Source organism: Camelus ferus, chromosome 35 (genome assembly GCF_009834535.1).
Source record: "Camelus ferus isolate YT-003-E chromosome 35, BCGSAC_Cfer_1.0, whole genome shotgun sequence".
Classification (NCBI taxonomy): domain Eukaryota; kingdom Metazoa; phylum Chordata; class Mammalia; order Artiodactyla; family Camelidae; genus Camelus; species Camelus ferus.
The window spans coordinates 20,172,883-20,302,882 of record NC_045730.1 but is presented as its reverse complement, the minus strand read 5'-3'; the positions used below and the strand labels follow the sequence as shown (position 1 = coordinate 20,302,882).

The 130,000-nt window shown below is 40.2% G+C and overlaps 2 protein-coding genes, 1 long non-coding RNA gene and 1 pseudogene across 4 annotated transcripts; 1 reads left to right on the top strand and 3 right to left on the bottom strand.

The window, feature by feature from the left end:
* Positions 1-8,338: 8,338 nt before the first annotated feature.
* On the bottom strand, positions 8,339-54,635 carry LOC102507383 (WD repeat-containing protein 35). Of its 2 annotated transcripts, XM_032473681.1 has the most exons (28): positions 54,209-54,635; positions 53,420-53,537; positions 47,953-48,024; positions 46,822-46,914; positions 44,967-45,095; positions 43,401-43,534; positions 42,255-42,420; positions 41,983-42,128; positions 38,611-38,736; positions 35,742-35,927; positions 33,127-33,171; positions 32,700-32,760; positions 29,990-30,134; positions 27,973-28,042; positions 26,950-27,003; positions 24,899-25,008; positions 24,207-24,417; positions 21,682-21,762; positions 18,591-18,727; positions 18,064-18,267; positions 17,081-17,227; positions 15,836-15,968; positions 13,692-13,802; positions 12,646-12,810; positions 11,534-11,674; positions 10,718-10,874; positions 8,834-9,074; positions 8,339-8,560 (listed from the first exon to the last, which is right to left on the bottom strand). In XM_032473681.1, the coding sequence occupies exons 1-28, from the start codon at positions 54,230-54,232 to the stop codon at positions 8,410-8,412; spliced, it is 3,558 nt and encodes a 1,185-aa protein (XP_032329572.1). In that variant the 5' UTR covers positions 54,233-54,635; the 3' UTR covers positions 8,339-8,409. The 2 variants fall into 2 exon arrangements, with proteins under 2 accessions (XP_032329572.1, XP_032329573.1); XM_032473682.1 differs by lacking the exon at positions 33,127-33,171 and having other exon boundaries at positions 8,410-8,560; positions 54,209-54,232.
* A 4,615-nt stretch (positions 54,636-59,250) lies between these two features.
* On the bottom strand, positions 59,251-75,119 carry LOC116661463 (annotated as a pseudogene).
* A 10,938-nt stretch (positions 75,120-86,057) lies between these two features.
* Positions 86,058-93,056, bottom strand: LOC116661419 (lysosomal-associated transmembrane protein 4A-like; the record flags this gene model as incomplete). The annotated part of the gene is made up of 6 exons (XM_032473527.1): positions 86,058-86,674; positions 87,931-88,029; positions 88,557-88,652; positions 89,601-89,723; positions 89,826-89,902; positions 92,930-93,056. Coding segments are annotated over 6 exons (597 nt in total), but the record flags the coding sequence as incomplete, so codon positions are not given.
* A 15,770-nt stretch (positions 93,057-108,826) lies between these two features.
* Positions 108,827-112,804, top strand: LOC116661493. Its single transcript, XR_004317368.1, has 4 exons — positions 108,827-108,987; positions 109,766-109,907; positions 112,090-112,207; positions 112,346-112,804. It is a non-coding gene; the product is annotated as an uncharacterized LOC116661493 (long non-coding RNA).
* Positions 112,805-130,000: the final 17,196 nt, after the last annotated feature.

Below are 130,000 nucleotides of genomic sequence, written 5' to 3'. Positions count from 1 at the left end.
GAGATGCATTCACCGTGGACCATCTTTCACGGGGGACGAGGCACCATGGAGCCTTCTCACTGTGCACCGAGGGCCCCCGACAGCTCCCGGGAACCAGGAACCAGGAACGTGCCCTCTACCCTCCCTCTGGGCACTGGAGCCCCACTGATTGTCACTCGTGGCGGGGGGCACCGAGACTGCCCCCAACCCCTCTCCTCTGGACTCTTCCAAGGAGCGTTGCCTCAGACAGCAGCCTATTCCTCTGGGCAGAGATCATGGCGAATTCTCTGCAAGAGGGAAAAATAACAGGAGACGGCCTGCAGCCCGGCTCCTTCAGGGCTGCGTAGCTCCAGGCAGACCACGGGTCCCCCTAGGCCCTCAGGCTCCTCCTCTCCAGGCTGAGGATAATCACGGCCACCTGACACACCCTCCAATACTATTAGGAGTTTGAAATGGGAAGATGCATATGAAAGCTCTCAAAAGAATAGGTCTTCAAGAGGACAGTGAGTGCCTGACGGCTAGGGGGCTGCTGGGGGAGCAAAGGTATCTACAGGTCAGAGTCAGCTGGTTCAGCACAGGTCCTGCTAAATCTGCCTGCTCTTTTGGTTGGGGCAGTATATCCACCAAGTCTTGGGTGCCTGCTCTCCTGACTGGTCCAGCCCTGGGGCTGGTCTGTGAGCCCCTGATGGCTGGAGCCCCCACCAGTGACTGCCCCCAGTCCTTGCGGTAACTGACACCTTTACCCTGTAGGTGGCCATTCGTGATTTTGAATAGATGCCAGAGCTGTCAGGATGCTGGGACAGTGGGACAGCCTCTCCTGGGTTACAAAAGGTAACATTTTCTGTGCTGGGAGAGCCCCAGGGGACAGAGCAAAAGGAAACATGGTGTCTGTCCCTGGAGAATTGCTAGTGGGGTTTGGGGCAGCAGGTGGAGGAGGAGGGGGGTGGTAGCTCTGATTGGGACCATGAGTACAGTCAACGCCAAATTCCTTGCAAGAATTTGTTTCCCAAACACACTCTCCTTGACTCGGCAGGGCTCTCACTTTGGAGGAAGGGGAGCCCCACCTTCTGTGGTCTGAACATGAAGGAATGAAGGAAAGGCAGGTCAGGAGACCTGGGTTCCCACCAGCTTGGTCTCTGATGAAGTCCCACATAGACCACTGAGAGGACACCCGAGCTACCGTGGACCTGTGGACCCTCACGTGGGAGGGTGGGGTGCTGGCGAGGACAGACTCAGGGTGGAAGGAAGTGGGGGGCTCCCTCCCCACTCTGATGCAACACTTGAGTGGCGTCCTGCCCCCAGCCCTGGCCCTGCTGCTTCTAACTGGCCTGCACCATTGTGGGAGCACTGGTCACGGGGGCCCACCTTGTCAGGGAGTGAAAAGTGTGGAGCAAACAGCCAGGCACCTGCAGGATGGTCCCTTTTCAAAGGAAGGTGTGCCCTGGCCACAAAGACCTGACGCCGTCACATCCCAGCAAAGAGGAGACGAGGGTTAGTGTTTTCCAAACTTTGGAAGAGAAGAGATGGCGGCCCTGGGGGGCGACAGGACACCCTCCTTGGTCAGCTCTAGGCCCCTCCCCTGACCCATCTTCTCAACCAACCTCCATCTCCAGGCTCTGCATTGCCCAGTTTGGGGGACATCCTATCAAGCCGGTTTAGCCAGAATATCTGACCCTCCATATCTAATCAGTTTCCTTACCTGCCCCCGGTGATGTCCAGTCACCCTCCTGCCCCCAGCAAAGGAGTGCCCTACCACCAGTGTCATTTTCCAGCCGCCCCCAGCCAGCACCTAGGCCACAAGTACCCACTTTCCCTGTTGTTGTCCCAGGTCTACACTGAGGTCTCTTTTCTCCTATTGCAATAGTTCCAGAATAAAACCTGTTTTTACTGCTTTACAGTCAGGCCCTGGTTTTCTCCAACAGGGGAAGCCAGGATGTGCCCTGCAGCAGGCGACGGCAGAAGAGGAAACCCAGGCGGGACATGGACATGGGAGGGACAGTGATGTCGCAGGCGGTCACATGGTGCTGGGAAAGCAGCGTCGGGGTTATCGGGGACAAAATCAAGACTAATACCCAAAGCTAGTGGGGATGTGGCAGTGCCCTGGAACCCCAGCGGGACACACACACAGGACCCTTTGGGAACAGTTTGGCAGAAAGTGCAAAGGATTATTCGGAATGAGCCTCGGTGAGGGTGTCACGTGTCCACTGGTGCCAAAGGCAGGATCCAAACCCAATATTGAGACCTGCAACTTGATCTATGGGCCCTCCGTGCTGCTTGGACAAGGAGCAGGACTGGTCCAAGTCTGGGAGACTCGGGCCGTGGACGCAGAAAGCGTGGCTGTCACAGGGCTGGCAGGCTTGTGGGGACCTCGGGAAGGGGGAAGCAGGCTGAGCTGCTTCTCCCAGCCTGGCTTTCGGTGCCCCCCAGGGAGGCCAGCTGGACAGGAGGTGGGACGCTGGTGAGAAAGCTGACTTCAGGCAGCAGAGGAAAGAAAGGTAGAAAGCGGGAAGCAGTGGAATGTGGCTGGGCAGAGAAAGGATCCGTTGAGTCCATGGTAGGAAAAACAGCTGCGCCTGAGGTCTGGGTGGAGAAAAGGAGGAAAGACGAGGAAGACTTTGAGGAAACCAGGGGCCCCTCAGGGACACCCCCGAGATTATCTGCAGGACACGTAGAGCCAGAGGCAAGAGGCTGTGGATGCTGTCAGTGACAGAGGCCAGCACGGGTTTGTCCCGACAGAGTCTGCAGGAGAACCCATTGATTTCTCTCCATCAGTCACTCGTAGCTGCATGACCTCAGGCCAGAGCCACCACTTCTTTGAGCCTCTTTCTTCGTCTGCAAACCTTCTTCCACTTATCCATTCCTTTGACTCAAGGATGAGTGGACGCTCCAGGATTTGAATCACATGCAGGATGGAAGTCACTGGGCAGGAAAGACTCCTTTCTTCAAAATTCCCAGCGTAAGAGCCGTGGCACCTAGAAGATGCCCTCCTGCTTGCTTCCCTGGTAACTTGATCCTGAGGCTCATTTTGAGCCAAGAATATGTAGAGCGGTGACTTCATAATCTGAGATTTATGTGTCATCAAGTGCCAACAGTACATGGTAATAAATAAGGCCTAAGTGCCCAGAGCTCCAGCCCTGCTCTGTGACAGGCGATGGGAGGCAGGGAGCAGGGGAGGAGCTGTGCTCCAGTGCCCCCGTGTGAGTGCTGCGTGCCCACGCGGCCTGCAGAGGGACTGCTGGGGGACGGGGCAGCGGGCTCCCGGGGGAACGGCTGGAGCTGCCGCCGGCCCCGGCTCCCAGGGCTGGGGTTAGAACATCTGTAATCCACCAGGAAATAGAACCCAGCCCTGAGTCTTGCCCAGAACTCAGTTCACTGAGCACAAGAGGGCAGAGCTTGTAGCAAAAGGATGCTGTCAGTCAGGACCCGTTTGGTTGCAAGCAACAGACCTTGAAGTCACTTACGGGGAAAAACATCAACTCATTAGACATTTTCTAGAAGAAATAAACAATAACCCCCAGGACTGTGGGCACCAGCGTGATTCAAAATATGAATTGGGGGTGGGGGAGACACTCAGTCCACTGCAGTCACTGGACTCCCCTCTTTCTTGCTACCTCCACTCTTCTCCTTTAAAAAAGTTTGTATATTTTTATTGAGATCATTGTAGATCTCACGCAGTTGTAAAGACGAATGCAGAGGCCTCACGTGCCCTTTGTCCAGTCCCCCCCAGGGTGACATCTGGCAAGGCTGCAGCACAAGCCCGCAGCCCGGGTTCCACACGGATGCAGCCCACCCCCTTCTCCAGACCTGCAGCTCCACCTGTGCCCGTGTGCACGGGTGTGGGCGTGCATTTAGTTCCACACGATTCTACCACGTGTAGGTTCATGTATCCATCAGAACAGACAGGACACAGAGAATTGTTACCAGAAGGAGTCACTTCTCACGGCTAAGTGGCATTCCATGGACTGGATGTAGAACGTTTTGTGTGACCACTCACCCATCAGAGGACTTGTGGGATGTTTCCAGTTTGTGCCTGTCATGAGCAAGGCTTCTGTGACCCACATTCTTGGACTCCAAGGGCCCTCTGTGTCCTGTCCACGGTGGCATCCTCGTCTCCCACGGAGCAGGACCACGACAGGTGTGGTTGGAGAGTGAACACAGTTAGTGAGAACATTGGGTGTGCCGAGCAGGTGGTGGGAGCCCACACACAGTGTCTGCACCGAAGCGCCAGGACCCTTCCCACTGATCAGTTTCCTCTTGGGTCGATTGTGAGTCTTTCCTCCAACCTCGGAGCAAGCTCTCCAGAGGACAGAAAAAGCGAGGGAAACGGGTGAGCAGAGCGAGGTGCTGGGGCGGGAGAAGTGAAGGCTCAGAAGGAGCTGGCGTGGCTTGTGAGCCTTGTCCCAGCACCCAGATTTCTGGAGACCCCATGAAGCTGAGCCGATTTCTCCAGGTGTATTTATAAACCAGACCCAACGGGACAGAGCTCTGCTGCCACCTGCCCCAGATCTGGTGATTGCGGCTCCCAGCACATGACCTGTCTCGACTTCTCCAACACACAGACATCAGACCCCACATTTACTCTGCGGGGAGGAAGGGGAGAAGGTGGGGAGGAGCGGCCTGGGGGAGAGGTAGTGAGAAGCAGAAAGGGAGGGAGGGAGCAGGTGGAGGAGGGAAGGGAGAAGCCGATAAGCAGGAAGAGGCAGAGGCGGAGTGGGAGACATAAAATTGAGAGAGAATTCTTAAATTAGATGTTGGCTCTGGCAAGGATTTTATAGCATATTATGAGATTCTAATGCAAACCAGTGCCTCTGTTTTTTTGTTTTTGTTTTTGTTTTTGTTTTTGTTTTATGCAGAAAACCAACGGAATGATCAGCGTGGAGATTCATGAATTTGAACTCCAGCAGACCTAGAGTTTCAGGAGGAGCAGGCTGCTTCTCTCTCACCTCTGCCTCCCTCGTTTCAGTCTATGTAGCTCAACAGGGAGATAACCTTCCCTTTGATTTCAAATGGGCTCCGAGGCTTTCAGCATCCTTGGGGCTGTGGTAGGAAGGTGGTAAGTCATTCACTCAAGAGCCTGGCCTGGTAGATATGGATTTATAGACGCAATGTCTGTAGAAAAGGAGTCTCTGGACCCAGAAGGACCATGAAGGAATTTCACTGCAAAACATGGTCTTTTTTTATGAGCCTCATCCATTCATTCATGAGCTACAGTATCGCAACTGTGCAAAGGCCCAGCCAGCCACCCCTCCCATTCATCCCAGGGGCAGGAACTGAGCATCCATTGTGTGCAGGGGACACATGGGACCCTGAGGAGGACGAAGAGGGGAGGGGGGCTTGCCCACTATTTGCAAAGACCAGAAGCAGAGTTTGTGGCAAGTGAGGCCCATTGCCTGGTTGTGTGGCTTCCAAGTGTAAAACGAGGCCGGCACATGATTTTATGGAGATTATTTGAGTCCGGAGCAGACTCGTGACGGGCTTAGGTCCTAAAACTTTCCCCGTTGACCCCAGCTCTTCAGGTCTGACTTTCCCACTGACTGGTGAGAATATTTGCTGCACAGTTGGGAGAAAACTATTTCATTTACTAACTTAATCACTTAATGCACATACGTAATTATTTGTATTTTTTAATTGGATGTAAAATTTCAAACATATCTGGAAGCAGAGCTGTCTTATTTTTCACATTTGCTTCATCTGTTGATTTGCATATTTTCCTTTTTTCAATCTATTTTTTGCAGATGTCAGATATAGTAATATTTCACTCCCAAGTGTTTCAGTGTGTATCTCTGAAAAAATGGACATGTTCACTTATCACCAGACCCACTGTTGCGCCTGACATTTACCCAAACACGGTCCAGAGTCAGATTCCCCCGACTGCTCATGAATGTCTGTTTCAAGTCAGTTTGTTTGATTCAGAATTCAAACAAGGTTGATGCACTGAATGTAGTTGTGAAATCTCCCAAGTCCCTTTACTGCGCCGAAGCCCCTCCCCCCTTTTACCAGGTGCACTGCCTTGTTTCAGGAATTAAATCAATTGCCCTGCAGAATATTAACCAAACAGGGCTTGTCTGTTTGTTCCTTCGGGTCATAAGGCTGGTCTTCTAGTCATCAGTTTTTGTAAACGGGAGGTAGAGGCTTGAGTAATCTCCGATGCAGTGTTTGGGGAAGAGCACGTTACAAGCAGAGCTGTGCGAGCCATGGAGCCTCGCGTCAGGGTCCGGGCTTCACGGTTGAGATCAGTCAGTGGGCTGAGGTGGCGGCCTCCCGATCTTCTCATTGCCAGGTTTACCGACACTCATTTCCTGGATTCATCCATTAGTAGGCATTGCCTGCATCAAGTAATTCCATAAAGGCTGCAAAACAGGGATTCTAAAAATCCTCTAATTCCTTCTACAGTTAACAACTGTGGTTCAATGAATAGGGTTGAAGGGACTTGTACAGATACCCACTGGCACGTCAGCACATCATTTATTTATAAACTGAGGATGGAGCGACACTTTCCACCTCTGCAGTTTTCCAGGAGGACGGATGCCGTTATCTCAACTCTGTCCATGTTTGCTGAGAGTAACCCCGTGCAGGGGTCTTAGGTGAGTGTCTGAAGATCTGAGACGCCTTCTGCCTTCGAGGAGCTCACCTTCAGGAAGGGAAGGAAAACATAGCTCCACTGTACTTCACAGTTAGTAACAGAGGCCCGTGTGAGGAGCAAGTGTTGGCAAGAGAGCAGATATGAGCAGATGTGCCTCCACGGAGCGGGACAGTTTAACAAAAGACAGGACGTGGTGGTCCACACTTGAAGCATGGATGCAGGATGGAGTGCAGGGCGTCCAGGAAGGGTAGAGTGGGGCAGAGGCTGTGCGCGTGAGTGGTTGGGTGATACTGGGGAACTCTCCGTGATCTGGCCGGTGGAACTTCACAGAGCAACCGTATAAGTGACCATTTAAATCAGGACCTGATTGATACTGAAAGGGGTTAAGTCCAGGACTGTCCATGAAACCAGGATGTATGGCCACTGTGAACACTGGCTCAAAGAAGAGAAAGATGGAAAAGAAAACTGCAGAATTAATCAGGAATCAATGAAGGATCCAGCTGGGTGTTGGTGTTTGGATGCTTGGGCAGATAATGCCACCCCCAAAGCTGCCTGTGCCTGACTCCCCAGAAGCTGACATGTTCAGTTGTATGTCAAAAGGGAATTAAGGTTGTAGATGGAATCAAGGTGGCCAATGAACTGGCTTTAAGATAAACAGATTATCCTAAATTATCCAGAAGGGACCAACTAGTTATCACAGAGGTTCTCAAAAATGGAAGCGGAGGAGATCAGAGAGGCTGTGGACTACGGAAGTGCAGTCAGCGTGCGGCCGTGTGCTGGGACTGACCCCTCAGTGCCGGCTCTGATGGTGGAGGAAGGGGCCACAGGCCAGCGCAGGCACACAGCCTCTGGGAGCGAGAGTGGGCCAGGACACAGCGTTTCCTTTAGAAACTCCAGAAAGAGACACCACTCTCCCAACACAGTGAGACCCACATTGAACTTCTGGCTGTGAGATGGTGAGTTTGTGTTGTCTAGCGTTTGTGATCGTTTGTTACAGCAGCCACAAGAAACTAACAAAATTGGCTGTGGGAGAGAAAGGAGCAGATGACCCTTAAACTTCCTGTTTTTGGAAAATGAGGTGTATCATGGGACCTTGCATTAATAGAGTAAAGATAATCTTTTTCAAGGACAAAGATGGTGAATTCAGATCCAGGAGATGCAGGTACCCGCTTCTTCAGTAGCCATGGTCACTGAGAGCCCTGAGGTGGACAGTATAGGCAAAGGCCAATTGGCTGGGTGGATCTCAAGATATAAAAGGGTAAATAAAAAAGGAAAATCTATATAAAAAATAAGCTATTACAAATAATTCAAATTATAAAAAAAGTCTTAAAATGCCTTCTCCTCACTTCTAAAAATAAAATAGAGAAGACATTCAATAAACTTACTTAATTAAATACAGCTACATATAGTGCTCATTTCAGTATTACAGCTGTTAAACCTCCTTCTCTTACAGGTTATGTCAATTCCCTAAATTCAACTTTGCCCCATTCCCATGCTTCCCTCCTCCTCTGCACCAAGCTTTTTAATGAATTAGTAACCCTGACACTGTGAGAAAAAAATTTCTTGTTTGGAATATTTCCATAGCATCATATAAACAACCACAAGATAGATCAACAGACAATATGATGGATTTCTATACACTTTCTATGAAAGTTAGCATCATTTAACAGTTATATTTTCACACAAAATTATACATAATTTATATATGTGTGTATATACCATGTATGTTATATACTAAATTTTGTATAAAATACAACTATGAAATAATAATGCTGATTTTCATATAAGATGTTCAGAGTTAACTTTATTACAATAAACACTCCAATTATACATAGTTTGTCACTCCTTCATCCCACTGGACTATGACACAAGGGGCAGAAGTTGTAGTTACTGATTTCCTGAGCCAGAACACAGTGCTTGCATATGCTGCACATCCAGAATTGATACTCAGTGATTGGGCTTCCTGTGGCAACACATGTTGGCAGTTTCCCTTCCCCTCTGTAAAAATAAGAGGAAAAGCAATTATACTTTAAAACTTCTAATTACTTAAAACTTTATTTATTACACTTAAGAAAACTGAAGAATGAAAAACATCTTAAGGTAAATTTCAAATAAGCATTAATACACTTACAAGAGTAAATAAAGTAGGGTATACTATTAAGGAGATTACTTCAAAATTTAGTGCTTCAATTATTGTGTGACACTATTTAGGCATAAAAATCGAAGCTTTTAATAAGGTAGACTGACATCTACTAATTACAATTAGCCTACCCTTCAAGAAGGCTGTCCAGTTCAGATCTTCTGTTATCTTTTGGAGTATGTCTGGTGAAGATTTCTAGAGCAAGATCTTCATACTGCTGTTTCTGTTCTGAACTGAGGGTCTCTAAAGATTCAAGTTTAATAAAAGCTTTTGAACAGGTACCAAAAGCTCTTCTGGCACATGCACAGAGGGCCAACAGAGAGTAGATCTCAATGGCAGGGATAATGTCTTCATAGTCTCTCAGGTGAAGAGCTAGGAAAGAGATGACAATTTAGATTTTTAAAAGCAATCATGGTATCACGAACATGCATGGGAAAGAATGTTAAGCTGTTTCAGTTTAACCTACACGAACATAAGCAAACTTAAAGAAAACAATAGTGACTTAAGAACCAGTAGGAGGATGGAGGCTACATGATCTCCACATTCTGCAAACCCAGCTAACAACTCAGGGCCTATGAAAATAACCACCACCAAATAATGCATGTGGCTGTGCCATTTAGAAATATACACACAGACTAAAAAAAAGAAAAAAAAAAGGTGTCAAAACACACATCTTTTGTTCCATATAAGTGTGTCAGATATTTCTGTGGATACTCAAAATAATATATCCTGTTTCTTTTTGCTAAAAAAGCAAAGTATGAAATCATATGTTTTCTCTTTGTGTTTCTTTGAACAGATTATTGCTTTTCTGTTTGTCTTATTGAAACAATAGAACTTTGAGAAAAAAGAATGAAAATGAGACTCTAAGTTGTTAGTTCAATTTATTTTGACAGTTACCGTGTCTTATTTTCAATATTTCTACACTGCAGATATAATCTCTCTTTAAAATGCACTAGAGAATTAATAACAGATTAGTAACCAAATTGTATCTTTTTATTCTCTAGACCTGGCAATCTCAAAAATATCTTGTTAGAGTATAATACTGGAAACTTCGTAAAACAATTCAAAGCAACATATTCATGTATTTTACAATAGATTCCTATACACTGGTGTTGGGGTCAAGTGTTTACAACAAAGCTCATTTGGAAGAAATTTTAAAAAAGGAAATTCATTGAATTACAATAAAGAATACCCTCTAATTTCACAGGTTCATAGGCAATAATTTACAGTGTGATATTATTTTAAGTAAAACTGTATACAATTTTATAGGTATGGAGAAATGTCTAAAAGGAGGTTCACTCAAATGTTAGTGATGCTTATCCTGGAGTTTTAAGATTATTTTATAAGTTATTAGATTATTTTACTCTTGTCTTTGCATTTTTTCCTATTTTAGTTGAAACTGTTATATAAGTATCATTTTTATTTAAAAAGTTAAATGCTATAGATATCTATTTACTAATGTGGAAGTATTTGATAACAGATCATTGTCTTTTAAAAAGTCCCACAAGTATGGTCTGTTATACTCCCAGCATTGTAAAAAAAAATTTTTTTTAAATATATATATACTTATTTTATTTTTATTTACATTTATTTATTTTAAATAATATACATTGATTCTTATATTATATTATATATTAAATATGTAAAGATTTATATTATATATATATACACACACAAACACACACAAGAATGTGGACTGGGCTGTTAAGTGTTTAACTTTGCATAAATAAAATAGTGATAGTGAATGTTTTATAAGTGTTCTTTTTCCTTATCTCAAACTTCTGCTTATTCTATTAACCATGTATATACTGCTTTCCATGTATTAAAAAATAAAAAGAACTTCAAAAAGAAAATGTACAAAACAAATCACAGATAGCAAATCTTGAACATATGAAATAAATCCAGAAAAAAAAGTGTTATTGAAACTAATATAGGGGCAAAGTGAAGGAGTTGGCCCTTCATATTCAATTTATAATTTTTTAGGCATGTTACACAGACTAGGTTAACAGGCCCACCTGTCTTCAATGCACTGTCAACACTGCCCTCGTAGAGCTGCCTCTGTGCCAAGAGGAAGAAGTGGTAAGCCTCAGCCCCCCTCCATGCAGTATCTGTGAAACGACTAGTTGTGGACAGAGCTTCTTCTTCCAGCAAACCAGCCAAAGCAGAAGTGGCCTAGAAGTAAAGCAGACCCACATTTTCTGTCAGCACCACCATAACAATGGTCTTCCAATGAAGATGACTTCTGAAATTGTTATACATTAAAATATCTAAATTAGCAGATTTTATCATTAAAAAACTCATTCCAAACTTAGTTTCTCCATTATAATTCATATTTTGTTAAACAAGTATGATTAAATTTTGTCTTAAGTTTTATTGAGGTATAATTGATTTTAAAAATTATAAGATTTTTAAAGTGTACATCATGCTGATTCGACATATGTATACATTGTGAGAAGGTTCTCCCCATGGTATGATAAAATTTTAAAGTAGAATTAATTCACTTTTAAGTTAATGTAAGGTTCAATCACACATTAAAAGAATGTACATATTCTAGAAAAGCTTTTAAAAAACTCATTGTTAGAAAGGATTTTCCAAGTAAGGAATTTAAACAAAGATTACAGATTAGTCTTGTAAAAAAATAATTTGCAATATTTGCAAGTTGCAATGTCTAAATTTGAGTACCAATTCCAAATCAGTCATTCATTTCCCTCATACCATTTAAGAAAATTCAAACAAACAAGTTAAATGTCCTGTCCATAAAGAGAATTTTGATAGTTCTTTTTTCCTTGAACACTTCTGATGATTTAATGTTACTAAATAATCTACCTTACCTCTGAGTTCTTTCCTTTAGCTTTTCCTCGTTGAGCATTTTTCATTTGTTCATGGTACTGCTCTATAAGTAAAGCTGATAGTACATAGAGCTTCTTAACAAGTAAAGGTTTAGTTCTTTTCTTTGCCTCTTCATCTGCAATCTTTAAACATTTAAAGAGTTATGGAAGATATTTCTTAAACTGTATTTGTACAGTTATCATTTCTGAAATATGATTCTCTAACAAAAAGGAGGAAAGTCAGTATGATGGGATATAAATACTACTCATTTATGGTAAATATTTTAAAACCCATTTCTTGGGGGTATAGCTCAGTGGTAGAGCATGTGAGTAAGCATGGGCGAGGTCCTGGGTTCAATGCCCAGTACCTCCATTAAAAAATTATTTTTCTTTTCCTTAGTACTAGTAAGTATTTAGTTCTTTCCTTAGTGTTTAGCTATTGGAGTTAGAGCTCATAACCATCTTAGAAAATAATAGATGCTGCTAAAAAACTAAGTCAGAAGGAAGAAAGCTTTCATGGAATGGGTAGTATTTTCTGTAACAAAGAGATTTTTAGAGTAATGTTCCAAGTACCCAGAAATAAGATGGCTTTAACACGGTACATCCTTCAGAAATTTAAGTTTATTTAAATGATTTGGAGGGAAAGTTTTCCTTTTTCATTAAATCAAATGGGAAAAGAACAGAAAAGAATATAACATTTGTATACATTAATACTGTACTGGTCATCTTCCCTCCAAATGCATACTATGAAAAATGTAAAGTCTTTAAAACTTGAACATTTAAAAGGACTCAAAATTCTACTGTCAGGGGGATTTAATTTTCAGTTAAGGGAATTTGTACTTTATGGTCCCTTAAAATTCTATAATTCTTTGTTAACTTTGATATTAAGTAAATATACAATTGCTTAGGTATCATTAAGGTGCTAAAATTAATAAATAGCCTTTTTAGTAAAAGGTAATAATACTCAGATAACACATAGTTATAATAGCAACGGAATGAGAGGGATTTTGCTATAACAAATACTTGTTTCCAAAGAAAATGGAAAAGGTACTCTTTGGTATATAAAAAATTAGTACTAGAAGAAACCAAATACTCACAAAGTTTATTACATTTACCTTAAACATCAGTTTAGCAGCATCATAAAAGTAACTGGCTTTCCGGTAGAGTTCTATGGCATCAAGAGTTTTATTCTTTCCCAATAAATGGCATGCATACCTCTCTAACAGGGAATCAATTTCCTTCATGCTATGACTTTTAGCCAATTCAACAGCTTTGTTCCACTGAGGAAAAATATATAACATACAGTTACCCAAGCATTTACAGTCAGATGTCTTAAAATACACACAATAAAGCTTTAAGTTTATAAGAATACATAAGACTATATCAAAACGTAAAAACTGGTATCTATTTTTAAAAATCACTTAAAATCAGAGCAACTGTAAATGTTACGACTCAAGCATGTGTCAAAATAATCCAATGACCTAAGATATGCTTACGAAGTATATCTGAAAAAGAAAACTTCATAGTTTATAATCACATTAATCTTACAATTCTAATTCTTTATTTGTTTATAGTAGTACAAAATATGCAATTTCAGTTAAGAAAACATCCTACCGGATTTAACATTTAAAGTTATTTTTATAAAGCAAATGAAGCTTTATAAAATACTTTAAAAAATACTTAAAAGAATACATTGATAGTCAATAATTTCAATAATTCTGTACTTTAATTTTATTTAAGTTCCAGCTCTTAAAAATATCAAATGTATGGTTTCTATATAGGGAAAGGAAAATAGATTTGCCAAAATAAATATTGATAAAGCAATTCAGTTCCTTCCTCTTGCAATGACCGTTAACTGTTCCTTCATTGGAAACAAAACCCAATCCTAATAAAATGCAGAAAATTATGAAATTACTTCCAGACAAAAACTTGCCAGACTAAAAGCAGTTTTGTTCATGTTCCCATATTGAATTAGTTACGAGTGGGTCACCCTTAATGGTAGCCCTTCAAGAGGTAAGTGCACATTCCAACATTTTCTTAGTCCTCAACTAAGTAAGGGACATCTGACTCCTTTCACAAAATCCATCTCAAGCTCTCCAACCCTTACATTGGCAACAGTCTTTAAAGCATCACTACGGTGACTTTGATTTCAGTTCCTTACTTGGTTGAGATGTACACAGGTATCCACTGCTGCCTTTGGTTGATTACATTTCAAAAATGCAGTCACTGCTAGTTCACACATTCCAGCTCTCACAAACATTTGTGCTATTTCCTGTGGACAAAACAATACTATCAGATTTCACAGAACAAGGAAATCACTTATATTTTAACTTACAAAACTCCATAGGGATATATGAATATTAACTTCACTGGTGGCTACCAATTTTCCTTTTAAACAGACACAGAGGTAGAGGCTACAAACCAGAAAGGATGCTAAGGCATCACGTTCTATAAAATCAGTGACTCACACCGAGGATCTGGTTTTTAACCAGGTTCTAATGATATTGCACTCGTATCTTCTCTCAGTTCAGTAGCTATTTTACAGAAATGCCAAGCTCCAAAACAAACCCCACATTAGTGGGCAAAAAAAACCTTTAAGGCAATTGATGTTACACTCAATGTTAATCATTAGAGGCTTAAGAAAAACCTCACACTCACAGAGCTCTCAAATACCTCTATAAAAAATGCCCCAGACAAGTTGACCACTCATCAGTTCAGGAAGCTAGACCAAAAACAGAAGAGGGAGAACCACAACAAAAACCAGTCATAACCATTGGGCTGTACTCGACATTTTCAGAATATCAGGTTTTTTTCCTTTATTATTATCTAGTTGGTTAGAGTTTTTCTCTCTGCATCCCCACTCCTAAAAGATTTTGGGAAATATCATAAAAGTACATTGTGTACCCAACTATCTTTTTTTAAATGATGGTCATATTTTTCTGATTATAAAGTAATTCTTACGGTAAAAAAAATTAGAAAATATGAAAAAGTAAAGCTACTCATAATTCTTATTACCCATAAGAAACCTCTCTCCATATTCTGATGGAATGTCCTAACATCTGTGTCCTATGATTATATATGTATGTGTGTGTATGTATGTTTTGTAATCATAATATACAGTTTTGTATACTGTATTCCCCACTAAAATATTTTGTTCGTTTTCCCAATTATTAAAAAATCCTTCAAAACTTTATTTAAAATTTGCAGTTTAAATTAAAATATACTTTATGAAAACAAATATATGTATGTATATGCAAGACTGAGACATTGTGCTGTACACCAGAGACTGACGCATTGTAACTGTACTTCAATTTTAAAAATTAAACTATACTTTAATTATTTAATTATTGTTATTATAGCTATAATTAGTATTTACTCAATAATATTACTATTCTGGATACCCTTCAGCAACATTTTTTTCTGCACCATCAGACACACGTAACAGATGACAGTAATATGAGATTCACTGTCCCTATATCCAGGGTTATGTTGTAAGTAATTTCAGTTTCTTTCCTACTTCAGTAAACACATAAGATTGAGAATAAGGGTATGTGAAAATGCCATTATTACAGGGATAATTGCTCTGATTCACAATAAAGAAAAAACCTGAATTATCAGAATTCTTTGCTCATCTATTAATAGACAAAACATTGTGGGAGAACCTACAACTGATATGTGTCCAGACCCTGTAGTTGAGAGCTCTTATCTCTCTAGATATCATACAGCTCAGTGATTTATAGTTCAGATAAAACAAATAAAATACAAGCTCATTTACATCATTCAACAATTAAAGAGGCTTAAAAAGAGAAAATAGAACAAAATTAAAGAGAACTCTGCTTTTAGTTTCTTTTTTTTAACATTAAACCCTTTATTGTTAATGTAGCCTAATAAAAGTCAAGCTATCTTTTTAAACTTTTCTCATAGCAAATTTCCAACATACATACACACACACCACTCCTCAGACCCACCTCAGATTATTCTGAAGTAAAATTCTGACAAGATGTCATTTCATCTGTAAGTATTTCACATTTTCAGCTAACTCTTTAAAACAATTTTACTAAACTGACAACCCTACTCAACACTATGATCATGTTAAAATAGTAGGAATATGACTGACAATTTTCTCTCCATTTTCAAGCATACTGACAATTTTTTTAATAACTAAAGCATCATTCTACGTCTAAGACACTGTAAAGTTGTAGTAATTTTTAATTTTATGTATTACAGAGGACATTTCCTGACTATAACATAAAAACCTTATAAAGTAACCTAACAGCTCCAAAAACTAAAATTTTTAATACCTACTGGAAGCAACTTGTGGTTTTCTGGAAGTGAATTGGCAAGACTCTCCAATCCTTCATAATCTTCTAACATATAATAACATTCAGCTAAGCACTCCTGGTTCTGGCCTTGTACATAATACTGCACAGCATTCAACCTAGGGAAAGAAAAAAAAAAACTTTTAAAAATAATGAAACTAGCATGAGTTTCCTGATAAATAAGCAAATTTCACCAAAAATGTTCTTTCATTAGGATTCCAGTACTAGTATTACTCTAGTCATCATCTTCATTACAGAATGCCTTTGAATATTCTTAAGACATATTGTTTTAATCTGATATACTGTTGTATTTCCAAACACTGACATAAATAAATAAGCATACTGATCAAAATGATAACTTAAGAACAAAGCCAATGATTTCTGGAAAAAAATCTGTAATAACAAAACAAGCAAATATAAACTATATCCTCAAACAGCAGAAAGTTATCTGGAACTAAAATGTAAGTTTTGTGAGTTTTGAAACCCCGAAGGCTTATGATGCTCATGACAGCTTGAAGGAGCTCTTGCTCCTCAACGTGAATCTAGAACTACATGAATTTAGGCCCCGGGAAGATGGCCTTCATTTGCCTAGCGTTATGTCATAGGGGAGCAGTCAGGCAGCCCTAGCGTATGTCATAGGGGAGTAGTCAGGCAGCCCTAGCGTTAAGTCACAGGGGAGTACTCAGGCAGCCCTAGCGTTATGTCATAGGGGAGTACTCAGGCAGCCCTAGCGTTATGTCATAGGGGAGTAGTCAGGCAGCCCTAGCGTATGTCATAGGGGAGTAGTCAGGCAGCCCTAGCGTTATGTCATAGGGGAGTACTCAGGCAGCCCTAGCGTTAAGTCACAGGGGAGTACTCAGGCAGCCCTAGCGTTATGTCATAGGGGAGTAGTCAGGCAGCCCTAGCGTTAAGTCACAGGGGAGTAGTCAGGCAGCCCTAGCGTATGTCATAGGGGAGTAGTCAGGCAGCCCTAGCGTTAAGTCACAGGGGAGTAGTCAGGCAGCCCTAGCGTATGTCATAGGGGAGTAGTCAGGCAGCCCTAGCGTTAAGTCACAGGGGAGTACTCAGGCAGCCCTAGCGTTATGTCATAGGGGAGTACTCAGGCAGGCCTAGCATTATGTCATAGGGGAGTACTCAGGCAGGCCTAGCGTTATGTCACAGGGGAGTACTCAGGCAGCTACAATTTTAAGTGCTGGGTAAATGGATGAGGGGGTCCACATAGGTTACCTACCACTTTTGTCGATCAGCAAAGTAGTCTCCGATGCCGTTGTAGGCTTGTTCAAGGAGACTGTCATCTGCATCACCAGATCCAGTTTTCAGGAGTTGGAGTACTCTAAACCAATCTCCCAATTTCACCCGGAGGCCAATAGCAAGATCTCTACAAAAAAATGACATTCATTCATTCATTCACTCATTCAACATATATTTATCAAGTGCCTACTCCATGCTAGGTTCAATTCTAGGGCACTGAGAATACACAGCAATGAATGGACAGATGAGGTAACTCTCCAAACACTTTAAAATTTAGCCCCATCAGGTAAGAGGCAATAGGGAGAACCTGGAATAAGAAAAAGGAAACAATTTCCTGTCTCTTATTTTCCTAGACTTTCAAGTTACTTGGCAAAATAATGATTTAAATAACAATCACTTCTTTTCATCAATTTCTTAAGACATGATCAGGCTTATTTCATGTTTACATGTTTGGTTTTATACTTCTTGTCAGGGCCCAAGTTGTATTAGCAATTTCTTAAAAGTAGAAATAATAAAAATTAGATATAATGTTCACAGCTGAAATGAAGTTCATAATTATTTTCTACAAATCAAATGAAATATGAAGAATAAAACTCAATCCCCTAATATCTTTGATTTTTATTTCATGCTCCTTGACAAAAGGCTTAAATCAAAAAAGAGAACCCAAACAATCAGCTTAGTAGATAAATGCTAAAGCTTCCAGTTTCTGCAGCCATATATGACTTTTTTCTCCTACCAAATGAAAAAACTAACCCATGGCCAGCCCTTACTACATGTATAAAAAGAGAATAAAGCTGCCCTCAAATTACAAAGCATAAATTCATGAAGGTCATGCAGAATATCCAGGTTGTAATCCAAAATGAATTTATTTTCTGAAACACATGATTTTACAATTCCCACTTGTGAAAAAAAAAAATCGCAATTTCCAGAAGTACTCTGGGTGCCAGCACCTTCGTCACTGACCTTCTGTCCATATCGAGGTACATTCTCTCCGCCTCCTCAAACCTGCCGAAGTAGGCGACCACCTCCGCCTGCTTCATGGACTCGCTCTGTAGGTTGCCCAGGCGCTTCACAAACTTAATGCCTTGGTAATCCTTACAGCGCACGAACCCTTGCTCCGCAGTGTGCAAATCCAGCTTCTGAAGAGCTGCTTCAGCCAGCAGGCGCCTTTAGTACAAAAGAACAGGAAAGCATATGGCAAGTTACTGATAAACAAGTCTCGAATCAGAATTCAATTATTACACCTGTTGTTTCTAGTGAACCATGGTGGGAAGTGATTATTTTAACACATTTATCCATGTTCATATAATTTTATGCTTCTGTTGAGTACTTCCAAATCGAAACTGAATTTCTGTATTTTTAAAAGAGCAAGAATGGAAGTCAACTCCCATCAGGAGGCTAGGATGAGTGCAGAGGAAGACAGAGCTGAGACCGTAAGGCTTACACCTGACATTTGGGGAGGTTTTTTTGTTGTTGAATTTTTTAAATACCAAAGTCGGGGGTGTGGATTGTCCTGTATGAATTGAGATGCATGTTGAATTCCAACATTCTCAATCAGTGCTCGGCTATCTCGCAGGGACTGAAGCTCGAAGTTAATGATATAATCCTTGTTCGGATGTTCTGGATTCTGAAAGTAAAGGTGAAAAGAAAAAAAAAAAATCAAACAGTTCCCTGTAGAATATGTATTTCTTTTTTACAGTAAAAAAAAAAAACAAAAAAACAGGAACTGCATCATTTTATGAGCAAAACCAGGGAGAAAAGAAATTCCCATATATGAATCTCTTGAGTCATCTGGAAAACAGCCCCAACCCACAAGTCCTTCCTGAGGTTAAACGGGGACAGTGGTAGAAGGGGTCCCTCACAATTATGCAGACTTGTTCAGATTCTTCCTTTGGACAAATGGAATAATCAAACTTACTTCCAAGCATTGTGAGGATTAACTGAGAAAACATATCAAACATTTAGCACAGTGCCTAGCTGCATTACTCACACTATTTGCAGTCTCAGAACTGACCTCATGCTCTCTTGCTTCAAACCTTAGAAGAGATACACCAACCAACTAAACCACATCCCCAACCCTCTTCCGGTGGCTGAATGTCTTGTCCATCTCCCCAGCTCCTCCACTTGAGGCCAGAAACTGTCTCACTAGACCTCAATAAATATTTGCTGAGTCAACGAATAGATGAACTTTGGTTAAATATCTTACCCACTAAGAGCCTTCTTCATCTACAAATGAGGTCTGTGTAATATCTACCAAGTACAGTCGTAATGACAAATAAACAAAAATATGCAAAGACAAATGAACACCTCATATGAAGGAACTTTAGTAAATGTTAATTCCCTTCTTTTCTTTTTGCATTCCTTCTCCAGTCTTCCAAGAAAGTTCTCATGTTATTTCTCTTTTTCCCCTATTTTACTGAGATATAATTGGCATACAACATTGTATTAGTTTTAGGTGTATAACACTCATGTTATTTCTGAAAACTGTATGTCTGAAGGAATCCACAGTTTAGCTAAACAATTCCTGGGTCGACAAGGCCTCAGTGGGAACTAAGGTATGACAATATTCTTTTCTTTATGGCTTGGCACATAGTAAATCAGAAAACAAAACTGTCAGAGAGAACTTGGTTTTCCTTACAGTTTAACAACTGCCCGTAAACTGGGCAACAGTACTATAGATATTCTTTATTCTAGAATTAGATATGCAAAAAATGTGTCCAGTGTATCAAGAATTTTAAAGTACATCTAACAATTTAAATATGCATTTTTAAAAATTCTTCATAAAAGTCAATATAATTATCAGGCCAACAATATCACAGGCATTTTTAAGCATTCTAGATCTTAAAGCAATCTGCAACTATGAGCCTTTCTTGAAAAAAACTACAATCATGAAATACAGCCAACTAAAAGATTAATCAAAATTAATAACTCATGTACAAGGAAAATGCAGGAAAAACTGGTAATAGCTGTCTCTTAATGTGAGACTAAATAACTGAAAATTAGGATTACACAACAAAGTGTCAAGTTCTAAATCTTGACAACATAAAAATAGTATGTCTAACAAAAAAAGAAGAGAAAGAGGGAGAAAATGTAAGAACATCATCTTTTAGAATGGACAATCAATACTATTAAAAATGAAAATGTAGTTTAAAAGCAATAAACTTAGTTTTTCATAGTTTTTTCTTACCCAGAAAAATGTATTGTTTGTGGTGAGAAAAAATTACCTAATGTTCTACAATTCCTTCAAATATTGTCACATTATTAAATTAAAATCAAATTTAACACTACAAAAGTATATTGTACAGTGAAGCCATTCTTATAAAATTATTTCCATTTATTTTTCTAGTCTATCAAATGTATCTTTCCACATACAGATTACAGCTTTCTAGAATACTGTTCTGGTGTTTACCTAATGTTAATCATTAAAACATCTAGATTGCAATAAAACCTCAGACATTCCTTTCTGATGTTTGACAGCTGACAACTTTTAAGCCTCATCCCTCTCCCTTCTTCTGCCTCACATCTGGGCAAGGTGATGAGAAAGAACAAGTGGTCCATCCTTTGGCGCCACAGGAGTTTCAAAACACACAAACATCTACATACACATGGAAACCCTCACCCTAACCCCACCCTCTAACTCCCCCACCTCCCCAAAAAACCAAGCCAGTCTCCTTTCCCTGCTCTCAAACCATCTTTGGACCAGCTTGGGAAGCCTGTCCTTTCTCCCTTAAAAACCCCATTATGTAGGTAATATCTTCTTGCACCCTTTTGGTATGTCTGTAGTGTCATCACTCTTGACATGCGAACCAAGTTTAGGGTAGAAACCCATCCTGCTGCTGCAGAGCAGGCATGATTAGCAACAAACTGGTTCACAATAAAAGAGCTGCAATTTACACATAAACCAAAATATGAAGACATGCTATAAAATGCAGCTAACATCTGGAAATTTTAAATCTATCCCAATTCCAAAAAACATACATGGTACATAGACAAGTAAATATTTAGATAAAGTGAAGGCAAATTTTCAATATATTCTTAAAGTAAAAAATTCTCAAAGAATGTTCAATGAAGGCCAAAGCAGAGATTCAAAAATTATCTGAATTCTATTATCTGGAATTAGAGTATTTTATGAAAACCTAAAAACAAAATGGGAGGATAATGGACCTCCAAACAAAAGGTTACTCAAATATCCCTGAACAAGAAAAAGACTAAAGAAAATTATCAAATATTTCTTCAGTATCTCTATTATTAATATAAAAATAACGATGACAACACCTACCTGTTTTCAGTTCCTCCCACTGTGCTAAGTGCTTTTCATAAATTATCTTGTAAGATAACAATCGTATAAGATAGGTGCTATTACCATCCACATTTTATAGAGGTAAACACTGAGGCTTATAAACAGGAAAGGAAAATGAAGGTGAAAAGATGAAGGAACCAGCAAAAAGGTTGTGTAAGTGACTGAGCAGGGCTGGACCTCCTCAATCCACACTCCTAACCAGGACACTGCACTGCCCAGTGCAAAAATGAATCCTAGTCAAGCCAGCAACAAAAATATAATTGTTTCTTAATAAGAATTACCTTTAATATCTCATCCAAAAGAACAGATTTAATTTCTAAGTCCTCAAAGTTACAAATATATCCAGAAGTCTGAATGGGCTCCTTTAAAAACAAAAACAAATACTAAAGTTTAATTGTACAAAATTTCCCTTCTTTAACATATCATGATTTTAAATTTTATTATCAAAGTTTTCAAAACAACAAAAAAGTAAAGAGAATGTCATTAACACCCATATACCCATCATCTAAATAATTAACATTTTGCTAAATACGCTTCAGTCAATTTTTTTGGCTAAAGTATTTTAAAGTAAATTTAGAGACATCATGAGATTTCACTCCTATTTCAGCACATACCTTTAAAAGAGAAGGATGTTCTCTTCTAAATAAGTAAGTATACATATATGGTGGGTACAGATTCAAAACTTTAGAAAACCCTTGTTTGGAAAAGAAGCAAATGTACAAAAATAAGAAACTAATTGATGAAAATATGAGATATGAAAGGACTATGAATATAAAATAGCACCAAAGAGAGGGAAGATCCAAGACAAAGAATAGAAGAGCTGAATCAGTACCCTGAGAGGGTGACTGGAGATGAAAGGATCAAGCAGGGAATATCAACATTAAACACTTATTTTTTAATTTTCAAAGAAAATGTACTTTATCAATGAACTAGAACTTTGTACACAAATGGCACCCTTTTCTCACACATAATCTGAAGAAAGGTTTGCAACTTAAGGAAAGGTATGACTCTAGAATTCATAGTAACACTCAAATGGATAAAAATGTACTCAACATTAACCATCAAATAATAGCTTATCTCCTGAAAAATAATACAGAACACTGTGTCCTGAAGGAGTTCTAGTAAGCTCTGTTTTGAAGAGTATGTCCTCACATGCTCAGTCAATAAGCAGCTGGAGGAATAAACAGCAGAGTAACTAACCAAGCAGGGACCACAGCCAGGCAGCATTCTCATGAATGAAAAGAACAGCACAGCATGATTTATAAAGAAATTCAGTCAGTGGTAAGGTTATAAGAAATTCACCTAGTTCTAAATCTAATAGAAACTGAAGAACTTCTCAAGCCGGACAACAAACTCCAAAAATAAATAAATAAAAGGCTGTTTTGTTAAACTACTCAAGGAATGCTTTCCACCAGGCTAAGATTTCCCCTGGTACTAGATTAACCATGTGTGCTACACACACATTATGGACAGCCAGGCATAATCCTCCCCCTTTCCTAGGCATATGATTTCAGAATTACTGTAAGTAGAGCTAAGGATGGAAAAAGGACCCTAACATTTAGAAAGTATTTTATTTCCATCCTCAAGGTGATCCCAAGGGATAATTTTCATACTTGTTTTGTAGCAAGGGTCAAATTTCCCTCAGATCCTTGAAAGCAGCCTATGCATACAGGTCAAATGCAGCAGCTCTGAACACCTTTCTTTTGAGCCATTCCCCAGGCTCTAAAAATTACAAAAATCCTTAAGACTCCTAAAAACTTCAACAAAAGCCTTTGAGAGCAATTTACATAAGGTCATTTACTAACCCAAAGATTCTGAGTAGGGCTCAAACGAGGAAACACGAAAATAATTTAGGATATTAAAGAGGCAAATAGTTTACCACTAAATAAGTCATTACAGAAGAACTTCAGTAGCTCAGGGGCCCAAGCAAGCAATTTCTTCCCAAGAAGGAAACTATAGGTCCAAACAAACATCAATTAATGACATAAAGCATTTATCAAGTCATCTCTTATTATGCATTGTAGTGGAATATAGCAGGAGTACCGAAAATTCCAATCTGAAAATCCACTAATAATTCAAAAATTGTTTAAAAGATTTACTTTCTTAATGCTGTTTTGATTAGGCTACCACTCAAATGATTCTGAATTTCCTAAACACAACATCTAACGGCTGATACAGAGCAGACTAAGTGGCAGGAAAATTCAGAGGCTAAAAATTAGCTGATGTGAGCCACAAGTAGAAAATAAAACTGTAACTTGAAAATCAGTGAAAAAGGGGCTTCTTGATACTTCAGAGAACGTAGGTGAGGCACAGTAAGACCATCAGGGTGAGAAAGAACATGGATTAGTGGGTGACGGACTTCATGTGAACACAACTAAGACAAGGTAAGCACAGAATAAGGTGGACAGAAAGGCAGAAGTATGAAAAGATAAGGCAATTTCAAAACCACATTTTCTGTTTGGGCAATTTCAGTAAATAACACTATTTTCTTCCTTTCTTTCTTTTTTTTTCACTTTAACAAGGGAAAAAACAAAGGCTATACAGTTGGTGACCATGGTTCCATCTTTTAAAAAGGAGAGAAATACTTAGAAGCGTCTTTCAGAGAAAGTAGAGAATCTTTAAAGGATAAATATTATTCCCACTTAAGACCAAATATTTTTAAATTCCACAGAAATGTTTCTATTTATTTTCAGAAATTCATGGAGCCAACGCCAATAAAACTCTTGAAGAAACAAAGGGGAAATGTTCAGGTTTTGATATTTGGCTCATTATTTATGCACTGTTAATGCTCATTTCTTGTTTTTACCTCAGGATCCAAGTTTCTGAAAACATACATCCTTGTCCTCTCCATCATTGCAAACAGATCAGGATTATCTCTGGCCCAACTCATATCCCAGACATTTTTTCGCTCCAATTTTAACAACTCGCCAGTGACTTGCTGTCCTGTGCTGTCTCTTACCCGAGCATTCAAGTCAAAGCAGGTTAGAACTCCTGCGGTGTCTATGATTGCAAGACGACTACAAACGGTGAAATTGGAGAAGGGAAAATTGTGAAAGTGCCACCAGCGATCATGGATATAATCACCTACCACCATGCTTCAAAATTAGTTCATCAGAACCTGAGAATCAGGGAGAAACAGCTTTAAATAAATAACTGGCTTTAAACACATGTTTATAAATTTGATAGAAGATGTGGGCTGCTTTCCATTTTGCTTCCGTGTGAGAAAAAAATATCCAAAGGGATTAAAGCAATTGGTGTGTAAATAAGTTAAAATATGACACTAGAATTTCTATATTTTGCCCAGTTAGAGAAAGATATCTAAACTAAACACAGTATAGTAAATACGATGTTTAAATACAAATACAGTATAGTAAAGTCACATTGAGCTTTATTAAGTTGAAAACAAACACACGTCTTTGCATTTATTACATAAGTGCAGCAATCCCAACGAATAACTTCTAAGTCCAACATCTAAGTGAGGGAAGTTTTCAGACTTACCTGGAGTTGCAATTCAAGGATAACCGGCAGGCTCGACAATTAAGGGAATATTTTTGGATCAAACCAACATTAGGAAGACTGTATCTCTGAATGGTGCCAGATTCACGACTCTATGGAAAATATGTTTGATTATGAAAGCATATTTAAACATCATAACATTATATTACAACTACAGGTCTCCCTATATGTTCATACAACTGTTTCAAAGCCAAAGTGATGGTGTCATAGTGAATTCCCAATTCCATCCTTAGAAATATGTTCTGAGTACATATTTACCTCCTAATTTAATTAAAATCTTTTTAAAGTAGCTGAAGGTGATCTAATTTTTTAAATGTAACATTCAAGAAAGAAATCAGAAACCTATTCTTTGATAATATACAAAGCTTTCTATCACAAGGAAGAAATATCTAAGGTTATTTACAGTTGTCTTGGCTAATACTCAGGGTATATTAAAAGCTAAAATATAAAGCACTTATATGAAACATCAATATAAGATCATTATAGGAAACAGTTGTTACTGAAAGTCTACATTTTTCTCCTATGCCATCTATGTGATACTAGTTTGTGGCAAAGGGAGATGATCAGAAAGCAGTGATACAATGAGTATTAGTCTAAATGTCCTTAAAAATAAAACAAAGCGTAAGTTTCTATGCAACTCTGTACAAGCCTTAAGGTTGACAGACCAAGAGTTAGAGCAACAGACAGGAGAGAGCTATGATTTCCAAACCCTGCCATGCCTCAGGCCACGGCAATGGGAAGAAGGGCAAGGCCGCACTCAGCCATCCCTCCCCGCCCCCCGCCCGCCGCCCGCCCGCCGCCCGCCCCGGTCTAATCCGAGCATCACTGCTCTTGCAGCGCCTGCAGAGGGCCTATCAGAAAGGCTGGGGAGAGCGGGGTGGCCAGGAGCGGGGACGTTTTTAATGTATAAAAGGGAGGTATAGTCTTTAAAAGAGTTAATATGCTGAGGTACACAGTAAGATTTTGTTTTTGAGAAAGGGGGTCCTGTGGTCTAAAAAGGTTGAAAAAGTAATGGTTCTAAAAACCATTTGAATTTCAACAGTGGAAAGTTTTAAATGCAGAAGATATCTTTTCCATTAAAATTTTTGGCTGGTATTAAAACTATTTGAGTGTGTTTCTCATAGGTACACCCTGTCATCTAGGAATTAAGTCAATTTTTGTGACTGATTTGACTTGCATGTTTTTTGATTTTTCCTGCAAATGTCAGAAACACAACACAACCAAACCAAACCAAACCAAAACAAAACAACAACAAAAAAAAAACCCCACCCTGTATAGCAAAGAATCTAAAAAGAAAACAAGAGATTCCTCAGATCTGATTGTAAGATAAACTGCTTAAAACATACACCATCATTAGGTGAGGAATAATGAACACTACGTTCTTAAGATTTTCCCCCCATAAACTTAGCTAATGTCTAAAGAATGTAAGTAGAACTGGAAATACACACTATCAAGGATCTGTTTACATAATTCAAATTCAGTGACTCCACCAGCATTACTACATTAAACATTTATTTCTAAAATTAATATTTTCAAATATCAGAGCTCAAGAAAAGACACTGTAACATTGATACATTGATTTTGTTTGAAAAATTCAACAAAAATTTGCCACAGACTTACTTTACTTTACTGGCTAGCAAACACACTACCTCCTCATACTAAGCCTTGTGAAACTGACTGAGCCAAAGTACCTTCTCCGGTACAAACTAACAGGCCACATAAAGGAGGCAACTTTCCAAGACCCACTACCACCATCCAGTCCTCTCCACATCTGCCAACCCTTTATAGGGCTCATTCAACCCAGTGTCAGACTCTCCCCAGCTGGCCACAGTTCTACTGCTTTTATAAACTGCTATTTCTGCAAATGATTAATAATTTGTGAGGCAATCTTTAAAACGTTCTTATTTCTTATGTTGGACGTAGTAAAACTGGAGGGGCCCAAAGATGAAATTCAAATCCAAAACATACTGCTTTATTCTATTTTTACAATTTAAACAATTCTCATTCATAGAATAATTTTTTTAACAACTTACCACAATCAATGTCTTATCAGATGCAGTTATGGCACAAATTGGATCCCTTGTTCCCTAAAATAAATCAATGTTACTCTTTAACAAATATTTATTGAATGACTAATCTGGTATAAGGTAGTATGAAATTCACTAAGAAGAATACTTCAATTATAGCATCTAAGCATAGAAATCTCTGCCCTCAGGGATTACTCAAAGTCTACTGGGGAAGACAGTGGACTGACACCTAAAGACAGCGCAGTATGGTAAGAGGAGAGGTCAACTCAGGAGTTATGAGAGCACAGAGGGAGGAGCATAAGCTTACACCAAAATGTGAAGAGAGGTAAAAGCCTGGGCTTAGCTGTAAAAGATGAACATTTGGCAGAAGGACCAGCACGTGCCAGAACGAGGAGGGGCAAACGGCACAGCTCTGTACAACCTGGATGGGTCTCTAGGGTTTTTTTGGTTTTGGTTTTGGGTTTTTTTGGGAAAAAAGCCAATCTCAAAAGATTACATGCTATATGGTTCCATTCATAAAACATTCTCAGAGTGACAAAACTATAGAGACGGAAACAGATTAGTGACTGCCAGGGGACAGGGGTGGGTGTGGAAATGAAGTAGCATGAGGCAAGTTCCTTTATGGTGATAAAGTTACATAAACCTACGTGTAAAAACTAGTGAAAACTGAGTGAGGAACTGGGTCATAGTCTAGTTAACAGCACCATTACCAATGTCGACTTCCTGCTTTTGATGTTATCCTACCATTACATGCCACCATTGAGAGAATCTGGGTAAAGGGGTTCTATGCGCTATTTTTGCAACTTCTTGTGAGCCTATGATTATGTCAAAATACATTTTTTTTTTAAAAACCAAAAGAAGAAAAAAAGCAGATCGAGAAAAAGTTTTTCAGAATAGAATTTTTTAAAAGAATTACTAGAAAAATATGCTATTCACTGGAAATAATTTTTTTTCTGGTCTCAAAATAAAACTACAGTATTTCCAAATCTACGGATATTAACATTTGCTGGCAATAATAAAATCACCTACTTGAATGGCTTTACTATAATCAAGCACCCCATCCACTGACCCAGAAGGAGTATCATCAACATGATAAATTCTGAAAAAAAAAATTCAAATTTCAATGACAGTATAAGGAAGATTTTTTACTATTCATGATCTCTAGGACAATTAAAGGATTGGATGACACCAATGAATATTGTTATTTAATATAAATATCTTGATTATTTTAAACAGTTCTTGGCCCAGCTCAATCTTATAAAGGCAGAAACTATCTACAAGGTGTTTACTAGTTATGTGAGTGCCATGTTCCTAAAGGCTGTGCCAAAAATATACCTGGACGCTGAATCACATATTTCCAGTGAACTGCAGTAAGCCCCAAGAGATACCTTCCCTTAGTCTCCAAGTGAACACCAGTTAGCAGTAACTTCCAATGCACTAAGTTGCTCTGTTGCTTCTCCATAACTTCCCTCCTGTCGCTGTGCTCACTAAAGGTAGAAGTGAAGTGTACTTGGGAAGCTCTAATGAATGGAATTTTTGTTCTGAAGTAAAGACTCCTCCCCTGTGCTTACCGGGTTATGAAGCTGCCCCACCTTGTGCACCATCTCTCGGGCACCTGTGTAGTACTGCTTACACCGCAGTATCACTGCTAGTGTCCTTGTCTCTCCCACCAGATGGTGGTTTTCCTGGAGGCAAAGATTGCATCTCCAGTGCCTGTCACAGAGTGTCAGGGGCTCTATAATGGCTGATGAAAAAAATACTAAAATGAATGGAGGTGAATAGAGAAGACATATCATAGAAATGCTATGAGGCCCTGGGCAAGTTATTTAACGTCTCTGAGATGCAATTTCTCCATCTGTAAAATAAGGTTAACAATTTCCCCTTTGCAGAGTTTTTGAGAAGCAGAAATAAAATGTTTGTAAAGCACACATGCACAGAGCCTGATATATAAAGGGAGTTTAAGAAATTATAGTTGCAGTATAACCACACAAAAATCAAGTCATTTTCTATCTTTAAAATATGAAATTTTGTCATTGTTAAATTGATGTCACATTTGTACTTTCATCAGTGTAATAGGGAGATCAAATGTCAAATAAATGTAATAGAAATGTATTAAATACAGAGAGGTATATCAATTTAGAAGTACCAAGTTTCTGCTTTCCAATACATTTCTATTAAGTACAAACATAATATTTCTACTTAGTTATCACAAAATAAAAGTTGAAGGTTAAAATAGGAGTCTCTCAAAAGATCGTGTGACCCACATCCTTTCCTTAAAACAAGCAGGAAACCACAAGGAAGGCCAATCTGGCAGAGTGGCTCCATGTCCCATCCCTCCTTATCAGCTGGTAACCTCTGGCAAGTCATTTAAGTCTCTGTGTCTCAGTTTCCTCTCTGTGAAACAGGAATAATCAGAGTCCTAACTAGACTTACCAGAGTCTGGCACATAAGAAGTACTCAGTCAGTGCTGGCTCTGATCACCATCGTCAACTGTACTTTACAGACAGGGAAACTGAGGTCCAGAGGGAACAGACTCAAAGTCATTAAAACTAGTAAGTATATCCCAGACAGAAATATAAGGAAAAAGGAAATGACACCTTCTTTATTTAAACAAAACCCAGAATTTCTTTAGCTGGTTCATGAAGGACACTCACTCAGTGAAGATGCTAGACTTTTCTGCCCCAACTTCTCCCAAGATCCACTTTCTCCCCCAAAAGAGGCCAAAGACCCTTCCCATTGAGTCTTTCAGAACTACTGAGAACACAAGATACAGTATTTTTCAACTGTTTTTTTTTTTTCTGCTTCCACATGAATTCACATATCCAAATTTCTTTTTTTAAACTGGGGTTATAACTCTTATCTTAGTACATGAGTGAGTCTTAAAGGAAAGGGACGACTGCAGTAAGATCTCAAGTATGTGTGAAGGAAGAAGATGACTGCTAATTAAAACAATTTATAGTTCTCAGGCATGACAATTTGTAATAGCTATGTCTAATTTAAATGTGATATGATTGAGTTACTAAAAACTATGCATCAAAAGATATACCTTTCTCTGCCTTCTTTTCGAGACCGTGTGATCTGATTAATTTCCAATGCTGTGAGCTTCTTTGCCACACAATATTGCCAGGTATAAAATGCTTCTTTCGAAGCTGCTATCACATGGGTTTTGGTCATTGTAACAAATAATGGTACTATTAAAAAGAACATAAAGACAATTAGGTTACAGTTAGACAGAATCACAAAATGTTTGTGCTTCAAAAGACTTCAGTGATCACTGAGTCCAATACCTCATTTTACAGACAATATACTCCACACAGTCTGGGGCATCAGAAAAGAGTCAAGCACTTGTAGGACTATACAAAAATATCAACTCAAAATGGATCAAAGACCTAACTATAGAACTGAGAAGGAAACTTAGGTATAAATCTTTATGACCTTGGGTTAGACAATGGTGTCTTAAATATGACACCAAAAGCGCAAGCAGCAAAAGAAAAAGTAGATAAACTGGACTTTATCAAAATTAAAAGTATCTGTGCTCCAAAGGACACCATCAAAAAAGTGAAAAGGTCGGGTGAGGGTATAGCTCAGTGGTAGAGTGTGTGCTTAGCATGCACAAAGTCCTGGGTTCAATCCCCAGTACCTCCATTAAAAATAAATAAATTAATAAATAAATAAACACAATTAACTCCCCCCCCCAAGAAAACCAAAAAAAGTGAAAAGACAACCCCCAAATGCAAGAAATATTTGAAAATCATATACATGATAAGGAACTGTATCTAGAATATGTAAAGAACTCAATAATAAAAAGACAAATAGGATCTAAATACACGTTTCTCCAATGAAGATATACAAATGGCCACTAAGTCACTGAGAAGATGCTCAACATCATTAGCCACCAGGCAAACACAAGTCAAAATTACAATGAGATACCACTTTGCACCCACAAGATGGCTAGAATCAAGAAATCCGACAGTAACAAGTATTTGCAAAAATATGATAGAGAAATGGTAGGCACGTAAAGTGGCGCCTTCACTTTGAAAAACAGCTTGGTTGTTCTTCGAAATGTTAAGTATAGAATTACCAGATGCCCCAGCAGTTCCACTCCTAGGTAAATACCCAAGAGAAATGAAAACATATGCCCACACAAAAACTCACACACAAATGTGCATAACAGCATTCATAACAGCCAAAAAAATGGAAATGGCCCATAAGTCCACTAACTGACAGGTGGATTTAAAAACTCTCAGTCCTTCCTCCCATCTCCACTACCACCACTGGCCGGTTCAGGCCTTTATCCTTCCCTCTGATCTCACATGTCTTATATTTCCTCATTAATTTAGAAAAGAAAATTCTCTGAAGTTCCTTCCTAGTTTAGGAATATGTTCTCTTAAACATTTTTTCATCTGTTCCATTTCTTAGAGAACATTTAAGTAAATCCCTACTGTGTATCCTTTGATGAAATAGTCCCATCAAATCCATCTTACATATAAAGAAAAAGAGGATTAAGGAAGTAAAATAACTTGTCCAAAACAAACTAGACAATATAAAATTAGACACACACATTCACACAAAATATGGAAAAATAAAAAAACTTTTATAAAAGATCATTTTAGTACCTAGTTTCTAAATTCACAATTTAAACAGTACAAAACATATTTTTCTATTTACAAATACTTACAAAGTAATCATTAATATGGTCAGAATAAAGAAATGGTGTTAGAAGCTACCATTTACACAGTTCTTGCCACAGTCCAAATAAAGGACATTTAAGGCAGTAGGAGACTTAGAAACTGAGCAAGGAACTAGAAACTAGACTGATGGTATGGTGTTAGTTGAATAGATTAATAAGTCTAGATTCAACTTCAATAATTTTATATGCTAAATAACTCAGTGTAGTTGAATCATATTTTTAAAAATATTTTATTACAATTGCCAAGATTTCTCTATTCAAAATGTATACCACTATCAAACTCTAGAGGGAGCTAGAAGCCTTCCTCTGGGGAACAGCTGGTGGGAAGGCACTCCTGAGAATGGCAGCAGAGCCCCTGGGGATGCCAGGCCCAAGCTTTGCTCAGCTTTCACTGACCCCATCTGCTCTAAATCATAAGATAACTGCTAAACCATTTTGACAAAATCCTTAGAACAGGATTTGTAATTTTTTAATGGTTACTTTCATAGCTATTGGATAGAGGGAGTGGTAAATCCACAGTAACAATGTCTTCTGAAAACAAGAAGTCAGGGATTTTTTTAAGCTGTCCCTATTAACAGACTGATTTCGTTAGAAAAATCTGGAAAGGACAAACTCACTTTCACAAGCAGCTAAAGTGTTTTTTATGGAAGAGAAGTATTTACAAGCAGTTTATTAATAAAAGTGCTTCCATGGCAAAATTCTTTCTATAATCCTCAGTTTATTACATACGAATCATTAGGTTAGATACCGATTCCTGTAACAGTTATATTTCCCATTTAAAGCAAATGATGACAGTATGGAAGTTGTGAGAGTATTGTCAATTTTAGATAAAATAACCTTATCATTTACTGTATTAAGCGGGATTCTTCTGAGAGTGAAATGGGGGAGTTATTAATAATTCTACCACAACAGGCATACACTGGTACTGAGCCTGGCAAGCCAGGAAGTACGCTCATCCTTGCTTTAGAGAATACCATTCTAATTAATAATGCCATTGTTGCACTTTTAAATTCGTTTCACAAATAAAACTTGATTAAAGAGGGAATAAATATTAACATCTCCTTACCAATATCAATGTATTTGGGATCCAGGGGTGTGCCAATAGAATTACAAAGGACTAGCACAAACTGTGAACAAATAAAATAGAAAATATCAAACCTCTTGCTGATGCACTTTTAATAAAAGAAATAATGGTAACCGAACATGCTTATCTCTTTTTCAAGTATCACTAATATGGAAGTAATTGATAAAATTAAGTGCAAAGAATAGCAAAGATAATCTACAGCATCAAAAATAAAGAAATATGAATTAAAATTAAACCAAGGCTGATTTCTCGACTTAATGGAACATCGGTTTTTAAGAGATCAGTTAAGAAACACAAGTACACTGGCTACTTTTCACGATTTATACTTCTAAAATTCCTGATCAGCTACAACCTCAAAACTCATTTTTATCCTATATCCAGGTATATAAGAGCTAACTTAATTTGTTACCGTTGCACCAAATGTTTCCATATCGTTCTCCTCCTTTGAAGCAATCTATATATGATAGAAATTCAAAAAAAAGTCAGTTAACTCAGAAAAAACAAAATCTAACCTAATGAAAATAACTTAAAATGCCCAGTGATTTACACACACACAAATAATTATCAATAATTAATATTAGGAAAAATAATCAAGCACATTACACACTTTACATTCTAATAATAATTTCTTTTTTTTTTTTTGCCATTAGTCACCTTCTCTATATCCAGTACTAAGAACATTATTTTACATAGACATATTCCTGATTAGAATAATAACTTCAAATAAGCCAGCTTTCAATGCACGTGGACTTTTTTTTTCTCAGTACCTCAAGTAAAACTTGTTTAATTTCATACATGTAAATTAAATAAGGATTATACTAAAATATAATTTATTCTTTCACTAACTAAAATAAGCTTATTTACTGTCACAAAATACAAATGGTTTACATATTTATCATTCACATGATCAAATAAGACTTCTTATTAAAAAAAGAAGACCCCCATCCCCACAACTTCCCATTTCTTGCTCCCTAGAGTAATTACGTCCAGCTCCTGTACGTCATCCTTTTGATATTTACCTCCACAAATCCAAGTAACATGCTTACAATGCTACTTGTGTTTCAGCCTGGCGCATTACGTAACCACTACCCACCAAGACAGCTACGTGTGGAGCCCTCCTTCACCCCTTTCCCAGGCTCCCATCACACAGCAGTGCACACCCATCCCTCCATCGGTCCACTAGAATTTTGTTAAATCAGGATTTCAGTTTTAAAATCTTCATTATACTTCAATTTTCAAAAATGTTTAATTAAAAAAAATCCAGTTGAGAATAGCATTTTGACTATTTTGGCCCACAGCTGAGTCAGGTATAACATGATTTATTTTCCTTTCAAGCATATTTTGCTTTCCTTGTAGTGGATAATTGTCTTTTATTTTTCTGTGCTTAGTTTTCTTGGTATTTACTACTAACTCAAGTCCACAGTTATCCCCCAGTTTGTACGTCTCCCCTCAAGAGTTAAACCACATTAAGTATTCTATTAATTTCATCTTGAATTTCTTTTGGAGCCACGTGGCCTGTTCTCATTTGACGACTGCCTCGGCATGTGCATAACTGTCAGCAGGTACCATTCTTTACCACTGTTGTCAGGTGACCCTGATTCTTTCTCTTTCTGTTTATTCTTCATTTTGCTGAACCATATCCTGAAGTAGCTTCCTAAGATAAGGAAGCTTGGAAGGTATATTTTTGGTGATCCTGTATATCTAAAAATGTCTGAATTCTACCCTCATATTTCATTAATAATTAGCTTAAGGTGTGGAATTCAAGATGGGAAGTCATTTTCCCTCAGAAATTTGAAAGCAATTCTCCAAAGTATTGAGGTTGACAAGTCGAATGCCATTATGACACCTGATCTGGTGAAATCTGTCCTGGGAACCAAGTGGGAAAAGAAGCCTAGGGTAGCATTATTTAACTGCCCTGTTCTCAGCAAGTTCCTTCACCCTTCCTGATGCATGGTGCTCTGTAGTGCAGACTCTCTGGGGGCAAACCAGTCTCCCCTGGAGGTAGAAGGACAGCTCCTTATGAGCTCAGTAGTGGGGAGGGGATCTAGAAATCTGCTTCTTTAGATGCCTCTCTTTTTTCCCCGAAGTTTTCTCCTGCCTGCATAATCTCTGGTACTTTCAAATTGCTTTTCTGTTTGTTTCTTTCTGCTGCCAGGTGCCATCAAGTCCTGTGTCTCTTTGGGATTCTGTGATAAAAACTAGCTGCTGCTTTGCTTTCTTCACTAATGGCTGAGGATCTCATTTTTCCTGAGTCTGCTAAGGTAATTGCCACTAATTCACCTACTCTCTAACCCCCGAAATTATGATCCCGTTTCCTCTCCCTTTCTGGTCCCTATGGGCGTATGGCTTTTTTAAAAAATACTTTTCCTGTTGTTTTAATGAGTTTCAGGAGAGAAGAGAGCCAAATGTGGCTGTTTAAATGGCCACCTTAAACCAAAAATTCTATACTTTTTAATGTGATAAAATAATTTATAACACAGCTAAAGATAAATGAGTCCTTTTTTGAAAAATTTGCATACTTCTGAAAATATTTACATTTATAGCATATTTTTAAAAGGGCATTATTTATATTATTTATTTTATGAGACATTGATTTTTAAAGTAATATAACTCCACATAAAAGTACATTTCTGAATGTCAAAGCTACCCAAATTGTTATAAATGGTCACTGTTACATAATTTCTTGAGCATTTGTACTAGACATCTGGTTATTCATTTCTGCTTATGGAATTTTAAACTGGAAAAGAACTGTGGTATTTTAAATATATTCCAGAGACAAGAAGCTTCAGTACTGGTCAGTATGAACTGCCAATGGATTAACTGATCGGAGAAAAAATCAGGGAACACAGAACCAATGGAGTCACATAGTTTTCCAAGCAGAAGTCTAGACAGACCTGGCCAAAAGACCCAATACTTTGCTGTATCTGCCAGTACAGAGGCCATGCTTGAGAAGATGGATAACCATAGCCCAATTCTGCCAAGCAGTTAACCCACCTAAGTTTTAGGACATCAAGGAACACCTACCTGAGGATGATTTTCATCAGCTTTTGCAGCCAAAATGCAGAAATCCCCACAGGTAGTAATGGAAATGAGACTCTTGACATATTTAACATACGTCTCATTGTTTTTCGTATCCCAAAAGATAACACAGTACTCTGGACGATCAGGTCTGGTATACGCATAAACTACAGTGTTTGAGCAGTAACCCCACTGTGTTAGGAGGGAAGGGAGGGAACAGAAGGAAGGAAGATAGGAGGGACGAGAGAGAAAGGGAGAAAGAAATTACCATTGGGAAAGTCATATTATTACATTTTCTTCTAGAAATATTGCAGATATGTGGTTTATCAGTGGTGACAAAATACATTCTTTAGAAATGGAAGCGATAAGGGCTGAATATTCAGCTTAAGACCTTTTCTCAATAAAATAACAAAAAAATCTAAGAGTAATAAAGACAGCTTAAAAATATGCTTCAAAATAAATTTAGTTTAACTTTCCTTATTTTAATTTGTGGTGAGAATTTCAGATTTTTCCTCCATCAACAACAGCTGCCTGGGGGCAACAGAAGGAGTGACCCCTGCTGGAGTTCAATTCTGAGTCCCCAAGCCAAAATTCAGAGATAGGAGCTCTGCCTCTTTCCTCTCATCCATGTTTTTCATATTTGTTTTTATCAGAGTAACATATGCACATAGTTTATAGTCAAATAATTCTACATGGCTTATTTAAAACAAAAACAAAATGCAGACCTCTCCCCACCACCCCCACCTAATTTCCTCCCAGGATAGCTATTCACAACTCTTTTAGCTGTAACTGTTTGGTATCGATTTCCATATCACATGCATATTGATTATAGAACTTACAGCTTTCCCTTTCCCAAAAAATTCATATGTAACTTTGAATAAATCAATATTCACTATCTACATTATTAACACTGTTTACTATTCAAAGCTAAGTCACGTTTATTTTTTATACCATGATTACTTTTCAAAATAAACTTTTTACCTTAAAAGTTTTTAGATTTAGATAAAAACTGCAAAAATAGTATAACAATCACTATGCTATACACCAGAAATTAAACTGACAACACTTCAATTAAAAAAATTAATAAAAAATAAAAATAAAGGGACTTGTACTAAGGTGAAAAATGTGATTAAAAATAAACCAATTAAGGTCATTTCAACTCAAAAAAATTTGCAAAAATAGTACAAAGTTCCCTATACTCTTTACTTACTTTCCCCTACTGTTACCATCTTACATTACCGCAGTGCATCTGTCTCAACTGAAAAACCAACACTGGTACATTACTACTTACTGAACTCCAAACGTAATTTAGATTTCATTTGTTTTTCCCTAATATCCTTTTTCTAATCCAGAATCCCAATTGGAATATACTATATTTAGTCATCATGTCTCCTGAGGCTCCTCTGGGCTGTAACGGTTTCTCAGTCTTCCCTGGTTTCTGATGACCTTGACAGTGTTGAGGAGTACTAGTCAGGTATTAATGTAGAATGTCCCTCAATTCAGGTTTGTCTGCTGCTTTTCTCAGGCTAAGAAGGGGATTATCGGTTTTTGGGGAGACCACCCCACAAGTGAAGAGCTCTGCCCATCATGTCACAGCAGGGGTATGTGAGCTCCACGTGACATCACCGATGATGCTGGCGTCGCTCGCCTGGACAAGGTAGTGCTTGCCGGGTTTCTCCGCTGCAAGTCACTTTCTTTTTCCCCCTTTCCATACTCTGCTCTTTGGAAGTGAGCCACTAAATGCAGTCCACACTCAAGTTGGGGGAATGGGAGGGACTACTCTCCACCTCCTGGAGGGTGGTGTCTAAATAATTAGAATACTTCGGTAAGAAGATTTATTTCTTCCCCCCCATTTATTTATTTAATAATTTATTGACATTGGTTGTACTCATGGACATTTATTTTATCATCTGGGTGACAAGCCAACGTTACGTCATTTATTTCGTTGCTGAGATTGTTCCAGCCTTGAGCTCTTTCAAGTTGGCTCCTCTGTCCCTTTGGCACGCCCCCTTCTTTCTGTTTTTTGAGCACTTCCTTACTTCCTGGCACTGTAAGATGCTCCAGGCTTATCTTGCGCTTTCCCCACCCTAGTCCTAGAATCAGCCATTTCTCCAAGGTGCTTGACCTTTAAAAATTAAATATGTAAGTCTTTTCACAACAAATATTCTTAGTAGTTTACTAGATCAATCCCATACTTCAGATCTCGTTATGACTCAAATGTTAACTTTAAGGTAAAATATGGTTAGTTGTTACATTGCTTATTCTTACTTTCTCCTGATCCACTTTGCCCTTCTCTGCTCTGCTCTCTGCCCTGGAGGATGACCTCTATGAACTCCATCACCTGAGCTACCTTGCCTTCTGCTTTCCAGTTGGGTTTGGCCAATAAAAGGCACCAGCCGGTAGAGAACTGGGTGAAAGTATTTATTTCCCCAAGCTGTCTCTGCCCAGCCAGCTAGCAGTGGCTGTGCTCCCACAGGGCAGCCCCTCTTGTATGGCCACCATGCTTAGTGGGTTCCAGGAACAATACTCCTTCTCTTGCCCACTGCTGCTAGTCCTTGGGTGCTGGCTTTGTCATCCCTTACTTGGTCCCCTTAGCCCTGTCCATACTGCTGTAATAAACCCTTCATGAATCTCTCTTCAATTACTCCTCTGTTTCCTGCTGAGACCCTGACTGCAGGAATAATTTTACTAATTATATACAGTATCCTAGAAAAGCTTACTAGTTCTAAGGTCTTCACACTAAAAAACCCTCCTTTCAACTGGCTTCTAAATAAAATGGCTATGAATATAAGCAAGAAACAGACATTATACTTCCAGCTATTACAAAACTATTTAGTAAAAAATACCTTTTTTTATAACTGCTCATGATACTCACCTTATAATCAGGTCGAATATTTGCAAAATATATAAAAGAATCAACAGCTAGTGCAATTTTCAGTCCACCTCCTTCCCAAGATAGTGCAGAAATCTGCTTTCCAGGAACCTTCAAAGTACCCAGATGCTGAAAAAAAATTATTATATTTAACCTAAATTATCACAATTAAATAAATAAAATCACTTCACAGAGATCAAAAGTGGTACAAAAAATATTTTATGAAAAGTTGCTACATACTTCAAATCATTTTCCTTCAATTTCTATGATGAAAAACAAATATTATGATAGAAGTTTACAAACTAGAGCCAAAGAATTCAGTATCAAATTTCATCAAATCTAAGATTACTGAGATTTAAATATGCATCTTTATTTTTATGTACAACTAAGGAAAGAAAAACACACTAATTAAAATAGGACAACTCTGATTATAAGATGAATCCCAGTTTTAGAGTTGTAAAAAACTGTGCTTTGTAGAATCAGTGAAATATTGGAGTAGTAAACTCAATCCTTAAGTCTTGCATCTCATTCATCCCCACCCCACCCCCAACAGCCAAGCAGGCAGCAAGCCCTATTGCTTTCACCCCTTTCTGTGCTCCCCTATGGCTGCCTCCTTTCTTGGCTGAACTATGGTAATAGCCCCCTAACTGCAATTTTTACCTTTTGCCTCTTTATCATTCCCACCCTTCAAATTCAGTCTCCACTCCGATGCCACAGTTATCATGCAGGAACACAAATCCAATCAAATCCTACTCTGCTTTAAAAAATGTTTAATACTTTTAAAAAATCAATAGCTCACCATCACATTCTTTAGCATAGTATACAGTGCCTTTCCCCTTTGCCCAAAACGCTTTGGTTCAGCACCCTACTAGTTAGCCATAATGACTGTGTTCTCACACAGGAGGGCAGGCCCGTGCCTCCATGCCTTTGGCCCATATAGTATCTCTTCCACCTGAAATCATCCTTCTCTTTCCCCTGTGCCTCCCCTATCCTGTTCCTCATCCTCCTGGAGTTCTCCTAGGCATCTTAAACAGATACAACTTAAATATTACTTCCTGCCTTCTTCCCTCCCTCTAGGGCTCCAGAGAATTCAGACAGTGAGCTACTTGAGAGCACTAACTTTATCATATCCACATTTGTTTCCCTATCTCTTAATAGATCCCTTGGTAAACAAGTACTCAAAAAAAAAATCTATTATGTAAATTAATGTATCATGCAGTCAAATTAATTTCTTCATATGCTAACACACACTGCTTTATGGCTAAATTTACAAATGAATAAACAAATACAAAGACTTTTTTTAATGTGGCCATAGAAAGAAAACATTTTTAATCTTTGCTTATTTGACACAAGAGTATAATCCCTAGAATTTCAATAAATCATCCTGGTAGCCTTGTTCTTAAGCAAGTATGCTCTAAAGTCAAATGTATTAAACTCTATTTTGCCAGGGAAATCAATGAGGGGGAAAAGGTTTAACCTAGGAGGGTCCACTCTATCTGTCCTGCTGCCTGTATGAAACCAGAGGGAATAGGCAGGCTCTCACATCGCTCTTGGTACTGACAACCCACACTGCGAGAGCAAGGCCACCTCCCAACGCTGCAAACACATCAGGGGGTGGCAGCAGCAGGGGAGAAGCCAACTGTTAGAAAACATCCATTGAGCACCGCGGTAGACATTTTCCCACTGTCATGTCCTTTAATTTTTACAACAATGTCATGAGGTGTTACCTTTATTTCAGGAAATAAGTAAACTGAGTCTTAGAAGTTAAATGACTTCTCTAAGAGAAACTACACTGTAGAAAGGGAATTCAAAGCCAAAGCCAGGTCAACCTGACTACAAACCACATGCTCTGTTATCCCCTTCCATGGCTAAGACCACACTGTGCAAACCAGAAGGCCCTAGCCCTCAGAACCAAAAGCAAATCCTTCCCTGAGGTTTTCCTTAAGTTTAAATCCTTAGGTAATCTCCTTTCAAGTTACCTTCTCTATCTTAATAACATAGATCCAAAAATAAATCCCTCATATATTCACTCATTCAAAACACAACAAAACAAAAAATATTAAGTGACTAAATACCTCAAGGAACTGTTAGATACTTTTAATTACAACTATACCGAAAACTACTTACAGTTTCCAGTTTAACACATAACACGTTGATTTGCAAGACAAAGCAAGAAGACCTTTGAACGCATGTTTTTATACTTAGAGAAGACTGAACTAACAAGAATAAGCTGGTAAAATAATATAATGATAAATTAGATAATGGCAACAAACAAAAATAACCAATAAAGAACACGAATTAAAAAGGAGGCTATCAACATCGAGATAACTAGAATCCAGATTTTTAATTATTTAGGAAACTTGAGAACTATGCTTTTGTTTTTCCTTAGCTTTTACATCTACCAGAAATATTATTAGCTGACAACGTACAGAGAGTACCTGCTCTCAAGAGCACACTGTACTGGGTAACTTTCAGCATCAGCTGACACCATTTCTTACCCTTAGAGAAATTATGAAAATACATAAAAAATATTAATATTAAAATAGTAGAGCAACTGGTATAGGCTTTTGTGCAGCCAAAAATACGTATTATTGAAGTCTATGATGAATTTATAAAAATCAACAGGATGTCCAAAAGAGACTGAATATAGTCTAAAGTTAGAAAATAAAATAGGCAAAAATGTATTAAGTTTAGTTACTACTAAGTTCTCATTTTCTAAATTCTTTAAAATGTACAATATATGAATCCTCCTATTTGATCTTTTCTACTGCTGCTTAAAGAAAATTCTCTTCCAAAATTAAATTTATTAATAATACTATTGAGGAAGATAGCATATGTATTTATGAAAACAACACTTATATTTTAATGTAGTATCACCTAAGATTAATTATTAAGATAGATTGTCTTAAAATAATTGATTATTCCACAACAAATTAAAACTATTAGAAGTTTGGGAAAAGGACCGATATGTATATTTAAATATCTATGCATATTTAATATATCATATTAAAACCCCCCAAAATTAACCTCGAACAACTAAATTACACTAAAAATAACTCAAAAACCAGCTGTAAAAGGAGATGCATGTTCAGATCACAGAGAAAATATTCTCAGCTACTCCCTAGTGATTTCTTATGTGAAACATCAGGTGTCCTAAATGTACAGATTATCAAATAAATTCCATGATAAAATACAACCATGAAGACTTATAATATGGGGATAACATTCAAAGACATTCACCTGATGGTTCATCATTTTTACTTGAGATGTCCCTTTTAAAAAATGTGACAAATTCATATCCCTCCCTCCATTCGGTTCCCCCCTTCCTCACTGCATATTTAAATAGAAAGAAGACAAAATCTTTAATACACTTACCACACCAAACGGAGTGTAAAACTGTACAACGTTTACATCTTTATCCTGAGTGTTGGCCTCCTGGGAGCCTGCCACAGCTAGCACACTGCCAGTGTGGTTCCACTGGATGCTGACTACATACATGTCAGCATTAATTAAAACAGGATCTAGTCAAAAAGAAAAAATGAAGTAATTATAGTGAAAAACTTAGCCTAGAGAATTTTATCATCTTAAAGATAATTTTTAAACATTTTTTTAATTCTCCACATTTAAAAAAAAGAAAAATTACATACTTTGGTCATTTTCATGTCTCATTATTTGGCATCTCCCATTGTCAAAACAAATAGCAAGGCAAGGGCAATCTGGCTCCACGTAGCCTTCTGTGCCATGGTACCAATGAATTCCAGCAATACTGATTGCTCCAGTGACATTCACTAAACACCTGAGTTTCATTTTCATCTAAATAAAATCAGTTAGGTTAGTGTTTTATATTTTAAAACAGGAGTCAGTATGAATCAGAGTGTTATATAAAGAACACTGAAAAAATTTAAAAAATCTGGTTTGGGATGCAAGCTCCATCACTTATTGGTTTACCAATCATGGACAAATCACTTTACCTGAGTTTCAGTTTTCCCCATTCGTAAAATGAAGATTAAAAAAAAAAAAAAACCCAGAGTTTTTATGAGACTCAATGACACGAGGTACACAAAAGTGTTTTGAAAATAGCAAAGTGTCATGTAACAGTTGGTTGGTTATTATCACTTCCACCAATGAGTGGATTTATGTAACGTCTTAGCCCTCACTAAAAACAAAAGTAGGGGGAGGGTGGAGCTCAGTGGTACAGTGCATGCTTAGCAGGCACGAGGTCCTGGGCTCGATCCCCAGTACCTCCATTTAAATAAATGAATAAATAAAAACCTAATCACCTACCCTCCCCTACAAAAAAAACTGCCCCAGAAGTAAGGTCAGAGATCCATCACAGCCAGATCTCACAAAGCCAAGGTTTTTCTTGATATTATGCTTCCTCAGCCTATTCTATTTTGTCTTCTTTTCAGGACCTGATGTTTAAGTCTTCCATCCTTTTTACAATCTTTAGCAGCTTGCTACAAAAATATCTTTGGTATCTAATGGAAACTTTGGCTTCAGGTATTAGAGGACACAAAGATTAAACTACACATCATCCTACCCATAATCCCTCAGCTTCAATACGCTGAGGTCTTGTCCTTTCCAGCTACCAGAATTAAAAGCATTAATTTACCTTAAAGCAACCCATAAGTTTTTTAACTAAAAAATTTTAGACGATTGGAGGAAAACCTGAATTGAAGACTTTCTTGATTACATAAACTATCATAATAAATAAATGTGTATACATATGTGAATGATATAGAAAATAATCATATAAAACTGTATAAATAAAAGTAAAGAATATATATACTTACTATAAAATTCCCCTGATTATCATAAATGTGTATTTCTCCATTTGCCATTCCAAAAAGTAAGATTTTGCTATCTGTGGACCAGGCTACATGGCATAACTGTATACCCTTCAGGTCTTTTCTCCAAATGCGATTCCCTAAAACAAAACATAAAACATAATCATTTCATTAAAAGTTCAAGGTCATGATTCTCCAATAACCTCTCTGAAAATCTTTGTTTCCTGAAAAAGCCCTCACACTCCTCACAGCATTCATGCATTTGTTCAACTTATTCAGTCAATTCTGAGCACCTACTATGTGTCAAACACCCTACTGAGCATTTGAAATAGCAGCTGCTTCCAGCTTTCTTCCTTCTCTTCTAAACTCTGACTCAGAACCTCACTCCTACTCACTTCTACTTTGGGAAGAAAATAAAAGCTTTCAAAAGAGATATCCCCCATTCCCACTTTCAAACATTCGGAACAGAACTGAATCCACTTATCCTTTCTGCTTTGCCCCCAATACAAAGAAAGAGGTATGTCCTCAGTCAGACACTAATCTAGGCTAAGATCCTAATTTCATCACATGCAACCCTTCTCCCTTTCGATTCATACTACACTGATTCTCAAAATTGTTTCAATAACCTAAACATGGGTAAGTTCAACTCCTCTGGACCTCCTCAAATGCTGTTTCTTAGGTCTAGGACATTGTACACACCAACCGCCCTTGTAGCTAATGCCTCAGCATAGACATCACTTCCTCCAGGATGCCCTCCCTGATCCCTCTGATTCTGGGTTGCATACTTCTTCCACGTGTTGCTGTATTTTCCCTCCCTTAGCACCTGTCATGAGGCATTGTAACTGCCTGGTTACTCATCCATCTCTCCTGATCCAGATCTGAAAAATTTTTTTTGTTTTACCTAGTGCCTAGAACTACAGCTGTCATTTTGAAGGCTCTCAGAAAATTTATTTTTTTCTGTAAAAAAAAATGTTTTTAATAAATTATTTCTCTAATGGACAGAATTTCACACTAAAACAAAAGTCCAAACTCTTAGAAGCCCTAGTGTTATAGATGAACTAGAATTTTAAAGACATAGGTTTTTAGCCTACAAAACACAGCAATGACATGCTCACTTCTATTAAAAAATGACCAGATGATCATTTCATAATATATAAAAATACTGAATCATTATGCTATACCCCTGAAACTAATGTTATATATCATTTTCATCTCAATGTTTAAAAAGTGATCGTTAGACCTCTACATACTTTTTGAAACTAATATTTACATATTTATAATAGTCTAACAAATGTAAAGATAACTCATATAATTAGGCAGATATATTTAAAATAATTCTGAAAAATTCATTTTTTCCAGTGCTACTGTAGGAAACTTTTAAATTGATTTTTCACCTGAATATACTTGAAAATAAATGATTCTTGAAAGTCATCAAATTGTACAGTAACTATTTTCTCTTTTCTTGTTTATTTTTCTATCAGAATGCTAACATATGACAATTAATTTAAACCTCTAAAGATCAAAAATGTCAGCTAAATCTTGATCTTAGCTCTAGGTGCAAAAATGCATTACCGTCCACAGAACCAACTATCACAGCCCCGTCTTCGTACACGATGCAGATCTTCCGTCCGTCGGCATTCCAGCTCATACTTCGAGCCACTGATCTGTTCCTATCATTGATCATCTCCTCATACCACGAGCCTGTTTTCACAAATAAAAACTAATTACAAGTCGAAACTCCCATCTAACAAATGGTACTTCAGAGTTGAAAACATGCCATAAAATACACGATGGGATAAATAACTACAAAGTTTTCTATAACTTGACACATTAAACTATAAAATCTTCAAATCCAACAGAACAAGATGCAAAAACTAACTTAGGTCTTAACTAATAATTGCTTCAAAGGTTATCACAGAAAACACAATAAATGCCCATCTTTTTTTTTTCCTCTTTCTTGCTTTCTTTTCCTCTTTTTTTTTACATTTTCCCACCAATTTATTTTAATTTTTTTGTTTGGAATGAATTTTTTTTAAATTAAAGTACAGTCAATTATAATGTATCAGTCTCTGGTGTGCAGCACAATGTCCCAGTCATGCATATATGTACATATATTCATTTTCATAATCTTTTTCTCTTTCCTTTTTTCTGTTAATTGAAAAATAAAACTTCATTTGCTTTGGAAGAACCAAAACAATTGATTTTCCTCAAAGCCCAGCTTTTCCCACTTGAGTACATCTCGCATAACCAAGGGAAAAAACAGAATAACTACAGTACCTTTATAAGTATGCATAAACTCTCCAATGATTAATTATAGGCATATTAAATATCAGCATATTATGTAAAAACTCTAAGCCTGCTTGAAAAAAATTTTAAACTGTTCATATCACATTAGTGATATCACATCCCTAATGCTGAGTGACAAAAACGTTCTTGTACATGGGGCTGGAGTGAGATGTGACCTGACTCAAGGTATAACCAAATGTGAGATAAATCCCAAGGCTATTTTGTTTTGTTTTCGTTTTTAAAAGCCTTTACTACATTCTGTACAGGGAACTCTGGCTTGAAGCCAGGTAAATAATCATGCAATGTGGAATAACTAGTCAGAGCAGGGTATCATCAAGTCAAGATCGAGGCTCAGAGAAGACCTACTTTGGAAGAAGACAAAGTTTAATCTCCTGTACTTTCACATTCTACTACCTACACACACACATACAGACATAAACTTTAAACATAAATAAATGAATTCACGTACTACAGCATATTTTAATTGAGAATATTTAAAAGGCATACCCTAAACGTTTTCAAAACAACACGTGTGAACCAAGGGGCCCTTTTCATTTAAAGATGATGGCTACAAGCCTCAAAAGAATGTGTATTATTCAGTTATTTTTCTGGCAATAGTGATGCACATAAATTAATCCTTCTCTCTCTCGTGGGCAAAAGGCACAACTTGTGAGCCAGCAGTCAGAGCCGAGATGAAATCTGTATCCACGGAAGAAAAGGAAGCTGACTGGCTCATTAAAGGAAATGAATTACTGCCTTTGACTTCTTCATAAATATGTTCTTATCTACTGAACTAACTCTAGCCACTGACCACAGAGAAACCAATTCTTACTGGAAACCTGAAAAAAGAAAAAAGAAAACAAAAAGGCTATCTCAAGCAGAAACTATACTGCTAAGAGTCTAAGTTCAGTTTGGAGATAACCAACAGTCACCTAATTCACTTTCTTAATGCAAGGTCACAGTTCAAAAGAAATAATGTTAAAGGGAAGAGTAGGCAGCCATAAATTCAGAAATACCACCCCTGTGAACTCCTTCTGGTGCTGGTTAAAAAAGGGCCTATTTCAAAGAAGTTATTTCCCCATTCAGATACTGTAATCCAGACTCCATTTTGTGAAAGATTAAATGAACTCCCCCAATATACCTTTATATAACATCCAAACAATGATAAGACCATTTTCATCACTGGTAGTCAACTTCTGGTATTGTTCATTCCATATGACAACTTGAACAGAACCTAAAAAATTATAAAACAGTTTAGAGACCAAAAAGGAAGCCACAGTTAATTTCAAATTTATATTTTTACAGTAAAAACCAAGAGCAGATTAAAATCAATACTGTTCCTGGGCAACTAACCAGTCTTTAATACTATTCAAAGATATTCACAGGATGTAGTTACTATTATTACTCATTTCTACAAGAACGCATAACCCTATTTCACACGTTTGTTTCTATTCCATGCCAGCTAAAGTCCCTGTAGGATCAGCTGCAAGAGCTGCCATATATCTGACAACAGAAACAAATGTAAGTAAGATTTACCCAATTTGCCTGACTCTCAAGGATTATGATGCCCAAAGGACATCATACGAAGTACTTTTTTTTGGTCAGGGGAGGGGGTGGATATTTGTTGGTGGTTGATGTGTCCCCTATTTCTCTCCCCCCTCCAACCTTGTTTTCCATTCTATTAGTAACAAACTCTTGAGCATATTTTAAACCTCTGGGTTATATGACCAAATGGGGTTTCTTTTAGTTTTTAATCCCTAAATACTTTAGTATGTATATCCTAAGAACAGGGGCATTTCTCTTTTAAAATCATTTTACAAATTAGAAAGTTTAGTAACGGTACAATATTATCTAACCCACAGCCCACTTTCAAGTTTTATCAACTGTCCAAATAATGTCCTTTATAGATACTTGTTTTTGTCATTTCAAGATTCAGTCTAGGCTCATGTAGTGCATTCAGATGCCTCTTAGTCTACTTTAATCTGGGACCATAGGACAGACTCCAAAAAAGGATTATATCCTATCCACAGGCAGATAACAGTATTTTTAATATATAAAATAGCTACATTTTTTTCACATCTGTTGAAGATGTTATTTAATCATCTGAAAGTTGGTGAATGATTCTAGGCTCTATTAATTATGGCTAAATAGAAATGATTTCTTAAAATATTACCATTATTTAAAATGATGACATTGTTGCATTAAGTAGACAGTTTCTAAATTCCTAAAGTTAATACTATTGAAATATGATTTAAAAATTTACATGACTCACCACTATGACCTTCAAGAGTCTGATTCACAGAAAGGGTACTAGGGGCTGCAAGACCTGTCAACTTTGCATCATCTAAAAAAACAAAAACAAAAAAATAGTGTGGCAAATATGGAAGTGGCAGATTATAAAATTTTGACAGTTTTTGCTTTTTTTGAAAGGAGTTCCTATTCCCAGATAATATTAGAAAGATTTAAGTATGCCTCATTCTGATCTGCTTTTCTCATGGCGAAAACATGGACAATAACACGTACCCTCTTGCAAAGATGTTTTTCTGGAAAAATAAAGCAAAAATGTGTAAAGGACGTTGTTTATTCAGTATACTAAATATATAACTTATTATTGTTACTTATTCCTTCCCCAAAGATAACACATAAAAATATTTATGAGATATAGATTGAGAACTCTAAAGCATAAGATTGATCAAAAAGCAAAGATTTTGGGAACTAGTTTTTACTAGATTTTACAGAACCTTATATTTATTCATTCATTCATTCAACAAATATTTATTGAATGTCCACACTGACCTATGTACTGTGGAAGGTTCTGAATATAAAATGATGAACAAACTAGTTAAGGCCTCTGCCTTCAGAGAGCCTGGAGTCTACTGAGGGGACAGATATTAAATACACCCTCACACGCCCACATAAATATATATAATTTATATATATTATTATATATATAGTATATTTATAATTATAAACTGGGGAAGTAAAGGTATAAAAAGAGGCAGTAACAGAAGGGGATTAATTTAGACTGGTGGGAGGGAGAACCAGGGAAGGATTTCTGAAGAAATGATATTTATGCTGAGACTGAGGGAGAATCTGGGAAAAGCCAAGCAAGGCAGGGAAAGGGGGGCAGTATTCTGGGCTAGGAAACAGCGAGGCAAAGGCCCCTGAGAAGAAGTGTAGAGCCTCTGACAAACTGAAAAAAGGCCGATTTGGTTGAACTGGGGGAGAATGGCACAAGAGGAGGCAGAAGTGATGGGCACAGCAAAAATTAGGAAGTCTTTGCAGGAAACAATAAAAAAATTTTTTTTTTTAGATTTTATCCAAAGAGCAATGTATGCCTTTAAAGACTTTTTTATTTAAAGGGATTTATTCTCCTTGATTACTAATCGTATTGTAGAGAATAATACATTAATATGTCATCTCAGTACATTAATCTTCACTTAGAAAATCTGACTAATACGTGTAAAATATAGCATCTAAAACATCTACTTTAAAATACGAATTTATGAAACTCTTTTAAGAATTTGTGAGAATGGGAATTACAAAAGTTGATGCTAAATAAAATTCTACTTTCAGATAACATGTATCTTAAAATATTATGAAAAATATTCTTTATTCTGAAAACAATCTCAGGAAAAAATACCTGAGTTCCTCTAAAACCACTGGTTCTAATTATCCAGTTACTGTCTTGGTAACATTAAGAAGAATGCACATATATAACATCACAATCATCTGTCAAACAATTAAGACAGAATAAATGTTGTTGATATACATTAGGAGGATCATTTTTTTTTTAACAGAAGGTTCTTTCACTCACTGAAATTTTAAAAATTGTTCTATACACTTAAACCTTATTCTAGTATTCTAAAAACATTTGCTAGAAACATGTTTCTTATAGCACTGAAAATCCATTCTAATGCCATAGTAACAGTCACTGTAACCAAGTGAAATTAATGATATGTGATTCTAAGGGTTTACAGGATCTAACATATCTGAAAGTGTGATGAAATAGTTCCATCTTTCCCTTTGTTTATATGGTCTGAATTCATAATTCTGCACAGCAGGCATATTTTTTCTTTGTTAAACTCTTCAGTAAAGGACTCTTCACAAAATATATTCTGACAGATGAGAATAATTTTTTGGAATTCCACTTTACATGTTGAACAAGTATCATCCACATCAAAACATTGTCTTTTGCTGGCAGCAACTCCAGAACTTGATCATGCTGAAAATTTTGCAAAACTCACCTGAAAGTTCTGATGTCAAAAAAAAAAAAAAAAAGCCAAAAGTTTTCAATGAGGTAGAAGTAGAGCAAAGCCACCAATATTCCAAGACTCTAGTGAGTTACATTCCTAAACTCCTCATGACCAATGAGGAAACAAATCAGACTGGCATGGGAACAAAAATTGGGTAATACTGACAGAATTCTTCTAAAAGCATGTACCAATAACCCTTGGATTTAAAAGGCATGATGAAAGAAGGCACCAATAAAATAAGGCATTTAAAACCCATGAAAGATTCTTGTGGTGATGTCCAAGTCTGAAAAATCAGGACTGGGTTGGAGATGTTTATTTAGGAATCATCACCCCACAGATGGCATTTAAAGCCATGGGAATGAAAGAATAAGTCTAAAGAGAACGTAAAATGAAGAGAGCTCAGAACTGAGTTCTCAGGAATTCCAACAGTTAGAGGAAAATCTAGTAAAGAGACTGAAAAAGGAGGGAAAAGCAACACATAGAAATAAAACAATAATTTTAAAACTTCAGTTCTTCTGTCTTGAAAAACAATGATTCAGGACAGAAGGAAAGGTCAAATGCTGATAGGAACCAAAAATAAAAGCTGTCCATTGGATTTGGAACTTGAAAATCACTGGTGAGGGAGAGAAAAGAGGGAGAAATCAAACTGAAACTCAAAGGAGAGAGAGGATAAAAAAAGTAATAGGGTCCATGGAAGGAGGGAGGAGGTGGGCTTCAGCAAAACATGTGGAAGTTGGCTTGTGAGAGAAGAAGGTTACCCGCCTCCCCATCTTAACCTGATGGAAAAAGCTGCAGGCTAATGCTGGTTCTAGTCCCTTTCCTTCTAAGGCAAGGGAGTGAAAACTAGTACATCACCACAGGGAATGCAAAGTAGTGCAAACTTCCTAGAAGATAAGTTGGCTAAACATACGAAGAAGCTTTATAAATGTACATGACCTTTGATCCAGTGGATTCCACTTCTAGAAATTTATCCTAGCAAGTAATTAAAGGTTTACACAAAGAAATATCTTTAATAAATATCTTTAGATATGAAGATATTGTTAGAGACAACCTATATGAAGACATCTAAATGTCCAACACTAGAACTGGTTAAATAAACTATCATATATACCAACATAATGGAATACTAAACAGCCATTAAAATGATGCCATAGAAGGTGTTTTATTGATGTAGAGGATTGTTATATTGATGAATGATAATAACTTAGCTATTTTGTAGCTAAACTCCAAAATGGTACTTACAAAGTCACATCTTTGCATCTTTAGTACAACACAGTACTTCAAACGTACTAGGCATGCAATATCTGGTCATTGTTACTGGAGGATCTGTTTTATCACAACTATGCTTATTAAACACAATAGACTGACCTTTTAACAATCTTCCAGTAATAGTTCTTATATTCATCTCTTTAAAATATGATTTACACTCATTAAGTTCCAAAACAAATAATTTACTCCATCTTCCAAGACTCTCAAGAATCTATATGCCATCTTGCTCACTAATTGCAAAGAATACTCTAACCATACTTCATCAAAAGTGCAGAACAGGAAAAGAAGTAATTTTTTTCTTGAAAAGTCTACAATATTAAACATAAGTGCATTTCTTAATGTAATTAAAACTTCCTACATGTTTTAAGCAAAACAAAAAATACATACATACACATATGTACCTATATATTTGAAAAACATAACAGACAAAAATTATTTTCTCTTAACACAGTTAATAAAACTAAAGCATTGAGAGATTAAATTGCTAAACATCAGAGGTCAAACTCTAATTGGTACATAAGTATCTACCTTCCAAATCTGCCTTTTATTTCATAGAATTAATTTAACACATCAAAACAATTATTCTCTCTCTACTGAGGCTGTCCATGAGCCCTCTGTGTAGTGGTTAAAAACGAGGGCTTGAAAAGTGAGACAAACTAAATTCTGATGGAAGAAATTTTCACATATTGAAGTATGGGGAAGTCATTCTGGCTTATTTATTATTTAACTTAAACTTTATGCTAACTAGAACAGCCTGTTTTGTAGCCTATCAAACATCTTGTGTATCTGTTTTAATCATTAAAGCGTGCATTGTCCAGAAGTAAAGAATGTCCATTCTGAACACAGAGATAAATATAAATGCTCAGTGCTGGTACTCCTTCAATGATAAGGCTTTCTTCCTAGGAGCCAAAGCCAAAGCCAGACTTACTCGTTGTGTAGGAAGCATATACATTCCTTGAAGGAATGTACCACTGTCATGTTTGATGCTGTTTGTTTCAGCAGGAGATAAAACCATCTTCTTTGGAACAGTTTCCCAGAACTACCTGAGAGGCTGCTTCCTGCCTACAGTCCTCAGTTTGACTCAAGTAAAACTCTTTTCTATTCCCATTATTTCAAATCTTATCTGTGTCACTTATTTCCTATGTGACCTTTGGCCATTTACTAACTGCTCAGCACCTCAGTTTTCTCATCTGGAATACCTACCTCTCAAGGTTATTGTGAAGTCAAATGAGATACTAAAGGTTAAACACCCCAAACATAGAAAGTTCTCAATTAATATTCCTAAATACCACTTCAAAGCTGTAAAGCAGTGCTACTCAAAGTGTGGTCTGAGAACCTGCAACGTCAGTATCACTAGAAATGCAAATTCTCAGACCCCATTCCAGATCAACTTTGTGGCTAGAGCCCAGAAATCCATTTTAACAACCTCATCAGATGATTCCTAATGTCTGATAATGCTTGAGAAGCAATGCTGTAAGGAATCCAAAAAGTAATTCGCTCAATCCTTTATTTTACAAAAAAGTCAACTAAAACCCAAGGATAGTCAGCAATGTGCTGAAAGACATTCAGAGGTCTTATGGCAGAGCTGAGGTTCCAACTCCAATCTCCTCATCTTGATCTACAATTTAGATTGGGGATTGTCTAGCTCTCCAACCTGGAGCAACACTAGATCGTAACAAAATGTGTAACAGTTTGCTATGATTCCAGAGAACTAGAAAAAGAGAAATCAAGCCATAAAACACAAGAGACTTCTTAATAAAAATGTTTTTAATCCAATTTTCTGTTCTTGGGAACTAGGTGCATACTAATTCACACATCTGAAAATCAGAAAGGATAACATAAACCTGCAAATAATCTGCCAAAATGTGAGATTTTGTAACCTTACTGAAATGATGATTCACATCATTTTTATTGGTCTCCTAATAACACAGCACAATAACACACATTGCCTAGGGCAACACAGTGTCTTAGTTTTCTTTCCTCATTCTTTTTCATTTTCCATCAATAACTTCAGCCAAATTCGTCTAACATTTACATGTGATACTCTCTGAATGTTATTAAAAAAAAAACTAGAAAAACACCACAGAATGTTTGGGGTTTTGTTCTCTTCCTTTTGAAAGAATTAGAATTGCATACTGACAAATACCATGAGCAAATCTCACTGAACAAATGATTTTCCGTCGAGTTCAAACATTTGGATTTGCATTCATTTACCTGTCTGTGTCTCCAATTTCAAAACTTTAAGTAATCCATCTTCACCACCGCATGCTATGAATCCTTGGTCCTTGTTCCAAGATACACACTTCAGCTTCACATTATTGGGAATGGTAATCTGAAAAACAACCAGACCCACTCTCACAGCTCTTCACGAAGGGGTTGGGAACGGGTCTACTCGAGACGAAGGCTGAAGACGAAAAACGGCCAGCCTTGCAGAAGTGCGAGCCGTTATGAAAATGAACATAGTCCCCTGAACTGCCCCGGGCCCCGCCATTTGGGAAAAAGAACTGCACACAAGACAAGGTGAGTGACTGAGAAAGAACCCGAGAGAGGAGTGACCTGATGGATTTTTTTTTTAAAGGAGGGAGGGGGTAATGGAGGTATAAACCTATACCATCAATCCATATTCTCTTTGCACACACACTTTGCCTTCCTTTTTGTTATTACTTTTCTCCTGCTCAGCGGCCTGTGATAATCCAAAGAATTTAAGTCAACTGGATCAGCAACAGGTGGCGGAGGAAGGATAGGGAAGCACGCAAGGTCCTGCAGTTCCCCCAGAAGGACCTAACCCGGGGAGGGAATGGGAAGGAATCGTGCGAGAGGGCTGCTGGCTCCACCAGGACTAGCTGGGGCTCAGCAGGAGGTCCGAGGCTGGACCAGGCAGAAAAGTGGGAGCAGGGACGGCGAAGCCGCGATCACGACGCCTGGCCTCTAAGGCAGGATGCGGGAATCGCCCGCCGGACGAGAGATCGGAGGAGCAGCGAGGGCGAACCCCGGGAAACTCACTTTCTTACTCGGGTAAAATAACATCCTGGGGACCCCGAGAGGACGAGCCCAGCAGTCAGAGCCCGCAACAATAAACTTCTAAATCTCCTATCTAGAGCACCGGCGGGTTTGGCAAGCTCCTGTCGCGCCGGCAACCGCCGCCATCCAGTGGCAACCGCCGCCGTCCGGTCTCAACCGCCGCCGTCCAGGGCGCCGAGGGACACTTCCGGCGTCGCCCCGCCTCGCGGGGCGTCGGACTCCCGCGCGGACGTCGCGGGGCCAAGTGGGAATGGGCCCTGATAGCTTTGCGGTTTGGCCTTACTGTCGTGCGTCTGGGCCAGGGCGGCGGCCCTCACCCCTCTGCCTCGTCGCCTCAGCCGCCCTCCGTGCGGGCGGGCTCCGAGGACCAGCCACGCCTCGGACGGTCGCGGTGGAGCTCGCCCGAGGGGTCGGTATCAACTCAGGCGTAAAGGCGTCCACTCCATTGAAGTCCTGACGATGGGGTGTTTTGTAAGCCGAAAAGTCCCAGCGTTGTTGAAAGGGCAGAGTCATTCACGGCGTTTGGCAGGCTGGCACCGTTGGCCAAATGTTGGTACAAACGTGCGTTTTCAGGTTGCAAACCTTACTTTGTGCCTTTGGGGGTTGGAGAACTCCCTGGAGCAATCTGAGGGTAGGAGATTGTGTCAATTCTGTTTGTTTTAGAAGTTTTTAACAGTTTATTTAAGCTGTTAACTGCAACCCGAGGGTCCTTATAAAAGGGAATCTGTGTGAGCTTTGGGCTGTTACAGCATGTGATTGACACTGGGCATAGCTTCCATTTTTAAGTGATTGAGGTGTTTGGTATTTTCTTGCCTGGCATCGACTGTTCTATATTCTCTTCTTTTTCTGTCTTATTTTTTCCTTCAATTCTCCTTGTCCTTTCTGAATGCTTGGAGAGTTACAGACCACAGTTTTAGACATAGGGCAGAAACTCGCATGAAATTATTTAGTCTCACCTGTGTTTTTTTTTTCTTTCTTAATTTATGTATCGTTTTATTGGGGGGGGGGTTAAGTGTACTTACTTGTTTCTTTTTAGAGAAGGTACTGGGAATTGAACCCAGAACCTTGTGTATGCTAAGCGTGCACTCTACCACTTGAGCTATATCCTCCCCTCTAGCCTCATCTGTTTTTTATCTCTCGTTTTCACTTTTACCATATTTGTAGCTACCACTGTTGTATATAATCTAGGACGTACTTCATGCAGCAGTAATTAATTTCCCCACCTAGAGGCTTTCCCCATCTCAGGCAAATAAGGTTCAAATCCTTTGACCTGAGTCTATTGCCTCACCCGGCATACTCAAAAGTTGACAATGGTCCCAGTTTCTTTCCTATCAAATCTAAACCCCACCTAAAAGCAGATCTTCCTTCAATCTTAGAATGTCTTTATGTTGGTGCGCCTACTCTAAACAAGCCAGTATTGCTTTTTTCATCCCACCACACCTGTCTGCTTCCAAAGCCATTTTATATATCCTCTGATGTTCCTACCTTCTTGGTCATTTGTGCCTAGTCAAACATACAAATCAGGTCTCCCTGGGAAATTCTTTCCAAACTTAACCCCTATCCCATTCAGATAATATATTTATTTATTTTCAAATGTATGAGTATCTTTTTTCAGCACCAAACTGTACATTCCTAAGATGTGTGGACACCTGCTCATGGACTCCCTATACTGGACCCAAGAGAAAAATCAGTTATCCAAGCCAGGGGATTCCAATCAACCGGTCAAAGTTTAAGACATGATTAGTTGAAACTACTGATGATTACATTCTTGAAAATTCATCTCTCTTTAATTCCTTTCCCTAGTTCTTGCACATTCAGTCTCATTTATCCCTCCTATAGCACCATTTTTTGGTGATATATTAATATAACTGTGTGCTCAAACAAGTTTGGAAAATAATAACTTGCTCTGTGTTAGGTCATTTCAAAAGTGTTCACAAATAACAATATATGTTTCATATAATATATACTGCCATGATGTGTTCATTTTTCATTTCTTCTCTTTACAGTTTATATTTAGATTTTTTTTACTGTTCCTGGGTTTACATTTGTAGGTTACATTTGCTTTTCAGGTGCATATATTAATGTATCCTCATCATTTTATCTAAATTTAAGTAATTTTGTTGTATTCCCTCTCCCACAAGATTCTTGATTCAAGCCTTTCTATTTAACATGAATTTACATTTGTAATCTTAAAAGCATGAAATTAAATTGTAGAAAGAGCCACAACAGTGTGTCCTGTGACAAGGAACTGTTTCATATTCAAAACAGTTGTTAATTCAGCTTAATTTAAGGAAATGTGTTAATAGACAAAGTTGATGTCACCCCCCAAAAAAATGACAATAATATATAAAGATAATGATGTTTTTATTATACTAAAGACAACATAAACCAAAAAAGAATGAGTAGTATACAATTTAAAGAATTGTTTTCTTCTAAAAGTTACAAGCTTTAAAGCTGAAAAAATTATATGTATCAAATATGTAAGTGAAAAAAGTTAGGCTTATCATTAACATTTTAAAAACATTAGGTTTTGTTATTTGTTATAGTAATATTTATAAATACATAATTTTATTGATTGGATCCTAAAGTAAAACGATGAAGTAAACTTAGGATTTTTTTGTCCTTGGTAAAAAGTTGTAATACTCTTAATTCACAACTAAAGTCTTTAGTTGTGTGTTTCTTTCTCACATTAAAATGAATTAAAAATGGCATATAACAGTTCACTTGATGTGTGTTAACTATATTTAGGTACGTGTATTATAATCCCTGATCACAGTTTCAGCAGTACTTTAGCAAAAATGATCAAAAACCAAAAGTGTTGAAGATATAGTTCTGAATTATATTCATCTCAATTTAATGATATGATTTTTTTATGTGTAAATACTTTGTACAATTTACACTCTCAATAATAAGCCTGGTTTATACTATAAATATTACCAAGAAAAAAAATAGATCAAAAGTTCCCATTGTATGTATGGTTATCTTACTAATATAAACATTTAAAAATTAAATGGCTCAATTAGTAAAGAAAGAAAGAAAGAAATATGAAACTTTACATTCTATTTACTACCAACTATTTCACAGCCATAGCTTAGAGACACTAAAGTTTGCTCTTAAGGATATGGACATTTATTTCCTTAGAAAAATGAAACTGATTTTCCAGAAGGTCCTCACACTACTTATCCAGTAACATTCAAGCATTTGTAATGGCAAATTATTAGCAGGAACATTGAAGTGTGCCGAATTATTAAATGCACCAAGCGCTCCATGTTTCCAGGTGAAAAAACTGAGCTATTTTACGATGTGTTTGTCCATATTCATTTGCTTGCAACTTCTCCAAAATGTCATCGAGTGGCAAGTTGTTAAGGCTAACACCACATATTTTTAGACATTAGAAAATGCAACCACACTTTCAAACACTTCAATACAAGAAAAAACATTTAAGTTCTATTTTGAACAAAAAGAGTAAAATTGTTTTCTCATCAATAATCTAATTTACTCTAAAACTCAGATATTCTGTTCTTTAGAGAGCATGATATAAAGCAGTGGTCTTCAAACATTTTTGCTCAGATATCCCCTAAAGTAATTTTGACAAATGACATCTTATATTTAAATTATATGGATATACACATATTTAAATTATATGCATATATAAATTATATGAAAATTTTCTTAAGTTTAGTTACAAAATACGCAATTTCTGCTATATTATAAATAGTGACTCTTTAAAATAAAATTTAAATCTGTCTTTCAAATGTATCCCATGTAATATTAATACCATACTGAATTAATACGACTATCATTCTTCTAAAATAAAATATTTCCTTGAAATTGTATTTCTACTTTCTCTACAGAATTTTATTCTACTTTGAATCTTGGAAATCTGTTCTTGATCACTCTATTGTACTTCGTTGATGTCAACTTTATACAGACAACAAGCAAATACACATTTATTTTGAAATAACCTTTAAATTAATTTTCTTTGACCATGGGCTCTAAATTTTTTAAATTATCTCATTTGAGTTATTATTACAACTATTTTGGGCACGCAGTTGATCTAAACAATAAACAAATTACAAATTCTGACATAAAATCATTTAAAACAAAAGGTAAGTTTTGGTTAGAAATGTATCTCTTAATGGAATGCATTGGGGGACATGTGTCTATAAGGGCTTCGTTAATAATCTGTTGAGTTTACCCTTTATTTGGCTCTCTGGAGAGTTTACTTTTCCAAGAAATTCACCTTAGTCAAGGGCAGGCTGAGTAAGAGGTATGCCCTTTTTATATAAAGTTAGGAGAATGGTGGTACTGAGAGGTGAGAAAAGAGAATGCCAACTGACCCCCAGTCACATTTTAGGCAGATCAATGTAAGGAAGTGCAGGATTTGGAAACTGATTCCTTTAACATCTTCTGTGCTGCCCCAGCCCCGCCAACACCCCTTGAAGGTCTCTGCAGACGCCTAGGGTGGCCCCATCTCAGTCTGAGTACCACTCCTCTGGGATCACTAGAATGGTGTTGTCAGTTCACTTGAGCTGCGCTAAGAAAAAGTACTTTTTCCTGAGTGACTTCTTTGGCTAAACAACTGATTTGGAAGGTTGCTGAGGTGCTACTATGTTCCATTTTGAAGTCTGCGTTTTGACCACTGGGCTGGACAGAGAGAGTGTACAGCTCAGTGTCTTCTGCACCGTCACACCCTGGTAATCAGCTGTCCCGTTCTGAATACGAAAGCCATAGTAAGGAATCAGCAGAATAGCACCATCTGTTAAACAGAGCTCAGTGAGGAGCTTCTACATCTGTGAAAAAGCACTAGGAAAAGAAATAATTACACAGCTTTTGCACATAAGTAAAGATAGGCATAACAGTCTATTAAAACATTTGAAAAGAATTCTAAATTTAAAAAATAAAGCTATGTGCTACTATTGCCCATCTTAAAACTTAATGAATTTTTTCCTTATCCTGTGGAATGTCGGCCCAATTTTAGTACCCCAGCTTGCTTCAAGCAGAAGCAGAAAACCTTCCAGAAAGGATATGTTTGGTGTTCAGCCTCTGCAGATACGAGCTGACCTTATCCTGGAATGCCAGTGTGGCTTCACACGCACAAGCATCTTCTGTGGAGATGAGTCTTCATGCTTCTTCAATGGCTGATGAGAAGGACAATACACAAGTGTTACAGCTAATTAGAAATCATAGCAAATCAGGAAATCTGTGCTTCAGTACTTCCATTTTTAAGACTTACCTAAATGCATTTCTCTAGAAGAGAAAAGGATATAAGAGCACAAAGAAAGAGGAGAAAATACTGTGGAATTTGAGTGTCACAGAAGAAACTGAGTTAGGAGATACTGAGGTAAAGTTTACAGCTGTCAAAGCTGTGGGATGGTAACATGAGAGAGTTCATTATATTGTGGTTTAGACAACTTTTGTGGTTGTCTAAAATTTTCCATGATATAAAGTAAGTGTTTAATTAGATGATGTAATGCGGGGGTGGGTATAGCCCAAGCGGTAGCACGCATAGCTCAAGTGGTAGAGCACATGCTTAGCATGCACAAGGTCCTGGGTTCAATCCCTAGTACCTCCCTCTAGTCATAACTAAACCTAATTATCTCCCCCAAATAAATGCATTTTTTAATTAAACAACAACAACAACAACAACAACAACAACAACAACAACAACAACAAGATGCCCAGAATGCAGAGATAAGGCAATCTCCTTGTGATCCTGTGTCCTCAATAAGAAATGAAAATGAGGAAAACGGTCCTCTATTTGTGTGGTTAGAATATTTTAAGGATTAAAACTAGGTAATTCCCGATTTCCTATACAGACTTACTCCCCTGAATGGTTTGAACTGAGAATTCTAGTTCTTACCCATAAATACTTTGGAACTAAAAATTCAGGTTTCTATACCTGGGAGAATGATAATTCTAACCCCAATTTCTTTCTGTAATTCAGTGAGGCAGCTATTCCTACTCAGTATTGTAGCCCCTAAAGTTGCCTAACAGAAATAAGAGTAACTTCCCAGGTCTGAAAACGCGTATTATCTGCCAGCTGAGTAGTAGTACTGCCTGAGGACAGGGCATAGTCCTTTCTGCCTACATTTTCTCCCATGTGCTACAAAGAAGATACGAGGCTGGGGGACCACAAATTCACTTGATTAAATATAACCTATGTAGCTGTCCAAATCCTACTGAAACTTTCAGTGATAGCCAACTCAAATCCCCATCTCAACTGGTTAATTAGTTAGCCCTGAAGTATTTACTGAATATCAAGTACATGCCCATCATCCCTGTACAAAGTATAAAACTGGTACCTATGACACTTTTCCAGTGTATCTTGCCTGACAAACTGTAAGCTCTGTGAGAGAAGGGGCTCAGTGTAACATCCTCAATAAAACACCCCATGGAAAATTGGGATGTTGTGCAATTGAAAGTTGAGAGATGGGTCCATTCACAATAGCATCAAAAAGAATAAAATGTTTAGGAATAAGTTTAACAAAAGTAGTGCAATACTTGTACACTGTGAACCACAAAATATTAATCTGTCTCCAGGTCCTTCCTCCGGACCTAACAGAGTACTTGATATATGACAGTAGCTCCGTGGATACTTGCTGCACAAATAAATAAGTGAATGGCTAAAACAAGCGAGGTCAGAGCCTAAACCACTACAAATCATGCTGGAATCCTCACCTTCCAGGAGAAGAAAAAATGCCCAAGACTGATTTTTCTGAAGATTAAACACTTAGGTCGGGCAACAGTATACCCAGACGTATTCAAATTCTAGAAGCAAGCTGGTCCTTATTATTGTCACCCTCCCCAAGAACTGATCCATACTTGACTTCAAATGAAGAAATATCTGCTGAGTAACTCTCAGGTATAATGGTAGATGCTAGGAATACAGAGATCGACTGCCCTTCGGGGCTGGGGCTTACAATCTACAGGAGCATAAAAAACACAAGTCCAAAACCCTTGAGTTTTCTTCCCCAAATATGCTTCACTCTCAGTCTTCCCTCAATAAAGATGCCCCATCCCCCCAGCTGCTCAAGTGGAATACGAAAGCCATCCTTATTCCTCCCTCATTCTATCCCCAACATCCAGTTTATCACCAAGCCCTATTCATCCTCCCTCCAAAACATATCTGGAATCAGTTTACTTCTATCATCAATGCCACTGTCCCAGCCCAACTGCAATAGCCTCCAAACTGGATTTCCTCTGCTCTCCATCCTCTTCAATCTACTCTTCACACAGCAGCTAGAGTGACTTTTAAAAATATAAACAGCATTATGTCACTCCTCTGCTTCAAACTCTCCATGACTTCCCATTTCTCATAGAATTTCCCTTGCCCCAGGATATCAGCATGATCTGGCTCCTGCCTAACTCTCCAAACTATCTTACACCACATTCCTCCTGGCTGGTCATGCTTCTGTCACACTGGTGGCCTTTCACTTTCTCTCCCCTCTAAAGCCACCACACAGGGCCTAGCATTGCTCCCCCTCCTCCTGCCAGCCTCCAGTCTCAACCTACCTGCTGCCAGTTCTCAGGTTTCAAATGTCACCTCCTCAGAGAGAGCCCCCCAACCTGAAATAGTTTCCTCCAACCCCTATTCTGTTATTTTCCATCATTGCTTATTTAATCTATAAATTTGTATTAAAAAAAAAAACCAGAGAAATGATGAAGTCAGATCGCAGAAGAAAGAATGCCTGGTGGAAAAGTAGAATTATTCCATTCTGACGACAGCTGGGAACCACTGGAGGATTCTGACCAGGAGCAAGACTCAGAACTGTGCTCCAGACTTGGAGACAAGAAAGCTTACCCCTAGAAGACTGTCCTAGCCACATGAATTAGGCTTAAAGGGACAGTCTTACCTGAACATGTCTTCTTGTCTTCATTCAAGGTGTGGTCATTGTAACAATCTCAGTGGTAAGAGGCGGTCCCGTCATTCACACAAATGTGCTGGCAACGTGAGAGCCCAGAGCACACTTGTTACGAACTGACCAGGAGTGGGGCAGGAAATAAAATATTCACAGATTACAATAGGAAACCAAACCCAAACTTCTGGGAGAAAAGAACCTTTGGTTTGATCCCAACAAGTACAGCAAATGACTCCTTCAGTCATCAACGAAGTGTTTCAGAAGACCTGGTTCCCTTTTCCCTAACATCTCTTTAGCCTCACCTTTTATTGCACCACTTTCCTTTTTACTTCTTGTAGAAATCTTGGATACCTTCTTTTCTTCCTACCTACAGCACTGGGGCAGCACTGAGTCTTGATTCTGTTCCAGAACTTACCTTTGGCGTTTCCTGATGACCATAAATGCCTCCAACGTCTCCACCTATACAAAGGATTATCTTCGCCATCACCAAAAATAACTTATTAGGGACCTACCTGGCCTGCACCTGGAGCTAAACTGATGCTGCACAAAAAAGACTGTACTGACTGAGGGCCTGCCCTTGATACATACACAGTGGGACAGAAAACAATGGCTTGCATGCATGTGCACACACGCGCACAGAGATAGAGACAAAAATAACAGCAATGACAGTGATGACGATGGTGTATGACTGGATAAGGAAGCACTTATTACCTGTCACAAGTAAGTACGTTACAAGGAGCAAGGGCTTCCTGGGAGACATAGCTTCTTCCTCGGCCACTAAAGGAGCCAAACTATTTTATCTGTTCCCCTCTAACTCTTCTCATAAGTGTCATTCCATGCTCAAAACCCCTCCGTGGCTCACTATTGCCTACAAAATACTTTTCATGAAACATATGGCCCTATGTAATCCACCCCTAGTCTTCCCAACCTTCACAGTGATACTCTCCTTCACTACTACAATTCAGATGTTTGCAGCAAAATATCAGAGCATTTCATTTTCCCCTCATCCCAGCTTAGCAGCCGCTCCAGAAATAACAAGTATACAAGTCTGCAGCCTCCGGCCCCCGATCTGCGGCTCCGCATTTAATTTACAAGCCTTCCCACTGCCCAGCAAGGGGTAGGCAGGTCATTGCAGGGTATCTGGCCCATGTCATGCACCCAGTTTTAGAATGGATTCATTATTACTTTAAAATGTGAAAAATACTAACTGCCCCATCTTGTCTTTTTCTTCTATCTCCTTTTGCTCTCCTGTGCTTTCTACCCTGAGATGGTATGGCTTAGTGTTTGAGAGAATGTGTCACCACCAGAGCAAGTACCTGGATTCAGATCCTGGCTCTGCTACTCAGCAATCAAGTGACTACAGGCAAGTCACTTAATCTGTTTGTACCTCAGTTTCCTCATAAAGTTTTTTAACTGAAAATCGTCTTTGATTTCTTTTTTTAGTAAAATGTTCCGTTTTTATTCCATAATATCTGTTAGTTTACATCTAAATTTGTTTTTGTTTCCTTTTTCCAGGCCTTCTGTTTAAAGGCCTCAGTTTAAAGTACCAAGTGGGAATATTTGTGATGGTTTGAGATGTGTGACCATGAGTCCTCTCCATCCAGGTGATTTAGTCCCTCCACCCTTGAACAAACCAACACAAGCCACGCCCCTTGCCCTTGCCGCTCTCCATCTAAACCTTCGCTACCTTCCAAGGCCCACCTCCAGCCCCACCCCCTCTGTGTCTGGCCCGGACATCCTGCCTCTGCCGCCCTTAGTACCACCAGCCCCTGACTACTTAGTCCCTGCTTCCTTAAGGTGCTGGTTCTCTTTGCACCCAGAGGCAGAAGCTTCCACTTTATAGCCCCGCAGTGCTTAGCACAGTCCTGGGAATCAACAGATGCTCAGTACTCTTGTACTGATCTCATGTTTTTAAAAAAGGGGACTTGGTGATATTCCACTTCTTTTAATCTCTTTTGAAAAGGTCATGTAATGTATCTCCTCAAGGGAGAAGAAAATACACATAAAACCTAAAAAAAATATTGAGTATGCTAAAATGAAACACCACTCGGAGAGCTAGGAGCTTCTCTAAGGTGTGTTTTTACATTATAAATGCCACCCTGTTCTGCCAGTGAGTTTAAATCAAACTAATGAGGATTAGCAGTGCTGGCATGGGCTCCCTCACCAAGTCATAAGGCTCAGATTCACCCAAGATTGATCATCGAGAAACTGTCAGGAAAGGACTTGCTTCAAACTTACTGGAAGATCTGTGTGGGTCTAATTCAGTCGTTTACAAAGTCTCCTTTACTGAAACGATCCAGCTTTAAGATTAACGCTACAGAAAAGTTCCAGGCCAAGTTTTAATTGGAAAAAGATCACTTTCAGCCTGTTACACCAAATAGTTACTGTCCAACTGACTTCCTCTAAAGTTTCCTATTTGCTTTACAGAGCTATAAAATTTTCCTGGATAAGGACCCTGCATTCAATTAGCTTTTCTCATATCCCCCACTGCCTACCCATTTCCAAGTAATTGTCTGAAGTAAGCTATGTTTGCAAAACCTGATGAGCTCGTTGCCCTCTGAGCACTGTGTCTTGGTCTGTAAACATGGTAGAATGTCTGAGGCCCGATTCTTTACATTACCTTTAAGAATCTTCTCTTGGTAAATTGCAAGTTGGTTTCACCACAGTAGAAAGAGCCACATGTGAAAGGGTTTATTGAATGGACTTTACCTGAACATGTTTTTTTATCTTCATTCAGAGTGTAGCCCTCATAACATTCACAGTGGTAGGATCCAGCGCTGACAGCCATGTGTACCAAGCACACACTGATCTTGAGCTGCCAAACGAAAGTCCAGAAGGAAAGAAATTAAACGTGGAAAAGTCTTTTATTACCCATATAGAGCAATCTTCTTATTTGTAGGTAGAAATGCAGAAGCAGAAAACTGATTAGAAACCATTCGAAGCCATCAGTCATATTTGTTCTTACCAATAAATTAGCTGAGTAAAACAAAATCCTACACATATAATACTTATTCTTCTATCTTCCTCAACTCATGTTCACAATCATTTTTACTGAGTTTTCATAATCTGAGTATCTCATAAATACTTTGTAAGGCATTCCTTATAGGTTTGTTGTATTTATGCTGAATCTGAGGGACTCCAACAGTTGTGGGGCTAATTATACTAGATTCAGAAAGAGATTGAACTAGAGTTTGAAGAAACCATAGCTCAACCCTCTCTTGTAAGAAATAAGGAAACTGAGTCCAAAGGAGACCAACTGACTCAGAGCAGCATCAGAACTCAAGACCCAAATTGCCACTCAGTGATCTTTTCTCTGTACTGACATATTTTTAAACTATTTTTTAACCTTTGAACTGTTCATTTTGAAATCACTTCAGGCTCACGAAAAAGTTGCAAAAATAGTACAAAAAGTCCTGTACTTCACCCCATTTCCCCAAATGTTAACATCCTATACAAGCACAGTGTCATTATCAAACCAGAAAATTAGCACTGATACAATGCTATTAACTAATCTATAGACCTTATTCAAGTTTTGCCAATGGTTCCACCACTAACGTTCTTTTTCTGGTCCAGGATCCAGTCGAGGATCACAAAGTGCATTAAGTTGTCACATCTCCTTAATTTCCTCCAATCTGGGACAATTCCTCAGCCTTTCTTTGCCTTTCATACAGTGACACATTTGAAAATTACTGAAAAAGTATTTTGTAGAATGTCTCTCAATTTGGGTTTGTCTGAGGCTTCCTCATGATTCTGAGTTTTCAGCAAGTATACCACAGATGTGTTGTTGGGCCCTCAGAACATCATGTCAGGGGATCCACAACATCACTATGTGCCATTGCTGGTGACGTTAATTTTGCTCACTTGGCTGAAGTGGTGTCTACCAGGTTTCTCCACTATGAACTTACTGTTTTCCCTTTAAAAGTAATAAATGTCTTGTGGAGTGTTATGTAATTTTAATTTACTAAAGTGTCTTTAGCATCTGGAAAGGACTGTTGGGGGCTGGGTACAGAGAAGGAAATGAACAACACACTCACACATGTGGGTCATGATACACACATGCTGCTGTTTCTAACGTTTCTAATAAGAGGTGGGAAAAGCCCAAGATGGCGAGAGAGGAAAAGAGACCAAGTTCCCCATCGATGGACCCCCTCCCTAACACTGGCTAGGGAGGCAGGTAGACAGGGAAGCAATAGTAAAGCCCCCTGCCCCACTTACCGGAACACGTTTTCCTGTCTTCATTTAAGGTATAACCCTCGTAGCACTCACAGGGGTAGGAGCCCGCTCTGTCGTTCACACAGATGTGTTCACACCCATGAGAGTTAAGAGCACACTTACCAATAGCTATCAAAAGACGATCAGGACAAATGTCAACATACCGGAAGCGTGGTGAGTAAATGACTGTGGGCCATACCACACACACACACACACACACACACACACAATGCTAATGAAACAAGACAGACTGGCACAAGAAGGAGACTACTGGGCTGGAGGATAGGAACCGATGACCCCTGGTCTTGGCTCCTTCACTACCAGGCCCCATGACGAGGATTATCCTTTTCCCTTCCTTAGGTCTCAGTTTCACAACCTATAAAATGAGTATGTTGAATTAAACAATCTCTAAGTTTTCTTCCTCTCAAAAACTTTTTTCTAGGATTTTACAAAATGGACCTAATTCCCATTCTTCACTGACTATATGTGATGGCTCATATGGCCGATGTGTGAGAACCTCCCTAAGTTTTCTTCCATTTCTAGATTCCACGAGTGTCTATAGTCACAAAGGCCAGAGTAGCTTGTATTTAATTAATTATTTAATTAAATAAATCCAGGAAAAAAATTCAAATGCTCAAAAGACCAAGAGTTTGGGCCCTTTCCACACTAGCCCTTTTCCCTACTGGCCCTTCTCTCTAAAACTAGTAGTAAGTCCCACCATAGGCTGTTTTATGTATTATCTCACTTTTCTTCTCCTGTTCCCTCTCAGGGAAAATTGTTAATAACAGAAAACCAGCCAAAAGGCAGTGAGGAGAAAAGCATAAAGCCAGTCTCCAGCCCAGAGAGTGAGTCCCCGCATCAGTCGCAGTCAGCCACCATCCCCTAAGCAGGCCTCACCTGAACACGTCTTCTTATCAGCATTCAGGGAATAGCCTTGGCTGCACTCACAGTGGTGCTTGCCTCCCCCGTCACTGACACACACGTGCTGGCCCTGGTGTGTGCCAAGCATGCATGGGTCCAGAGCTGTGCAAAGAAATTTATAACAGTCAGCGTTGACATGTAAGAAGCATTTTAGATAGTTTCTCTCCCATGTCAAAAACACATTGCTCTCTGGGTTCCTCTCCAATGCTATCTTTAGTTCACTATAAAAACTGGCTCTTTTCCTCTGTCCCTGGCCTATTACAAATACCACTCTTAGTAATGTTTAAATTAGTAACTAGTAATGTTACTAATTTAAAATCATAGATCTTACGGTTGACTTCTCAAAGGAGAAAGGGAATTTTGAATTTGGAGCCCTAGCCAAACATTTACAGGAGGCAGGCAATTTGATATTTTATTCAGCATATCCACCTGACCAGAAAAAAAGACTTTTGCTTCCCAACAAGAAACAGGGAGAACAATAAAGTACTTCCTGAAGTTCTATGAGCTAGTGGTCCCACTGCAACCAGAACCCAGATTGCAAGGGTTCTATAGTTTGTGTCTAAACAATTCACACTCAGACATTCCTCTCGGCCTGGAACCCACTCACTCTTGGGCACCAATACGTGTTTGAACATGCAAATGGTGGAGGGCAATGCAGGTAACTGTCTTCTGAATATGCAACATGGGTTCCTGAACTCAAATGTATATGCATGCTACCTCAGGAGCTCTCCTATCTGCCAGGAGAATAAACTCATATGCTATACACAAACCGGTAAAAAGAAAAGGAAAAACACAATAAATAAGATGATGTTAGCTAAACTGCATCTCCATCTTTTTGCTCCTCTGGAGTCATTTCTATCTCTTTGGATTTTTTTTTTCCTAGTGACATGTTTTGATAGAAGAATCAATGAATGGAGTCATTTCTGAGAAACCAAGGAGGCCTTTTGGAGGAGGCCAGCACCCCCATGGCAGGTTACCCAGTCTCCACTTTTTGGCAACAGGACAAGGCTAATATTTTCCTAAGAAGGGCCTTTTCATGGAATAATCTTTCCAGCCCGTTGACTACAACAAGCTACCCCTCAGTCTTTTTTCCATAGAAAGAATATTTTTCCCCAGAACAAGCAGGCCTTTTGTACCAGAATGAAAAGGTGGCCACTCACTGCTTGTTACTTTATGTCCTTCAACCCCCAACCCCAGGTGCTAGCTTTGAGACCCAGCCTTGCTACAGACTAGTATCTTTATGGAAAAGCTCTCACCCACAAGCACAAGGGGTTTTCCTGGGAGAAAGAAAGCCATTTTCTTTTGGGAAACCAATGAATGCCGAGTAGATGCCACCAAAGCCAAGGACAGTTTGTGAAGGCCCAGTGTCCTGGGGCAGGAAAGACAAGGGGGCCTCAGCCAGGTCTGGCTTAGGTCCTGACCGAGACTTCATCTCCCATTTCCTGACAAATTGTTGACTGCTGAGTTTCACCTTCATTTATATAAAAAGTCTCCTTGAAATTTACAATTGTAATTATTGATCCACTTGTTTGTCTCATCCACACCCTCAGACTGTTGCTGGATAGTGGAGAGGGACTACCTTTCTCTTTGTATCGTCAGTGATCAATAAATGCATGTTGAAAATACAAAATGTGGAATAGATTATATAGCCAAAGGTATCTACATTTTAAAATTCACCTGAACAGGGCAGTGCCCGGGTATAGCTCAAGTGGTAAAGTGCATGCTTAGCATGCAGGAGGTCCTGGGTTCAATCCCCAGTACCTTCTCTAAAAATAAATAAACTAAATATATCCCTCCTCTAAAAAAAAAGTAATAATAACACTGCTAAAATTCACCTGAACTAGAAATCTGTCCACACCTGCCTGGATAATTCCATAGGGGGCTTTGAAAGATTATCTCCAAATGACAAAAAACATAAAGCATGAATACAGAGAGAAATAGAAACTTTAAGAAGAAAAACAAGAATAAAATTAAAATTAAAATTGAAAAGTTTGAGTCTCACAAATTCGCAATACCGAACAGTGACTGAAAGCAAACATCAGCTTTGAATGGATTCATATTCGTGGATTTGGCTGAGTCATGCTAAAAATTCTAATTAAATCAGCATATTCGTATTTAAACTCTATCCTAAAGGAAGAAAGGAGGACAGTAACAGAACGATCAAAAAACAAAAACAAAAAATACCCTGCTTCGCGCTAGCTCACGAGTGAGCTGAAATCTCAGTCTCCCTGGCCCCTAATCCTGCCCATCCACAAGGAGTAATCTGAGAAAGAGCCAACCTGAAAACTGGAGTATTCCCTAGTGTGCACTCCGACAGTTCCGCTGGAATGCAAGCCAGCTGATTCTTCTGTGGACGGATACACTTCCCCGTCTTCTGCAGGAAAACCAACAGGGTTCTGTTAAACCTAGAGATGGTAAAACTAAAGAAAACATCTGGAAAAACTGTGGTGGGCAGAAGGGAGAAAAGAGGTGTCTTGAGTTATTTTATTTTATTTTATTTTATTTTATTTATTTATTTATTTATTTATTTATTTATTTATTTATTTATTTATTTATTTATTTATTTTCCTGACCCCCATCAGGGAACACAGGATCATTTATCCTGGATACTTCCAGGACTTCACATTTCTAATGCAAACATGAAGATTTTATGAGCAAACCAAGTTACATATATAAGGCAGCTCTATATTCCTAATCAACAAATTGTGTTTACATTCATTAAAAAAAAGCACAAAAAAACATTATTTATAAAAGTTTTCCTTAAAATTTCCACCAAAAGAAAGAAAAAAAAAGAATAAATCTCTTTTTCTTTGGATACACGATGTCTAACTATAACACCCTTTCTAGTGGGAAGCAAAGACTTACCACTGAAGGTTTTCTGGAATCTAGAGGAAAGTTTCTCAATGACCCCGTAGGTCTCCACGTAGGAAACATGCTCGTCCAGGGGCTCACTGGCCATCATCTTGAGGGACTCCATGTCTGCCCGGTCCACACCCACAGCGTAGAGCTCAGGGCCCGAGCCGCCACCTCGTTCACCTGGTCCTGGGGCCGCCCATCTGTCACAATGATGGCCACCTTAGGGATGTTGAAAGTGGGCCCCCGAGCTCCTGCCTCCACTGTAAAGGCTTCATCCATCGCTGTCTGGATGGCCAGGCCGGACATGGTGCCTGTAGACAAGGGTGTGATCCACGCCACAGCCCTATTCAGGGACTGCTTATCTGAGTGGGTACCGAGATGAAACTCAATCTTCACAGTGCTAGCGTAGTTCACCACTGCCACCCGTGTGTCCGCAGCCCCGATGTCCAGAGTGTCGATTATCCACGAGACAAATGTTTTCACTTTGGTGAACTCCAGGGGCCGTACACTATGGGAGCTATCAATGATAAACACCAAGTCCAAGGGCCTGCTCCTGCAAACACCTGCAAATAAGGGTGTGGGGAACAGAAATGACCAAGCCATGATCAGACCACAGTCAGAAACCTGGCAGTTCTCCCACCTGGAGAGCTCTGGGATTGGAGACCAGGCAACACAGCATCCTCTGACCCCATATTACCCCTGTTTGCTCACTTGCCCAAGACCACCCTCCATTTGGATGTTGAAAGCACTGAGGCCTTCAGAACGCACTAGTGAGAATTCACATAAAGGTGTGACTTTCCCTAAACATCTCTCCTATAGACTGGCTAAGTCCTGACATTTCACTTGGAGTCTCATCCCTCTGCGTAAAGTTTTGCTCGAAGGTTCCTCTTGACTCTCAGGAATAAATGGATTCCAGACCTTTCTTGGGCACTTTGTGCACCTGAGGCAACGGGACAGTGCCTGAACCATGTGACAGGGCAGCCTCACGGCTCACTCCCCTGCCCAGGCCTCACAGACCCCTCAGGCAACGGCAGTTTGAGTTGAGGCACACGTGTTCTCCTGGTGGCTTCATTCTTTTACTCCACTCCCAAGGTGGTGAAGACTACTCCAGAGTGGCCCTAAATTCTCCCTCCAACTGGTCATTCACTCATGTTTAGTGGATTTTGCGGTGCACGTAGCGCTGAGCTATAGCTTGAAAGTGGAAAGAAGCAGATTACATGGAACTTAATCTGATCCATGTGTATTGCATTTGCATCTTTGTGAGCATGTCTTGTTTAAGAAGCAGAGATTTTGACTTGATCTCCATCCTACGGCCCCCACCGAACTCTCTTAGTGACCTCTTTCATTTTTCATTTACCAAATTTTTTTCTTGAAAGCTTACTGGGTATTAAGCCAAAGGGCTACTAAAACAAGTCAGCCAGATTCTCTGCCCTCAAGGAACTTGTATCTTTCCCACACAAAAGGACCTGGCACATTGTAACTACATAGTACATTTCTGTTTTCACCTCCTCTTATTCATTCCCTTCTGACAAACTCATTCTACTCTCCTCTCTCTCCTAGCCACCAAAATCAAGTCCAAAAGTCTGGCCAGGCTAAGAGAGAAGCCTTTTTCAGGTCATTGCTCCTTCTTTTCCAGCACATACCCACACACACACGCACACACACATCATATACACCAAGCCCTAAATGGAAACGAGATACCTGAGCATGAAGTGTCATTAGGGTCTTTTCTTTCCTAATAGGGGGCTGGAAATTGATGCTACTCTAAGAAGGCAATTTACTTCGTGGATAGCGGGGGAAAGAATAGGTATTTATTTGTTCAAAATAAATTCCTAGGCTAAGCAGTTGATGACAGAAAAAGCCCTGTCTGGAATAGGAATTATGCATCTATATAGATTTCTTTTAAAAACTGAAAACTATCCTCTTGGTTTTATCCTGATTCCTAGATGTATTTAATTAGAAAAGTAAATAATATTCTACTTTCAATAACCTTTTGGCGATCATAGGATTCCAACACCACAACCCTGTGATGTCAGAGATGCAGAGGTTGTTCTTATACCCATTTTACAGGTGAGAAACCTGAGTCTCAAGGAGGTATAAGAGCTTGAAAGCTGTAGAACATAGATTGGACTCCAGGTTTCCTAACTCCTATCCCAAAGGGACTTTTCACTGCATGGTTGCCTCTCTCTGAGGCAACATTTTCCACCACAGAAATCAACATTATCTCATATACCTAGTCAATATCCTGCATGTTGACTTTGAGCCACCAGCCTGAAATATGCTGTATGTCATGTATTTAGCTAAGTCAAAAAGATTTAATTCTTTTTTTTTTAAACAACTCCAGAATTTAATTTCATCCCTGATTGCTATGCATCAAGAGTAAAGAAGAAGAAAATCTTTCCGGAGGATGGATCTGGATGTTTTTGCATAACTGGAGTAAAAGGAAAACTATGTATCTAGCAATCCTGTCACTAACACCCAAATGATGCCCTTACTAATATCTAGGTTATGTTCTTAAAAGTAAACATGCAGGATTCCTTCCTTCTCCACTTGGTTTTTCACATGGAATCATCTATGGGCGGTTACAGAGGGTGAGGTGGGCAGAATAATCCTCCCCACCTCGTGAATATGTCCATATCCTAATCCCCAGAACCTGTAAGTATGTTAATTTATGTAGTAAAGGAGACGTTGCAGGTGTGATTAAAGACTTGCGATGAGGAGGCTATCCTGGATTATTCTGGTGGGTCCAATGTAATTACAGAAGTCCATAAAAGTGGCAGAGGGAGGCAGAAGAGGAAATCCGAGAGATGGCATGTGAGAACTCACCCTGCCTTTGGTGGCTTTGAAAACGGAGGGGGAAAGCCATGAACCAAGGAATGAGAGCAGCCTCTACAAACTGGAAAAGGCAAAGAAACGGATTCTCCCCTAAGATCATTCCAAAAGGAACGCAGCCCTGCTGACACCTTAATTTTAGTCCAGTGAGACTAGTGTCAGAGTTCTGATCTACAGAATTCCTAGATAATAAATGTGTGTTGTTTTAAGCCACTAAGTTTGTGGTAATTTATTACCACAGGAATAGAAAATACAGGGGGCCTGACTCGGATGGCAGGACATTCTGTGATTATCTGCTCACTTCCTGATTTGGACCCTCTCCTCACTGTTTTTGAATCTCATTCCTCTTTACTAGTTAACAGCACTTTGATTCTCAGAAACCAAGAAAATGGAGAATCTGAATTTCCTAAAATGCTTCCTTATTCACAGTAATTGTTAATTTCTGATAGTTCCACTAGAAATAAAAGCCCATAGCAAAGCTTAGCAATTTCTGGATGCAAAAAGGAGGGAATTTGGAAAAGAGTGCAATGTGGTGTTTGTTAAAGAATTATCATTCAATATTGAGTTGGATCCCAGGTAATGAAGGACGAGTGCTGCTTAGGGGAAATATGACCACCCCATGCAGAATCCCTCCTCCCTCTCCCAGTTCCATCCCCAAGGGAAGTGGATCAGGACCAGAGGTAATATTTACTTCTGGGAGACAAGTTTCTCCCCTATCCCCATTCCTGCCTGGCCTGGAGCAACCAACTAGCTACCAGCTGAATTTAACCATTGTAAACCCTGGCACAGCCTGTCTCAATGACAATGCTCTCACCATTTCAAATCCATCCCAGTGGAGCTGGGCAGGGAAGAATCCCTTGTGCTTTTCATCAACATTATCCAGAAAGGTGCAGGAGGGGTAAACAACACAAATCAGGCTGAGGCAGATGAAACTGGCCAGATGAGACTCAACATTCAGAAAATGGTTTGGTGCAGCCTCTCTTTACATGTCTGAAGCTGGACTTTTTGGTAATGAAGATAAAATCTCATATAAACCATATTAAGAGCTCGGTAGCTTGGAGCAGTAGAAAGACCCATGCTTGGGATACCTGAGCTCTGAGTTTTACCCCAGGCTCTGACACTGATTTGCTGAGTCCCCTTGGCTTGACAATCCTGTTTCCCTACATGTGCTTTTAGGGATTCGGTCAGATGATCTTCCAGCTCTGCTGCTCTAGGAGATTTGCTCTGCCACAGGAACCAACTACTGACCCAAAAGAGAAATGAAATTGTTCACCAAAGACCCAAAGTGTCTTGAGTGTTTGAGAATGTAAGAGAGTACAGGTTGGGGCTGGGGCCCAGTCAATCAGAGAACTAAAAGCAGAATCTCAGGAAGGGTTTATTGAACTGAACCAGAGGTGGAAATGGTCAGAGAGCTGGGAGGTACCCTGTGTTCCCACAGTTGCCCCATCCTCCCTGCCCAAATCTCAGGGGGGCAGTTGCTGGAGTTCGAACTTCTATAGATTCAAAGTCTAGCCTTGGCTATGAGTGCCCTTGGGCATCTCCCTTCCCTTCTCTGGACCTCAGTTTTCCAGAGTTCGTTGGGGAGGGGATTGTTCTCCTGCAACATGGTCTGGCGCAGACTGGGATGGAAGAAACACTTGTCGGATGACGGAGGCTTTTCCTCCTCATTCGACGCTGGATTCCCGTGCCCATCCATCCACCCCGCTGGCACCGGCCCTGGATCTCCCTCCCGCCCTCCTGCCAGGCGTCCCTCTCGGCCTGGCCCCTCTCCCGCCCTCGCCCCTCTCCCGCCCTCGCCCAGGCCATACCTGCGCGGCGGGCCCCGCCAGGTTGGCCGACCCCTGCACAGGCCGCGCCGGTGGGGGCGGCCAGAGCGGGACTGCGTCCAGGGCTGCCCCCTGGGCCGCGAGTCCCCAACCTCCGGAAGCCCTTTCAGGCCTGGGGGCCGGGGGCGGCGGGGGCGGGGGGAGCGGCAGCGGCAGCGGCAGCAGCAGCAGCGGCCAGAGCAGCAGGACCAGTCCCGGGAGGTGGCGCGGCATGACTGGCAGCACGGTGCTGCTGCCCGTGTCTGTCGGCAGGTAGTGGCTCACTCGCTGGCTGGGTCAGTCGCGGGCCGGTGCCCGGCCCGCGGGCTGCTCATTTAAAGATCCCACGGCCCTGAGCCCCTCCCCGTGGCCTTGGGCCACGCCCCTCGGGCGTACGCCCCGCCCCGCGAACCCCGCCCCGGGCAGCGTGCAGCCGGGCCCGCGCATTCCCGCCGCCGCGGACGCGGAATGTCTGGGACAAGCTGGCCAGCGGCGCGGTACCTGACCCCGGCCCGCTGCCCGGCCCTTCCCTGTCTGGGTGGGCTGGGCCCGGAGCCTTCTGGCTGGGCTCTGTCTCTCTCGAAACTTCTGCCTCACCTGTACAACCCGGGGACTGCCTGACCCTCCACTCGCCCTCCCGACCTCCAAGCGCCTCTGGCCGGCGCCCCAGGCTCCCAGTTTAGAAGGCCGGGACTCTGCCGTCCAGCTCCATCCAGGTTTACCTGCCTCAAGGATTCACTCTGATCCTCACACTACATTCCTTTCCCCAGCCAAGTAACCCAAGTTAAAAAAAAGAAAGAAAAGAAAAGCCTCACAGATTCTAGCAGCATGAATAGAAATGCTTTCATCCCAGCTTCAAACATCCGTAAACATTTGAACTTATATTACCGGGAATAGAAAGTCAAACATACATTCCCCAGAGAGCCCCCGTTAGCTGGAAGGACAGCCTGTACGGACAGGCTTCAAAGGCTCTCCCTTTATCCCACTTCCCTCCAGAAGAGCGATTGTGGCAGCACAGGGCTGGAGGCCAACCAGGGGACCCAGCAGGAACTCAGTCTACCGGGAGAAAAAGAAGCATCAATAGTGTACTTGTCTAAGGGACCATGCTGAATTCAAGGAGAAACTGGCTTTGCCTGACAAAACCAGGAAGACTTCTAAAAGAGGGGTCACTTCTGAGCTGGATGGTAAAACATGACAACAAACACGAGCTCCAACAGATCCTGACTGGTCTTCTTGCTTCAGACGATTGCCTTTTGAAATCTACACTCCACATAGTAACCTTAAAATCACTTCTCTTATTAAGCCTTGCAACTTCACTTCCAGTAAAATCCGAACTCCTTTTCATGGCCACCTGGTCTACCTCACTGACCACATCTGGAACTTACTCTGCTTTCCGCACATCAACCACACTAGCCTTCCTCGGTCCTGCAGGACACCAAGCTTGTTCCCACCTTGTGGCCTGGCACCTGGTCGTCCCTCCTCCCGTCTTTCATCTTCTCTACCCACCCCACTACACCCCTCTCCACTCTCATCACCACAGAGCAGTGGTTCTCAATTTCTCATCCCTTTAAACCTCACAGAATCGACACAACTCCGTCAGTGTTAGTGGGAGCAAATTATTAGCAAAGTGAGAGTCGTAAGGAAGGAAAATGTCTCTCAACTCCCAGTGAGAATTCACCTATTTCAGAGGATCTTAGAAGCTAGAATGTTATAATGGGAAGGGGACACTAAGAAGACTGAAAGAAGCAACGCCAAAGTGAGAAGTTCTTGTCCAGCACAATGTCTGCCAGCTCTCATGGACATATGTCATTTGTTCATCATCATGCTCTTTGGATGATCCTCAAAGCCTTTGAACACCCTTACTCAATTTGCAAATTCCAACTTTATGAGTCAGCACTTCCCTAAGTAGAAGCCAGCAACGTGATTCCCAGCATCTCTTGCAGCTAGCATATATGCAAATGACCTAGACTTCATTGATCAGATGAATTCGCCTTTCTGTTTCAGCAGCTAGTGGTGAGAAGAAGCAAGCACTTTGTCGTCTTCATTCTGATGAGGATGGAGAGACAGCTAGCTTTCAAAGCAGCCATGGGGAGGGAAGGGCTGGATACAGTGCCCAGGGAAAACAAGGTGAGCTAGGCTGCCTGTGCCCATCAGCAGTGGCTCTAGGTGTCCCCTAGAGCTGACCTGCAATGTGACTGGGAGTGTTTCATGACTGTGTGGCTTCCAAGCTTGATTCTCACCCTCTTCCAGGAATTATGTAAGTCACTTGATATCCCAGGCTGCATATCGTGCACTATTCATACGCATAGTCACCACATATTTATTATAACAGATGGCATTCCTTTTCAATAAATGGCCGTGAGGTATCTTGAGGAATGGATGGCTTTTCATATGCATTTTGGACTAGTAGTGGGACTGATCATACCCTTCATATATCCTTTTTCTGCTTATTCTAGCTGGAGTGGGTTCTGTTGTTTGCGACTGTTAACTTTATCTTATAATTTTTACCTTTAAGTACCACAAGGGAGCATTATCTTATCAAAGAGCTCAGAATAAATCAAGAATCTCTTAGCTTCTTGGTGAATGACAGGACACATTAGTTGCCAGTAACTTAGATGATTTCAGATGCACATCTATGCATGTTATACCATCTTGGATGAAATGAAAATTGTCTGATAAATTGGTGTCTCCAGAATTCTTCCCATGAGTTCACGATCTTACATGTGTGGTCCAGTAATTCTAAAAACAAACACAAAGGCAACTCTTCTGGCAAAGAGATCCAGGTGGCCCCAGAGGCTTCTGGTGTGTCACTAACTTAGTGGCTACTGGCCTAGGTTGTAGCCATGCTCACGAAAAGACTAGAATAACTTTTTGATAACCTGAATGTTTAGGTAGTGAGGAGTCCAAACAAATTTCTTCAACTATTAAGGACAAAAAAGGAGGGGGGACGGTATAGCTCAAGTGGTAGAGCACATACATGAGGTCCTGGGTTCAATCCCCAATACCTCTTCTAAAAATAAGTAAGTAAATAAATCTAATTACCTCTCCCCCCCAAAAAAAACTTCAAAAAAAGAAAAAAAAGTAACAAAGATTTATGTATACTTCGCATTGTTTTTAGTTTTTTAATTATTTTTCGAATAGGTAATGCATATACTTGGTCCAAACAGTGAAAAACAAAACAAAACAAAAACAAACAAAAAAAACCTATCAAATGCTGAGAGTACTTTCAGCTTTGCATCGCTACTGAGGTACAAAGGAGTGAACATGTTGGGTTATTTTTCTTATATAATTAGGATTCCCACAGTAGTGTAAATCTTGGGAGCTACTCAAGGAGCCAGTCTTCTCCTTCCACCCTTGGTATGTGAATTTTGTCCCCAAGGCTGCTTGACCTCCAAGTATTATGTCAGCGTTCAAGGCCAAAGGAAGAGGGAAGACACAAGGGCAAAGGGCAAAATGTAGAGATTTTCTGCCTGCATCTCATTGGCTAGAAATATATCATACAGCCTGGTGGCAGGGAGTCTTGGAAGGTACGTTTTCAGCTTCTTAGGTCTACAGAGAGGAAGGCAAAGGAAAAACCGGATTGGAATGTGTGTTAAGAGCTAACCTATGGTATCTGCTGCAGACATCCAGTGAAAATGAACTATCTCTATCCCCTGACCCCCACTGTTGTGGCCCCACTGTTACCAGTATCTTGAATATCCACGAACTTGTATGTGTAAGTATTTTAAAATACTGACATATACATACTCTCTGAATGCTGTATTGGAAGAGACATATGTTTCTAACTTGAGACCCAGAGGGTGAGAGTTCAGAAGAGCTACTTCTGAACCAGGTGAAAAGGTCTTAAATTCCGTGGATGCCTTGGAAAAAATACTGTCCAAAAAATGTCCCAAAGTTTCTTAAATCTGGTAAAGAAAAGGCAAGACCAAGTCCTTGGACAACAAATATAATCGCTTTTTTTTTTCTTCCCCAAAAACACCTCCAGCCCAAAATGGAAGTTTTTCTGTAGAGTATAGCATAGTACAGTAAAAGCTGTATAGTTTCTCCAGTACTAAAATCCACCTGAGTAACACTCAGGTAAATGTGCAGAAATGAACGTGTGCAGTGACTTACAGATGTGTTGCTGCCTTTGTTTTTTAATTGCCAGAGGGGTTAAGATGGTACTAATCATGGAATGGTCGTGATTTTGTTAAATCTTTGAGAATAAACAGAAATTGTGGGAATTAAGTCTAAACTTCATGTTCTAATGTCTGTATAATTTTTTTTTATGTCTGTGTAATTTTGGATACCAATTCCCTAACTACATGAGAGTTGTTTGGGAATAGGACGAGGCTGCAGGCAATGTTGGCTGCTCTGGAAGAGAGGAGCACTATTTTTGAAACATAGGCTGCATGTTTGTATCACTGCCAGCAATTCTGCAGAGCTCTGTAAATGGCCTACTGCTATTAATTAACATTGAGAACTCAAGATCTATTTCTATTCAAAACAACAGAATAAATATTTGAAAAGAGCAACTCACAGCAATTTTGCTTCCTTTAGTAAAAATTGAATTAATTTTTATTGTTTCACTGTACAGATATAAGCATGAATATTAAGTTTCACTACTTAATAAAAAAAAAGGCAACCAATTCATTAGCCATCGATGTAATGTCTTCCTTCTTCAGAGCAATCTTCGCTGAAGCCATATCTTAGTTTTTTCAAGCTTATTTTTACCACTATCCACTGTAGCAACCACGTTCTTTATCGTGAACCAGAAATGGTACTTTCCTGTAAGAGCATTTACCCTTACCACATGTAACCCACTCTAATGCCTTCTGTTTTATTCACCTCCATTCCGTTCTGTTATTTTTTTTTTAAAGATCTGATTGTGAACATCTAGAGTTCATGATTCACTGTTTCCTAGTCAGCAGTTTCAAAAACTCTTGTTTCAAGTAAATTCTTTCCTACTGTCTCTGTCTTTCCAACCTATGACAGCATACCGTTTCTTTTGTGGGACTTACTCCGTTTGTAATTATTTGATAGATATTGAATTGATTTATTTCTATACCCCACTGGATTGCAGGCTCTGGGAGGGCAGAATTGATGGCTGCATTGTTCACTGCTGAATTCCTATAAATTCTCCCTCACTGCGTGCAGGTTAAATATTTATCATGGGACTAGGACTTAAGGAAATGAAAGATCATAGAACAGGGCTGATTTTTATCCCTCCCTTGGCAGGATAGTCAACAGGCATGAAAGATTGTTTGTAGGAAAAGAAATAACCTGGCATTATTTTTTCCGAGGGGTGAATGATGCTGAGGAAATGGCTTCGCTCGGTTTCACTCTACTGACAAGAGACGGCTCTGTGCTGGGCATGGGCGCACAGACAGCCCTTCCTCTGGCCTCCTCTAGTGGGAGAGTTGGTCCTCCTCTACCCCAGGCTCCTTCTCTGAAGAAATTCAGGAGAAGAAGCAACATAAAGCGTCATGATCTGTTTCAGCACGTTTGCACATTGGCATGTGTAAAAATTAAAACTATTTGGCTAGGCTAGGGAATACATATTATGGATAGCTTTCTGTAAAAAATCACTTTCATACTGCTAGTTTGTTTTCACAATTCTAAATGACTGGTTCCTTATCATTCAGCTCTAGCTAGATTATGCTCTGATAATGACTCCAAAGTCTCAAGGTCCTTTAGCAACAAAGATTTATTTCTTGCTCTGCTATGTCTTTCCTGTATCTACATCTTCTTCATTCTGATACCCAGACTTAAGGGGCTGCCTCAACCTGGAATATGCTGGTCTTGCGGCAAAGGAAAGAAACGAGAGATGGTGGAGCCAGATGACAGATCTTAACATTTTTGCAAGGAAGTTGCTTCCATTCATTTCACTCATGTGTTACCCCCAAGTCAATGAACTTCAAGTCCAAGCAAGTCACATGGGCAAGCCTGTGTTAATGGGGGTATATAAACCTTCTACAGGAAGTATAGCAGATCGCTAAAAACTATACTGTGATCTAGCACAATTTCTTTATTCATCTTTTTTATAATATGATGGATGGGCACCCCTGTGAGGTTTCCTCTCTTGATTCAGTAAGAACTTTTTCATCTCTGAGTCCAGGTCAGTCTCTCATTAAGAGGCCCCTGGCTTTAGCTGATTTAACCACTTTCTTTTCAGTTTCTGAAGGACAGAGCCTCAGTGGATTGGTCTCTGTGTTCTTGCCACCTGATGTCCCAGGAGTAGGGGACCTGTACCAGCTCTCTGCTCAGGCCCACTGGAAAGTGAATGCGTCATCCAACAGGTTGTCACTCCCAGGAGCCAAGCCCTCAGGACACATGCAAAGCTGTGGTGTCAGCTGGACGCCAAGAGATATTTTCTTCACATCCTGATTTTACTGATTTATAACAAAAATGTCCAGCTGTGAAACTTACAGAAACTCCCAGGTTCAGTCCTCTCCAACTCTGGGCCAGAAACCTAGAGAAGCAGGCCTAATTGTGCACATGCCCTAATGCTTGCACAAGAATCTAACAGGAGGGTCTTAAATGTAGAGACCTGTGCCCCACCCCAGATATTTTGATTCAGATGGTTTGGGACTGGGCCCGGGAATCTGCATTTAACAATCTCTGGAGGAAACTGCTGTGCTGAGGGAATCTGCAATGTCCTGGTTCTAGAGGTCTTGGCTGCAGGCCTGGATGGGGGCCCACTGCAGAGCTGCTGTATAAGCCTGATTCTGCACCAAGTGTCTGTTTCCTTTGCCCTTTCCTTTTCTGCCTTCCACACTCTATGCAGTCTGGAAACCCATAGGCTTTTTTCTAGGTCATATTTAAAAAATATATAATTTTTTAAATTATATACAATCTTAATTTTTAAAATTAAGATTTTTTTCCTTGTTGTAAAAGTAATGTCACTGTGAATCTGGAAAATGTAAGTAAGCAAAAAAAAAAAAAATCCATAATACCACCCACCCCAAAGATATGCTGTGGTGTCACCTCTTTTTCTCTGCTTATATGTTCATATATTTTTATTTATAATGAGATCACACTGTATATTGTGGTCTTATACCTTGTTTTCTGTACTTAATGAATTGTCAACAATTTTTTGTTATAATTCTTTTCCTAATACATCATTTTAAAGGGCTATACTGTACGCCATTGTATACGCCACTTACTTAACCAATTCTCATTGTGGGACATTTGGTTTATACTTGTTTTTAAATTATAAACAGTGCTTCAATGAATCTCCTTTTGTGAATTGTTGTGAATTATTATTTTTCCCCTAGAATAAATAGTTAGAATTGGAAAGTCTAGAAGTCTGACTATATTCAATATCTTATAATAAACTGTAATGAAAAAATATATATATAGTAAATTAACTATACTGTAATTTAAAAAGGAATTTCCATACAGAAGAACAAAGTTAAGGAAGGCAACAAATTTGTCAATGGAAACAATGTGTGCAAAAAGACAGTGCAGCAACATCTTTAAAGTACAAATGAAAAAAAAAAAAACCCTGACAACCTAGGATTCCATACCCTGGGAAAATATCTTTTGAAAACTAAAGTAAATAAAACACATTTTCAGACAGACAAAAACTAAAAGAATTCAGCAGCAGCAGAACCACACTGGAAAAAAATGTTAAAACACGTCCTCTGGGAGCTAAAGAATGACAGAAATGTGGAACCACAAAAAGAGAAAAAGTACCAGAAATAGAATCTAAATGGATGTATATGTATGTTTTTCAATTATTTTTCTCTTTAAAAGATAATTAACTGTTTAATAAAAAAAAAGAGTCAAGGAAGGGCAGAGGAAGAGGGAATCTGGTCAGCCACCTGTTTGCAAAGAGTTATTTACTAATGTCATTCAACTGATGGGAGGAGGGCCAGGAATATAAGTCAGGTTTCCTGATAGCCTGTCCAGATTTTGAGCTCCCTAATTGAATGATGAGAGATACAAAGCTCCTTTCTAACAGGTAGAAAAGTTACTCTTTTTCTGGTTTTTAGGTCAAATACTTTCCTTTTCCCTCTTCAGGACTTCCTCTAGCCATTCCTTGCTCACCGCCCCCCACCCTTACCCATGATAATATTTGCACAGGGCTTTATAGCTGCCAACCCTCCCATGTCTGTTACCTCACTTGATCCTAAGAATGCCTCCAATAAGTCTGTAGGTCAGGAATTTGCATCTTCTTGATTTTAGATGCAGGAACTGAAATTCACATCCTAGTTAAATTTCCCAAGATGAGAGAGTAATAGCCTGGTGAAGTGGGGAATTTAATTTCAACTATCCAGATCCACTGCTCATTCCACGAGCCCATTCTGCCTCACTCCTATGTTTGAATTTCATGGTCTTTGGCAACATTCATCTTGCTTCTAAATTATTTCCTCATAATTAAAGTCATGACTTTTATAGAAAAACAAAGCAACCTCAGAAAAGCAAAGGTACAACTTTTTCGTTCAGTCAACTCCTGGGCTTACTTACAATGCATTCCTTCTCTGAAAGCAAAAGGAGACCTGAAATGGCACACCAACATTTGCCTACGAGGAACATTGGAACAACTAGACTTAGAACAAAGTTCCACGATGACTAAACAAATTAGTCACAGATGGGAAAACAGAGCGATCAGGACACCACCAAACAGAAGGAATAAAATGTACAATTTATCAATGTAGTCTCTTCTTTTCATATTTTAAGACCCTTTAAATGTAGATGTGATGTGCCTCACATTTGGATGATACCCAATTTATACAAAAAAAGAATCTATTATCAGTGAAAATTTTGTAGAGACAAATTGTTTCATTCAGTAAACATTTACTACACCCCTAACAACCCCAGTTTGAGTAGGTCATTGTGCTAAGTGCTGTAGATGGGGATGGGGGAGGGGAGGGGGTCAAAGGAGGAAATGGCCAATTTACAGAATTGACTATTTACTGAAGAATTTTTAAATATTTCATGTTATATTCTTTTGAGTACTTACAAGTCTGCCCTTGTGCCAAGAAGCACTGTACCGTCTTCATTTAGGAAGATACTGTGCAAATCAAAGGTCACAGAGGTTAAGTAACTTGGCCACACTCATGTGGTCAATCAGTGGCAGAACTGGGGTTTAAAACCAAATTTGTCTGAATCCATTATGTGATTTCTCAACAACTCCTCTGTACAGTCTGTTTTACAGCAGCCAATTTTTTTTGTCATGTACTACGCTCTGTACCAGGGTAGGCATATGAAATATAGCATTTATTTACAACTCTGTGAGTTATAAGTCCTTTTCCAAGTGAGAAAACAGACTCAGAGAAATTGTACCATAAGTCATTTTGGGACTCTCATCTGTTTGGAAACCTCCTGTAGCTTCTTGCCACTAAGAATCCCTGTAATGACCCATAATGGCCAATGTAACACCTCTCTGAGCTTGTCACCCACCACTGCCCACTCTCCTCCCTCTCCACTTACCAAGCTCACTGGCTTTGAATACACCAGCCCCTCTGCCTGGGATGTTCTTCCTCCCTCGTGCTTTGGGTCTTGCTCACGTGTCACTTTCTAAGTGTGGACTTTCCTGCCATTTAAAATTGCACCCTTCATCCTCTTTCCTTGTTTCCTTTTTTCCTCCCTAGCTCTATCACTTACTATACAGCTTACAGTTAACTTTAAGTCTTTTGTCTCTTCCCACTAAAATAAGACCAAGGAATTTTTTAAATTACATTTTGCCCACTCCTGCATTTCTTGCAACTGAAACGAAGTACATGCTGAAAACTTCTGAGTTGAATTGCATTAAACTTTGCTCAAGATTATGCAGAAGTGAGAACTGGAACCCAACAGAAAGACCCCACCCTTCCCAACACAGCAAATGTGCTAATGCCAGAGAGAACGTATATTATGGTGAGCTCAATTTTGGAAACAGGATCCTCACAGGACTCTCAGGTTGACAAGACTCAGAAACAGAACTCTACAAGTTTTTGCAGCTACATTCCTACTGTTGAGTAAAACCTGAGAAAGTGAAGCAAGATGGCTAAAACCAGAGTGGCATGGACAAATGTAAATGTGGATGAAAACAGCAAGAGAAGGGAACTGATTAGATTAAAAGGATAGGCAAACCTCAATAAAATATTCTGAAGGCCAAGAGAAAAGTGACTTTGAAGGTTCGGTAGTTAACAATGAATGATAAAAACCAGAACTGAAGTTAGAAACAGTAACAGAACTTCGTGGTTTAGGAGGGCATCAATACCTCCTGAGACATTTTGTGGGAATACGAAGGGAGTGTCAAATTTCAGAGTCAGAATGGTGAAATGTATGAGCTACTCACTTAAGGTGAAGTTGCTACATATTTTTAAAAACAGGGCTAAATATTTCAACAGTTATCTTTCAATGTTGTCTCTACCTTCATTTTAGAATCAAATACACTAAGTAACCTACTAAAGTTTTTCTCTAGAACTAGCAGAGGGAAGAAAAATGACTTTTATCTGTTAATTTTTAATCTGTTAAAAATTGTTTTGGCAAACAGTTTTTGGCATATTTATTAGGATATTTACCTGTTATGTGACAAGATTTCCCACTACTGGAAAATGACCCCTTAACAGTAAATTTCTCTTCTTCCTTGGGGGAAATGATTGGGATTTAACATATTCTATGACTGTTCTCTTATTTAAAGTCTAAGGTCTATGTTCTTTTCCAGGAGATAAACCTGCTTCGAATGAAGTAGTGATGAGCGGTCATAATGGTCCATCATTTCCACCCTAGGGAGAGGAGCATGCCCAGCTGGGGCTGCTGAGCCTGGCTGTGTAGACTGCAGGCCAAACTCCCAGCACTAAAAGGGGCCCCACCAGGTCAGGGTCCTGATGTGTTCACACTGTGATGTAACTGCACCAGTATCAAAAGGCTGGTACCAGCTGGGGTAGTATCTAAATACTGCTTAGCATGATCTTCGACAGAGAACAATAGTTTTAAGCCAGCAACAACAATCAAGAAAACCTGATCTTGAGATTTTCATTACAGTTTTATACAAAGTGAGACCTACCCCAGAGAAGTCATCCCTGATTCTGAAATATTCTAAAACCATAAAGGTTTCAGTAAAACATACTCTGAAGGTCAACTGATACATTTTACCTTGAATTATTCTTGATGAATTCATTCCCTGACTAAATTATCTCAACATAAAAACATAGCTCACTATACTAATCATATAATTTTTCTATCAATGTTAGTGTAACTTCTATCCAGGGATTCAAGTACCATTTTTGCCATAACTTTCAATAATATTTCAGTTACTGGATTAAAGAAATATTTTCAAATTAAAAGCCTGGCAGTCTGAGTTTACTGTAATAGAAAATGTTGTGTTTCATATACCAAAAATGGTAATAGATTAAAAAAGCCAACAAATACTTAAGAGATTTATTAAAGCATCTTATCACAAAGATGGAAACATACAAATTAGAAACATACAACCATCATCTTCCACAGTCAAGTTAAAATGTTATTTATTTTTTCCTGTTTTCATAGCTGAAAACTCCAGACCTTATACTCAACTCACTCACCCTGAATATTTAATTCATTCTGCCTGGAAGTATCCAGGGCAGCAAATAACCAAAATGCAAACTATTATATAAAGAAAGTGCAGAGTTAAAAAAGAAAATGTGTGGAGAGTACCCCCTCCCTACCCCCTAGTCAAAGGCAAACAATGGCACTTTGCTCTTGCTTAACCTACATTGTCTTCAACAACTATTTAAATGTAATATACTCAACAGCAACAACGAACTCTGAATTCTAATAGATGTCCAAAAAGCTTGTTAGTGTTTAAAAATAAATGCTTAAACAAAGGAAAATGTACTTTATATCAAACAAGTCTGAAGAGCCCTGTATTGCAGCATTCTGAAAATAAACGATGAAAAGCTAGTACAGAGTTTAGTGACAAAGGCAGAATGTCTTCAGGCAGGTATGTAGGGTGGCGGTGGTTCTTTCTCAGGCATCTTCACTGCCACTTCGTAGGCTGGCAAAACATACTGAAGAGAGAAAAAAATTATATTGAACTTAGTTCTCCTTTCAGATCCTATCTGAAATAATTCAGCTTTCAGATTTCATATCTCAAATAGGGGTATACAAACGCACGGAGAAGAGCTGAAGACACTGTTAGCTAAGTACAGCTGACCCTTGAGCAATGTGGGGGTTAGGGGGCGCCGACCCTCCGCAGAGTTAAAAATCCACGTATAACTTACAGTCAGCCCCCCGTATCTGAAGTACCACATCTGTGGATCCAACCGACTGTAGATCGCATAGTACTATAAGCATCTGCGTATTAGTGGACACTCACAGTTCAAACCTTCATTGTCTAAGGGTCAACTGCAGTTCCTGAGAGTAAAGCTAAAAACCTGTAACTTTATTTACATGCAGGTGACACGTCTGATTCAAGACTGCTAGAGCTGCATGGATGGAAGGACGGGGTGAGGGCAGACAAAGCTTTGCTTCTGAACTGACCCTGATGCCACCAGGACACCCTGACAGGTGGTACATGTCACCGCCCTCCCCTTGCTCCAGTGTGACTGATGAAGCAGCAATGTCAAGTACATGTTAGGAACTGAGGATCTCGGACAAGGGCCCCTCTGTACCATGCTAAATGAAGCCTCCAATAAGTGGCTGGATCCTGAATTTCATCACAGTCTGTACTCCAAGCATCAGGTACTTGTATCATTTGCTCTAGGGTAAAAGGCACATCTACGTAGGAAGGTGGAACTTTAACCTAAGTGACTCCCATGTGACAGACTGGCCCTACATGGGTCACATATAATCTACATGCTGGAAACCTGGGAAGACAGCATAGCAGCAACTAGAGGGCCCCGAGAGGTACCCACCGCACTCGTCTCCCCACAGGAAATGCAGCCTCCCCTCTGCATCATGTGAATGTTTCTGAAAGCAACATATACTACAGCCGATGGTACCCTAACTTTAGAAGTTCCAGAAGCCAAGAGCCTGGCATTGCTCACACTGCTGTTCCCTGTCTGATCTCCCCACAAAAATGCAACTCTTGGAGACCACTTAGAAACCAAACCTAATGGCTGAACAGGACGAGATGAGCAGTGCACAGTGTCTCTAGCCCACGTACCCAGGATTCCAACTAGGAAATGTTGAAACTGGTGGACTTAAGCTACCCATGCCTGAAACCACAGTTATGGCATCAAAGAGAAAGTCAAGATCCAGATTTTTCTTCTCGGAATAATCAATAATGGTCAGTGAAGTTTAAATATATTAAAAGGTCATTCACCTGTGGAGGTGCGTCAAAGGCAGGGTACACAGCTATCTCTGGCATGTTTCTTTTGTTGATGTATGTGTAACAGTTCCAAACACAGTTGATTAGATAAGCCTAAAAGAATACAAACAAAATTTACATATGCTCAAAACTCAACAGATTACCTGCTCTAAAATTAAGGTGACTTTTAATGCTCCCCCCCATGTTTTCTCTATGGAGAAGGGAAGTGACATCCATCTGGACCTAACACAGGCGCTTTCTCTTCTTGCTCTCACTTAAATGTCACAAGTTTTATTATCACCGTTTTACAGAGAAACCAGAGTTGGCGTTTCAATTCAGGTGTGGCAATCATTGTGCTACAGAAGAAATTCTGTTTCCGGACCTTGGGAATTTTAACAGATTTTCAGTCCAGATCATGAGCCACATCCTAAAACATAATAGTGTTACACTTAGGAAGAATCCTGGCATTTCCAACCACTGCCTGGAAGGAAGAGGGAGGACACTGCCTAAAAGCAATCTCTTGTACTATGTCAGAATAAACACTCACTCACTGTGAACTGAAAGGAGATAACCAACAAGAAGGTTGAGATGGACAGTGTCACAGTCCAAAAGGCTCCCCAAATATTCAGTAAGCAACTCACCTTAAAAATGATGAACAAGGCAAAGAACACAAGAACAATGAACAGGAGACAGCTGGAGTCCAATGCCAGGAGGTCATCTTTATAGGGAAAATCAGGCTATAAAAAAAGGGGGGAATGAGTAGGTGAAGCAGAAAGGATTTTTAAAGCAGGGAGACAATTCTGTATGATACTACAATGAGGAGTAAATGTCATCAGACACCTGTCCAAATCTAAAGACTGGACAATACCAAAAATGACCCCGAATGTAAACTAAGGATTTTGGGTGATAATGATGTGTCAATGCAGGTTCGTCAATTACAACAAACGTACCACTGTGGTTTAGGATGTGGCTAGTAGGGTGGGGGAAGGAGTATATGGGAACTCTGTACATTCTGTTCAATTTTGCTATGAACCTAAAACTGCTCTAAAAAACAGTTTATTAATTAAACATATACACACACTTATATTCAGCCATGGCACCTCCATTTTGCACTTTGTGATAACCTAGAACACATCTTAAGAATACCAAATTAAGCCATGCGCCTCATTTACTGTCATGGGACAGTCCTGGTTCATTATCACAGGTAAGATCTTCATGTCTTAGCTCCCCAAATACATGGTTTGCTCCTTGAAGAGAAGGAACTTATGTTTATATCTAAACCATTCACCAACAATTTGCCTAGAATAGAGTGAAGGATATGGTAAGCACTCAAACATTTGCTACAGATGCTTGCAAAGACAGAAAGCTAAAACTCCAATGAGTGCCAAATGCAGCTGAATTATAATACTTTTCATATGCTCAAAACAAAAGCTGAACTACTTCTGAAGTTCTATGATATCTATCTTTAGGGACTTTTTATACTGGATTATCCAAACGGTATGGTAAGAAGATATTCTATTTTCATCTTACTGGTTTCAACATGGTCAGTAAGAGTAGTAATAATAATTATTTTAAAACACTTTAAAAAATAGAGAGGACAGATTAATAAGAATAGTACCTAAGATGACTCCAAATTTCTATATAAATATTTTACTTAAAATAGCTTAATTAGCATACACACTTACTAATTGATCCAGATATTCCTTGATTCTTGGCAAATAAGTGAGAGAACTGATACCAATCAGGCAACTGAGAACAAAGTCAAAAAGCCGATAACAGAAGAACGGAATCAGCCAACCCACTTGATACTGAAGAGAAAAAGCAGAAACCACATATATGAAATTACTAAGTATCACTCAGTAAAAGGTTGAATACTGAAAGTTAAAAACATAGAATATATATATACTTACAGAAATTGTTCCATGTACCAGCACTGAACTGATTATAAACATAAGAACAGAGACAGCAAAAAGAACACAGGTATTATCTAAGAAAACAAAAACCAAAATGTAAATAAGCTACTCATGTAACCAAAAAAGTAAACTCTTTATGACAAAATAATGTTTTAAATCTAGCTTAAAAAACTGAGTATTTTCAAGATTGGCTATGGAAAAAAATCTAAGGCCAAGAGAGTAAAAAAAAAAATCTGCCTCAGCATTAACTAATACAGTTTGAGAAACTCAACGCCTTTGTTTTTCTTGTTAAATTGCCACAACTCACTGACACTAATTTAGGATGGCACATGAGCCAGATACTCTGCTAGGGAGAAGATCTCTGCCCAGAGTCTGGGAGTCTGAAGATGTGCAAATAGACAATTATAATCCAATGTGGCAAGGGCTACAACAGAAGCAGAAACAACTAGTTTTGCCTGTAAAATCTAGGAAAAAATATGAAAGAAATGACACAAGTTGGGTTTTGTGACATAAGAAGGGCTCAGCCAGAGGGAAAGGCTGGTATTTGCTTAAAAGACAGATATATTAAACACAGAATGCTACAGATGTCTCCTCTTGCTTTAGATAAAATAAACAATCTGAAATTCCAGGCTCTCCATTAATCCCTCCCCCTACCCCCACTCCATGCTGACATCCAGACTCCCGGCTCTGCATCCTTTCACCCTAGCTTCTCTGCTACACACAGTCTATGTTCTTCTTTGCTCAACTCTTCCTCAGGCTGTTCCCTTTCTCTACATTAATCCATGTTCACTAATTTTTTCAAAAAGCACCCATGTAACTTAATCAGTACTAAACCACACTTGATGAGTTTCTTAGCACAAATCTAAAATGGACTGTGACTCTGGATGGATATTAAGAACCTTTCAGGCACTAACAATGACAAATGAGTAGACTCAATGCTTAATGTTCACATTATTCACTAAATGTCATGTATCATCTTGTCACTTGGAAATTCATTAAATTTTCCTAGAGGATAGAGGATAGCTAAATGATAAGGATTTAAAGGACTTCCCTGCTGCAGCATGCAAAATGGCACTCAAAGGGAAGAAATCAAATATAAACAAAATATGAAATTAAACAGGATAGGTACTATCAAACGTGAAAGCAAAATTTATAATTCAAACAATCAGCTTTCTAGAAGCTTTCTGCTACCGGAAGACTACATATTTATTTCCATTTCTTAAAGTACTGAAATAATAGTTAAAGTGAAGTTCAAAATCTTCCATTGGAGCAACAAATAGCAAAACAGAGGCGAGATGGGGTGGTGGGTGGGAAATACATATAATGTCTGGAGCCAAAGACACTCCAGTACTTATGAACCAATAAAGCAAACAGAATATGAGGGGCTAGATGCCCGGATATGAGCCTCAGGTTTCCACCTACCCACCACCACATTCAGCATCTTCTCCAGGACGCCCCTAAGTCTTCATCCATCTCCAATGTGAATATAAATAAGGACACATTCATATTTGAAAAACAGCCTGCATATGCTGCAGAAGTAGTTCATATACACTAAGTGTCATTTCCTGTTTGGCTGATTCAAAATAACTAATCATGAACCTCATTTAAAAAAATCAGTTATCAGGCCAATGACCAGAAATTAACTTACCTCTGTAACACTGGGTCTGTGGGAAACTCAGTTTCCAAAGAAATACCAACTACCGTACGGCCAGGAACTATGTATTTTTATAGTCTCTCAATAACATGGCTTTGACAGAATTATAATCAACAAAAATATGATAATGAATACATCTGGTTTTCTCTGCAGCAGCGATAACACTCATGCAACAGGCAATAAACCTGTGACCTCTTCCCTGCAGTTCTGAAAGAACCAGTGCACAGACCTCCAAGAATCTCAATGACTGTAAGTCTTTTTCTGTGCCTCAGCTTGAGGAGAAACACACACGACAAGGGAAAATGCTGACATTAGCAGCTTCAGCACAATTTTATTTATTGTTCTATTTTGGTTAAAAAAAAAGATTACTCAGAAAAAAAAAATCAAATACTAGAAGGAATAGTTTCTATATGTTCTTGGTATTTCTGCTCTCAATTTGACAACAAAACCAAAGGATCAGACTATATCTGAAAAGACAACCAGGAGACTCATTTAAAAAAAACACAACTTTAAAAACACAGTATGAACAACTATTAGTGTTATCACACTACAATATATGTAACTGATGGCAACAAAACTCTACCTGGCTCCTAGAAATAGGTTAGCCCTGTGGACAATGAATCACTTGAATTAACAACCAAATTAAAAAAAAAAAACTTCATTAATAGATCAGAGATCAAAATGCAATGAACTGCAGAACTTTATGATAAAAGATAACCTAAAAATGTTATGATGAAGATCCTGTAATATTACAAATATAACACATGTGAACTGGGAACATTTATCTGAAGTGAAATTTTTCTGAATAAGAAATTGTTCACCCTGAAAAGTCTGAAGGATAATTTTCTGTTCAAATATTAAATTCCTAACATAATTTTTAATATAAAATTAAACTTGTATTTTAAAGAAAGATAAATAATGAAAATACTGCTCTCAGGGAATTAAATAGGTTTAAAAGGTAATTCCCATGAATGTTCTAGGAGTACCCTATTTTTAACTCCAAATGTCCAGTCTTCATCTAAATAACAGAAATATATTTAGAATTGGTACCCTGAGCAAAAGATATCACCAAATATTCAAATAATTCATATTTTATACTTGACTATAAGATTTTGCTTCACAAGCAAATCTCCCATCCTCGGCTACACTAGTCAGCTGACCCCCAAAGGCTCAGTCTTTTTGTAATTCCTTCTCTCCTTCCTCTCTCCACAGTACCCCACAGAAATCAATGACCAATGTACAATACATATTTCTCAAAAATCTTCTAGCAGTCCATTACATTTTCTGGCTATAAATGCTCAATTATAATTCTCAAAGTATCTTCGAAAAACCTAGGAAAACATTTTATGCCTCAGCAAGTATAATAACAAACATAATTTAATCAATCCTCCCCTAAGTCACAAGTGTGTGCATAATTAGCAGGAGATGGTTTCAACTAAAGACATACCAGCCATTCTCTCAGATGAATAGTAATTGCCAATGACTTCATACTGAATGTTGACAGCTGGCATTGAGTTTGGATGCGTTACCTCCACAGTCAGCAAAATTCCCATCAACAGGTTGACCACCTGTGAAAGAAAACATTTTATCAATTACATTATTAACCAGGAAAGCGTCTTCAGAATAATCATAATCCTTAGACATCTTCCCCCACTAAACATTGTTTTACTTGAAGTAACAAAGACATAAAAAGGAGACTACCTATGAGATAAAGTAATACACAACTATCACTTTAAGAATGGTTTAAAATAAATATTTCATAAAATTAAAGTATAAACTTGATACTGTCTCAGAGAAAAGATGTTTGATCCTATGTTAATACAACAGAATAAAAAGGCATACCAATTTAAGTTGAGAGATCATCACAAATTGTTCATGTCAGAGTCACGTATTTATTCATAACCCAATATCAGAATTTCTAGGTTTAAAGAAGCTATGGTTAGTCCAATATACTTATTTATCAGAGAAACATAATATCCATCAGCTAAGTATGTAATGATCCAGCAGATCAGCCAAAAGCCCCTCCACACTATCTCCTATCTAGTGATGGGGAAGTATTTCCTGTTAAGCTACCTTCAAATGCTTTAAAGACTTTCCAAGATTTTGACCATGTCACTTAACTTTCACCTATTGGTCTTAATTCTACTGTTTGAGCTAGTTTGCTAGCCCTTCCGAGTAAGTGCTCCCCTAACACCTAAGGGCAGTCAACACATGCCTCCAAATACTACCTTTTCTAGAATAAACACTCAGGTACTTAAACCACTTTTCTAACTACATGTTTCCAGCTACCTCACTAGTTTCTCTTTGCTCTCCTCTATACACATGCTCCAGTTGTACAACATATTATTTAAATGAGGGAAGATCAGTCCAGTCACAACACACCAGACCTCAGTTCCCATATGCTAGTTTAACAAATTTCAAGTAATACAGTCTGAAACTGTACTGGCTGCAGATGTTTTTTGCATGTCACCTATGAGTGACTCCATAAAACCCTTTATTCTTTTTCATATTTGATCCTGTTAGGCTACCACCTGTACCTATAGTTGGATTCAGAGGCACAAGCATGAGCCCTTATATGTATCTGCAATCAAATTTCATCTTAATAACATTCTTGCCTATCAAGATTTTCTCCATCTAGGAGATTCCTCAAAAAACTAAAAATAGACTTACTGTAAGATCCAGCAGTCCCACTCCTGGGCATATATCAGGAGAGAACTCTAACTTGAGAAGATACATGCACCCCAATGTTCACAGCAGCACTATATACAATAGCCAAGACATGGAAAGAACTTAAATGTCCATCAACAGATGACTGGATAAAGAAGCCTGTGGTATATTTATACAATGGAATACTACTCAGCCATAAAAAGAATAAAATAATGCCATTTGCAGCAACATGGATGGACCTAGAGATCATCATTCCAAGTGAAGTAAAGCCGGAAAGAAAAATACCATATGATATCACTTATATATGGACTCTAAAAAAAGTAAAAGGAAGACTCTAATGAACTTATCTATGAAACAGAAACAGACTCACAGACATAGCAAAGAATCCTATGGTTACGGGGGGAGGGAGGGTGTGGAAAGGGACAAATTGGGAGTTCCAGATTTGCAGATACTAACAATTATATGTAAAATAGGTAAACAACTTTCTTCTGTATAGCACGGGGAACTATATTCAATGTCTTATAGTAACCTATAATGAAAAAGAATATAGAAAGGAATATATGTATGTATACGTATGACTGAAATATGCTGTACACCAGAAATTGACACATTGCAAACTGACTAAACTTCAATTAAAAAAAAAATTCTCCATCTAGATTCTGACACTCTTCAGATTGACTCTCCCTCAGCTTCCTGCATTTGAAAACATGATGAGCATGTAATCAAGGTCTCCATCTAAGTCACTAGCAAGAGAACAGCCCTGAGGACAAAGCTGCCAGAGGCTGTTCTCCTCCCATTAGTCAACAACCTTTGAACAAAAGTCTTTATCTGGTCCAGAAGAACATATTGAGATTTTGCCAAACACCTTGCTGAAATCCCATCATGCTATCTGAATTTTCTTAGTCTACCAGGGTGTAATCCAGTCAAAAAGGAAATTATTTATGCCTCTAGTTAGTGAATCCCACAGTTAACCCAGGAGGCACCATTTGCTTTAAGTGCTCAAAACAACCCTGCTAATGATGTGATACAGAAATCTCACCTAGGACTGGAAGCTCCCCCATCTAAAGTTCACAGAATCTATCTTCCTCCTCTTTGTGAAAATCTGAATATAGGATATTTTCAAGGGATATCTAAGGTTTATCAACACTATTTTAAACAATCTTTATTATACAGCTCTCTCTAGTCCACCCTGAATGATTAAAAACAATTTACCAGTTGAAGGCATTTCACATTCTCTTAGACAAGCAGCCCAAGTTTTATCTTTCAATAAGATAAACAATGTCACAATATCTAATTCAGAATCGTCTGATATTTCTGAGAATACACTATAAATCAAGTATATTTACATATATACTTCACTTATTCCTCACAATAGCCTTGTGAGATTAAATATTACTTAAGCCCTTTTGCACATGGGGAAACTAAAATTCAGCAAAGTGAAATAGCATGTGTTAAGTTCACTCACTGAGCTGTAGGAGGATAGAGCTAGCATACAAATCTGGTTCCTTTTAAGACATCCTGCTTCTTAGCACTACATAATTACTTATAACCATTCCTAAGCAACTCTTGTTTTGAGAGCTTTCCAAAAGAAACCATTCTCTGAGGCTATAAAATGTTTATACTTTACTCTCTAAATAAATATGTTCAGTAACATGCCTTTTTCCTTGCATTGCTCAAAGGCAAGGTCTTTTATCCTTCAATGCTTGAAAGGTCTTTCAAGAGATAATCATATTTGCAAGGTGGCTCCCCAGTTGAAGGCTGATTTTTTTTTTAATGGCCCATCTTTACTGCAATGGATTTTGCACAGTGTATGTGATGTATGAGTTAATATGATTAGGTGAATTATTGAACAATCAGATATATCTACTAAAATATTGTGTATGGAAATCAGTTTGAAATCAACTCAGCAAACTCTGCTAAGCATGATATAGTCATAATTTAAAAGCTCTGCGCTGTACAGAAAACACTCATGTCAAAAGAACAAACCATGCAAACTCAATTACTAAATGAAAGACGTGACACACCAAACTACTTAGGAGCTTAATTTTCCCTTATTTTTATCACACGTAGAATTTATAAAAATCTCTTTTCTTCTCTTCCATGGGTAAGTCACAGACTCACCCACTATTATATCTTCTAGTATTAGTGACACTTCAAATTTCATTTCGGAGTCATATCCCTGAATATTAAACAAATCATAGGTCTAATCAAAAGGACCAAGAAATGGTAAAATAAGTTCAGTGCTACTTCATTAAAAGCTCAATTTTTCAAATCTTCATTGAATTAATTATATTTCATTAGAACCCCAACTTACATTTTAAAGTACTAATCTGGAAAATCTATCCTTGAGATCTTAAAAGATTCATCACTGAACACCTATCCTGTGCTCATATATAGGCCCTATCCTATTTACTTTTGATTACAGCTGATATTTCTAAGTTCCATGTAGTATTTTCCAAAACATACATAAAATTTACTTTTTGGTCTTATAATGTAAAATTTCTCTAAAGAGAGCAACTAGGTACACACAGCTCCAGAACACTTATTCCTGATTAATTTTTCCCTTTTACTGCATTCAGGAAAGAAAATTAATAAGAATATAATTAAAATAATGATCACTTCTAAACCTAGTAATATGGAAAGGTAGTGAATGCAGCAAATACTCGTATAAGTTACCAGCGTGGGGAATGGACACACCAGTGTAGGAAAGGTACTGTATTTAGTGGATTAAACAGCATGGTTTGTGTTATTTTTGTAAGCCTTTTGCATACCTTATATAAGTTAAAAAAATATCTGTTTGATTTCACTTGTTTCAAAGGAACAATATCAAATCTTTGAAAGCACTTACTGTCAGGAGAGTAATTTCTCTTTGCTTTCTCATTTGATTACCACACCCATCCCAGAAGATTCACTGAGGATCTGTCTTTATTTCTGTTTTTGTTTTTGTTTTAAATCATTACTCTTTAGTTTTCCCACAGCATATTTTCCCACAACTCAGTATCTCCTAAGACTATATAATTAGAGCAATGTTTTAGAACATACTGATAAAGGCCTCAGGAGACAAAGACTCTCATCAGATAAAGGCCAAAATTGATTATCTTTAAAATTTTGCTAAATGTACACTATACATGTATCTATAGTTGTTTACCATTATGTACAGTTACAAATGAGTTATTCCTACTATTTTTGGAGAATTCATTTAACTCAAGTATTTAATTGAATACTCCAAATGCTCTAATAAGTTACTACTATACACACTTCATAGAGGAAGGTATATCTTATTGTGGGGAAGAAAAAGTTTAAAAAGACAATCACACTAATGTGTAATTAGTGCTATTGAATACGTACATACAAAAGGTATGCAGTAACTTTTCGAGGTACACAGGGAGGAAACCAGATCCCTCTGGCTGGGAAGCAAGGAACTTCACCAAGAAAACAATTGTGGGAAAAAAACTAAGTGGAATTGGCAAAATGGTTGCTACTAGTTGCAGGTATGTAATGAGTAAATAAGAGATTTTTATACCATTTCATTATTTTTGCATATTTGAGATTTTTCTCAAAAAAGTTTTTAAAAAGTGACCTTAGAGAAGAGAATTTGGGGGAGCAGGAATAGTATATGCAAAGGCACCAAGGCATAAAGCATGTTTGAGGAAAGATATTTAACTTTGAAATATAAACAAGGTACACTTGTTTAAAGGAGTCCATGATGAGGGCTGGAAAGGAATACAGCTTGAGGAAGCCTGTCTTTGCTTCCTTCCTAGCTACCTAGCTTTTAGATTGTTTATGGTTAAGACACTCATGAAAAATCACCCATATATGAAATCTTTCCAAGACCTAAAATTATGACAACTTCTCAAAATGTCTTCTTGTTGGTACAGCATTACTATGAAGGAGGACAACCCTGCAGCAGACTTTTAAGCTCATTCAATTGTACAATAAACATTTGAACTTATACCACACAAGAAACTGCTGTTTTAAATCATCTGACCTCAGATTTTTCAATAATCGATAGAGAAAACAATTTATGACTGTCAGTTTAAACTGGAGCTTACACTGAAATTTCATATTACTTAAACCATATTAAGCCAGGACGGCTTCTTTCAAATCTAAATGCCAAAGGCTAACACTTCAGGGCTGGTGCATATAATAGTTGGCTTTGGCTTCTCTGTGTCCTACTGCCCTATTTAATACCATACAATTAATCCTTTGATATACAGTGTGCAATCACCTTAACACTAGCTCAGAAGAAGCAGTTGCTAGAAAGCAATGACACTGTGTCAGATACAAAGTCATTGATACAGTGTCTGCACCCAGGAGGAGGGAGGACTACACCCCTCAGGTTCCAAACCCCACAGAGGCAATCTAAAAAGAACCATAAATTGTCTCCCACCTGGAATAGAGGAGGAAAACTATTCTGACAAGGTACTTGGAGAGGGAAGTGACATTCTACTTCACCCACTCCTGTATTATTTCTTTGCCTTCGTAAAGAAGCTTCTGGCAACAAAACTGCACTGCTTAGATAAGTCCTCTTTATGTCTTGGTGGTCTTGTTTTTTCTAAATGTTACATGTATCCCCAACTAGGCAGAAACTGTGTCTTTATATTGCTGTGATACTGAAGCCACAACTTTGAAAGTCACTAGCAATATTGTAATCAACAAAACCAACACCCTTTTCCAGTTCTTAATCCAATTTGAATCTGATACTGCTGATTATCTTCCCTTCCCCGACACTGTGCCATAAGCTTCATTTTCATATCTGTGCCCCAAAGTTCTTTGTAATACCATCAACATCTTAAGGGCAAATACTATGTTCAAGACAAGAAACATCTGAGAGCCTCTGTGTGGCAGATAATAAGAACATAGACGATGAGTAACACATGTCCCTGTGATTTATTCTTTCTGTATGTGCACCATAGCTTTTTACACTGTAGATGGTCAATAAATCTCTTAAAATAGATTAACTGATTTAAGCAGCTTATAATGTTCTACTAAACAGAAAAATCCACGCAAAGAAACAAGAGCTTTGCCGTCTTTTTTAAAACCGTGAAACTAAAACATGGAAAAAGGAAGATAATGTGAAATGTTTTCACATCAAGTGCTTCCAGTGCGGAACAGATTTAAAAGTCCCTGATCCCCACATTGGGGGAATAAATGCCCTTACAAAAGTTGTTCTCGCTGCATTTTGAGTTTCACTGTTTATAACTCGCACTTTTCCTTACAATTCCTTTCATTTTTATGAGCCAAGCCCACAGCATCAAAAAAAATCTGCCTTGGAAAGAAATACAGCCAATTACATTCAGATGGTTGAAATTTAGATGGTGCTTATTTTCTTCTTGAGGAGGAGTTAGAAATCCTTCGTTCCATGAATGGAGGGAAGGATCTGAAAACAGGAAGATTTAGTGGGCAGGCAAGAGTCCAAGGCTGCTGGACTCTATTTCTCAGTTAAGTAGGAGAGAAGGTCATCTTCTAGGGATGAAGGAGGCAGGCTTGAGTGACAGGTTTGAGGACCCTAAAGATTTGAATTATTCATTCAGGGGAGTGGAAGGCAGGGCTAAGGACAAACAAAAGAAATTGAAAACCCAGGCCCTTAGTAAAATGCAGAAGAAGTAAAAGTTGGAAATACAATGCTGCCATTGCCATGACCTGATCAATGTCCAGTATTATAAATCAGTTAAAATATAGAAGGGGGGGTCTTTGTGTGGAAATGTGATACAGCAATAAAACGATGTTTCTAAATATAAAAGTACAGGAAATATTAAAAGAAACAAGCAAATAAGCCTACACATTCAAGTTTTGTTATTTTTGATGTACATTAATGAAGAAGACTGTAAAAAACAAAAACAAAAACAACAACATGGTACTCAGGAATAATGGAGTTCAGGTCCCCTGAGGGTGGGCCGTGAGACCTGTCTGCCTAACTGAAGATGATTCTTGTCTGGTGCTTGTCAAATGGTAATAATTTTGAGGCTGTGGGTCGGGAAGTAATGAAAACAGAGAAGGACAAAAATAATGTCTCTGATAAAGCTCTTCCTTTTTGGCAGTTTGCAGGAGTTATCAGAAATTGCAGTATCACTAATGCTGCAACCTCCCTAATCAGAACTAAATCAAAAAAATTTTAATCACAAACTAATTAGCAAAAGTGGCCAAAACAATATGTCTGTCAAAACTTCTGTAAAGTCATCAAAACCTAAAACTACCTGAACAGAATCAGGTATTTACAAGTCACAAATTAGCTTCAATGTATATGGATACCGGAGACAGTGGTAAGACATCACAAAAAGTATTACTAGTGAACCACCAATCAAGAACACTGTCAATTTGGTTATGACATAATATTGTATAAGTCCTGGAACCTAGGGAATGAGTATGTGGCCAAAACAGAGTAGGCTCTCAGTAAAGTCCATAAAAAAGAAGGAATGGGTCTGATATGAAAAATGTCTCATGAGCAGGGGGAGAAATGCATTAGGAAAAGGCAGATCTATACATCCTGGCTCTCCTCCCAGGCTTAAGTTCTCAGTAAATCTGCTAAATAAAATGTAATTCTCAACTTTCAAGTTGTACGTATTTTTTTTCAGTTGACATCTATTCAGCTCTAAATTATAGATAACTAATAGCAAGAGGAAATATTCTTGTCCATTGAACTTTGTATTGAATACCCCTCCTTGAAAAAAGCCATTTTGCAACTATTTGTAAGTTCATTTCCTATTCCTGCTTTCAGCAATGTAAGTGAGCACTTAACATTGTCCTTTAAACAGGTTCTGACACCTCTGTGTCCCCCTCATTAATTAATTAATTAAATCAATAAAATCTTTGACATGTCTTCATTCTGTATTTGTATGTGACTTATAACTTTTACATTTTTAAGAAAATACATGGTTTTACTCTTTGGAAAGTACACTTCCTTTTAGGGAACAGAGAGGCCTTCCTCTCTGCCATTCTTAGCTGAAGACCACACTGAATTCAATGTAAAGTTTATTGCATTGGCATGGCCTCAGTGAACACTGCCTGAAATTATATGTGGATTTGTTGATCATTTATCTCCTCCACAAAAATGTAAATTCTAGAAGAGCAGAGACCTTGTTTACTTCTGCAACATTGAAGGAGTTGTCCACGGACAATTATCCTAGTTTGAATAATACTTCCAAACTATCTGGGAGACTATAGTTAAGCCAAGCTACACTAAAGGGTGGAATGGGGTGGTAGCAATTTAGCTCAGAATGAATTATGCCATTTCTCCACTTGCCAGGTGTAGACTAACAATACCACCCCCCGCCACACACACAAAGTTCCATAGCCCTTCCTGTGTGCTATGCACGGGTCCAGTGGCCTTGTTTATTTTGAATCATTTCATCCTTACAACAGCACTATAAGGAAGATACTTTTATATTATTTAACTCCACAAGGAAGTTAAATTCCGTGTCCAAAGTTACAAAGCCAGTATTTGTCAGAACTGAGATTAAAACTTACCACACCAGTTTCCAAACTCTGCAGCACATTAGACTCCCCTGAGGATCTTTAGAAACCACTGATACCTGGCTACTACCCACAGGCATCCTGATTTAATTGTTATGGGTCTGACCTGGGCATTGGAAATAGAAAAAGCTCTCCAGGTAATTCTCATGTGCAGCACTATGTTATTCTGTCTTGATATAAAATGTGGCAGACAGAAAAAAACCATATAATCAAATAAAAACAATAAGATAGAATAGAAAGATACGATGGGGGAAAGTTATCTGGTTCATCTATATAAGCCAAAATCAATCCATATTCCAAATAAATTATATTTAACATAGCATCAGACCAGCTCTTAAGGTCTGCTTTCCCTGTGCTAGGACTCTGAAATGGACCATGAGATGGTGGCTAAATGTCAACCACTAGAGAGCATACTACTTGTGTATTAAGGGAGAACAATATGATTACCGAAGATTTGTCTGGATAATTTTTATCTAACATGCATACCATCTTGGGGGAGAAAATAATTTTTAGATACTATTAGCAAACAGCTTATCCTTTCTGGTGTTGTTATTTCTAGGGGAAAGTCATACAGAAACATCCACAATAAAATAAATTAGGGCAAGTTTGAAGATCTTCAAATAGCAAAGTTTAACCTACTTTTCTCTTTTAAATAATGGCTTCATATTATTCCTGTGACTTTAGCATATTTTTATTGAGGATATACCACAGGATGGGGATATAAGAATGAACAAGATACTGTGTCTCCTCTGTAGTTTTTTACAGTCTGGAGGGGAAAAGATAGGAAGCCATTGTGGTCACTATGGGAGAGGTAATATCTGCTGTCACAGGGTCACGAGGGTGTTATGGAAGCATGGAACAAGAGCATCTAATCTACAGCATAGGTTTCCCAGGGGAGGGGACACCTAAGCTGATAGTAGATGGAAACTAGGCTGGGAACGAGAAAGGCTGAGCCAAGTCAGAGGCAATAGTGTGGAACAAGTGTAGTGGAGAGGGAGGACAGAGTAGGGGATGTTTGTGTAGCAGAAAGGGTCATGGCCCTGCCAGGGACTACATTTCCTAGCATCCCTTCTCCAGCACCTCTTATGTCCAGGTGCCTGTGTGAAGAGTTATTACCAACTGAATGTGAGCAGTAACAACCTGAGTCAAACTGGGCCAGGGGTTTTAATAAGAGTGGGGTGGTTCCCCCCACAACGTCTTTGTTCTCCTTTCCCCTCATTCTCTGATGGCTGAGTGCAGAGAACTCTGAGGCCCTGGGGCATGGCAGAGTCCCAAGATGGGACCGCCAAACAGAGGAAAGCCACAGGGTGACACTGGATGGTAACACAAACAAGGAATTATTATTATTATTATTATTATTATTATTATTATTATTATTATTATTATTATTATTATATTTTTGCTTGGGGCGGGAAGGATTTGGTTTGTTTGTTTGTTTGTTTATTTATTTATTTATTTTTTAATGGAGGTACTGAGGATTGAACCCAGGACCTTGTGAGTGCTAAGCACTCGCTCTGCCACTGAGCTTACCCTCCCTACCCAGAAATAAACTTTAATGGTTTAAAACAATACTGTTTTGGGGTTCATTTATTGTAGCAGCTAGCATAATCCCAATCTGAAAGAAATTTAGTACAGTTAGAGAAATGGGATTCGGGGGAGGGTTGCGGAGAGGAATGGGAAGAGAAGAGTAAGAGCTGAGGTGAAACAGGAGAGCCTGTGCCAGATCAAGAAGATCTGATAAGTGCAGGAGAAAGTTGAGAAAGGCTTTGGCATGGACCAAAAAGCCAACTGGGTATGCTGTCTAAGTCACCCTTCTGGATGATTTGATTCTAGGGTCTTTGTGCCTTTCTTTGCCTTTGGAGTTATTTAAAGCTTATAAATTATAGATAACTGATAGCAAAATATCTTTTGTCTATAGACCTGAAGATGAATTCTGATCCACGGAGTCACATGCATTTTCCCAGCACCCATAGGAAAAGCCAGTTTTGCATCTATTTGTAAGTTATTTCAACATTTCTGATTGACCTATGTAGGTGTGGTACTTTGAATTCTATTTTGAACTGGTTGTAACATACTACTGGTTCTCTCATTAAATAAAGAGATAAATAAAATCTTTGACGTGTTAAGTGTATATTTGTATGAGAATCATGATTTTATTTTTCTAAAGTAATATTCTTTAACATAAGCTATTTCGGACTTCATGTGAAGTATGAGAGACCATTGAAGGGTTTTAAGCAAGGGAGTTGCATTATCAGATTTGCACTTTGGAAAGATTATTCTGGATGTAGTATGGGGAATGGATTAAAGTGGGCATACTGGAGAGAGGAGTCTGTCAAAGAAATATATGTGTGACTGATAGTGGCATACTAAGTAAGATGGTGGCAGTAGAATGGAAAGGTATAGATATGAGATATTTTTATTCAGGAGGTGTAACTGACAGAGTTGGTGACAGAAGGGATGAGAGTGGGGAGCAGAGAAAGAAGTCAAGAATGGCTTCTGCACTATTTACAATAGCCAAGACATGGAAACAACCTAAATGTCCATTTACAGATGACTAGATAAAGAAGTTCTGGTATATTTATACAATGGAATACTACTTGGCCATAAAAATAATAAAATAATGCCATTTGCAACAACATGGATAAAACTGGATAATGTCATTCTAAGTGAAGTAAGCCAGAAAGAGAAAGAAAAATACCGCATGATATCACTTAAATGTGAAACCTTAAAAAAAAAAAAAAAACAAATTTACTTACACAACAGAAACAGACTCACAGACATAGAAAACAAATTTATAGTTACGGAGTGGGGGGAAGGGCATGGGAAGGGATGAATTGGGAGTTCGAGATTTGCAGATACTAACTAATACATATAAAATAAACAACAAGTTTATACTGTATAGCACAGGGAACCATATTCAATATCTTGTAGTAAGTAACTTATGGTGAAAAAGAATATGAAAACAAATATATGTATGTTCCTATATGACTGAAGTATTGTGCTGTACACCAGAAATTGACCTACAGCCCAGATAAACAAAAGCTCTTTGGTGTCCCCTATAATTTTTAAGAGTGCAAAGGGTTCTAAGACTAAACAGTTTGAGAACCATTAATCTAAGACTCGGTTTCTGCTGATGCAGCAAAGCTGAACAAACAACCCACATCAAGGTAATAATGACTTAAGTCCCCCCACCTCCTGATTGGTGTTTCAAAAAAGGAGGCTGGGGAGGGTACCACTTAACTCCATTGAAGTTAACCTATCTATCATGGTAAAATTTTAGTAACATTTTTAGGTAAAACTTCCCCCTAGGGAAAAGCATCAGGGGAGATGCTTGGAAAAGCTAGCTGGTTACTTTTGCCCCTGACATCACAAAATTGGTTAGAGAAATGGGAAGTGGCAAGGGGCCTCAGTAAGCATGATGGAGAGCTGCCCCCAGTAAACCTGCCATGGGGACTTGCCAAGGGGCCAGCTGGGCATGGCGGGGTGATGCAGCAGAAGACCCCAAGGAAATTGGCATGAACATGCAACCTGGCTTGCCTGCCACGCAGATGCCCTCCTCCTTCAAGTGCTTCAGAAGCAGGCTCGTCACCAGGCCTTCTGCCCTCTGTCATTGTCAAAAGGCCCAACCAGTGACTGCCAGCAGGAGAAAGAAAGAGGAGGGGTGCAGGCAGTGAACAGCCATCTTCCCCAACCGGCTCAGCCCACCGGGATCTTCTCCTCCCCTGAGCTCTCCAGCCTTGACCACCGTGGCCAGGGCTGTCATGACACACAACTCCAGAGGGCGCCATTCCTATGCACAGCCAGGCTGGTTCTGTTCAGTATCGGTGTATGAGCTTGTCTTAACTACCTCAGCAAGACAGCTCCTGGCAGGCCAGGGCAAGTTTCTAAACCTCTTTAAATACCAAAACACCTAGCGCTGAGCCCAGCTTGGTAAATATTTGTTGATGGATGGGCCATCCCGAAATGGGGTCATCAACCCTGAATCACAGATAAAAGAAACTGTTTAGTCTTGGAAGAGCATCTATTTTAGAGCTCTGCAAACCCACTGCTGCCCAGCTTTGGCATCTGATATGAGCATTAGTCATTCAGAAATGTGACCTTCCGTGACACAGGGTCTCTCCGAGCATCATTGTGACCTGACCCACGGTGGCTTTCTGGCCTGGCTAGCGTCCTCCCTAAAGGGGTTCGGTTTGGAACAGGGATTTCACGAGCCGCAGGCAGAGCTGACGCGCCCTGCAGAGCCCCGAGTGGGCTTGGGATTAGCCGTGCTCATAACCACTGTTTACGCAGCCTCCGAGCAGGCCCAGGCTCACGTTTCTCCCAGAGGCCCACGGTAGTTCTCTCTGTGATTTTTGTTTTTTAAACATGAGATCTCAACCCCATACTTGAATACTTCTCCTCTAATATATGAGTATGAGCAGCTAAATGATGCCTTATTGAGCCCTGTCAAGGCTGCCTACCTTCCATCTGGCAATGAGTGCACAGTACGAATGCTTTCAGGCACTGTCACAGCACTGCCTGGATGCTGGGCTGCCCTGCTGGAATCAACTGTAAGTGATTGGAAAACAATGAGGGGGAAGAAAAAAAACAAACAAAGGTGCTGAATTGAGAATTAGAGGACTGGAGTTTTAGTCAGGAGCTCGCTGGATGGCCCTGAGCCGGTGATTTCTCTGTGCTCCATGTTGCTATTTTTAAGATGGAACAAGAAGAGTGTCATCCCCTGCCATCCACAGGACTCCTGTCCCCAACCCTGTGCACCTCTGCAGATGAGAACTAGGAGGGTGGGATGGGACAGGCCAGCATCGAGCCCCCTAGCCCTTCCCTGGCACCCTTTGCATGGATGACTGGGGTGGGGATGACACCTTGGTCACAGGACAGAGGTGGTTACATTTTTTCAGGTCAGAGACTGAGTTTGGAATTGTTCTCATGGCATAGTGCCCCAGAGCTCTGATTCCTAAACTAATTATTGAGATCAATGAATTGATTCTTCTTTTCCAAGAATGCCAGTCTCCAAATGCCCAAGGATGAGGGGGCAGCCTTTAGAGTCTCCAGCTCCCTGGGAAGGCAGTGGGGGGACCGGCACCATCTCAGGAGACCTGGGCCTGGCTTCAGTTCCAGTTCTACCCTGAACTCACAGAATGACATTGAGGAACTTCTTTCCCCTCTAGGGCCTCAGTTTCCCCAACTGTGCAATTAGGGGTAGACTGAAATAGTCCCAGGGTCCCTCTTGACTCTGAGATTTGAGGCTGTTTGCATTTCCTTCTCCATCAGGCCCTTTTCCTCCTTCTTTCCTCATCTTCTCAATCTTCTAATTCTTTCCCCCATTCTTGCAGGAGATCTTGGTTCTTTTTCTGGCTGGTCTTGGCTGTTCTACTGATCTGGGCCCCATTTTTCTCCATAGACAATGAGAGTTTGATTCAGAGTGTCTAAAGGCTTACCCAGCTCTGATACTCTGGTTGTCCTGCGATGCCCTGGGGTAAAGTCCCACCTGGTACACAGCTGGAAAGTGCTAGATAATCTGGGCTGGGCCTCTCCATTCACCCGTCACAGGGGGACTTATCCCTTAGGTGCCCCAGCTGCCACTTCACTGACTGGTCCAGATTTCTCAGGAGGACTTTGTGAAAATGTCTTAGACTGAGGTCAACAGGCAGAATCTGTTGCAATGGCTTTTTTCATGTGTCAGCTTAACAGCCTCCACTTATTCAATCAAACATAAATCCAGGTGTTGCAGTGCAGTTATTTTACAGATGTGATTAAAGTCCATAATCAGTGGACTTTAAGTAAAGTAGATCATCCTAGATAATCTGGGTGGGCCTATTTCAATCAGCTGAAAGCTTCAAGTGCAGAGCTGAGGCTTCCGTGAAGAAGAATTCTACCCGTAGACAGTAGCTTCCATCCATGTCCCTGAGTTCCACCTGCCTTCCTTGATGGCTTACCCTACAGATTTCAGCTCTGCCCAGCCAGTACCCACAGTCACTAAGCCAATTCCATGCAATAATTCTCTTGATAAATACTTCCTACCCATTCTGTTTCTCTGGTTGAACCCTGCCCAGTAGCTTGTTCTATGCCACCTCTGGTCTGACCAGTTGCCTCTAAGCTATTTCTGAAAAATACGAAATGGGGCTCCCTAATTTTTAGTCCAGACCTTCATGACCTTGACAATGTGTATCAAGCATTTCCTACCTAGGCAGAATTAATTTACCCTGACTCTCAGTCACATTCTGGCCAAGGTAAAATGAGGCTCTTGAACGCTTTGCCTTTGCTGGTTTTTCAATCCCTCACTTGTGCTTTAACTTGATTTACTTGATTTACTTGATTTTTACTTGATCTTGGGATTCTTTGCACATTTTGTTCACCTGATGTTACTTTTAATGGTAAGATCTTCTAAATACATCTTACTGAGAAAGGGGGAAGTGGTTAGAGTACAAGCTTAGCATGCACAAGGTCCTGGGTTCAATCCCCAGTACCTCCATTAAAAATGAATAAATAGATTCTACATATGAGCAATCTCATATGGTATTTTTCTTTCTCTTTCTGCCTTATTTCACTTAGAATGACATTCTCCAGGGACATCCATGTTGCTGCAAATGGCGTTATGTTGTCATTTTTATGGTTGAATAGTATTCCATTGTATAAATTTACCACATCTTCTTTATCCAATCATCTGTCAATGGACATTTAGGCTGTTTCCATGTCTTGGCTATTGCAAATATTGCTGCTATGAACATTGGGGTGCAGGTGTCTTTTTGAAGTAGGGAAACATAAATACAAAACAGAAACAGACTCATAGACATAGACTACAAACTTGTGGTTGCCAAGGGGGAGGGGGGTGGGAAGGGACAGACTGGGAGTTCAAAATTTGTAGATACTGACAGGCACATGTAGAATAGATAACCAAGATTATACTGTATAGCACAGGGAAATATATACAAGATCTTGTGGTAGCTCACAGTGAAAAACAATATGACAATGAATATATGTATGTTCATGTATAACTGAAAAATTGTGCTCTACACTGGAAATTGACACAACATTGTAAACTGACTATAACTCAATACAAAAAAATGTTAAAAAAATAAAAATAAAAAGAATGAATAAATAAACCTAATTACTAAACCCCCGCAAAAAACCAACCAACCAACCAACCAACAAATACATATTACTGAGAATGGAATATTCCACCACCCTTATCACTCAGTTAACAGCTGCTCTTAAACATCTAAAGTGAAGACAAATAGCCAAGCATAACCAAGAATGTAAGTCTCCAGGAAATACAAGGATCCTGGGTCTGTGAGCTGAAACAATCCTGCACATTGGGAGAATTACCAGCTCCCTTTGGAATTGGGGGCTGAAAAGGGGTCTTGGGTAAGTGAGACTAAAGAACCCAGAGTTTTCAAGATCTGAGCATTTAAGCATCCCTCTCTTTATTCTGCAAATATAAACTTGCCAAATACCTGGACTATAATTTTTAAAAGTAATAAACAATGCAGATTCCATTAATGTTTGTCCCTGTTGGGTGAGCAGGGGATGGGCAAGACTGGTTGACCTTTTTTGTGCAGTTTATACAATGGAGAATATTGTCCTCTGAAGTCCAAGGGAAACAGAATGAGCCCAGTAGATCCTTCTGTCAGAGGTTTCGAGGGGCTGAGAGTAGGCTGGGATGGGGAGGGAGGGGGTCCCCATAGCAACAGCTGATGTCAGTGAAAATTACTTAGAAGACAAAGTTTCCCAGAGTTTTCTACTCTCAGACCATCCCAGCCACAAGATTCAGAGCTTGTTGATCTGCAGTGAGCATGAGACTTTGAAAAAGCCCCTGCCCCTCTCTGGAATGAAGTGGGGCTGGAATACTAGTGTCAAAACCTTTCAGCCATAACCTGGAGTGGACTGCCCTTCCTCCTTCACTCCGTGCATCCATTTTCTTCTTGCTTCTGGCTTGTGCCACAAGGGATTGGCTGCTTTGGAATAGGACGTTCTGGTTGCTCATCCAGTGTCCAGCCCTATATCTAAGGCACCTGCCGAAGGCCTGTCTGGGCCTGGCAGGAGGACATCTGCACAGGCTGCCAGCAATGAGGAGTGCCCCAGCCTCTCAGCTGGTCTCTTGCAGGCTGCACTGTGGCTCTGACTTATCTTTCTCCTCCCACAGCTTGCAGCCAGGGAGGGAGAGCTCAGTTTGGAGCAACAAAAGGCATCAGCCCCATGGATGTTCTCAGGCTTCTGCCCTCAAGGCCAGCAATGAGCTCCTGCTCTGGAGGCTGTAGCTGGTCTCAGCTGTGCCCACTCTGCAGGTCAGTGACCACAGCTGGTGTCTGGGGATCTGACAGTTCAGGATAGTGTTGCTTCTGGCCTTTTGAATGTGATGAGAGATGAGCAGGGTATGGGGTAGAGGGTTTACTCACAATATAAACTTGTAACTAACTGGGGGTGATATTTTGGAAAAATATTAATATGCTTGCCCTTTTGCCTTTTTGAGTATGTAACATTCTCTAATTTTCCTGAAGCATTCATTTACATGGGAAAGATTAAGATTGTGCTAGAGGGAATACAGAAAGGAAGAAAGCATTAATACTTAACCTTTTGACACTCAAGATTTTTATAGCTTTAAAAAATATAATTGAATTACAATAACTACATATTCAAAGTGTACAATTTGATGAGTTTTTTTTTACCTATGCAGTTCAAGTTCAAAGCATCCAGGTTAGAGAGCCTGGAAGAAGCCCATGTTGTAGCTCAAGTTCAAAAACACTCTGCTTGCACTCAGCTTTTTTTCCATTCCGGCCTTCAACTGATTAGATGAGGCCCACCCACATTATGGAAGGCAATCTTCTTACTCAAAGCCCACTAATTTAAGTGTAAACCCTATCCAAAAACACCCTCACAGAAACATCCAGAATAATGTTTGACCAAATATCTGGACACCCCATGGCCCAGCCAAATTGACACATAAAATTAACCACCAAGGTATGAATGGAATACTAAGTAGCCATTAAAAAGGAAAGGTAGCTCTATATATACCAAAATGAATATCTCTCCAAGAAAAATTATTAAGTGGAAAAAAAAAACTGCAGACACTATGTAAAATATGCTACTATTGTAAAAAATTTTAATAACATACATGGTTCTGATTGCAGATACATAGTATATATCTCAACAGACATACAAGAAATTATTATGGGGGTGGAGGAGGTTGCCTCCAAAAAGAGGAACTGAGTGATTAGGGGATTGAAAAGAAATAGACCAACTTTTTATTTCAGTCTACATCTTTCCTATTTTTTGGCATGTATCGAAGCCTTTGCTTTAAATGTCAGCTCCATAGATTAGTGATGTGTCCCAGTCTTTCCTCCTTGAGGGCTGCAGGCACAGGGGTGGCTACTTTAGAGCAAAAATGATGATAAGGGGGGATGGGCTGGGATGAAGACCAGAGAATGCTTGAGAGTGGCATGGCCTCACCCGTTTGCTGTGGGATGGACAGTCCAGGCCACAGACTGAGGAAGACAAGGCTGGAGTTTGGGAAAATGGGGGTGGCACAGGGCACTGTGAGAATCAGGATGAGGTTGAGTCAATTAAGAAGCACCATGGCTCCACTAAGCCAAGCTTTTTCTTTGCAGTGAAGTCAGGCCTGTTTACTTCTCCATCCAAAGATGGGAAAGATGACATAAATCCCATAGGCCTTTAAACTCACCCAGAGGAAATCTCTTTCTAAACTAGACTCTGCCCTGACATTTTGGCCTTGCAAACCTATGTAAAGAGACCACTCTCTACAGGGGGCCCAAAGAGGAAATCCCTGCATGAGGTGAACAGATAAACCCTCTGTTTGTCAGCAATTTAAAGATTTGGACTCCACAATAAGGTTTTGCTCAAAAAAGAAAAGATAAAAGAAAAAGAAAGAAAGAAAGAAAGAAAGAAAGAAAGAAAGAAAGAAAGAAAGAAAGAAAGGAAGAAAGAAAGAAAGAAAGAAAGAAAGGGAGGGAGGGAGGGAGGAAGGAAGGAAGGAAGGAAAGAAGGAAGAAAGAAGGAAAGAAGGAAGAAAGAAGGAAAGAAGGAAAGAAAGAAAAGAAAAACCAGCATGTGTTGCAACTTCATGATCAACATATGGTAGTGGTTACCAGCAATGCTGTCATGTGCTGTGAAGTTCCAAATTTCCCCAGCTCTCTTCCCTCTTTCCCATGTCCCTCCCTCCCTAGTCCCTTCTCCCACATCCCCTGACTTCCCTGGACTCTAGGCTGAGTTGATTCCCTACTTCCCCATCTCACCCTGACCACCCCACTCCATCCTTTGTCAGATGTTTTCAAAGCAGTGAACAGAACCCCAGCCCTGCTGCCACTCACTTAACCAACCCATGGACACATTTTAAAGCAAATTTTTGGTATTTCCACTGTTTTATTGGCATTTCTCTGGGGAGGAGGAGGAAGGGAATTCTTTAATAGATGTTTTTTCTTTCTTCTTTTTTTTCCTTTCCCTTTTTCCCAGAAAGCCAACATATCATGGCTCAGGACCCAGCGAAGAACCAACTGCTATGTCCTACTAAAATCAGAAGGAAAAAGTTTAAAAAGGCATTTGTCCCACTGGTCTATCTGTCCTTAAAAATGTAAGTTTCTTTTTTCATTGTAATGTGTAATTAAAAGCTTGTTTATTTCCTGGACTCTTTGAAGAGGTTTAAGTGCATTTGGTGGATTTCTGAGAAAAGTACAGCTTGTATCTTCACTATCTTGCATCATGTTTCCAGCACCCTATTCCAAAAGACAAATATAACCAAGGCTTCTGAGAGCTTCCAAGATCCAACAGTGCCGGTGGCAGCTTCTTTGCTTTGATGTAACCACCACCCTCACATGACAGCATTGCTCTTTGGATGGACAGCCCGATTCCACGCTCCTGCCAGAACCATCCCACTTGAGGCAAAAATAAATGTCTGCTATACATTCTTGCCTGGTGTGTGGTCAATGACGCCAGTCTCCAAACCAGAAGTTATTTACACCAAATGCCTAAGCAAAAGGATTACTCAAGCCCCTCATCCACCCTGATTAGCAGGTACTATTGGTCCTATCACCAAAATATGGTTTACAAGTGGCTCTTTCTCCCCATCTCCACGGCCATCACTCTAATCCAAGCTACCATTTTCTGTTGCCTTGAACACGCAGGGGTTTCCCTGACTCTCTGCTTTCACTCATGGCAGAAATTTTTACTGAAAAGTTCTCTCTAATACTCTCACCAAAAAAAAAAAAAAAAAAAAGAAAAAGAAAAAGAAAAAAAAAAAAAAAGAAAGAAAGAAAGAAAGAAAGAAAGAAAGAAAAAAAAATTCTCTATTTTTTCCTTCTTTGCTTCACTCCTCTGCCTACCACTTCATTTTTCAAGCAGACCTTATAATCCCACAGTCCTGGAATTACAGTACGGCTGTAAAACAGCCTAACAATTTCCCTGTTTTTGTGGGAGCCAGAAACAGAGATGCCAATTCACTAGAGGTCCTGGAGGGCGTGGGAAGAGTGTGTCTGGATCCAGCAGCAGAGCCAGAGATGAGATATTCCCGGGATGGGAAGGGATAAAGTCCTGTGGCACCTGAGAGCAGTGAGGAGCCCAGCCAAGGCTCCAGGGAAGGAGTCACCAGATCAGATAATGTGGCAGCCTGGGGTAGCAAGGAGGACTTTCAGGGCAGAGAGTCATTGAAGGGACTACCCTCGTCTTGAACACTCAGGTCCTATGGAAATTAAATCTATGTTAATTGTTTTCTTATCACTCAGATCAGCAATGACCTGGCTTACTGAACCATTATAAACTCATGTTCTTAAGGACCTTCTGAGAAAGTGACATTTCTTCATCCTCCCTCCTCCTAGAGCAACAAAAGCTTAATTCATCTTGGATTAGCTCTGTTTTTTCTGAACTTGCTTCTCTTCTTTCTGTAGCAATTTTTGTCATCTATGCACTCAGAAATGGAGTAATTGCACATGTGTTAGGTCTCAACCCTATACCTGGTGCCCATTCTCTCTTTTTTTTAATTGAAGTATAGTTAATTTACAATGTTGTGTTAGTTTCTGGTGTATAGCATAGTGATTCAGTTATACATATATATTCTTTTTTGTATTCCTTTTAATTATAGGTTATTACAAGGTACTGAATATAGCTCCCTGTGCTATATGGTAGAACCTTGTTTTTTTGAAGCTCGTTCTTAATTGACCAGGCAGGATCTCCTGTGTACAAAAGTCTAGGTGTCTGCAAGAAGGTCTGACTCCTACTCTGTGGCCGTACTCCAGGGAGGAGGGGGTGTTGAATGGGCAAGACTTAGAACATGTGGAGAGGGCACTAGTACACCCCTCTGTTACATGCCTGCTATACTCACTTACAAATCAGCCCATCCTTGTGTAGTGCAATGTGATTAGGGCTTTGGGGACAGTCATGTTCCTCATCCCATTTCCCTTGTGACTAGTCTCAGCTCATCACTGTAGCCCCTTAAATCACCTGTCTACCGCCAAGACACTGGTGCACAGGGTAAGCCTTATAGAGGACTTCGTGAGGAAGAGATGTTATTCTGCACTCACTCAGAAATGTCTGCTCTAAGTCTGTCCTTCCCTCAAGTTCTTCTCCCTAGGGCAGCTCCTCCTTCCTTCTCTCTCTCTGCTTCCCAAGTCTCCTCTTTTTCGTCTCAAACCAAACAGTTCCAGCAAGCGCCCTCCCCAATTCCTCCCTCTCCAAATCTGGGGTGTCTGTGTCCTCAAGTGCAGAGCCAAATCAAGCAGTTCATCTATTGTTTTGCCAAACACAGTCCTGGGGGCCACCACTCCCTTCTAGCTGTGTGGCTCCTTCAGGGTTGCAGCACTAGGGCTTAGCCAGACTCCTGTCCTTACCAAGCTTCCTTATAGGGCCATGCTCTCCGCATCCATTATTGTGTTCAGGGCTTCTTGGATGAGGAGCCTGAGGGAAGGACAGCTGAAGTCAACTGCTGAGGGTTACCCAGAAACAAGCAGTGGAGTGTGGATTTCAGCTGAGGTCTCCTGACTTGAGGTCAAGCATTTTGTCCTCTTATTAATCTAAGCAAAGGAAACGCCTGTGAAGTGAGCTCATTTTCCAACCATTGAAAACCCTAGGATGTTCCTGGTTCCCACTGGTCTTCAGGAAAGGCAAATGAAACTGTCTAGGTTAATTTCTTGGCCTTGATCCTGGGCAAGTTAAAGTTGAGGCATGTTTTGTCATACATACTTGTGAACATCTAGAAAATGTTGACTTGCCTGACCCAAGTCCTGATTGAAAGGACAGGGGTCAGCAGGTAAACCAATAACTAACAGAATGTGATATGTCCCCAGACTCTGAGGGGACACAATCCATAATTAATTCTGGAGAAGGAGGTCTCACAGAGGAGGTGACATTTGAGAACTGAGCTGGACCTTGAATGAGTCTGTCAGGTGGAAAGTGAGCCAGCTCTCAGCTTCCAGTTTGCAGGTGCCCAAGGCATAAAGTTCCCTTGGTTGTTCTGGAGCCCCGTTTATCCCAGCCTCTGCCACATGTGACCCACACTTGACCCCAGGGCTATTCTGTTCATGTTTTTGAGATCATGGTGGTGATGGTGATGGTAAAGGAGATGCCATATCTTCCCAGGGTCCTGGGATAGATCCAGTGGGTTTGTCTCTTAGAAAGGTTATGATGATTTTGCCAAAGCATCCACTGACTAGAAACGTCTTAGGATTAGAGGGAAGGTGACCTCTGTGGCAGACAGGTCCAGAGGCAGGAGCTTCCAAACCTTCTCAGGTCATCAGGCTTCAGAGGTCCTGGAGGGAAGGGAATCTGAGAAGTGCAACAGGTAGCGTTAACATTGCCCTTCAGCTGAGACCCAGTCTTTAGCCCGGGGGTTTTCCGGAACCATTGTAAAGGCCCTGAGGTGTCCAGGGTGTTAGAAGGGCAGCGAGGACCTCTCTGAGGTGGTCTTCCTGGCAGGACTCACAAAGGTTTAACTGAAAGGAATCAAAGGACTGGTCAAAGGTGTGGACACAGTTAAGGGAGCCGAAGGGATGTCAAAGCCCCTAGAACCAGATTCCGAGGAAGTGTGAACAGTTCTAGGCTGAAGGGACCAGGGGAGGGAACTGTGTCACCTGCGAGGGGGCTATTTGTGTGTGTGGTGCGCGTGTGTGTGTATGTGTACAGATGGGGATGAACACCTAGTCCTTTCTCTCCCCCTGCCCTGCCATCTTCTACTGGTGCCTCCCATTGACCAAACCCAAGCAGAAGCCAGGAAGCAGGGGCACACGGGTGATGCAGTCCCTATCTGTCAGCCCCCCAGGGCAGATCACAGCAAAGAAGGGGTGGCAGAAGGAATATGTAAAAAATTAATAAACAGAAACCTCAATTAAATAGAGTCAAGAGACCAAAAGAGGGGAGGGGGTGGGGTAGGGGTGTTGCGGGCTGTGCTCTCACGCCCTGTCACAATAGCAGAGCCTAACAGGAGGAAGAAAGACTCCTCTTTGTTCCTGGCAAGTACTCAGCCAATGAAAAGCCATTGGTTCTGCCTACCAGCGGCATCCTGACTTCCCTTCCCCTCTATAAAAGCATTCTTCTTTCCTTGCTGTGTGAGGACTTGCCCATGGCTTGCCATGGTCACAGACCCCAAATTGCAATTCTCTCCTGATCTCGAATAAGCCTATTTTTTTTGCTGGAGAAATATATAGCAGTCTATTTATTTCAGGTCAACAAATACACAAGAGAATGGGGGCAGGAGGGAAGCAGCCACTGTTGAGAGAGAGAGAGAGCTCACCAACCGGCAGGAGAGACAGACTGCGTGATCTCCAAGGGCCTTCCTGAAACAAGGCCAGGAGGCTGTGCCAGGGTCCTTGCCATCCTTTGAGAAAGGCTGGAGCACATCTCTCAGAGATCCCACCAGACACTTAAATGGGTTCAGGACGACGCACTTCAGGGAGAGGGTGGGGTGTGGGGGCCTCTTTCAGCTGCGGCCAGCGGGAGCCCCTCCAGCCCTCCTGCAGGTCAACAGCCTGTGGCCGCTCCGAGCTCAGGTCCTCTGGCCCCTGACATGGGGCCACAGAGAGATGGCTTGTTGCTAAAATGACCAGACAGAGAGAACTCAGAAGATCTCTATGCCATGGCTCAAGTCCACTTTACAACAGATGTACAAGTATGCCGTCCTGGACCCCAGCCTCAGACATGTCCTTAAAACACCCTTGGTCCCCCGGGTGGCCTCGATGACTCTGTAATTCTTGACTTTGCTGAAACACTTCCTCTATTTGCTGCAAGGTCCCAAGTTGATCCACATCACAACTCAGACTTGCAGAGAAAACAGCTTTTTAACTGTTGTATAAGGTAGATCCAATCTGCCCAATAAGCTACCAACCACAAAGGAGAAAGAAAAGCAAAACACCTTTTGTCCATTCCAGAGACTTCATCAGATGACTTCGTTTAAATGATTCCTCTGGGTGATGTCACTTGGACAGCTTAGCTCAGCTTTCTATCCCCTCCTCCCTCCTCTCTGCAGAAGGGTGCCTGGGATATGGACTGGGTAGGTTTCTGGCCTGTGTCCCCCTGGCAGATGGACAGGCCTTCTGACCTACCCAGTGGTTCCAATCTCCCTGGCCTCCACTGGCATACCTCTGTCCTGGCCTGACCTGGCTCCAAGCACTGAATTCAGTGAGATGTGGGCATGGGGAGGTCCGAGTCCAGGAGGCGGCTGGTCTTGTGTGGTCAGGTGTTGCTGTGTTTATTTGGCAAAGCCCAGATGAAGCCTGTGCTGGGTGGTCTGTGATGGAGCCCACAGCCAGCCTGACATCAAGCCAGCAGTCAGCTGGCTCCAGCAGTAGACCCAGTGTCCTCAGAAGTCCCACTGTTACCTGGGAGTAGAGGCATCTGAGCTGTACTCCCTAAAAGGTCCCCTTCACCCCTGCCCCTTTGATAATCCAACTTGAAACTCCTGGGATTCTGGCCCAGGGCATCCCAGAGCTGGTGAGTGGGCTGTGGCCCGGGGGAAACCAACCAAGAACAGGCTGGTTTTGCCAAGTTGTGGCCCTGGAGGAGAAATCCTGGCTCTCCTCAGGGACAGAAGGTGCCAGAGGGCTGTGGGAGGGCTTGCCTGCTCTCTGGCAGGAGGTCTCTTGCCCCAGGAATGCCCTGCCCCTGCCCCTGCCCCTTCCCCACTTCCCAGTACTAGACCTCATAGCAAACAGACAAAGCTTATACTCAACACGTCAGCAAAGCTGGATCACAGGCACAAAAAAGATGGGGGGGTGCCTGAGAGCTGGAAAAGCCATCCAAGGGCTCGTGCTAACTCTGTTGTTCCTCACACAGGATTCAGGGCCCTCGAAAGTTCTGGATCTGGTCCCTCATAATGAGCTCTCCTGCCCCAGAAGCTTAACTCAGAAACAGCATTCTCTTGCTGATTCTGCAACTTTTGTCAGATGGCGAACGCAGCTTACCTCACACTCCTTTGACATTTCTGAGCCTTGCCCTCTGCCAGGCCCTGGGTAGATGCTGAGAAGACATGGTTCCTGGCCTCGAGGGCCCACAGTCACAGAAGAGACAGACATATACAATGAATGATATCTACAAATAATTCCTATTTTTGAGACACCTTCTATGTGCCAAAATTTTTACATATGTATTCATCCCAACACCCCTGAGAGTGGGCATGTCTCCAGGTTACGGATGGGGGAACCTGAAGCTCAGAGTGGTCAGGGCCACCCATCCAGTAAGTGGCAAAGCAAGATTCACATCTGTGGCTCCCAGGCTGTTCCACTGCCCCGGCCGCCTCCAGCCATGATGCCCTGGGAATCACAAGGGTCTCCTCCCAGACAGCCCAGCTTGTCGGGGAGGCTGAGTCTGTTCAGCTGTCGTTCTCAGGCACAGGCCAAATGCACCCTGCATTGGCGCAGATAACCTGGCTTCTTGATTCACATGAGGGTCCCTCAGGGTCTCTGTGCATCAGGGACCGTGGGAGGCAGTGGCAGAAGGAGGGACTGTGTGCTGGCCACCGACCTGGGCTCGGGGGGATCAGGCTTGGCAAACCTCACCCTCCCTGAACGGCAGGGCCTACTGCTTCTGCAATGCCAAGAAACTCAATGGAAAGAGGATGGCTTGTGTGTGGGTCAGAAACAGCAGGAAATGGAAGGCCCTGTCCAAGGGTTTCCCTCCAACAAAGAAGAAAGGTCCAGCACAGCCTGTGGGCAGGGTTAGGGGGATTCCAATGGTGTTGGCAGATTTAGCACATAAAAATCAGGATGCACAGTTAAATTTGAACTTCATCTAAACAACAATTTTTTTTAGGATGATTACTTATAGCTATCATATTGGAGACACACACAGAAAGAATTATTTATTATGTAGGCAGATAGGCAGAGGGTCCCCAGAGAAAGAGAACTAGACATGGCTTTCTTGTCATAAGAGAAGCCATTTTTGGCCCAGGTCTTTCTGAGATCTAAGCCTGGCCACAATGCTTGTCCTTGAACAGGTCTCAGGGACAATGATCTTTAGAGAACAAAAGGACAAAGAGAAGCGACAATAGCAAAGAAAACAAATCTCTTGTAAAGACTCCCAGTTCCATTTCATTGGTCACGACTAGTCTAAAGCATTGTCTTGAGCTTTTTGGGGAATTTAAATCCTGCCTCAGGAGCTCAAAAACCAGATCAACTGGAATCTGAGAGATGATGATGTTGACTTTTTCTGACCCTCATGACTTCAGCTTAAGTTTGGACTCTGCCTACCGTCCAAATCCCGTCATGAATGTGCATGTACCCATGGCTTAAAATTTCCCGTTTTGCTGTTCAGAGAAACACTGCTTTGGGAAAGCTCCCTGTTCTTACTTGCTGCAAGTAATAAATCCTTCCTTCTTCTCTTTGGCTTGGTTGTGTCTTTTGGTTCGACACCCACCAAGAGGTGAACCACAGTTGTCAGGTAATATTTATTTCTTTGAAATGCAAATCTAACAGAGCATCCTGTATTTTTTTTCCTCCAGCAATGCAAAGTTAAGGACATCCAAGGATTAGCTACAGCAGACAGCTGGGCCACGAGGGTGATGGGAGGGAAACCGCCCGCCCCCCAGCAACCTGGTGGAGCAACGTGGGCAGAGGAACCCAGCCAACCCAGAGCCAGAGCTCAGCCAGGCTAGGAGGGAATGGGCAGAGGGGGTGGTGAGGGAAGGAGTAAATGCCCACACTTTTTTCTCTCCTCCTCTGATCTCCAGCTGTACCTCCTTTAGCAAGGGAGTCCCTTGATGCCATCCTTGATGCCAGTTCCTTAGTCCGGAGCAGGGAAGAGAATGGATCAGCAGAAACAAAACATCTAACCCAGTTTATAAGCAGGGGCCTATTCTCTCCTCACTGCTTCCTCACTGGTTTGGACTACCTCCCTCCTCTAGGACCTACAATGGCTCCCACTGCCTAAAGCACCAAGTCCAATCTTTTTAGCACTTAAGCAGTCTTTCCCCTTTAGTCCCCTAACATAGAGCCAATGTTCTGAGCAGGCAGTGCTCCAGGGTGAACCAACACCTCACTGTGGCTCCATCCAGCCCCAGGGCCTTTGCTTCTGCTCTTCCCTTGGGCAGTCTTGGAATTCAGAGCTGGGAGGGCTCTCAAGGGACTCTGTTCTCACTCCCTTAAGGGGCCAGACTGGAAACTTCAGGCTTGGCAAGGGTAAAGATTGCGCTTAAAGCTACTTCTTTTCCAGTCAACTAATTCCACCCTCCCTAACCCCCCCCCCGACCACCACCATGCCACCCTGTGCCCTTAAGGTCCAACCACAGTCTCTTCCAGGAAGCCACCCAGGCCTGTAGGGCCTGCACTTGGATGGGTAGCTGTGGCTCTCTCCCTGTCCTACCTCCTGCCTGGCTCTGTGGCCCTTTTCCCTGATCAGAGTATAAGTTTCTTTTTCTAAGCTTTTCCTTCAGCACAGTGCTGGGAATATAAACGCAATGATTTTCTTTTTAAATTACATCCTTTGATTATAGTTCAAAAATTTAATCATAGCTATCAAATAATTAAAGATCTGCCTAATTTGGTACTTGTGGTATAATGGGGGAAAAAAACAACAGACTTTGGAATCAAATAACCTGGGTTTATTTACTTTTTTTTCAATAAATCTTTGCTGAATTTACTTTTTTTTTTTTAACATTTTTTATTGATTTATAATCATTTTACAATGTTGTGTCAAATTCCAGTGTTCAGCACAATTTTTCAGTCATTCATGGACATATACACACTCATTGTCACATTTTTTTCTTTGTGAGTTATCATAACATTTTGTGTATATTTCCCTGTGCTATACAGTGTAATCTTGTTTATCTATTCTACAATTTTGAAATCCCAGTATATACCTTCCCACCCTCCACCCCCCTGGTAACCACAAGTCTGTATTCTCTGTCTGTGAGTCTATTTCTGTCCTGTATTTACGCTTTGTTTTTGTTTTTTAGATTCCACATATGAGCGATCTCATATGGTATTTTTCTTTCTCTTTCTGGCTTACTTCACTTAGAATGACATTCTCCAGGAGCATCCATGTTGCTACAAATGGCATTATGTTGTCGGTTTTTATGGCTGAGTAGTATTCCGTTGTATAAATATACCACTTCTTCTTTATCCAGTCACCTGTTGATGGACATTTAGGCTGTTTCCATGTTTTGGCTATTGTAAATAGTGCTGCTATGAACATTGGGGTGCAGGTGTCATCCTGAAGTAGATTTCCTTCTGGATACAAGCCCAGGAGTGGGATTCCTGGGTCATATGGTAAGTCTATTCCTAGTCTTTTGAGGAATCTCCACACTGTTTTCCATAGTGGCTGCACCAAACTGCATTCCCACCAGCAGTGTAGGAGGGTTCCCCTTTCTCCACAGCCTCTCCAGCATTTGTCATTTGTGGATTTTTGAATGACGGCCATTCTGACTGGTGTGAGGTGATACCTCATTGTAGTTTTGATTTGCATTTCTCTGATAATTAGTGATATTGAGCGTTTTTTCATGTACTTTTTGATCATTTGTATGTCTTCCTTGGAGAATTGTTTGTTTAGGTCTTCTGCCCATTTTTGGATTGGGTTGTTTATTTTTTTCTTCTTAAGTCGTATGAGCTGCTTATAAATTCTGGAGATCAAGCCTTTGTCAGTTTCACTTGCAAAATTTTTCTCCCATTCCGTAGGTTTTCTTCTTGTTTTACTTCTGGTTTCCTTTGCTGTGCAGAAGCTTGTAAGTTTCATTAGGTCCCACTTGTTTATTCTTGCTTTTATTTCTTCTAGGAAAAAATTTTTGAAATGTATGTCAGATAATGTTTTGCCTATGTTTTCCTCTAGGAGGTTTATTGTATCTTGTCTTATGTTTAAGTCTTTAATCCATTTTGAGTTGATTTTTGTATATGGTGTAAGGGAGTGTTCTAGCTTCATTGTTTTACATGCTGCTGTCCAGTTTTCCCAACACCATTTGCTGAAGAGACTGTCTTTATTCCATTGTATATTCTTGCCTCCTTTGTCAAAGATGAGTTGACCAAAAGTTTGTGGGTTCATTTCTGGGCTCTCTATTCTGTTCCATTGGTCTATATCTCTGTTTTGGTACCAATACCATGCTGTCTTGATGACTGTAGCTCTATAGTATTGTCTGAAGTCTGGGAGAGTTATTCCTCCAGCCCCTTTCTTTCTCTTCAGTAATGCTTTGGCAATTCTAGGTCTTTGATGGTTCCATATAAATTTTATTATGATTTGTTCTAGTTCTGTGAAATATGTCCTGGGTAATTGAATAGGGATTGCATTAAATCTGTAGATTGCCTTGGGCAGTGTGACCATTTTAACAATATTGATTCTTCCAATCCAAGAGCATGGAATATCTTTCCACTTTTTAGTCTTCTTTTGAATTTACTTTGATGGAAGAAATTTTTGCAGCTGGCAGTGTCACACGGGATCGGGGATCCAGTGTCCTGTCCAGGTAGAATGAGGACCTCTTCTCTGAGGACATGATAGCATTTGAACAAGATTAACTTTCCAACATAAAGTTTAATTTTTTAAATTAAAACCAAGCTTACCAAATATAGTTTTTGTGTTTTGTTTTTTTTTTTTCTCACAAGGACTTGTTGATTCAAAGGATTTATGGTGCTTTTTTCATGGGAGAAAGAATTTTCTCTAGCTTTTACTGTTCTTGAGTTTCAAGGAGTCTATGAACTCTTTTATATAGTGTAGAAATTGTCGTGTGCTTGGTGTTCGCTGCAGCCCCCTCAGCCTCTTCCTTCTGCTCGTCTTGGACACCCCCCTGAGCCCACCCCACTTAGGGTAGCCAGCTGTCACCACACATATGCCTGAGCACTGGCCTAGGGAGGAGTTAAATGCTCATTGTTTACTGACAATAAATACTTAAACACATCAACTGTTCCTTTGTGTTTGCTGATAGTACAACTGATCAGGACCTTATGGGGCCTTCCTGGGATAAACCCTTCCCCCATATCCTTTCCTTTACCTCCTACCCAGATAACAGTATCGGATGCACATTTCCTGAGTTGTTTTATAGATGTTAAACCCCCACCAAATGGAAGCCGTTCACCACCCGATGAGCACAATGTCCCCAGACCTACTGGAGTCTGAAGATTGATCATGTTAACCCCTGTGACCCTGCCCTGTTACCTCACCATCAACCAATCAAAGCACTGTGCACACACTGATCCCATAATTCCATGACTCCCCTCCTTCACCTGGCCTATAAAATGCCTCCCTCACCCACTGGGTGTTGGGCTGTTTTGAGCACTGGCTATACCTGGACTCCTTGCTGGGCGCCCTGCAGCCAACGCTGCCCTTTCCTTCACCATAACCTGATGTCAGGAGATTGGGTCCATTGTGTGTGGGTGAGTGGACCCTGGTTTGGTTCAGTAACAATAGTGCAGCTGGTATGATATTTTGATTTTTTTAGAAACAGTTCTTTTAGCTCAAAACAATGTAATGCAATTGTCTATTTGCCCGTGTGTGGTCTTGTATTTTGAATTTTTGTATTCATGAAGAAAAAGCTTGTTTTAAAAATCAGCCATTTCCTCAGCAACAAGAGACAGTTAAGCTGCAGTGTTGCTACCTATGCTCCCCACCCCCCGAGCTGCTCTCCGCCCCCCTGCACCTGGCCCCCCGCCCAGGGCAGCGGCTTGGGTGACATAGTTCAGCACATCCACACACAGTCCTTTATGAGTTAGTTAACTTTGCAGTTTTCCCCCAAGAACAATAGTCATATTACAGTTGTGGGACTCAAGGGCCCTTTTTGGTGATGAAGGAAGGGAGGGAGGGAGGAAGGCCCTGCCCTGGTGACTTGAAGCTGTCAACACCCCTCTCCCACTGTGAAAGTGTTAAAGCCCTTGGGGATCAGCCTCAGGGAGAACCCCGTATACACGAGCAACGTGCAGGTGTGTGACACTCACAAGCACGGGAGGCTTAAAGAGTGGAAACACTGTGTAGGGCTCCCTTGGCCTGTCCCCAGGCTCTGCTCCTGCTGAAATACACTCCCTCTGCCCTCTTCACCTCTTAAGGATCTCACATGCTTCAAACGCATCTCCTTCTTATGTGATACTTCCCTTCCTTTTATACAGATCACTCCTTGTCATCGGCCTGGGACCATTAAGATGACGGCCGGGCCTAGTCCTGAGCCAGTAGAAAGGATGTCACAAAAGGTGGACCAAAGCGATGGGGTATCATGGGGCCGACATCGGGAATGACTGCCGGGGAGAAACAACATAAAACAGACCTCTGGCAAGCAGAGGCTCTCGGGAGGGCGCTGCCAGAGTGCGGCAGGGCTCAGCGGGAGGGACAGCTGTGACGAATGAGAGCAGCTGCCCCAAGGACAGAGGGGCAGGAATGCAACTGTTTCTACATACAGTGATTTTTCTTTTCCTTTTTTTCTCTCCTGAGGGTAAGAATGGGGCAGAGAAGATGTTCAAGAATATTCTGGAGTGAGGATGAATCAATGAATGGCTTTCCAAAGGCTGGGGGATTTCTAGGGGCCCCGAGCTGTGAGGAGTAATGGAACTCCTGGGTCCAGGCTGCAGAGGAAGCAGTAACATGAACATTGTTTAGCATAAACTTATATATCACTGTGGCTGAGGCCAGGGCTGGTGAGGGAGCTGCTGGGCCCGACATCCAGTGAAGGTTAGACCAGGGAGATTCAACACTGTTGTCCAAAGAAAAGGCATTACAGGGCCCTCTGGATCTGATTTCTCTCTACATCAAATCTTCTGAGGCTTAAACATCAAATAACTGACAATATGGGCAATTTCAATTTTCTTCTGGATACTTTTCTGGATTTTAAAAATGTTTTGCTTTGATCAGGGTGTTTCACCAGCTGGCTCCCTCCACCACACATGCAACCCCCATTCTCTCCTCTGCATGTCTGGCTTTTCTGCAGTGTTTCACTAGTGTCCAGGGCCATTGTTCAAAAGTGCCTGGCCTGGCCTGCTTTGCAAAATTCTCTCACGCTTATAACGAGGAGGAGAAAACACTGGGTGAACACACCACCTTTTCCTAGGCAGTCTGCCTCCTCCTGTACCAACCTGCCTCAGGTTTGAGTAGGAGTGTCTCTGATTACAGAGGCTGAGGGACAGAGCTATGAGTGTGAATGTTGGGACTGGCCAATGAGTAGGGGGCATTGTCCGGGGAGATTGTTGGCCAGTCCAGCAGGGGACGGAGGGGCACGAGGAGGTCGCAGTCAGCTACCCTTGAAGGCCAGGGTTTGGGTTTTCCGGAGCTCCAGGGATCACCTCATGTGTGTTTGGCCCCGATGTCAAGAGCTGAGATTCAACAGGTCCAGTGGGGGCCAGATACAGCCTGCTGGGTCCCACAGGGGAGACTGACAAGGGCCAGGATCAGTCAGGATCCAACCAGCTGGCTGGGGGCTAGGCAGCCTCAGGCACTGCTGCACAGACTATGGTGAGAGGCACGACCTCGGTCGGTGCACCTGAGAAGTTGCTTCCTGCTTTGGTGGGGTGGCGGGCGGTCTGTGGAATCTTAGACGGATGAGGTTGGGTTTTAGACAGAGCTGACAGCTTCCGGATGGGAGATACAATCAAGGCTAAAACATCATAGGTATGTAGGGAGGGGGAAGGCAGTGGAAATAAGCTTGTGGCCAAAGCACAAAGAGCACTGAATGCCTGACTGGGGAGGGGTGTGGAATGGGGTTGGAGGGGCGGTGTTTAACTTCAATTTAATTTTTTTTTAATGGAGGTACTGAGGATTGAACCCAGTTCTCTACCACTGAGCTATACCCACCCCCCCACCTTCTGTTTGAATTTTTATCAGTTATATGCGATCAAGGTTTAAAGGCCCTTGTCCCTAGGCCCAGCTCTCACTTTTTCCTCCTTTCCAAGTTTTCAGCTCATTCTTTTAGTATTTACCATCATAGCTCTAAATACTACACACGTATCAATCCTATCTGATTTTCTAATGTTAAATGTCATTCTTTGAATCTTCACTATAAAAGATGCTTTCACTCAACATCATTTGTTTTGCTTCATTTAAGATTCTAAAGACTCATCGCTAATTCAACTCCAGAGTTTGTGTCAAGTACATAAATCTCCATTCAAGATGTTCAGAAGCCTGCAGTGACCTACCAATGTCACCTGCTTGGGAAGTCCCTGCTCCCGTCTGGACGATTCCCCCGGCGGCCTGTGCACAACCATCACTGGGAGATTCCTGTCATTTCTCTCCCGGGGTCGCTGCTCCCTTGCCTTCCTCTTTCTTGTTTTACCCCCATATTTTGGTGGGTCACATCCCCCAGTACCTTCCTGAGAAAAGGTACATTAGAGATTGGAGGTAAATTTACTGACCCTTGAATAGCTGAAAAGTTCATTCTACCCTTACTCTTGATTGTTTGGCTGGATAAGGAAATCTAGATTAAAAATACTTTTTCCTTTAGAATTTTGAAAATATTGCTCCATTGTCTTAAAAAAAATGTTGCTGTTGAGAAATAGGAAATCATTTTGATCTCTGCTTCTTTTGTCTGCAACATGATTTTTCTTTTAATTCCTTTTTTTCCCCCTAGTATTCTGAAATTTCACAATGATCTGCTTTGCTGTGGGTATCTTTTCATTCACTTTGCTAGAATGGTCCCTTTCAGTGTGGAAACTTGCCCCTCAGCACTGGGAAATTTTCTTGAAATATTTCATTGATGATTTCCTCTGACAGTAGGGTTTATTTATTTATTTTTTTTACACCCTCTGAATATAGATGGAAATACCATTTTCCCCATAATGTAACCATATCTTATGGTCCTAGAATATAACCAGGGTAGTAAGTCCTGGGAGAAAAATAAGCAAGGACATCCCATTACATCTGTCTGGAGTAGAAGTCGAGGCATCCACTGACTTTGGAAAGGGAGTTCTGTGGTCCTGAGGTCCTTTATGGCAACATGGTGCCTGGGAGCTTGGGAGTCCCACCTTGTCAGACAAAAATGGGCAACCCACCCAAGATAACACCTTGTCTTAGTCTGTTCTGGCTGCTAGAACAAAATACCATCAGTTGGGTGGCTTATAAACAACACTTATTTCTCACAGTTCTGGAGGCTGAAAGTCCCAAATCACGGCGCTGCCGGGTTCTGGTGAGAGCCTTCTTCTGGGTTGCAAACTTCTGCCTTCTCCCTGCATCCTCACATGGTGGAAGGGGCCAGAGAGCTCTCTGAGGTCCTTTTATAAGAGCATTCGTTCCATTTATGAGGCCTCCGCTCTCATGACCTAAGCACCTCCCAGAGGCCCACCTCCTAATACCATTACCCAGGGGGGCAGGACCTCAACCTCTGCATCTCAGGGGAAACACACAGATATTCAGATCATAGCACACGCCATCCATCAGTCCCTGGCATCTTACTCTGCTTAATTCTATTTGCCACCTGGTAGGTGCTAAATGTCTATTAAATGGGGCTAAACTGGAATATTTGGGCTGCAGTTTCTCCATCTTTAAAATGAGGGAGTTAGACTAGAATTCTCAGGGTCCTGCTAGCTCTAATGTACTACAACTCTGCTTATGTCCCAGGGTTGTCTCCATAAGTGAGGACAAAATAAATGTGTTTGTCTGCTTACAGTTAGTGAATTATTTAGCATGATGTTTATGGGAGCATGCGTTCATCAGCTGGAGCCACAAAGCCTGCCCCACCTTCACGAGCAGGGCAAATCCAGAGGGGCTGGAGCCTGTGAGAAAAAGGACCTCTATCTCCAAGAACATGTGACTCCTTCCCCTCCAGACACCCTGGAAATTGTCCCAGGCTATTCCTGTCTGAACTCCTTCCCTTCTCCCATCTAATCAGTTACCAGGCCTCCTCCATGAGAGAGAGAGGTTTCTCACTCTCCCGCCCCCTGCCCTCTGTCCCTGGCACCTCCCTAGGATGGCTTCTCATGCACCAGACTCTGCCTTTTTCCTACTAAACACCTGCTGTTGCCTACCACCCACACCACAGAGTGGGAGAGAGAAGAGAATTCCATAAATACCCACGCTTTTACATTAGAATCTTAAGGTTGATGATGCCCATTGCACTGTTGTGCCATCTGATTCTCAAAACAGCCCTCTGAGCCCGAGAGGAGGAGCCCTTTGAAAAGTGCAAACCTGTGGCCCAGGGCACTCATGAAGGCATGTCTGGAAGCCAGATCTCCGACCCCAGCCCATCCCCTTCCTGGTGCTGCTTCCCTCCAAAAACTAGGTGAATTTTGTTGCTATGAACCTTTCTCAGGTGTGGGCAACCACAGGAACGGGACAGAAGCAAGACTCAAGATAAACAGCCTGTGACATCACAAAGTATTGGATGTCACCTTGCCTGGGGTGGCCCACCACAGCACTGTGGCTTCTGTGGGGCTCCAGGCAATAAAGTGTCCTTCCATCCTCACCGGGACTCCATGGGAGGCTGGGGTTTCAGCAGCCGCTGCAGGAGGCACAGGGTCAGATGCATGATGTTGTGCCTTCCTGACTGGTAAGCCCAGTATCCAGCGCTGCATAAAATCTGCTGGTTGGTAAGGGTGCCCTAACGTGTTACTACAGTGTAATGTCAACCTGATCTTTGCAGCAGCAACGCAGTTCTCCTCGGCATTTCTCTCCTCCCTGCTTTGTCTCCTTCCCAGTTTGCCACCCAGACCACTTTATGTGCTCAGAGGTGAAACACAGGCTTCGGCTGATTGCAGCAGCAGCATCTGGGATTCCGAGTGTGACTCTTCCAGCCAGTTCGAATGATTTGTCCCTTTACCTTCTACACATATTTATAGTCTTAAAAATGACTGAGGATCCCAGTATGTTTATGTGGGTTATATTTATTGATTTATACTCCGAGAAGCTAAAGCTCATAATTTAAAATTATTTATTTAGTAATTCATTTAAAGTAGCAATAACAAACCCATGTTAACAATATTTTAATGAAAAATAACTGGACTTTTGAAAACAAACGAAAGAAGACTGAAAAGCATGACATTGCTTTACACTTTTGCAAATCTCTCAAATGCCTGGCTTGGAAGACAATAGCTAGATTCTTTTATTTGCTTCTGCATTCAATCTCCAGTCATGTAACAGTGATGTAGCCTCCACTGTACACTTGTGAGAGAGTGAGTGAAAAGGGTAACCAATATCTTAGTACTATCATGAAGAGTTTTGGCTTCCACACCTCCTGAAAGGGTTTGGGAAACCCCTAAGGGGCTGCAGGCCATTTCAGGAACTACCGAATTAAGAATATGGTCACATGAGCCATAAGCCTAGGAATGGGTCTGGAATCTAAAAAAAAATGTTAATGACTATGATGTACACAATCCCTTTGCTTTGCTGACCAAAGAACCTTGGTTGCACTGAGATGGGCAAGGTTCATGCCCCTGTGATGTTCTGGACAGTCTGCTCTCCGGATCCCTGGGCTGCCTGCTCAAGTCCTCCCACCCTAAGCTCCTTCAGGATTTCATCACTTCTTTTCAAGTGGTTGACAGTGGTTTGTAATGCCTTCCCCCTCAGAGAAATCTCTACTGATGGGGATTGCAGACAAGGAGGACATTGTAAGGCAGGAGATTTGAGGTGTGTTCACTGCAGTCTTTGCCCCCTGAGACTGGCCCCGTGACAATGTCATTTGAGATTTCTGGGAAGGAGGTGGTCAGTAGTGATACCCTGAGCCCTGGCAAAGGAGGTTCTGGAGTCTGGCTAGTGTGGTTCTGAGACAGCCACTTACTAACTGGGTGACCTTGAGGAGGTCTATTTGACCGTCTCAACTGTAGTTTTATCATCTGTTAAATAGAAATCTACCTCTCCAGTGGTGGTAAGACTTACAGATAATATATGCAAAGCACTGAGGTCTTGGCCAGAGAGAGAATCAGTAGCCCTAGACCCCAGCCGTAACATTTCCTAAGTGTGCATGACCTGGGCAAGTTCCTTTCAGGAGGACTTGATCTTCCAAATGTTTCCAGTCTCTGACAACTTCTCACATTTGTTCTGTTATCACCCTTGGCCTAGC

Coding starts and splice junctions, on each gene's coding strand:
- LOC102507383 (XM_032473681.1), bottom strand. CDS start 54,232: ATGTTATTTTACCCGAGTAAGAAA. Junction 43,535..44,966: donor GATAGTTGGTTCTGTGGACG/GTAATGCATTTT, acceptor GTTTTGTTTTAG/GGAATCGCATTTGGAGAAAA. Junction 28,043..29,989: donor CGAAAAGAAGGCAGAGAAAG/GTATATCTTTTG, acceptor TTTTTTTTTCAG/AATTTATCATGTTGATGATA.